The sequence below is a fragment of the Saccopteryx bilineata genome, chromosome 4 (genome assembly GCF_036850765.1).
Source record: "Saccopteryx bilineata isolate mSacBil1 chromosome 4, mSacBil1_pri_phased_curated, whole genome shotgun sequence".
NCBI lineage: Eukaryota > Metazoa > Chordata > Mammalia > Chiroptera > Emballonuridae > Saccopteryx > Saccopteryx bilineata.
This window is the reverse complement of record NC_089493.1, coordinates 158005441-158149619: the sequence shown is the minus strand read 5'-3', so window position 1 is coordinate 158149619 and position 144179 is coordinate 158005441. Positions and strand designations below refer to the sequence as shown.

General features: G+C 41.2%; 2 protein-coding genes across 10 annotated transcripts; one reads left to right on the top strand and one right to left on the bottom strand.

Moving 5' to 3' along the window:
- The first annotated feature begins 25198 nt into the window (after positions 1 to 25198).
- CNOT6 (CCR4-NOT transcription complex subunit 6) lies at positions 25199 to 104096 on the top strand. 9 transcript variants are annotated; one of them, XM_066272431.1, is made up of 13 exons: positions 25199 to 25567; positions 45646 to 45759; positions 66171 to 66249; positions 73689 to 73875; positions 75802 to 75887; positions 90741 to 90845; positions 90928 to 90996; positions 92399 to 92556; positions 93330 to 93484; positions 94076 to 94230; positions 95162 to 95392; positions 98444 to 98646; positions 100615 to 104096. In XM_066272431.1, the coding sequence occupies exons 3-13, from the start codon at positions 66198 to 66200 to the stop codon at positions 100825 to 100827; spliced, it is 1614 nt and encodes a 537-aa protein (XP_066128528.1). In that variant the 5' UTR covers positions 25199 to 25567; positions 45646 to 45759; positions 66171 to 66197; the 3' UTR covers positions 100828 to 104096. The 9 variants fall into 9 exon arrangements, with proteins under 9 accessions (XP_066128528.1, XP_066128531.1, XP_066128529.1 ...); XM_066272426.1 differs by lacking the exon at positions 66171 to 66249 and adding an exon at positions 43398 to 43494 and having other exon boundaries at positions 25200 to 25567; XM_066272433.1 differs by lacking the exons at positions 25199 to 25567; positions 66171 to 66249; positions 100615 to 104096 and adding exons at positions 42588 to 42613; positions 43398 to 43494; positions 98882 to 98973.
- Positions 104097 to 142102: 38006 nt separating this feature from the next.
- On the bottom strand, positions 142103 to 143542 carry SCGB3A1 (secretoglobin family 3A member 1). The gene is made up of 3 exons (XM_066277049.1): positions 143447 to 143542; positions 142591 to 142907; positions 142103 to 142238 (listed from the first exon to the last, which is right to left on the bottom strand). Exons 1-3 carry the CDS (start codon positions 143499 to 143501, stop codon positions 142215 to 142217), a joined length of 396 nt encoding a protein of 131 aa, XP_066133146.1. The 5' UTR covers positions 143502 to 143542; the 3' UTR covers positions 142103 to 142214.
- Positions 143543 to 144179: the final 637 nt, after the last annotated feature.

Here is a 144179-nt window from a genome sequence, read left to right as displayed (position 1 = left end):
GGGGGAAAAAACCTATTATTAATATCCCAGGAAGATCCTGAATCAATGATCCAAGAACAGAATTACAAGGGTAGAAAATAATTCAGAGAACAAAATTACTTTTAGAAAACAAAAATATTTCCAGAAATATAAAATTCCACAAAGGGATTAAAAATATATGAGGAAAAAAATTTTAATTTGTTAATCCAGTCCAAGAAGTCTAATACCTAAATAACAGGAACTTCAGAAAGAGGAGAGAGAGGTAGATAGAAAGACCAAAGAAATAATTCAAGAAATTTCCCAGAAACACAATCCTCCAGAGAAAGAACACGCCACTCAACAGTGTTTTTGCACAATTGACGAAAACACACCAACACCAAAGTACATCACTATGAAATTTTAGCACACTGAATAAAAAGCATGTATTTATAAGCTCCCAGATAGAAAGAGAAAATAACAAAATGAGGTTCCATTAAAAAAACAAGAGAATGGATTAGAATGTTTCAGATATCTCAAAAACAGCTCAGGAAGAAGCAGAAACCTTAAAAAAAAAGTGGGGTGGGGGGAGGAACACGTCTCCAAACTAGCTATCTGTCTTAACAAAACTGCCAGTTGTGCACAAGGTAGATCAAAGACATTTTCAGACATGTAAGGTCTCAGAGTAATTACCTCTCATGCTTCTGATTTCTAGAAGCTGTTAGAGAATGCGCTTACACTACCAGGAAGAAAAACAGGGAAGAGGAAAACACAGGGTCCAAAAGAGAGAGGCTCTGAACTTGGAGTGAGGCAGAGGGGAGTGCCGGGGTGATGGCGAAGAGAGGTCCCTGGGTGTAAGCCACCTGCCAGGCTGGGGGACAGCTCCTCAAAAATTTAGTCTGCAAAGACATCTATTGTAATATATTTTTACACAATGAAAAGGAGATTTACCTAACTGGAGGAAAGTTTGGGATAATATTAATGATGGGTACACAGAGAAATAGATGGCTGTCATTACCTCTAGTACAAACAAAAAGTTGATCTAGAAAGGGAAAAGTAATTATGGTACTACATGGTTTAGCTGTGAACAGCATTTACATAGACATAATGATATGTCCTGAGTAGTAATCTACCAAAATAACAATAAACTTCACAGAGTGGGAAGAAAGATGAGGGGTTAAAGGTAGGTTTGGGGGTTGTGTTCAGAGAAGGAAGAGAGGAGATAAATTTTCATCTTGTATTGTGGAAACACAATAAATGAAGCTTAAAATGAAACAACCAGAAAGAAGCAATATAAGCATGCCATTTAGAGAGATGAAAGTTAACACTCAAAGAATCACCCAGAAGAACTGAACAGGAAATGGAGGGACAGGGACTGCTGTTCCTTGTATAATCTTGCCCATTTCTCATGCCTTTACATTGTATGCATGTGTAACTTGATGACCAATAGTACATATAAAACAGATAACTCTGTGATGAGTGCTTCTAGGTGGAAATTTGTTATTTTTAAGGATTCCTTCCATAAGGTTGATTCCTAGAAGTGGGAGTGTTGGGGCAATGGTGTGCCTTGCTCCAGTTTTGCTACATTCTTAGCTAAAGGGTTGTATCAACTCTGTTCTGTGAGCCATTTGCTCTGACTTGGACTTGCATGTTGCACCAGGCTCTAGGTAACACCAGTGTTGAGCTTCTTTGCCCCAAAGGCCTGAAGTCTGACTACCCAGCTGTGGGTGGCAGGACCCCAGAGGAGGGAGCCCTTTAAGACTCAGCTGCAGCAGGTTTCTTGGAGAAGCTGATATTCAAGCTGGATCTAAAGAATAAGAAAGAGTTTTACATACGAGAAAAGACTTCTGGTATAAAGTGAGAGAAAGCTATTTTGTGTTCATTTGCATGCTGGTCTGTCAGGTATAGCTCCAGAGCAGACACAAGGGAGACTCAGGAAAACAAAGTTTATTATTCTCACAGGTCCTAGAGACAGGAGGGAGGGCCACACGGGAGAGCAGTAGTGTGGTCAGGAAGTCAGACCACAGCCTTTAATGGGGTTTCCTTGGGAAAGGCAAGGCAGGGCTGAGGATTGGCTGGGTCAGCCCGGAAGCTATAGGTGTCAGGCCTCTGGTCCTGGGATAACTAAGGCATAGCAACACTGCCTCTTGGGGTGTGGGGTCAGGTACAGGAGGTCTGGCTTTGGATTTGTCTGTCTGCATAGCAAAGGTCTGCTCTGGGGTGGGTGATCCCCAAGGGAAACCCACTAAGATACAGTGGATGCTGGATAGGCAGAAAGGGCAGATGCTTCACCAAAAGATGCCACATCTGTTGTGTGCTCCTGTGGCATCCTTCCCCCTCCCCATGTTCCACTGCCAACAGGCCACCCAGACCCAGCTGTGGGGTATCCTGGCCCCCGGGCATGCCATTTGGGCTGCAGGGCCTTACTGCCCCATCTTCAGCTCAATAGCCTCAACCCTTTGTAGAAACCAGACTGAGGCAGCCAAGCCCTGCCATGCAGCCTTCCTCACCTTCCCCAGCTGGAAGAGGCAGTGAGGTGCAGCAGGACAGGGAGCCAGGAATGCCATTTAACACCCTGCAGATTTCAGTCGCAAACTCTCTGATCTCAAAATAGAGGGTAATGATTCCTGCTTACTTGTCTGCATATTGCGAGGATAGCTGTAGGAGGAGGTTCTGCAGGCTAATGGCAATGTGAAATGTGAGCTGGCCAACAGGGGTCCTGGGAAATTCCCCTAAACTGGCACTGAACTGGGGGAATGTGCCTTGGACCAGGATGTGGTCCACAGATCAGCAGCTCCAGGTTTCATTGGTCCCTGTGAACCAGATGGCCACCTGTTCGTTTTCAGCAATATACACATCAGTCCACTAACGTCACCGTTGGAAGGCTCGCTGGAGACTTGCCTCCTGTTCCTGGCAGAGCTGGGCTGGGCAGTGTTTGTTTTGGTTCTGGTAGCTGATTAACACTCCATTCAAGCTTCAACATTCTAAATGTCAGCCTAATTCTCTCCCAGGAGAACAGGACTGGAGGGTTGAGAGTTCCCAAACCACTCTGTCCACCATGCATAAACCGACAGGACAGCTCCTGTGTCTCTGATCCCGCCCTGACAGCAGGAGGGCCTGGGGATGCTGAGAGCACAAGGCCTCATCCGTGTGCAGCGGTGGGAGGTGGGCACTCAGCAGCTCCCAAACACTGAGCCTTTGGGCAAGTACCTAAGGGAGACCCTACACCTCACAAAGCACCAAATCAATGAATGAAATGTTTGTAAGGCCTGATCTCAAGTGGTACAGATAACTGGAGCCTGGTCCTCAGAGGGAGACAGCTCTGGGCAAAGACTCATTGAGGAAGCTCCCCCGCCCAGGAGGAAGCTGGGCCTAGGGCTGAGAGGATGGGGAGCAGTAGATGTGCTCATGGGGGAGGCTGTGGTGTGGCAGCTCAGGGCTTCCCAGAAACCAGGGAGCCAGGGCGGAGTAGGCTGTCCCATCTGTCTTGTTCCTCCTGTACTGGCCAAGCTGATAAGCCCTGGGCAGTGCCCACAGGCAGCTGGCACACTACACTCTGGGCAGAGATTGGAGGAAGGCTGGAAGACTAGAGAGAGGGAGGAGAGGTACCCTGGCACCCCAGCCAAGGCTCAGACCTGCACTCCAGATAAGAATAGGGAAAGCTATGGGAGAGATGGCAAAGCCCCCACCGCTCAACCTCTTCCTCCAGCTGCTGTACAGGAAGAAAGGCATTTTTCCAGTCAAATTTTAGGGACAGTGGGGATTGCTTTCTGGTCCTGGGGCAGCCCCAGTAAGTATTCAACCCTCTGCCCTAGAAGATCTGAAGTGGGGACAGTGGAGGAAGCATTTCACACTCATTGACAGAGAGGAGATTTCGGACCCATTTACAGATAAGAAAACTGGGGCCCAGGTAGAAGACAGAGCATTCATGAAGCTGGGCAGGTGGGAGTGGCCCAGGTGCTAACTGAGCTGAGGAGGGACCCATGGGCCTGTGGTGGGAAAGAGCTACCTGGGGGCAGGTGTCAATACTGACCTGGAGAATGGGAGACCTGAGAGTCAAGAAGGCCAACAGGAGTCAGCGCAGAGAAGCAGAGCTGAGATCAGGTGCAGAGGAACACAGGCTGGCAGGGCCGAGCCAGGCTGCAGACTAGCCCAGAGGGCAGGGCCGAGTCAGAAAGCTGGGCACCAGGGCCAGAGCAGGGTGGCCTGAATTCCCTTCAGAGGCCTCTGGGGTTTCCTGGGTCTGGCTGGGTCTGTTGGAGGGTCTGTATGTTTACATTCTCACCCTGTTTCCCACCGTCCCTCCTTTCGACCATCAATCTCTTCCCTCTCCATGAGCACATTTCAATATCATCTCAGTTACCAAGCCCCAATCTCTTGCCCTTCCACTCGGCTGAATCTCAGGAGGCCTTCTAGGAAACATTTCCTGGCCAGTCCAGCCACAGGGACCTAGAATTTCTCTAGATCTGGAACATGTTAGCCAGTCACTCAGCACCAGCAGAAAGAGTGCTGGGCACCCACAAGCCTTGCCTCTCAGAGATGACCGTTGTAGGGGAGACAGTACCACCAGGGACAGAAGCAAAGACAGCGTGGCAACCACCCGTGCACCGTAAGGAAGGGAATGCTCAGCGTGCTGAAGATGGAGGTGAGGACCAGGCCTCTCTGAGGTGGCGCAGCCAGGATGGGCTGCTGTGATCTGCCAGCGCCCCAGAGTAGACCTGGGGTGCAGAAGGAAGGTGGACGTTGGCGTGGGGATGCTCATGCATTGAGGACCCGATGGCAGGTCTGGACTCTATTCTAAGAACAAGGAGAAGTCACCTTCTCCTGGATACCTATGTGGAAGTGTATTGTGACCAGTCTGCATTTGGAGAGCTCCCTCTGGCTGCTGTGGGCAAAGAGGATTGGAGAGGCTGGAACTGAATTCTAGGACACCACGTGGATGCCATGGCAGTAGTCTGGTTTAAGGCGGTGTTCCTGGACCAGGACATGGTCGTGAGAATGAGAAGTGGATGGACCTGGGGAGCAGAATCAGTAAGACTTGGGTAGGGGAAGGGGAATGCTCAGATCAGCCGACATCCACAGAGAGGAACCTCAGACAGCAGCAGATTTGGGGGCAATGGGAACCCTGTGAGCTCTGTCGGGACCACAGTATGAGATACCAGTCAAGGAATGGGTGAAGATGGCAGGTGCATAATTGTCAAAGGGTCTGCAATCTGAGGAGGAGTTCCAGACAGATGATATAAACTTGAGAGGACACTTGTCTGAACCACAAGCACATCCTGGCTCTCACCACAGAATCAGAAGAGCTAACTTCAAGTCTACCCCACATATCAGCTGGGCGACTGGGACACTTTCACTGACCCTGACCCATGCAGAGGGACTTCGTCTGCACTCAGGACTTCGGCCACCACAGGTGTGACCCAGCTCCAACACCTGTCCCTCCTACCAAACCCACCCTCCCTCCACACCAGGACATGCTCGACCCCTCCCAGACACTGCACCTGGGCATCCTCAGGCACCCATACATCCCGCCAACCCACACGGAACTCACATATTCTCCCCCAACTCCCTGCCCGCCCCTGCCCCTACTCCTGCTCCTGCGTCCTCTAGCAGCAGTGTGGCAGCCAGAAATGTAGTTGGCACTGTAGAGCAGAGCTTTTAGACTTGAAGATACACATAAATCAGCTGTGGTCTTGTTAAAACGCAGGTTCTGATCCAGAAGGACTGGGAGGCCAGAGACCCCCCCATTTCAGACAAGCTCAGGTGCTGCAGGTCTTTGGAGTACAGCTGGAAGCTTGCACTTTTCCTATCCTTCCTCATCTCTCCCCACATGCTGACCCCTGAGCCACCCTGCTACCCTCCTCCACCAGGTCCTGTTGTCTTTAACCTGGGTCACTGCAGCCACCTCTCGACTCAGCACCCCTTGGTTCATGTTGCTGAGCAGTGTTCCTGGGAAAGGCCGAAAGTTCCATGGTAAGTTTTATTTAGTCAGCTTCCAACAGAGTGAGGGGGGTTGTCTAAGCCAAGAGCAGGTCACAGAGTCCAAAAGTCTCCTCAGCACAGACCCTGTACATGGGGCTGGGGGACAGGAATACAGTGACACCCTGGAGGGACTGCCAAGACCAAAGCCTGGCAGTGAGCTCTAATGGGGTCAGCCCATCAACCCTCAGGTCTCTTTCCAGTAGGCCTGAAGGCTCTGGAGCAAAGCAATGGAAAGCCAAGGGTGAGGCCCCACTCCCGAGAGGAGGGATGGAGTTCTGGACCCAGCACCAGGTGCTCAAAATCAGTGAGTCTCAGATTGTTATAGTGTGGACTAAAATTACTTGTTAAAATACAGATGCCCTACCCTCAATCCCAGAGACTGTGATTCTGTCTCCCTGGGGAGCCATTATTTTAAAAGAAAAAACAAAAACTACTTTGGAGTTGCAAGTCTGCAGGAGCACCCGTCTGCTGGAGGCTGCTCTTTCTCACCATGTCAATGGCTCCACCTGGTGGCCTTTGGGTGAGTTACATGCATTCCTAAAGGGAGGTTCCTAGTGCAACCCCTTCCTGGACAGGGGATAAGCTTTCTACATACAGTATCTTTTCTAATTTTCCCAGGATCTCCCTGCATGAGAGATCCTCATCTCCATGTCACTAATTGGGAAACTGAGACTCAGAAAGTGAAGGTATATCTCCAAAATCACACATCTGGAAAGTGGAGGAGTCAGGGGGCACCATGTCTATATAAACCCCAACCTTGCCATCCATGCTAATTAATGGCTTGTAAATCTGGCTGGTATCCAGTGACCCAGGGAGCCTCCTCAAACTCAAGATGAAGTTTCAGGATCAGCCTCATGCATGTGGCTCCTTGCCCTCCCAAGGAAGAGTGACACACAGGATAGTCAAAGGCAGGAAGACTGTGGACACCCAGGGCAGAGGCTGGCCTGGAGCTGGAGAAGTCTTGGTCCCCCCCCCCAGCTTAACCAGGCCTCACACCATAAGTTGCTGAACTGGAGGGACCTGGAGGTTTCAGGGAAGCAACTGTGAGGGATACCTGAGGACTCAGAGCAGCATCATTTATCAACCAGAAAGGAAATATTAAAACACTGAGTTTTAATATATATTTATTATATATTTTAAACTGACATATTTTAATTGATACATATATATAATACATATACATATATATTATATGTATAAAAACAAACACAAGCATGGGGGGAACAGAAGAGGGAACAACAGCAATACAATTTTGGAGGCTGGAAAGCAGATACTTGAATGGCAACTGACCTAGCAGTGCGCATTGGCTAGGTGTTTTCCCAAGACCCTGTCAACATAAGAGTAAAGCCCTATGAGACCCTAACACCATGAAAAGAGGGTGTCCATCAATAGATGAATAGACAAAGAAAATGTGGTATATATACAATAGAATATTATTCAGCCATAAAAAGAAGGAAATCTTGCCATTTAAGACAACATGGGTAGACCTTGAAGGCATTATGCTAAGTGTAACAAGTCAGACAGAGAAAGACAAATATTGCACAATCTCATTTATATGTAGAATCTTACAAACAAAACAAACAAAAAACCTGAACTCAAAAATACAAAGAACAGATGGGAGGTTGCCAGAGGAGGGGAGTGCAGTGGGCAAAATGGGTGAAGGTGGTTTAAAGGTACAAACTTCTAGTTATAAAATAAATAAATCCTGGGAATGAAATGTACAGCATAATGACTATAGTTAACATTACTATATTGCATATTTGATAGTTGCTAAGGGAGTAAATCTTAAAAGTTCTCATTGAAAGAAAAAAGATTGTTGTGACCATGTGTGGTGACAGATATTAACTAGACACGTTGCAGTGATCATCTTGCAATATTAACAAATATTGAATCATTATGTTGTACATCTGAAACTAACATGTTATATATCAACTATACCTCAGTTTCAGAAAAGAGGTGTTGACAGTTAAGGGTTCTCATAAAGGAACAGGGAGGGGTAAATCAGGCTGGCGCAGCACCCCCTGGGGTCCTCAAGGGCACCCAGCTCAGGGCATAGCTGGGTGTCTTACCCAGCTGCATGGTGGGTCCCAACAGTGCCAAGCTGACCAAGGCCAGGTACATCTGCCTTCTGCAACCTGGTCTCCAAGAACAAAGTCAGGTCTGTGATGATGATTGCCAGCCAGAAAACCCTGTCCCCAATATCCCAGTCGTTTCTTCCTCACCTGTTTGAATAGAAGATCAAGAGCCGCCCTGGCCAGTTGGCTCAGCGGTAGAGCGTTGGCCTGGCGTGCGGGGGGACCCGGGTTCGATTCCCGGCCAGGGCACATAGGAGAAGCGCCCATTTGCTTCTCCACCCCCCCCCTCCTTCCTCTGTCTCTCTCTTCCCCTCCCGCAGCCAAGGCTCCATTGGAGCAAAGATGGCCCGGGCGCTGGGGATGGCTCCTTGGCCTCTGCCCCAGGCGCTAGAGTGGCTCTGGTCGCGGCAGAGCGACCACCTGGAGGGGCAGAGCATCGCCCCCTGGTGGGCAGAGCGTCGCCCCTGGTGGGCGTGCAGGGTGGATCCCGGTCGGGAGCATGCGGGAGTCTGTCTGACTGTCTCTCCCCATTTCCAGCTTCAGAAAAGAAAAAAAAAAAAAGAAGAAGAAGATCAAGAGCCACCAGACATGATGAAATCCAGCCTTGTGGACTTCAGGGACTCCTACAGACACAGGGACAATTCCAGGAATGGGAAAGGAAACTTAAAGGAAAACTAATTAGAGTCCTCAGAATGGTTACAGACAATATTGCATATTTTATTCTCACCTGAAAGTTGTCTGCAACTTGCTCTTTTCTCTGCGTTGATATTGAGATTTTTTCACCATAAATAAATCAAGTAGTTGACTTTTCCAACATTCCTCTGTATGCATTTCCACAATTTATTGGATTAAATTGAGGTTGGTTCTGTTCTGTTTTGTTTTTACAATTATAAATAATGCCCTGTGACTTTGGAATGTTACTTTACACTTCTCTGGATTCCTGTTTACAAACACTCAGTTTACAGATACTTATCTGTAAAATAAGGTAACAGTAGACTTGAGGACACAGGTTTGAGATGAGGACTAAGTGAAGTCCTGAATATACATTTTGGGTTTTTACAACTTGGGGAAGGAGGCAATAGCTGTTACTGGCATCTGGTGGATAGAAGCCCGGGATGCCGCCAAATGTCCTGCAATACTCAGGACTGCCCCCACACATAAGGAATTACTCAGTTCAAAATGTCAGTGATGCCAAAATAGAGAATAGCGCATGGCAGAAAATAAGCACTCAGTAAGTATTAGTTATTTTTAAAGAGCTGCAATGAAAATTCTTCTTATCATCTATATACAGCCATGAGACTCTAATGGAAATTTAAATACTCATGGGACATTAACCAAAATGGTTTTTCTCAGTCATAAAGAACACCTCAGTAAATTATAGATGCAGAAGTTGTACAAAGAACATTCTTACCATGAAGCAATGATGGAGAAATTAACTACAGGAGAGCTTCTTCTTGCCCCACCCACACCCGCCCACACCTACCAGAATTCCAGAGCCATCCAGAATATTTTAAATTTCATAAGTATCTATTTAAAAAAAAAAAAAAGAAACAAAGTGAAATATTAATTTATAAAGTAACATCAATGAGGGTGGCAGGGGCAGGTGGAGGCAGGCAAAGGAGAAGCAATGGGAACGGAAGAGACTCTGCTCAGGACAACGGGCACACCGTGCAGTGTGCAAATGATGTTGTGTTGAGTTACAACCTGAAAACTATGGTTTTGTGAAGCAATGTCATCCCAATAGATTAGAAATAATAATAAATTATATTCTCTGAAAAAAATTTAAAAGTAGTATCAATGATAATATTACATATTAAAAGCCATTGAATATAGTCAAAGAAAACTTTTAAAGACCATAATTTTATGAAAGTCTAGAAACCAAAGAAAAAATTTAAAACTGAGCTAAGCATTCACTTCTAGAAATAGAATAAAATAAATACTGAAAAAAGTAGGAGGAAATTAATAAAAATAAGTCAACTAAATAAGAAACACAGTAGCTCCAATAATTGACTATTTTTTAAATGCCAATAAAAGGGACAAAACTCAGACAAGGATATGTTTGAGGGGAAAATAGCTAGAAACAGAAACAAGAACTATTAGAAATGAGGAATAAGATATGATCATACAGATATGGTATAAAAGTTGTAAAATTCCTGTTTAAGGTCGAGTTCTGACTTCACTCATCTGATTTCACTCCTATGAAATGCCACAGAAACTCTAATAAATGGATGAGGTGAGCTTACAAAATAAGCTTACAAAACAAAAACAGGGAGAACAGAGAGGAGAAAAGCAATAATATTTGGAAGCTGGAAAGCAGATATTTGAGTAGTAACTGACTTAGACTCCAGACAATAGAAACTAAGTTAGGAGTGGGGATAGCTGATAAATCATATTAAAGCCTCAAAATCTAGCCCCTGCACAACATAGGCCATGTGATCCCGCAGCAGCAGAGCAGAGCAAGGAAGTCCCAGCCACTCCAACACCCACTGCAAAACCAGGACACTGATGATGGCATTATCTGCCTGTAGCAGCAGCAGTGGTAAAGTCTTGGGGTGTCCCAGACCCTAGACCCTGCTCTACAACCAGATAATGGCACCACTAGCAAAGCAGCAATATCTGTCTGCTCTCAGCCCAATGGCATAAGGAGACCCAGGCCCATTGGTTTCTGCTCATCCTCATCCCCTGCAAACAGGTCACCCAGAAAGAGCAAAAAAGAAACCTGAACAGTGCCTCCATGCAGCACTGAGCAGGAGCCTTGGGGTCCAAAAGAGCAAAGCTGACCATAATAGCACAGCAAGGACTCAGGAAACCGAACTGTGGTCAGAACTAAAGTCCACAAAATCAGACAGAACCTATCTGTTGAACTGGGTGACAGCCTGCTGACATAAGTGATCTAAGTGGGAGCAAGAGTCCTTTCACATAATAACCAGAATAGAAAAGTGCTATAGTAAATCACTTGTAGTACCAAGAACCAGGCTAACCACAATCTGATTGAGAGAAGACAATCAACTGAGATTAATCAGATGTTGGAATTGGTGGAATTTTCTGGCAAGGATTTTAAAGCAGTGAATAAAAATGCTTGAATAATCAATTACAAATTCTCTTGAAACAAATAAAAAAATAGAAAAATCTCAGCAAAGTTATAAAAAATAATCAAATGAAAATTATAGGGCCCTGGCCGGTTGGCTTAGCAGTAGAGCATCGGCCTGGCATGCAGGAGTCCTGGGTTTGATTCCTGGTCAGGGCACACAGGAGAAGCACCCATCTGCTTCTCCACCCTCCTCCGTCTCCTTTCTCTCTATCTCTCTCTTCCCCTCCCATAGCCAAGGTTCCACTGGAGCAAAAGTTGGCCCAGGCACTGAGGATGGCTCCATGGCTTCCACCTCAGGTGCTGGAATAGCTCTGGTTGCAAAGGAGCAATGCCCCAGATAGGCAGAGCATCGTCCCCTGGTGGGCATGCCAGGTGAATCTTGGTCAGACACATGCAGGAGTCTGTCTGCCTCCTCACTTCTCACTTCAAAAAAAATACAAAAAAAGAAAATTATAGAATTGAAAAATACAATATCCCAAATTTAACAATTTGTTGGATAGACTCAATAGTAGAGTGGAACTGGTAGATGATAGAATGGGCGAACTTGAGGACAGATTGATAGACCCTACTCAGTCTGAACATTAGAGAAAAAACAGACTGAAAAAAAAAAGACTCAGGGACCTGTGGGTCTATAATAAAGGATTCATATCACTGGAGTCCCAGAAGGAGAGGAGAAAGAGCATGAGACTGAGAAGATATTCAAAGAAATAATGGCTGAAAAATTCTCCAACTTGGTGAGAGACCTACATATTCAAGAATCAGAGAGAACTCCAAATAAATCCATACCAAGACACAACATAATTAAACTTCTGAAAACTAAAAGCAAAGGGGAAAAAAAATCTTAAAAACAGCTACAAAGAAACAGCAATTCAAATGACAGTGGATTTTTCATTTGGAGTCATGGAGGCCAGAAGGAAGTGGAACATTTTTCAAGTGCTGAAAGAAAAACTGTCAACTCTGAAGTCTAAATCTGATGAAATTCTTCAAAAATGAAGGGAAAATAAAGATATTTCTAATGAGGAACAAAGAGAAATTTGTTGCTAGCAGATCTATCCTTAAAAGATGGCTAAGGTAGTCTCTCCAGAAAGGAAGAAAATGATAACAGGAGATGAGGATCTTCAGAAACGAAGAAAAAACAATGGAATGGATAAATAGAAGTAAATACAATAGATTATTCTTCACTTCATATGTTTCCTTAATAATATTTTCAGGTTGAAGCAAAAGTTATAGCACCACCTAATGAGGCGCTCAGTGCATGTAGAGCAAATACTTAAGAAAATTATATTTTAAAGGGGGGAGGGTAAAGGAACATAATGTACATAGTGTTCTATACTTTACTCAAAGTAGTGAAACTTCCACACCAGTAGGCTATGATTAAGTTACTTACATATATGATAATATAGCAAACCACTGAGAAAACTATACAAAGTAATACACTCAAAAACTTAATCAATGAAAATGGAACTCTAGAAAATGATCAAGTAACTGATAGGCAAGAAGAAAGAAACAAAAAAAATGAGAGAGAAAACAAGCAGAAAACAAAAAAGCAACAGACTTAGCCCCCAAAGGTCAATAATTGTTTTAAATATAAATAGTCAAAGCACAGCAACTGAAAGAGATTTCAAGACTGAATTATTGTCTATACTGTCTATGTATTGTATATAAGAAATTCACTTCAAACATAATGACATAGGTAGGTTCAAAGTAAAAGTATGGAAAAAAATGGTATCTCCAAGCCAGACAGTTTCACCAGAATATTTTACCAAACCAATTTTACACAATCTATTGCAGAAAATTGGAGAGGGACACTTCCCAACTGCTTTTATATGACAGTGTTATTCTGATACCAAAACCAGACAAAGATAACACAACAAAGAAAACTACAGACCAATAATCCTCATGAACTTAGATGCAAAATCCTCAAGAAAATGTTAACAAATCAAATCCAAGAATCTATAGAAAGAATAATAAACTAGGACAAAGTGGGATTTATCCCAGGTATGTAAAGTTGGTTTAATATTTGAAAATCAAGAAGGAAGGTTATATGATTATCTCTATTTATTCAGGAAAAGTATTTGACTAAATCTAGCAACCAAACCATTCACGATAAAAGTTTTCAGTCCCCCTGGAATAAAGGGGGGCTTCCTTAACCTCATAAAGAACATATACAAAACCTATAGCTGGCATCATACTCAATGGTAGAGACTGAATGCTTTCTCTCTAAGATTGAGAACAAGGCAAGAATGTCTGCTCTCACCACTCTTATTCAACAAACGACTGGAAGTTCTAACTTCTGTAAAAGGAAAGGGGAAAAAAAGGCATTTAGATTGAAAACAAATAAAAATGCCTCTGCTTGCAGATGACATGATTGTTTACACAGAAAATTCCAAAAAAGATACAAAAAATCTAGAATAAGTGAATTCAGTAAGGTGGTAGGATAGAAAATTTCCATGCAAAAATCAATTGTATTTCTATATACTGACAATAAACAAGTAGAAATCAAAATTTAAAATACCATTTAAAATTGCTCCAAATAAATTAATTACTTAGGTATAAATCTAACAAAACACACAAGATTTATATGATAAACTTTATAAAATGCAGATGAGAGAAATCAGTGAAGACCTCAATAATCGGAGAGACATACCATATTCAAGATTTAAAAGACTCAACCTAGTAAAGATGTTAATTCTCCCCAAACTGACCTACAGGTTTACCCTGATTCCTGTAAAAATCTTAGCAAAGTTATATTTCTTAGATATAGAAAAGGTTATTGAAAAATTTAGATGGAAAAATAAAAGCTCTGCAATAGCCAAAACAATTTTTAAACAGGAAAAATAAAGTAGGAGTAATCACTCTTCCAGATGTTAAGTCTTTTTTTTTTTTTAATTTTTTTTTTAATGGGGTGACATCAATAAATCAGGGTACATACATTCAAAGAAAACATTTCCAGGTTATCTTGTCATTTAGTTATGTTGCATCAGATGTTAAGTCTTTACTATTAGCTACAGGAATTAAAAGAGTGTGCTATTGGCAGAGGGATAGTCACACAGATCAATGTCACAGATGGACAATGAAGAAATAGAGCTACACAAATATGCTCAATTAATTTGTTGTTTTTTTGTGACAGAGACAGAGAGAAAGAGAGGGACAGATAGGGAAAGACAGGCAGGAAAGGAGAGAGATGAGAAGCATCAATTCTTCGTTGCAGCTCCTTAGTTGTTCATTGATTGATCAACTAAATCAATTGATTGATTGATTGATTTCTCATATGTGCTTTGATGAGGGGGGAGATATGGCAGAGTGAGTGACCCCTTGCTCAAGCCAGCGACCTTGGGCTCAAACCAGTAACCTTTAGACTCAAGCCAGGGACAATGGGGTCATGTCTATAATCCCACACTCAAGCCAGCGACCCCTCGTTCAAGCTGGTGAGCCCGCACTCAAGCCAGCAACCTTGGGCTTCGAACCTGGGTCCTCTGCGTCCCAGTCTGACACTCTATCTACTGCACCACCACCTGGTCAGGCTCAATTAATTTTTTTTTTTTTTGTATTTTTCTGAAGTTGGAAACGGGAGGCAGTCAGACAGACTCCCGCATGCGCCCGACGGGGATCCATGTGGCACGCCCGCCATAGGGCGATGCTCTGCTCTGCTCAGCTCATCTGGGGCGTTGCTCTGTTGTAACCAGAGCCATTCTAGCACCTGAGGCAGAGGCCATGGAGCCATCCTCAGTGCCCGGGCCAACTTTGCTCCAATGGAACCTTGGCTGCGGGAGGGAAAGAGAGAGGCAGAGAGGAAGGAGAGGGGGAGGGGTGGAGAAACAGATGGGTGCTTCTCCTGTGTGCCCTGGCCGGGAATCGAACCCGGGACTCCTGCACGCCAGGCCAACACTCTACCACTGAGCCAACCGGCCAGGGCCAGGCTCAATTAATTTTTGATGAAGAAACAAAGCAATTCAATGAGGGAGGGGTAGCCTTTTCATTAAATGCTGCAGGAACAATTAGATACTCATAGCAAAAACAAAAACAAAAACAAAAGAATTGTAAACTAATCCTCCCATTTTATACAAACTTTAACTCAAAATGGACCATGAACTTAAATGTAAAATGTAAAGCTATAAACCTTCTAGAAAAAAATAGGTGAAGCTCTTTGTAACCTAGTACAGTATTGGTGGAGAATTCTTAAAAGAACTAACAGCATGATGCATAAAAGGAAACATGAATTAATTGGACTTCACCAAATTTTAACTTTTACTCAACAATAGACCCTGTTAATAGTATAAAAACACAAATTACAGATGGGCAGAAAATACCTGCAAATCACATATCTAAGAAAGGACTTGCACCTGGAATATATTAAGAATTTTGAAAACCCAACATTAAAAAAATCCAATTAGAAAATGAACAAAAGACATACATAGACGTTTCATCAAAGATATTCAGATAACAAATAAGCACATGAAAAAATGTTCACCATCATTAGCCATTAGAAAAATGCCAATTAAGGCCCTGGCCGGTTGGCTCAGTGGTAGAGCATCAGCCTGGCGTGCAGGAGTCCCAGGTTCGATTCCCGGTCAGGGCACACAGGAGAAGCACCCATCTACTTCTCCACCCCTCCCCCTCTCCTTCCTCTCTGTCTCTCTCTTCCCCTCCCACAGCCAAGGCTCCATTGGAGCAGAGTTGGCCCAGGCACTGAGGATGGCTCTGTGGCCTCTGCCTCAGGCGCTAGAATGGCTCTGGTTGCAACACAACGGCCCAGATGGGCAGAGCATCGCCCCCTGGTGGGTGTGCCAGGTGGATCCTGGTCAGGCGCATACGGGAGTCTGTCTGACTGCCTACCCATTTCCAACTTCAGGAAAAAATAAAAAATTTTTAAAAAATTAAAAAAATAAAAATGCCAATTAAAATCACAATGTAAGCCCTGGCTGGGTAACTCAGTTATTAGAGCATCATCCCAATACACCAACATTGTGGGTTCGATCCCTGGTCAGGGTACATACAAGAATGCATAAATAAATGCATAAATAAGTGGAACAAATTGATATTTCTCTCTCCCTTTCTCTCTCTAAAATCAATGAATCAAAAAAAAAAAAGAAATTAAAAAAAATGAGACATCACTACATAGCTATCAGAATGACCAAGATAAAAACTGGTAATAACACAAATGCTATCAAGGAAGTGGAGAAATAATCACGCATACATTGCTGGAGGGAATGTAAAATAATACAGTATAATGTAATATTCTTACGAGCTGTCTTGACCTAGTTTTAAAGCTCCGGTTAAAGACTGGTCAGTTCTCCTTCAGCAGCCAATTAAGTCCATGCTCAACTACCTTTCTTATTGGGCTCTCACACTGCTGCCCACTATTCATCTGCACTAACCACCCCAAGGCAAAGTACTAGACAATCAAAGACAGCCACTATACCACAGTGCCACTGAAATTATTCAAATTAGCCAGCCCTAACCTGCTTCCTGCCTTGTATGTTCCTTCCTGCAGAAACTACAGTAAAGATGCTCACCCACAGTCTCACCTCCCTCTGCCTCCTGGTGCTTCCCATGGGCCCCTGACTGGAGTACTGTGTTCTTTTCATTGAACTTTGAGCAACAAAACTATAAAACTCTTCAGTTTTTCTCTCTTCACCTGTGTCTGGCCTCGCCATACCTCACCCAAGGTATATATGGTTAAAACATACAGCCACTCTGAAAAATAGTTTGCCAATTCTTTATAAAACTAAAAATAGCCCTGGCCGGTTGGCTCAGTGGTAGAGCATCAGCCTGGCGTGCAGGAGTCACGGGTTCAATTCCCAGCCAGGGCACACAGGAGAAGCGCCAATCTGCTTCTCCACCCCTCCCCCTCTCCTTCCTCTCTGTCTCTCTCTTCCCCTCCCACAGCCAAGGCTCCATTGGAGCAAAGTTGGCCTGGGCGCTGAGGATGGCTCTGTGACCTCTGCCTCAGGTGCTAGAATAGCTCTGGTTGCGACAGAGCATCACCCCCTGGTGGGTGTACCGGGTGGATCCCGGTCGGGTGCATGTGGGAGTCTGTCTGACTGCCTCCCCATTTCCAACTTCAGAAAAATATAAATAAATAAATAAATAAATAAGGAAAAAAATAAAACTAAAAATAAAGTTACCATATAAACCAGCAATTACACTCTTGGGCCTTTAACACAGAGAATTTAAAACTTACTTTCATGTACAACCTTATACACAAATGTTCTAGCAGCTTTATTCATAATAGCCCCAAACTACAAATGACCCTACCCTATTGTCTTTCAACTAATGAACGGTTTCAATTGTGGTAGGTCCAGACCATAGACCTTTTTAATCAGTGATAAAAAAAGATGGAGCTATTGATATATGTAACAGCTCAGATGAACCCAAGAAAATTAGGCTGAGCCAATCTTAAAAGGATACATACTGGCCTGACCTGTGGTGGCGCAGTGGATAAAGTGTTGACCTGGAAAAGCTGAGGTCGCCAGTTCGAAACCCTGGGCTTGCCTGGTCAAGGCACATATGGGAGTTGATGCTTCCAGCTCCTCCCCCCTGTCTCTCTCTCTTCTCTCTCTGTCTCTCTCTCTCTCCCTCTCTCTCTCCTCTCTAAAATGAATAAATAAAATAAAATAAAATAAAGGATACATACTGCATAATTCCACTTATATATACAATATTTGTGAAAGAACATAATTTTAGCGATGAGATTACTGGTTTAGTAGGTGGAGGGGAGGATGTGGCTGTGAAGGGAAGCATAAAGGAGTCTTTCTTTTTTAATATTTTTAATTCATTTTAGAGAAAAGCGGGGGGGGGAAGAGCAGGAAGCATCAACAATATGTGCCTTGACCAGGCATCCTAGGGTTTCTAACTGGCAACCTCAGCATTCCAAGTCAATGCTTTATCCACTGTGCCACTACAGGTCAGGTGCATCAGGGAGTCTTGAGGTGGTGGTACAGTTAACTGTCTTACTTGTGGTGGTGGTTCCATGAAGCTATATATGTGACAAAACTGCAGAGCTACACACACACACACACACACACACACACACACACACACACAGTGCTTGTATAACTGGTGAAATCTAAATAAGTTCAATGGTTTGTACCTAATACCAATTTTGTTTTGATATTGTACTGCAGTTACACAGGATATTAATACTGGGGCTGTGGGGTGAAGGGTGTATAGAACCTCCCTGAACATTTATTTGTAACTTCATGTGAATCTATAATTACTTCAAAATGAAAAGTTGGTTTTTTTTTTAAAGAGGAAGAGGCCCCTGGTTGGGTAGGTCAGTTGGTTGGAGCATCGTCCCCAAATGCCAAGGTTGTGGATTTGATCCCTGGTCAGGTCACATACGAGAGTCAACCAATGAATGCATAAATAAGTGGAACAACAAATCGATGTTTCTCTTTCTCTCTTCTCCTTCCTTTCTCTCTAAATCAATACATTAAAGAGAGAGAAAAAAAGAGGAAAGGTACTCCTGAGAAGGAAAACAAATGAAACAAAACAAATCCTCAAAAATCTCAAATTGTTATCAGCTACATCTGAAACTGAAAGTTACAATTTTTTTAAGTGTGGGGGGAGATAAAAATCAAGATAGAGAAAGCTCTCTGAGAAGAAATAGATCCCAGTTCCCTTCCCCCACTCTGCTCAACTAGGTGTCTGCCCCTCCCCCACCCCAGGAGTTTGTTCTGTTGAGAGTACAGCAGAGAGGTTCCAGATATTTCTTCCTACTCAGTTCCAAGGATGCTGGCAAGTAAAGGGAAGTTGGGAAATTTGTATTTATTCTGGAAGAAGTTATTCTGCAGTCCTGGTACAATTTACCCCTTTGTCCTACTATTATAGCCACACCAGCCTTCTTCCCACACAGAGAGGTACTCCCACTCTCTCCCCACCCTGAGGGCCAGGGCCCCCAGCTCAGACTATGGCTTCTTGTGGTTCAGTAACCTAGGAACTAAAAGACATGTGCCTTCAATACACAGAATATATAAATTAGTGGTAGGAATAGGACAGTTGCAGCAAACCAACAAACACAATCTAATTCAGAATGTGGGAGGAGGTAGATATACCATAGTCACAGGTTCTTTCCTGTTTGGTTTTCCAGGAACACTGGGGTCTCCCTTCTTTGGAGGAAGAGTAAGTTATTGGTAAGATCACCTGAGGCCTTTGTCCACTGGCCTCTATGGCTTTGTCCCTGCCTCTGGAAGGCATATTCCCTTTCATGGTCACATAAGACCTGGAAATGAGAGCACCTGCTTCTTGATGATACAGGTTTAGGAGATTGGATGTTGTTTTGGAGGATAAATAATTATGACAACCACCACAACGGTGGTTTTTCTGACATATCCCCCCAAACCCAGTAGGCTTCCAGTCTGTTCTTATCCTACTGGTTCCAGATAAAAGTACTCTGACAAACTATAGCAACAACACAAGTTATACAAGTGCAACAATTACAAAGGTGCCCTTCACAATGTCTCCCTGAGCATTCTGCCCAAGGTGCTAACCGGACGTCCATCTCTAGCCCCCTACTCCATGGTAGGTGGGAGGGCCTCAGGGCTGTGTCCATGGAAACCTTAAAGTGTCCTTGTTGTATCTCTCCAACTGGATGAGAGTAGTTTTCTGGTGCTGGAGGGCCTCCACTGGAGCTGCCCTTCCCCATCTGGGTCTCTCATACTGTCCAAAGGCAGCATGTCCATCCAATAAGGGAGCTGGTGTCCCCCTCTGGTCTCAGGCCAAGAGTCAGTCCATGGTAGACAGCCCAGCTATCTGTGCAAATCACCAAGGTAAAGGTCCATTACAGGCAACTGAGTTCACATAGGGCCTCAGGCATTCCCACCATCCCTGCCATCATGGCAGCTCTGAAGACGCTGCCCCAAGGAGGAGCGCATGGCAACAGTAGTCAACCTCTCTACCTCTGCTCTGGAGAGCATGATGCCACCCATTCCTATGTCCCACAGTCACAGCAAGGCTACCAGAGACTCAGTAGGTACTCTCTGCTGCTGGGTTTTTACCTTCTGGACAACCACTGGCTAAACTCTGAGTGTGCAGATGGCAGTTTCAGCCCGAGCATCCTCATCCTCAGAAGAGCTGGAAATGCCTGTTCCCACTGCCAGAAGCCACTCCGCTGGCACAGCTCCATCTTTGGCTCCTGCATCTGCTGGCTCTTGGCCTGAAGCTGAACCCACAGTTGTTCCTCCAACAACTGCAGCTGCCAACATTCAACTTCCAGGGCAAACTGCAACTTGCGAACCCATTCAGCCTGCTTCTCCAGAAACCTTTCCAGTTTCAGGCACTGTGGGTACACAGCCTGCATCTGCAGCTCTCGGACCCAGTCAGCCTCCTTCTCCACTTCAAACTGTAACTGCCACTCGGTTTGTAGCTCATTCTGGAGCTCTCTACCTTGGGCAGCCTCTTGCAGCACTGTAAAAAACAGCCAGCCCACGGTTCCCAAAAGGACAGCCATGGGAACCATAACAACAACCATTCTTCTACCCCAACCCCTCAAGTGCGGTAGTGGCTCCATACTGATCTGATCCAAATCCTGTCGGCTGCGCCAGATGTAAGGCCAGGGGCTGTCGCCATGGCCACTGCCGCCATGGCTGTGGTTCCCATTGGATTTGGCAGAGATAAAGATGGTGGGCTATTCCATTTATTAAAGTCTCGTAATAGCGGACAAGCAAACAGGCAGGGAAGACCACTTCCCTTTCTCCCATCTCAAGACCCCACCAGTCTCAGCGCTCCCCAGCCAAACAGCTGGGCAGCTGGGCAGCTGGGCGGAAGTCAGGGTTCCCAAGCCCCTCAGCACACGCTCTCTCTCTGTCTCTCTGTCTCTCTCTCTCTCTCTCTCACTTTCTCTCTCTCTAACTTTCCAGACAAAACAGGCTAGGGAAAAAACTCCTTCTCCAGCAAACAACAGCAAACAATGGCCCCTCCCAAGCAGGAAGGCAATCTGCAATCTGCCGCCCTGAGGGCAAGCACCTGCAGCTTTCCATAGACTACACACACAGGGCATTGCCCCAATACCAGCCAGCAAACTTAAAAAACATTTGTTTACCCAACAGTAGCCATAGCCAAGGATCTTGCCTGGACGTTGTTTTCAAATTTTAATACATGAGTCTTTTGCCTTTGTGGTCTGCTTACTAACAATTTCACAATTTAATGAATCTGAGGCCATTTTTGAAATAATCAACTTAAAGGCAATTCCCTCAATCTACTTTCTGCCAGCAAGCTTTTGGTTTCTGCATGGCAGATCATCAGTCACATGTCTTGCCAAATATATCCCTTGATTCTGGAGGGATTCAGCCTAGAGCTAGCATGTATGTCCGGTCCACAAAATGCTTGGAAAACAGGCTTCATCCAGCCCCCTTTCTTGTTGTCATCTTGTGCCTCATTCTCATGGTCCAAGATGGCAGCTCCATTTCCAGGAAGGAAGGTAGAGGAAGGGGCAGGGCAAAGAGGCAGAGATGAATGGAGGTTTCCTTGGGGACAGGAAGAGTAGGTGCCATTTATTGGAAGAGGTATACATGAGGCTATTGAGTAGCCAGAGGGGTGGACAGGGGTAGAAATGGTTACATGGTTTAAAATGTTATGGAGGTTCCTTTTATTGTGTAGATTTGTTGCTGAGAAGCAGCTGCTTGGGCAGAATTGAGTAAGTTATTTCCAAACTTGTGGAACTCTTTCCCAAGACTTCTTTGCATTTGGAAGGGATAAGTAACTAGCTCTTGGCAATGGAAGGTGAGGTGTGATAAGGGTGACTTACTCGGTTAAGAAGCACTTGTCCTTTCTCTGCATCTCTACCCTCCTCACAGGGTAAACAGAGGGCTCCAGAGTCCAGAGCAGAGTTTCGTGATACTTTTTATGCCATCAGCCCTCTTTGGCAAACTGTTAAAGCTTATAGACCCCTGCTCAGAATAACGCTGCCTAAAAGCATAAAATAAAAACCATAAGATTACAAAGGAAACTAATTATATTGAAATAGTTACCAAAATATTTTAAGTATTATGATAACAAGATTTATGAGCTTAAATAGCATATCAAAAAACAAGATCTACTGGTGGGTTTAATATATATCTACCACATTTTCAAAGTAGTAAATGAATGAACATGATATTTCAAGACATCCTCAACATTTTCCTTTAGGCTGATGAAATGCCCACTGTGGAAGAGGAGTTGCCCAATGGCCATCAGTTCAGGGGCAATGCCCATGTGGGTATCCTCCAGACAAGCACCATTCCACTGTGGTTTCCCAGGGACCTCAAAGGCCCACTGACAATATCAGTTTTTGGAGACTGTACAGGCCTCATGTTACCTATCTCAAACTTAAGAGTCAATTTTCCCTAAACTTTTCTTATGCCAATTTTTAAATTTTTTCAGTTACACTCAATATTATTCTATATTAGTTTCAGATGTACAGACAGTAGTTACTCATCTACTTTACAGAGGGATCCCCCAATATTTCAAGTACCCACCTGGCCCCATATATAGTTATTATTGACTGTATTCCCTATACTGTACTTCACTTCTCTGTGACTATTCTATAACTACCTGTTTCTACTTCTTGATTCCTTTACCTTTTTCACCTAGCTGCCCAACCCTCGTCCACTGTCAATGGTCAGTCTGTTCTCTATATCTATGAGTATACAGGGGGCCTCGGATTATGACACAGTTCTGTTCCTATGATAGTGACCTAAGCCGAATTTTGGTGTAAGTCAAAACACACCCTAGACTAAGTCACTTACCTATCCTGACAGTTGTAAAATCATATTCTAGAACATAAAAACACAACTAAGCCACAGAAAAAGGAAAAGGACATATACAGTACTGTACTTAAGTAACAGAAAAAAATGACAAAAACATGAATGTTAAGAAAAAGTATGACACAGTGTAAGCCGAAATACTCATGTCTCGATTTTTTAAGTTTTTATGGGCATGAGCGTTGTACACTTGAAATGTCATGGGTCGAGACTGTCTAACCTAAGGACCCCCTGTATTTTTTTTATTGTTCTTTAAATTCCACATACAAGTGAAATCATATGGTATTTATCTTGTGAGATTGGTTTTTGACAGCATTTTATGATGTCTAAACTTTTCAGTTACGCAACACCTGAGTACATAAATGATCTCTTCCTGCATCAAGTCTACTTAAGTTGGGGTTTCACAACTTAAAATAGGTGGTCTTGCATAACATGAGGGTTAACCACAGTCTTTAGAAATATATATATGACTTAGACTAACATGAGAGGAATGTTGATTTGGACCTGAGAGGCATTTGCTGGCATTTTCTTCAGATATTTAGAAAGAACAGGATGTGCACAGACAGGGCCACCATTGTACCCTCTCTGTGGGCACCCTCAATCTAACAAGATGGCTCTAAATACACCTACCCCTCTATGTATGTGCATGCAGCTCCTGTGCTGCTTATGTCATCTCCTCTAGAGTTTGGATTTGGCTTTGATGTTATGATTGACAGATTCCAGAAGTGACATTGTCCAGAAGGCCTGGCTGAAAGCTTCTACTTCCTCCCTTGTAGAGTCCTAGGTTGCCATGCAAGACATTCAGGATCACCTCTTGGAGGGAGAAACTGTAAAGAAAAGTGGAGAATGAGATGCACCTAGAGAGAGGCTTCACTGGGTACATCAAAGTGCCAGACGTCCAAGCCCCAACCACCATTCATTAGATGCATGAGAGACCCCATGTGAGACTAGCAGAACTGTCTAGTTGAGCACCAGAATCATGAATAATAAACTTGTTTTATGCCACTAAGTCTTTTGTTATGAAGCTAGACTTCTCCTTTATATACATCATGCCAATCACAAAATGTAGCTCCTTCTGGGCAGATGAATTACAAAAAGATACCCCTCGCCCCAGGCTGGAGCACAGGTTGCCAGGGCACAGCTATCACCTGGGGGCAGAGGCCCAGCTGGATGCACAGCAGCCAGGGCTGCATAACCCCAGTACTCAGTTGCCTGGTTAGAGGATGTGGAGGGATGCCCACAGGCAGCCTCTCAGTCTGGACTTTCTTTTATCAACCCCTCACCCCTGTTGGGCTTTCATGTTGCCCTGCTGTTGTTCAGTGTCCTCTGGCATTAGAGGACAGGGCTGTCATGTTGACTCCTTGGCAAGTGGCAGACAATAACCATCCTAAGGCCATGCTTGGGAGAGGAGCTTTAGTCCCTCAATCTCTTCCTTGCCCTTCCAGCACCCACCCATGTCCCATATACAGTAGCCCAAGACAACCTTCAATGAAGAGTATCTCACTTTATTGCTATTGTTAATTACTGGAATCCGTTTCACTATCATTTCTTCAAGGTTGATATTTCAGGAAGGAGCCCATCCTAATTTACCATGCAGGTGAACCTCTGCCCCTTTTCCTTCAGGCCAAGCCTGTCCTCAAGTATCTCTAATGGATTCTAAATCTGTTGGGTGTTTCTCTCGCCCTCAGACTGTAAGCTTGCTGAGGGCAGGGTGGGGCTTGATGCATCTCTCAGCACCGGGCCTTGACCAGCAGTCAACTAAGGTGCTCACGCCCTCATCAATCAGCCCTTCTTCTGCTTATCTTCAGTCACCACCGGAATAGGACACCCTGAAGTCTGAACGCAGCCGCCGTCGGTTCCTCCAGCTAGGATCCCACCACCAGAATTATACTTCAATTTACTGGACTAAATGTCCATTAATGGACCGACACGGCCATTAAGTAACTTCTGGCTATTCCAGGCAGAAAGAATCATTCAACTGTTGACAACTAATGTTTCGTCTTTAAGTCAAAATAAGATACTGGCTAAGGCAAAAAGTCTGAGGGCTTGTCCGTGTTTCCACGTGATTGACAGGCAAAATGTCGGGGAGGAACGTCAACGAAAAAGAGGGAAGAGAGGAGACGAAGCAAACGGCCCGAGACAAACAAAAGAGAACAGCATGAAAAACAAGAGCTCGAGGAGAGCAAGAAGGAGACGAGGACCAGAGCCACGAGAGGGAAGCGGAGCGGTCGAACCGCGCAGGCGCAGCTAGGCGTGGGGGCGGGGCTTGGCACGGGCGGGGGGGACGGCGAGCCCACCCCTCGTTGCCGAATGGTCGCGGCCGGTGGCGGCGGCCAATGGGCGGCCGGGATGTTGGAAGAGCGGCGGCGCTCGGGGCGCTAGCTGCCTGGGGGACGGCGCCGTCGCCATGATGCTTGTTTGCTTTCAATGAAAGCGAGGGGGTCGCGGAGGAGGAGGCGGCGGCGTCGGTGGCGGCGGCGGCGGCGGCGCGGAGACGAAGGCGGCGGCGGGCGCAGCGAGGAGGGCGCGGCCGGGCGCTGAGCGGCCGGAAGGGCGGGGCGGCCGCGGCGGTGGCGCGCGGAGCGGGAACAAAGAGCGGCGGCTGAGGCGACGGCGGCGCTGCAGCGGCGGGCGGGACTGGTATGGTGGTTCCACAGGTCAGAGCCCGCTGCGCTGACAGAAAGGAGGCGGCAGCGGCGGAGGAGGGCGGCGCACCCGGCCCGGTGAGCGAGACGGCCCGAGGCCCGCCGGGCGCTCCGCACTGGCCGCGCTCGGGCCCCGGGGCTGGGCTCGAGGGGCGAGGGCCCGCGGCCGGGCGAGCTGGCGGCTGTTGGACCCCACGACGCGTCCGCGCGACCAGATGGGGGGCCAGGGTGCGTTGATTGACGGCGGAGGCGGGGCGGGGCGGGCGTCCTGGCCCGCGGACCCCGGCTCCGTTCGGCTCCGTTCACCGGAGTAGGCGGGTCGGTGTCCGGACTCGTGGCCAGGATGGGTGGCAGCTTTGGAGGAGTGGCTGTGGGTCTGCGCGCTGCGCAGCGTGGAACTAAGTAGTTATTGCAAAGCGGGAAACCGACTGTTATTCCCTCCCCCCCAAAGTATTTAAAATTCACTTTAAGGCAAATGTTTAGGGGGGTCAGGTGGGCATGGCATTGGTTAAAGAAGCACAGAATAAAGTGATTTACGATATTTCTAAGGACTCACTGATAGTCCTAATGTAAAAGCAGTTTTCTCCAGTAACCGTAGTCACATCTCTTTTACTAAACGTCGATCGTTTATTTTCTGTAGAGACTTTTTTTCTTTGACCCTTTTCCTCTTTCACCTTCCCCAAAGAATCCTACTAACACTGGTAAACCTTGCTGCAAATGACAGTACTGTTGAGCTGATGTTGTTTCAGTAATCTGCTTGAATTTAACTTCTCATACTTAATCTGTTTTCCAGATATATTGTTCCATTAGTTGTAGTGCGAATCCTTTTGCTTCCTTGTATCTGGAATTTAATTTGGCAGAGGAAGAGAGTGAATACGACCAAGTAAAAAATGAAATGGCATGTAATAGCACTTTGTGTTTCTCACAATACACTATGAGATTTACCGTTCCAAAACTGTTTTGAAGATTGGGGGGTATGGGGGAGGTTAATTGCCATCGGCAGTTAATCACAGTCTTTAGAAATATATGACTTAGACTAAAAGTTGGTTAGTATTTTTTGACCAGTGATCTAGTTCAGTGGACTTGTTTTAAACAAAATATTTGAATAGCTGAGGAAGCAAACCTTGAAAGGTTAGTGACTCACCCAAACATAGTAGTCAAGAGGAAGAGGACCAGGCTGTGTGTGAATGGGAGAGCACACTAGAATGAGATGTAATTGGAGATTATAGTTCTTTTGGGAGGACAGAGGGTGTTTTAAAGGATGGAAGTTATTTGAGGTAGGTGAGTCTGGTCAGGTCTCAGTAGATGAACAATACAGTGAAATGGTCAAAAACAAGAGTGTGGCAAAAGACTGGTTTTCTTATGAGGCTCAGAAGATTTGTTCTGAAAGTTGATTCTTGCACAATTTCAAAAGTGTCTTGATTAGTGGTAATGTAGATGAAGAAGCTCTTTTGAAGGCCTATTCAATTTGTAGGTATTTTCAGGTTTCTTGAATCTTAGTGGCAGAGTACAGTTCTTGGGAAATTTCAGACTGTTCTTTTGAACAGATAGGAAAGTGTTTATAGAATTTGGTCCTGATTACAAGTAAAGGCATTGTAGGAATCTGCCTGCTATACTTTTAACTTATAAATGTGCATTTTGGTTAATACTTAGATATTTTGCTATCAGCCTTCATTAATCCTTAAAGCATAGACCTTTTTCATATAGTGCAACAGAAAGGGATGTCCTGGAAAAAGGGGCCAAGGCTGCTCACAGCTATGATCTTTGGGTTATGAGGGATGAGAGGACCGATACCTTCAGCTTACCTGTAACTTTCCCATATGCATGGAACACTGGCTGGGAAGCTCTGCTTTTAAAGTGTTTTTATCACTTTTGGAAAATCCAAAGAGATTCAGCTAAGAACATATTTTAATGGAGAAATTACCTGGATTTGTGGATATGTAATGCTATTATTTACACATTTGTGGTTGGAACTTAAATTTGAAAAAAATTTCAATTTTAATTTTCAAGTCTTTAGCTTCCACAAAATCTTTTATTGATGTACTTTTTTCTTTAACCTACCATTTCCTTTAAGAAGGTAGCCATTTTACAACAAACTGTGATGAATAAAACACTGTGTTAAATTAAGAAATGCTGAATAAATTTAAACAGTAAAACTTTCTGTATGCACAGCCTGTATGCATTAGAGTAGTGGTACCCAACCCCTGGTCTGCGGACCAATACCGGTCCGTGGGCCATTTGGTACTGGTCCGCAAGAAAGAATAAATAACTTACATTATTTCCGTTTTATTTATATTTAAGTTTGAACGATGTTTTATTTTTTAAAAATGACCAGATTCCCTCTGTTACATCCGTCTAAGACTCACTCTTGACGCTTGTCTCAGTCACGTGATACTTTATCCGTCTCACCTTAAAGGCCGGTCTGTGAAAATATTTTCTGACATTAAACCGGTCCATGGCCCAAAAAAGATTGGGGACCACTGCATTAGAGTACAATGGAATACACTATATTTTAGTATTTTAACTAGTAATTAGAGAGGAGAAGGTTATTTGCATCCAAGATAGGGAATCATTTAGGCTGCCTTAACTTTACCCTTCCTCATCCATTTATGTTTTCTTGGTAAGTTACATGTCAAGGAATAGTTTATGCTGATCTAATACTCAAGTTTTTGCTTTGTAGTTTATATTTATAGGATTAGTAGTAGGAAAATGGAAGAAGAAAGAATGATTAAATTTGCACTAAGGTGCCAAGTGTTGGCGTAAGGCCAATGGTAAGGTTTTACTGGAACAGGGAGAGTGACAGGAGATGAACTTGCAAAGGGGTATCTAACATAGATTTTGAAGGGCCTTGCCTGCTAAGCTAAAAGCTAGGTTTTTATCTTTATGTTACAGCACAGGAGGGAACCAATAATTTTTAGTAGGGGAATAAGATGATTAAGAGGTCACTTTGGCATTAGCGTGGAGGATTGATTGCATGGAGGCCCTAATGTAAAAGTGTCACATTTGAGGTAGTATGGAATTGATAGCTCTGAATCTATTTTTAGTTTGGATATAGTGTCTTGTGTCTGTGGTCCCTTCTATAGTGGGCTTGAGGGCTCTGCTTGATTACTCTATAATTCAGGGTAATTTAAAATAAAAATGTCAGGATGTTTTGGAGGAAGTTGAAAGCAATCCAATCATTGAAACCCATAAAATTTTACATATGAAAGTTCAGGCATTTAGAATTTGTCTTCTGAGTTTGGCTTAGGCAGGATGTTAAACTTCAGGTGGAAAAATCAACCCTGTGTTTACCAGAAATGAGAGCCACCAAGTTTAAAGGCTATGTCTACCTTGATTCTCTGTTGGGACATGGGCTGTAAACATTTTGTGAAATTTGAGGGGAGGGCAGTTTTCTCTCCAGTTAATTGTTGGAATTAGAATATTGAAACTTTCTTTTAAAGCCTAAGAACTTTAATCAATTCTGCTGTAAAACAACATAGGTTGCTAAAAAATCATTATGGTATGCAAAATTGTGCAGTTAAAACTACAGTCCTTATAGGGGAAGAGGTAATGGGGCACAACACTCAAAAAACTGTATCGGCCTGACCAGGTGGTGGCACAATGGATGGAGCGTTGGACTGAGACACAGAGGACCCAGGTTTGAAATCCGAAGTCAGTGGCTTGAGCAAGGGGTCACTTACCTTGCTGAAGGCTCCCCTCCCCCTCCCCCTCCCCCTCCCCCATCAAGGCACATATAAAAGGAAACAATCACTGAAACAACTAAGGAACTGCAACAAAGAATTGGTGTTTCTCATCTCTCTCCCTTCCTGACTGTCTGTCCCTCTCTCTGACTCTCTGTCTCTGTAAAAAAACAAACAAAAAACTTTATCAATGATTTATTTTTTAAAAGAAACTCATAAAAATGGTAGCACAGTTTTTCATGTTAAATGGTTAAGCAGTATACAATTTCTACAGTAAATGTGGCACATTTCCTTGAAAAGGACCTGGTTTGCTTATGGAAATGGTGAGAATGGTTGCTGCTTGTGAGTTATTGTGAAGTGGTGGAAGATTACCTGAACTAAGATGGAATGTTATAATATCAGATATGGGTGGGTATGTCACATCTCACACACACACAGTGAACTGTACTTGTAGGTAGGTGTTTGAGGTCTGTGTGTTTTGCAGCTCAGTTCATTGGGGTATAGTTTTCTACCTTCATCTGATATTTTCCACAAACTGTTGGGAATTTCACTGTGCTCATAAATATCAATCACATTGGAACAAATTCACACATTTAGAACAAGCAATATAGCATGCCTGATTATACCTGAATACAGCATTTTAAAATAGTACTATAAAACTTGGTTCCAAAAATACTCACTCACATGCCAGGCACTGGGTATATAGTGCCTGGGCTATAGGCTGATGGGCTTTGTCCCAAGTAGGTTTATAGTGGTGTAAGGCAGTGTTTTTCAACTGTTGGACTGATCTGCCAGAAATTTTGTGCTAGTCTGCAAAAGCCTTAAACACCTGATTTATGAAGATTACAGGCCCAGTGATCTAAGTTGAATTCACATATTCAGGGTAATTTCTGCCTTAGTGGTCCCCAAAATAATTCTTGTTTTTACTGGTCCCTAGGTTGAAAACCACTGGCGTAGAGAAAAAGACAAATGAACCAACACAGTCTTCATCAGGTTATATAGTAATGAGCAATATACAAAGAGCAACTAACTTCTGTTTGTTAAGCTTGAAGTAGTTGACTCAGAGGCTTTTTAAGCTGAGTTTTGAAGGGTAACTGGATTTGTCAGGTTGAGTAGAGCATTTCATGGAGAAGGAATGACATGCAAAGTTGTGTTAAGTACAGCTTAGGCTGTGAAACAGGATACAAGGATATGAGGGATAGAAGGAGTGGCCAGAAGTAGCTTGTGAATAGTCTTAAGCTTTTTCTAATTAAAGTATGGTGACTCCAGTCTGTGTATAATGGGGATCCATTTAGAGTTAGATGGATAGTGATGAGAAACTTGTGTGTGTGACATACTTTTTTAAGGAAACAGTAAAAAGTGGAGGCTGGATGAAAGATATCAAGATACTGGGGTTGGACAGTTCATTTTAAGTCCATGTGACAGGTTAAGGACATCAGCATTGGAGCTAAGAAATATTAGGATAAACTTGAAAGATACCAGAATTAGGGACAGACAAGCAATGAGCTTCCTAAAAATAGGAAGGAGTTGAGTATGATTCAGAACTTCTTTAGCTTAGGAAATTATTTGTATGATTTCACTTGGAAAATAAAAGACGAAGAGCAGATTTGTGCATGGAAAGTGGGGTAGTTTGATTTTGATTCTAAGTTTGATGTGTCTGTTGGGTATTTACATGGATATGTCTGATAGGTATCTGGACCAGAGGGTGGTTGGGATTTTATAGATTTGGTCATTGAATACCTGGCATTGGGAGTTAGGAAATTATTCAGGAAGAGTATAGGAGCAAATGCTTTTCATCATTTTGAGAAGTAGGTTGCCCATTTGAGAATCAGTTGAGAATTCAAGACTCCGCTGAAGAGAATGACAATATGAACATACAAGTGCGAAACAGTCGTGGGCCACAGGTTAATACTGGAAGACAAGAGAACTGAAGGGACTCCAGCTTTTTGTTTCAGGTGGGATTTCAATAAAGGAATTAAAGAGGTAGGAGAACAGGAGAGAACAGCATTACTAAAAGATGCTAAGAATAGGAGGGAGTTTCCATTGGTGACAAATGGTGCTCAGGTTTAGGATAGGATGCGTTCTGAGAATGGATTGATAGGATTTGGCAGTTAGGTGAGTATCAGCAGAGCATATTTTTCTGGGACCAGAGAAGTAGAAGTTAGATTGTATATAGGTTGGGCTGGGAACAACTGTGTTGCGGTTTTGGAAAGTTTAAAGGGGAAGAGAAGGAAAAATGGGTAACAATTTCAAGAGGAGACAGGCTCTACACAAGGTGGGCACCTGTATTGTCAGTTTCCTTTAAGTTCAAAAGTTAGTGAATAAATTTCTAATATATATTATATGTGTACTTCACATTTTCCCCTGATATATTGGTTGAAATGATTGGCTTTTTATTGGTTCACATAAAATTATTATTTTTTTGGAATTTTATGTGATTTAAAAAATGGTAAAGGGAATTAATTCTTCTTTATTGGAGGTGAGGGTTATCTGATGTAAAATCATATGTTAGAACTTTCAGTCTTCGGTTACTAGAAGACTACAATTTGCCTTTCATATTCCCTATGCTAGGTTTGTACTTCCATTGTGCTCAGTAGCCCAAAATTCAGTTAAATATTTGATGCACTTTTAAAAGTAGCAAAAAGGGAATCATTATGCTTAGTTATTTTCTTTCAAAGTTATTTGCTACAAATATATGCCTCACAAAGTAAACAGCTGTTCTAATAAAACTAAACTTAGACAGTGGTGTTTGTATCCAAACAGAGGGTTTAGGTAATTCTGTAGATACTTCAAGAAGTTGTATGTAGATTTCTTTTACTAGGCATATTTCGAATAGGGATTATTAAGAAGTCCCTGCTAAGTAAAGACCAAACAGAAATGGAGATTTATTAAAATCAAGTCAGAAATATATTTGCACTTGATATTTGGGAGGGCAAATATTTTTCATCCATAAGATTGGATACAATTGTATGTAAACACCACAACATCATAAAACAATAGCTGATGAAGCTAACTGCTCTGTTTTACACCAGTGGTTCTCAAACTTTTTGAAATCGGGGCACAATTAAAATCCTACAAATAATGGTAGGCACACTATATACAAATTTCTGAGAAATATGTTATAATAATTAAGTCAAATATTAAAGAAAAAATATGAAGTCCAAGCATGCTTTTATGGTAATTACACCAAATAAATACAACAAAATTAAATTTATTCTGACATTAAAAAACTTTTTTTTTTTTTTTTTTAATTTTTCTGAAGTTGGAAACAGGGAGGCAGTCAGACAGACTTCCTGCATGCACCCGACCGGGATCCACCCAGCACGCTCACCAGGGGGCGATGCTCTGCCCATCCGGGGCGTCGTTGCTCTGTTGCAACCAGAGCCAGTCTAGTGCCTGAGGCAGAGGCCATGGAGCCATCCTCAGCGCCCAGGCCAACTTTGCTCCAATGGAGTCTTGGCTGCGGGAGGGGAAGAGAGAGACAGAGAGGAAGGAGAGGGGGAGGGGTGGAGAAGCAGATGGGCGCTTCTCCTGTGTGCCCTGGCAGGGAATTGAACCCAGGACTCCTGTACGCCAGGCCAACGCTCCGCAACTGAGCCAAACAGCCAGGGCAAAAAACATTTTTTTTTTTTTTTTTTTAATAAATTTTTATTAATGGTAATGGGATGACATTAATAAATCAGGGTACATATATTCAAAGAAAACATGTCTAGGTTATTTTGTCATCAAATTATGTTGCAAACCCCTCGCCCAAAGTCAGATTGTCCTCTGTCACCCTCTATCTAGTTCTCCGTGCCCCTCCCCCTCCCCCTAACTCTCTCCCTCCCTTCCTCCCATGTCCTCCCTCCCCCCCCCACCCTTGGTAACCACCACACTCTTGTCCATGACTCTTAGTCTCATTTTTATGTTCCACCAATGTATGGAATCATGTAGTTCTTGTTTTTTTCTGATTTGCTTATTTCACTCCTTATAATGTTATCAAGATCCCACCATTTTGCTGTAAATGATCTGATGTCATCATTTCTTATGGCTGAGTAGTATTCCATAGTGTATATGTGCCACATCTTCTTTATCCAGTCTTCTATTGAAGGGCTTTTTGGTTGTTTCCATGTCTTGGCCACTGTGAACAGTGCTGCAATGAACATGGGGCTACATGTGTCTTCACGTATCAATGTTTCTGAGGTTTTGGGGTATATACCCAGTAGAGGGATTGCTGGGTCATAAGGTAGTTCTATTTGCAGTTTGCAAAAAACATTTTTATGTTATATTTTTTCAGTTATGCTTTTTAGAATTCATAAAAAAGAGAGGTTAAAAAATAAAAAAAAACAACAAAAAAGTTATCCTTTTATATATATTTATATATAGATACATTCTTAGTAAGATTTAGTAATTTGGCAGGTCCTGGCACGATTGTGTTAAATTTTTTCATTCTTATGTTTATAAGAAACATGAGCCTAATGTGTCCTAGTGATTTCTTCAATGCTTGGGCATATATTTGAAAGGCAAACTCATTTCCTCATCAATACATTGAAGAATTTTTCTCTCTTTTTACTCTTGTGTTGAGGGTAGAAAATCCTAATTCACATAAATAGGATGTTGAAAATTGTAGTAAAATGTTCCAAGCTTTTTGGATATTGCCACATATTCTTCTTTTATAGAAATCCAAAAGGCTTCAAGAGACAATTCCTTATGTTTAGTCATCAATCCACGATCAGTGGATATAGCTGCCAGTTCTTCTTCTGTTAATGTTAAACCAAAATCACTTGAAGCTTCCATGAATGGGTTTCTTATCCAATCCTATTGTTCAGTGTGAAGTGATGGAAAATAAGAACCTAATTTTTCTTCTAAACTTATTAAATGTTCAACTATTATTGGAAGTGTTTTATTTATGCAAGTGTTATTTATCAATGGAAAGAAACATTTCCAAATTACCTTCAACAGCTTTTCTTTCCCAAATCTGTAGTTTTCTCTGAAACACTTTCATTTTGTCAGTGGATGTGAAAATATTTTCTTCTTTCCTTTGCATGGTAGTATTCAAAATATTGAGCTACTGAAATATATCAGCCAAATACTGTAACGTGGCAATCCAAAATTCGGAGGGAAGGAAGTTAGGAGGTTACAAAAATGTAACTGTTTCATCTCTTCAAAATAGGCAAGAAGTTCTTGTCCTAGCTCAGGGATAAGTACTTTTCCCCTTGACAACCATCTCATAACAGTGTGTAAAAGCAGCCAGACGCCTGTGTTGTGAATCCATATCGATACAAAGCTTTTTGAATAAACACGATTTGACTGATCTTGTTTTAATAAAGATTACTATCTGAACAACTTGATCTAAAACTTCTCTTAATTTTTCTCCCAATGTTTTTGCTATCAAGGCCTCTCTATGAAGAAAACAGTGAATTACGACAACATTCTCATTTTGTTTTTTTTACAAAAGATGTAAGACCTTTTAATACAGCCTACCATGGAAGGAGCGCCATCTGTACAAATGCCTACACATGACTTCTATGCTAACTGCCATTTATCAAGATAGTTATTCAAAATGTTAAATACATCTTCACCTTTTGTAGACACACTTACTCTTTGCAAAAAAGAAACTGATTTACTATTTTATCTTCATTAATAAAACGGACAAATGCTCAGAGTTGCACCATATTGGTAATGTCTGTGGACTTGTCAACTTGCACTGCAAAATTTGAATACTGAAGCTTATTACTGCATACATTTTTCTTGATATCAGAAGACATTTCTATAATAGGCCTGTGAATTGTATTGTTGAACAGAGGAATCTTGCTTATTTTCATTGCTGCTTATTTCCTAGCATTGTCATGACCATTTTTTTTTTTGCATGCAGGCAAAATAAGTGACTCACCTGAAGTATGAGCTTTCATATATGTGTGTGTGTGTGTGTGTATGTATTTTTTTTTAACAGAGACGGAGTCAGAAAGGGATAGATAGGGACAGACAGAAACGGAGAGAGATGAGAAGCATCAATCATCAGTTTTTTGTTTCGACACCTTAGTTGTTCATTGATTTCTCATATGTGCCTTGACCATGGGCCCTTCAGCAGACCGAGTAATTCCTTGTTCAAACCAGCGACCTTGGGTCCAAGCTGGTGAGCTTTGATAAAACCAGATGAGCCCGCACTCAAGCTGGCAACCTTGGAATCTCGAACCTGGGTCCTCCGCATCCCAGTCCAATGCTCTATCCACTGCGCCACTGCCTGGTCAGGCTGAGCTTTCATGTTTTTTGCTAACAGTTCTGAGACATTATAAGAAGCAATTTGAGCTTTATCAGAAACAGTCATTATACTTTTAAAAGAATTTGCCACTTTTGTTTGCTATTCAGACAATCTCTTGAAAAAACTTACAGATTTATCTCGTAAATTAGAGTGTATAATTTTTAAATGTTTACTCAATTTACTAGGAAGCAGTGATTCATTTGCCATTTTACATCCACATACTAAACATAGCAGTAAAGGATGATCTTCACTTCTGGTCCAAGTGAAACCAAACCTTAAATAACTTTCATTGTATTTGCAAGTAGGCTGCAATATTGCTTTCTTACTTGCACTTAACTTTTGCTCACTTCCAGAATTGGATTCTTCAATATCACATTTCTTTTTGAGAAATCTATCCATTTTATTTGGGTGTATTTATCTAAAAATAATATAATGATGTGTTAATATATATAATGATGATGCGTTAAAAAACGATATTTCCATAATGAAATGGTATAATAGAGTATATTTTTATATCTGGGCACATGCCACGGACCAGTGCAGCTAGTCATTCTAGGTCTTGAGTGTGATCGGTGTGGAATTAAGAAAATATGCGGAATTAAGAAAATACGGGGTCAAGAGGTCTCTGTAGTCGCTGCTGGCAAGAACAAAGCGCGCCCAAAAACCGCATCTTGCTTTATTTATAGGGCAAAGTGAGGCCATTAGCAAATCTTAACTTGACACCAAACGAAGGATAGAAGAAACTTGCCTCCAGTCTTTTTGGGGAAAATGGGGGTAGCCTAAGCAATCCAGCACCATGGCTTAATGGCCTCTTACAACCTAATCAGGCAAGTGAGGTGTGGGGTTGGGCAGACTATCAGTTTACAGCCAATTCCCCACACCTCTGTCCCCTAAAAATCTAAACTTTAAAAACCCTGTTGGTTTTTTGGTCCCCAACAGGCACATATTTCTCTGGAATACCATAGGGCGCACCTAGAAATCTTCTAGGGCGCACCTGGTGCACACTTTGAAACCACTGTTTTAGACCAATAACTTTATATATTTTCATATAAAATTGTTGAAGATGAAATTAGTTTATTTGGGACATCTAAAGAATTGTCATATGGTTTCTAATTTTAGGTAAACTCGGATTTAGGGATTTGTAGTCACAGAAAGAAATAATAACTTTATTGAATACTGATGATGAAATAGGCACTATGCATTACATGTGTTACCTCATTTAATCCTCACACCAAAATTGTGAGAGAGCTATATTATAAATGAGGAAATTTAGCCTTAAAGAATATAAACACATGCTTGCAGAGCTAGGAGTTTATATAAGTCTGTTTGATTCTAATAGTTTGTGTTCTTTATTTATTTTTCTGAAGTGAGAAGTGGGGAGGCAGACAGACTCCTGCATGTGCCCGACCAGCATGCCCACTAGGGGGCAATGCCCTGTTACAACCTGAGCTATTCTAGCACCTGAGGCAGAGGCCATGGAGCCGTCCTCAGCACCCAGGCCAACTTTGCTCCAATGGAGCCTTGGCTGCAGGAGGGTGAGAGAGAGAAAAAGGAGAGGGAGAAGGGTGGAGAAGCAGATGGCTGCTTCTCCTGTGTGCCCTGGCTGGGAATCGAACCTGGGACATCTACACGCTGGGTTGACACACTACCACTGAGCTAACCAGCCAGGGACTCTAGTTTGTGTTCTTAATAGCATTTTACTGTACTCCCTCCCTCTTCTCTCCTGACATATTGCCATGATGTTGTGGCTTATATTGGGCCTTTGATATAGATTTGATAATATAGCAGGATCCTATTGCTGCCACACATTTATAAGCACTGAGGTTAGTAGCTGATCATGTTGACATGGTAGAGCTAATGGGTAGAATCTTTAATTTTTTTAAATGAGAGGAGGAGAAATAGACAGATTCCAGCATGCGCCCTGATGACTGGGATCCACCTGGCAACCCCATACAGGGCCGATGCTTGAATTAACCGAGCTACTTTTAGTGCCTGAGATTGACACCCTTGGACCAAACAAGCTATCCTTAGTGCCTGAGGCCAGGCTGGAATCAACCAAGCCACTGGCTGCAAGAGGGGAAAAGGGAGGGGTAGAGAAGCAGATGGTTGCTTCTCGTGTGTGTCCTGACTGGGGATTGAACCTGGGACATCCATACACTGGGCCAACTCTATCCACTGACCCGCTGGCTAGGTTCAGCATCTCTATCAATACTTGTGATTCTTTTTTTGGTTATGGATCAAAAACCTCATGAGAGTCCATGTAAGAATACTATTGGGTTGGGGAATAAGTTCGTAGCGTTTTTACCGAAGACTTTTATTTAAACAAAAAACAATAATTATATCAATAAGTTAATCAATTATATATTCGCCGTTGCTGTTTACAACCTCTTCCTACCTCTCGACCAATTTGTTGATGCCGTTCTGCTAAAAATCACCTGGTCTGGTGTCAAAGAAGTTGTTGAGCCAGTTTTTAAGGACCTCTTTGTTATCGAAGGTAACGCCCTTCATATGGTTTGACAGGGAGCGGAAAAGATGGTAATCAGGTGCAAGGTCCGGAGAATACGGCAGATGCTGAAGGACCTCCCATTCGAGCTCTTGGAGTGCGGCTTTGACGACTTGTGCAACATGGGGCCTGGCGTTGTCGTGAAGGAGTATGGTTTGACGATGTCGATCAGGTCTTTTCAGTCGAATAGCCTCATTCACTCGGTGTAGCTGGGCAATGTAGAGCTCCTTGTTGACTGGCATTCTTTTCGAGCATTTCCTAGTTCTTCATCAAATTCAGAAGGCCTTCCGCTGCGGCACGTGTCATCGACGTCAAAGTTGCCTTTTTTTGTGTGTGTGTGTGTATTTGTATTTTTCTGAAGCTGGAAATGGGGAGAGACAGTGAGACAGACTCCCGCATGCGCCCGACCGGGATTCACCCGGCACGCCCACCAGGGGCGAAGCTCTGCCCACCAGGGGGCGATGCTCTGCCCCTCCGGGGCGTTGCTCTGCCGCGACCAGAGCCACTCTAGCGCCTGGGGCAGAGGCCAAGGAGCCATCCCCAGCGCCTGGGCCATCTTTGCTCCAATGGAGCCTTGGCTGCGGGAGAGGAAGAGAGAGACAGAGAGGAAGGACGGGAGGGGGTGGAGAAGCAAATGGGCGCTTCTCCTATGTGCCCTGGCCGGGAATCGAACCCGGGTCCCCCGCACGCCAGGCCGACGCTCTACCGCTGAGACAACCGGCCAGGGCCAAAGTCGCCATTTTTGAACTTTGCAAACCATTTCCGTGCTGTAGACTCGCCTGTGACACCTTCTCCATACACATCAGAAATGTCCCGGGCTGCCTTGGCAGCTTTTTTACCTCTATGAAAAGCAAAGAAGAGCAGGTATTGAAAATGTTGATTTTTGCCTCCTGGGTATTCCATTTCTAAGCCTCAAAACTAATAAAAAATTAAATAACTCAAAAATACAATTAACATAGTTTTGTAGAGCAGAAAGAGTTTTATCAAATGAATACTTACCCTTTGCCAAACAGCAAACAAATCATTGTAAAATAAAAGAAAATATAAAAACGCTACGAACTTATTCCCCAACCCAATATTTGCTGGCCACAAATCCAGTTTTAAAGCATTTCACTAATTTAGGCAAAGGCAATCACTTAGGTCATCAAAAACAGTGTACAACAGAACTCCCATTTCAACACATTTGCTTTAGTTTTCTTTCTTAAATCTTCTGAAATGTCCTTCAGTGGCTTTAGAACAATATTTTGGTGTTATTAAAGGCTTCTTCATTTTTATTTTTTTAAGGTCAAGATTTCCCGAATAATTTTCCTTCTAATTTTTTTTGAGGAGGAGGACTATTGGGTAAAATTATTACAGTATATACATGAATTAGCAGCTAGAATAAATGTAGCTCCCTCAGAAGGCCAAATTCCCATTAGATAGTGGTAGCTAGAATCCGATTCATTGTAAGAGAGGGAGGAGCAAATAGATGATGGAAAAATCTGGGAAAAGATAAGAGAAATGAAGAGATTTCTGCTGGCAGCCATCATTTGGTGCTGAAGCTGTAAACCCAGTGTGGTTGCTTGTGTTGTGCTAAGGAGCAGATTTAGGATTGATGGCTCCCATTTCCTTACCTTTTTTATCTTGGTGAGATTTTATCACACAAATCATGGTTTTAACACTCTGCATGTTAGTGGGCAATCAGCTCTTGCCGATTAGTTTACAAATCCTGTCTGTCTGAATATTTTTTTGCTCTATACTTTATATTTGACTTTAAAATATAGAAATTAACATTTCTAAGCTAATAAATATTTGTATTTATTTTTAGTTGGAATTTGTGGTGACCTAAACTTGGTGTTCCTCTGGTTGTATTTTGAATTTAATTTATTGGGATGGATTAAATTGCTAGTTTTGAACGTTTTTGACACTTAAAATTGTGGTTGGCCATACATGTTGGGCTTCCTCTATTTTATATTCGTTCACTTGTACAGTTGGGCACATGCATTCGTTTAGAATTGCATGTTAACAGCAGTCTAGTAAACTGTTATGAGCTGGGCATTGTGGTTGCAGATGAGTGTGCCATCTTTTCCTTCTGGACTCAGTATTGACTATTGCATATGCTGTCTAGCTCTTATGTTTGGAGGAATAGTTCATCATAATATATTAATAAAAATCTCTGTTTTCACAGAGATCTTATTGATTGGAAATTTCACTTAAACCAATTTGGACTGAAATTTATTTTTGTACTAGAGAAAAGGATTTAAGGAAATTGGTATGACATTTGGGGGTGGGGAGGATTTGGGGGTGTTATAATTACACCTCTTTTAACCTTAAGTTCTTGGGAATATTAGCAAGATGTTATTTGCCTTTTTCATTCTCATTCTCTTACTCTAGTGCCCTGGTCGGCAAACTGCAGCTTGCGAGCTACATGTGGTTCTTTGGCCCCTTGAGTGTGGCTCTTCCACAAAACACCACATGAGTGTGCTACCTCGATAAGGAGTGTACCTACCTATATAGTTTAAGTTTAAAAAATTTGGCTCTCAAAAGAAATTTCAGTCGTTGTACTGTTGATATTTGGCTCTGTTGACTAATGAGTTTGCCGACTACTGCATATGGATAGAGTTTTCCAGAGGCTAACATAATGTGATATCTGATCAGATTGAATTCAGAGCAGATGTTTGAATTCAGTGTCTTCTCGTCTGTCAGACATTAGAGATGTGCAAAAATGCAAGACAGTGTCATTCTGCTCACAAAATTTTCTTTGTTTTTGCAACCAGTTACTTTAAAAAATGTTTATTAGCCCTGCTGGTTGGCTCAGCGGTAGAGTGTCGGCCTAGCGTGCGGAGGACCCGGGTTCGATTCCCGGCCACGGCACACAGGAGAAGCGCCCATTTGCTTTTCCACCCCTCCGCCGCGCCTTCCTCTCTGTCTCTCTCTTCCCCTCCCGCAGCCAAGGCTCCATTGGAGCAAAGATGGCCCGGGTGCTGGGGATGGCTCTGTGGCCTCTGCCTCTGGCGCTAGAGTGGCTCTGGTCACAACATGGCGACGCCCAGGATGGGCAGAACGTCGCCCCATGGTGGGCGTGCCGGGTGGATCCCGGTTGGGCGCATGCGGGAGTCTGTCTGACTGTCTCTCCCTGTTTCCAGCTTCAGAAAAATGCAAAAAAAAAAAATGTGATAGCTTTAATAATTTAATTATTAACGTGATAGCTTTAATAATAATTATTAACGTGAGTTAATAATTTAAAATTTCTTAGTTTTAATTTCAACTGTGATAAATATTGATAGGTATAACACACATAAATGAAAGCTCTTTGAAGTACTCATTAACTTTTAAAAATGTATAAAGGTCCTGAGAAGATAGAGTTTGCGATTTGCCGTCTTAAAGTATTAGGCAGATTTAGGAGAGTACAGATGAGCAGTAGCTTGGAGAAGTTGATTCATCTGAAAAGGAAATTGGAGGGCTCGTAATCTCAGCAATATAATATTTGGAAAATGAACATGAACTCTTTTATCAGGGACAGAATACTAGAGAGATGTGTGAGGCAGTGACGAATATGTCTTTGCAGCTAGATTGTCCCAGGTTCCAATCCCAGCTCTGCTACTTACCAAGTGTGTGTGACCTTGAACAAGTTATTTAAACCCTAAGTCTAAGCTTCCTCAACTAAAATAAAATTAAGTTTGCATCTATGTCGTGGATTGCAAGAGAATTCAATTGAGAAAATCAAGTAAATTATTGCATAATGGTTGAAAGCACAGACTTTTGGATGAAAAAATCACAATGTGGCACTAGTGTCTCTGATCTCAGGAACAGTGCTCATTCTCTGGACCTCCCTTTTTTTTCTTTTTTTTTAGGTGAGAGGAAGGGAGCTAGTGAGGCAGATTCCTGCATGCGCCCCAACCAGGATCCGCCTGGCAACCCCATCTGGGGCTGATGCTAGAATCAACCTAGCTACTTTTAGCACCCGAGGCTGACACGCTTGGACCAACCAAGCTATCCTCAGTGCCTGGGGCCATGCGTGAGCCAATTGAGCCACTGGCTACAGGAGAAGATAAGTGAGAAAAGGGGGTGGGGAGAAGCAGATGGTCTCTTCTCCTGTGTGCCCTGACTGGGAATCGAACCTGGAACAACCATGTGCTGAGCAAACGCCCTGTGCCCTGATCTTCCAGCTAGAGCCTCTCCCTTTCTTTATGTAAGGAGAATTATACTATTTACTTGCTGGGAGTCCTGAGGATTAAAATGAGATAACGCATGAGAAGGGACTGATAGGCCTGCCAGGTGGCGCGTGCTCACGGGTTAGTGCAAAGTGGGGCAGATAGGCACGCAACATAGTTTTGCCATTACTCTGTTTGAGGTTTGCTCATATTTTGCCATAGCATTCACCCATTACTTTTATACGGTTAAACCTTTAAGTTTGTACCCTTGTATTTTTATCCTAGGCTATCACAGAATCAGTATTCTCAGTCTTTGGTCACTAAGAGACTTCTGTCTGGTTTCTCTAGATTTTGCTTTCAAGATTAGAAGCCTAGATATTTGTTTTATTTCTGGTAAGATGGGCACTGCTTCTGTTAGCACACTTGTCTCTTACAAATTTTTTTTTTTTCTATCACAGCTTCTCCCCTTGGTTTGTTATAAGTATTTACTGAGTCCTTAATATTTGCCAGGCTCTGAAGATATCAAAGTATTTAAAATATAGGTGCAAAGCACCTACATTAGAGTAGGTAAGTGAGACATGTAAAAAATTAAGGAGGGGTTAAAGAATAGAACAGTGGAAATTATTTTCAAGATTCAGAATAACTCAAAGCAGGGAATAATAAACTCCTGTATATGGGAGAAATAGGGAAGAAAGACTTTTTTAAAGTTGGTTACTTGAGTTGGCATTTGAGGGATGACTAGAGGCCCCAAGATTTTTAGAGGGAGGGAGAGATAGGGAAGAACCAATAGCCAATGCTAAAGCATGGAGGCTTGTAAGAGGTAAGTGGGAACTGGGGAGACCCAGATGATGAAGCTGGAGAGGCACTTAAGGACCCAGGTATAGATACACTTTGTTTTGTAAATGAGCCTGCATTTTCTCTTATTTAGTTAGTGCAACACATGTATCAACCACTTTTGTGTCACATGCTTTGTTAGAGTGGCAGGGATACAGAGATAAAGGAGGTGAAATTTTAGAACCATGAGGTAAGTACCTGTGTTTTTAGGAAATCATTTTGGACAGTATCATTTTGGATGCATTAAAGTGGAGAAGTGGAGAAGAAAACATGAGCAAGTGACTGCTGGGGTAACATGGATTAGACTGCAGGGAAGTAAGGCCAAGTGAGTGAAAGTAGTAGGTAAAATGGGCTAGCACTAAAGATTGACTGTGAGGGCTGTGATTAGCTGGGAAAGAGCCAAGAATAATATTCATATTTCTGGCTTGGAAAATGGAGTAGGGATTATAGGAGGGGGGGCAGGTTTGAAAATCAAGAAGATAATTTCACTTCTTAGATACCTTGTTTCTTTCACTAGGTTTTTATTCTCTGTCTCCTGGACAATTCAAATACAGGGCTCCTTGAGTTATGACACAGTTCCGTTCCTATGACAGTGACGTCAGCCCCATTTTGGTGTAAGTCAAAGCACATGCTAGCCTAACGCAAACAGAACACTTGTGCTTTTAACAGTCCAAAATGGCTAGGTAAGCATACTGGGGGACAGTGTGCTAACTCCCTCACTCATTTTTCTCATTACTGCGTATTTTTCTGCTGCGCAAACTAATTTGCCCACGTACGTAGTCCGTAAGTACGATGCTAATGGCATAAGCCAGAACACATCTCAGTTTTTAAAAATTTTTATAGGAGTAAGTGTTGTAAACTCGAAACGTCGTTATGTTGAGACTGTCGGAACCTGAGGACCCCCTGTACCTTGTTTTGAGAGATTAGCTTGACTTATAAGAGACCTGCAATAGTATCATTGGCTATTTATAGTAGTAGCCTTGAAATCCACAAATCCACAGTTAGGATTTGTTTTGCTTTTTAAATAAGAGTAGTGATATTTTAGAGAGGTTTTTAATATGTGCTTGTTTTGCCACAAAGGTACTAGGGATAGACATTTTACGAAGGACAGCTCCTTATGAGGGTTATCATTCATGTAAATGTTTAATTATGGTGGGAAACTAGGTGGAAATGGAAGAAAATAAGTATGACGATATTGAGAGTCAGGTTGATTTGGGTTTAAAGTGAGATGTAGAAGTGCCTTAACTGCATTGAGCCAGTTGGCTGAGCAGATAGTTTAGGCTGGCATTCAGACGTCCCTGGTTCAGTCCCTGGTGAGAGCACACATGAGAAGTGACCTTTGGCTTCTCTTTCCCTCCCTCTCCCCCTTCTCTCTCTCTCTCTTCCCCTCTTGCAGCAAGTGACTCTGTTGGTTCCAGCATTGGCCTTGGGTGCTGAGGATAGCCCAGTTGGTTCGAGCATCAGCCCAGACTGGTTGCTAGGTGGATCCTGGTTAGGGACACATATGGACTCTGTCTCACTATCTCTGCTCCTCTCAATTAAAAGAAACAATTTAGGAATGGTAGTCTAAGAGAGCCAACTGGTTTTATTTACAGTAGAATAGCACCATATTTTTTATTATTAGAGTTCAGTTAATACACTTGGTAAAAACAGGTGAATATTAAAGATGGCTTGCCATCTCAGCCATAATTAATACAAATTTAAATTTTTGAAATATTTTATTTTTTAAAAATACCAAGTGATTGTGTTTATGTGAGATCTTAAATGTCTTGCATGTCTTGGTAGAAACAGGTTTGTTGATACAAAGTGTTTTTTTTTTTTTTAAGATTTTACTTACTGATTTTAGAGAAGAGGGAGAGAGAAATAAGGGCAATGGGAGGAGCGGGAAGCATCAACCCATAGTAGCTGCTGCTTGTATGTACCTTGAATGGGCAAGCCCAGGGTTTCAAACTGGTGACTTGTGCATTCCAGGTTAACACTTTACTGCATCACGACAGGTCAGGCTACACAAAATTACCAATTGTTTTAGTTTAATCGCTGCCACAATTTTGGTGGCTCTTTGTGCCTGTATGTAGCTTTTCCTTCCCTTTCCTTTTTCCTCCCCACTCTTGCTTGCTTTTTGCCTTGATTACTGCAACTTTCTTTGATTACTATTCTTTTACATCACTTCCAGCTCTGTTTTTTGCAGCACAGAAAATAATCAGTGTTATCCATAAATTTTTATTGATTAGGTGTATTTCCTTCCATTATAATTATGATTGTTTTTGCTCAAATTGTCACAACTTTGGCTAGTGAGGGCTTCTTCTAGCTGGCTTCTGTATCATGTTGACATGACATGAAAACCCATTAGACTTAGCATTTTGGCACTAAAGGATCTCCCAGACTCATTTTATAAAATTCCTGCTCCAGGCTTGTATTTGGCCTTTTTTGTTGTTTTTGTTGTTGCAAGCAGGAAAGAGGGAAAGGGGAGCGATGAGAAGCATCAACTTGTAGTTGCGTTACTTTAGTTCTTTATTGATTGCTTCTCATGTGTGCCTTGAGGCGGGGGGTTGGCTCAAGCTGAGCCAGTGACCCCATTCAAGCCAGCGACCTTTGGGCTCAGAAATGTTTTTTTACTGTTAATTTTTTCAGTCCTTCATTTCTCCAAGGAGCTCCTAATGGGAAATGGTATTTGGAGATCTAATATAGGGGTCTACATTTTAAGATGTTATTTTCAGTTATTTGATTCTTTATAATACTGATTTTTTTCCCCCTTAATTCAACAGGCATGCCCAAAGAAAAATACGAGCCCCCTGACCCTCGGAGGATGTACACAATTATGTCCTCTGAGGAAGCAGCAAATGGAAAGAAATCACATTGGGCAGAGCTTGAAATAAGTGGTAAGACATGCAAGCATAAATTTATGGTATAGAAATCAAGATATGGGAGAAAATTAAGTTTTTAATGCCAGCAAACAAAAGAAGCTATGTTGTATTTTACCAGTGCTAATTTATCTTAGAAGTAGGAAAGTCCAGTGGGAAGAACAGGGTTTGAGTTCCAAATCCATTCATTGTTTATTTTTTCAGTATCAGTGATCAGTGTCCTTTTATATCATCAAGATAATATCAAGGATGAGCCCTGGCTGGTTGGCTCAGCGGTAGAGTGTCGGCCCACTGTGTGGAAGTCCTGGGCTAGATTCCTGGCCAGAGCACATAAGAGAAGCGCCCATCTGCTTCTCCACCTTTCCCCTTCTCCTTTCTCTTTATCTTTCTCTTCCCCTCCTGCAGCCAAGGCTGCGTTGGAGCAAAGTTGGCCCAAGCGCTGAGGATAGCTCCATGGCCTCCACTTTAGGCACTAGAATGGCTCTGGTTGCAACAGAGCAACAACACTCCAGATGGGCAGAGCATCGTCCCCTAGTGGGCATGCCGGTTGGATCCCAGTCGGGGGCATGCGGGAGTCTGTCTCTCTGTCCCTGCTTCTCACTTCAGAAAAATACACAAAAAAAGTAATAATAATAATAGTATCAAGGATGAAATGAAAATAACGCATTTGAAATGCTTCATGTGCAAAGGTTTGTTCTGGTACTTAATTCTCTGAGAGTAGGATTGAGCTTTTGTATTACCAGGTTACAGCTTTCCAGTGGCATGGAACTGCTTGTGTTAATATAAGTTCTGGGATAAATTTGTTTTTCTTCACTTGTTTTTTTTTTTAGTCAGAGTCTAAGGACAGCCCTATTCAGAAACAAAATTTTACAAGTTTGAAGCAGATCGCAAAGTTCCCTTTTACCGTTCATGCTTTCTTGACATTTTCCAAGAAACATATGAGCCCCAGGCCCACAGAGGATATCTCCAGCATTTTTTTTCAGTGCACGTGCAGGCTTCTTTTATTTATACATATATATATATTTCAGAAGTAGTGAAGAGTCATTACTTCTGAAGCATACAGTGCTAAAGAAGTTTTGTGTTGATTTTGGCCTAATATTCCTCCCCATACTTTCCTGAAATTATACAGAGCAAGTTTACTTTTTTCTGTCCTTGGTTTATATTTTTAACGTAATGTAGCAAGCATACATGTGCTATGTGTAAATATTTTGCCAGGTGCTGTACTAGGCATATGGAAGATACATAAATAAAAAAACACCGTCCTGTTATTCTGGAGCTTACAGCATTTTAGGGAGTGAGTAGAAGGGAGGAGTGTACCAGTATAAATAACTAATAGACGAAATATAACTGCCAGGTCTAGGTAGAAAGCTATACAGGAAGCAGAAAGGAAGTAGTGATAATAGTATTCTTCCCTTGCCAGCTCAAAATTTCTAGTTATTCTAATGAATGTGTAAATCCAAACTCCCTCCTCTGCAGCCATGAAGGTTGGTTACCTATGTGAGTCTCTCCTGGTTTAACTCTCCTGGCCTTAATTAAGCCAAGCTCAGTTTCATAAAGTACATGTGGTGGAGAGTGACATTTCTCTCTTGTACTTCTCCTGTCATATTTGACTTTCTGGGTTAGGAGAGCCCAAAGAGAAATAAGCTCTCTCACTTACCAGTCACCTTCAAAGCACAGGCAGGCACTGCTCCCACTTTGCCCTTTTACTTTCTGCAGGCCCAGTATCTAGCTGTATTTTTTTCTTTTGTTAAGTTTGTATTAGCAGTTTTTGAATAACAAGTTCTTTGCATGTAGGGAAGTTTCCCCTTATAACATCAAGAAAAGCTAGAAAATGTAAGACTTTGGGTCACTGTTCCCTGTTTACTCTGAACTTTGGAAGTCTTTATACAGGATGGGAAGGAAAGAGAGATTCCTCTTAAGGTAACGATCTTAACAATAGGCTTATCTTTAGCAAGAATAATAGAGGATATACTGCTGTTGGGTGTCTATGGAACAGGACCTTGTAGTTCACAAAGCCACTATAAGGAAGGTTACTTTATAGTCTTTTTATTTAGTTTTTATTTTTTAAGTGAGAGGAAGGAAGATAGAGATGGATTCCCGCATGTGCCCTGATCGGGATGCACTCAGCAGTGTCTCCTCCGCCCCCCCCCCCCCAATACTTGAGTACCAAGCTGTCCTCAGTAGCTGAGGCTGACACTTGAGTCAGTCAAGCCACTGGCTGCAAGAAGGAAGGGGGGGGGGAGAGAAGCAGATGATTACTTTCCTGTGTTCTCCGACCAGGGATTGAACTCAAGACGTCCACATGCCAGGCCGATGCTCTATCTGCTGAGCCAAGTGGCCAGGGCCTCCTTTTTTTTTAATTGAATTTATGGAGTGACATTGGTTATAAAATCTATATAGGTTTTGGGTGTACAGACTGGTTCAGCCAACTGTGGAAAGCAGTATAGAATTACCTCAAAAAATTAAAAATGGAACCCAATATATTGTTTTGTGTGTTTTTTACCCCAAGTTAAGTCTCCTTTCATCATCATTTATCCCCTATCCTCTTCTACCTCCCCCACTCTCCTTTTCCTCTGGAGTCACCACACTGTTATCTGTGTCTGTGAGGTGTTTTTTGTTGTTTTTGCTTAATTTCTTCACCTTTTTTACTCCCCCCTCCCCTTTGATAGTTGTTAGTCTGTTCTCTCTATAAGTCTGTTTCTGTTTTACATGTTCATTTTGTTCACTAGATTCCCTGTATATGTGAAATCACATTATTTATTTTTCTCTGACTGACTGACCTCACTTAGCATAATGCTCTCCAGATCCATTCATGCTGTTTCAACGGGTAAGATTTCCTTCTTTTTTTATTGCCAGGTAGTAATCTGTTGTTGTATAAATGTACCACAGGTCTTTTAGCCACTCATCTACTGATGGGCACTTGGACTGCTTTAAATCTTGGTCATCGTAAATGCTGCAGTGAACAAAGGGATGCGTATCTCCTTTCAAATTAGTGTTTTAGGTTTCTTCGAATACATTCTCAGAAATGGAATTTCTGGGTCATAAGCATTTCCATTTGTAATATTTTGAGGTAACTCTATACTGATTTCCACAGTTGGCTGAACCAGTCTGAGTTCCCACCAATAGTGCACCAGGGTTCCCTTATAGTCTTGGTCCTCAATATATAAGCTATGTGTAGCAATTGTCAAGGCTAAACTCATTTTGTGCTAAGACAGTTATTTCATGTACATGCTGTAGCATCAGTACCTTAAGATCCTGTGATACAAAGTGCATATGTTCTTATGGTTCCAAGAAGATGAATGGTTAGTTCCTTGTGCTATTTGGAGGCAACCAGATAAGCCAAGTGACTGTTAATCATTTACATATAAGGAAGACCTTTTTATTGTAAAATGAAACACAGATAAAGAAAACCACAGAGACAAAATATATTAGCGAATTATTATAAGGCCAAAAGCCTTGTAACTACCCAGGTCAAGAAGTTTTTCGCTTACCTCAGAATCCCCTCCATATTCAACATCAAATCATAACCTCCTCTCTGCTCCCAGAAGTAACCATTATCCTGATTTCTATAGTAATCATTTACTTTGTTTTCTTACAGCTTTTTTTATTTTTTTATTTTTATTTTTTTGCATTTTTTTTTTTTATTTCATTTTTCTGAAGCTAGAAACAGGGAGAGACAGTCAGACAGACTCCCGCATGTGCCCGACCGGGATCCACCCGGCACGCCCACCAGGGGGCGACGCTCTGCCCACCAGGGGGCGATGCTCTGCCCATCCTGGGTGTCGCCATGTTGCGACCCTCCTGGGTGTCGCCATGTTGCGACCAGAGCCACTCTAGCGCCTGGGGCAGAGGCCACAGAGCCATCCCCAGCGCCCGGGCCATCTTTGCTCCAATGGAGCCTTGGCTGCGGGAGGGGAAGAGAGAGACAGAGAGGAAGGCGCGGCGGAGGGGTGGAGAAGCAAATGGGCGCTTCTCCTATGTGCCCTGGCCGGGAATCGAACCCGGGTCCTCCGCACGCTAGGCCGACGCTCTACCGCTGAGCCAACCGGCCAGGGCTCTTTTTTTTTTAAAGCAAGGTGGGGAGACAGGAAGGGAGAGAGATAAGAGGCATTAACTCATAGTTGCAGCACCTTACTTGTTAATTGATTGCTTTCTCATATGTGCCTTGACGGGGGGGGGGGGGGGGGGGGGGGGGGGGGGGGGGGGGGGGGGGGGGGGGGGGGTGGGCTCTCCAGCCAAGCAATGATCCCTTGCTCAAGCCAGTGACTTTGGGCTTCAAGCCAGCAACCATGGGGTCATGTCTAGGATCCCACACTTAAGCCAGCAACCCCACACTCAAGCCAGATGAGCCCACGCTCAAGCTATCGACCTCGGAACCCTGTAATTATTTATTTGCTATATCCCATATTATTCAATACATATATAACTTTTAGAATAACAGTACTAAAAATACTACTAATATGAATACTGAGAACAGGAAAATATTTGCCTGTCATCCCCATAATAGTTACACTCTATGTTGTCAGAGTATGTATCCATATCTACTGTCAGCTTTCCCATATAACTTGCATAAACTCCCATGTAGACCTAGTTTTGTAGACCTATTCCTCGCCTCCCACCAGTTCACTTGTCTCTGATGATTTTGGTGTTTTTGGAACCGTATTCTCTGTTTCCTGAGAATGGGCTCATGGGAACAATATTCTTTGACTCTCTTGCATGTCGGTAACAGTTTGTACCCTTTATATTTGAAAATCAGTTTTGTTGAAAGTAAAACCTTTGGCTTACATTATTACCTTTAAGTATCTTAAGAATGTTACCCCAGCCCTGGTCGGTTGGCTCAGTGGTAGAGCGTCGGCCTGGCGTGCAGAAGTCCCAGGTTCGATTCCCGGCCAGGGCACACAGGAGAAGCGCCCATCTGCTTCTCCACCCCTCCCCCTCTCCTTCCTCTCTGTCTCTTCCCCTCCCCCAGTGAGGCTCCATTGGAGCAAAGATGGCCCGGGCACTGGGGATGGCTCCTTGGCCTCTGCCCCAGGCGCTAGAGTGGCTCTGGTCGCAACAGAGTGACGCCCCGGAGGGGCAGAGCATCACCCCCTGGTGGGCAGAGCGTCGCCCTCTGGTGGGCGTGCCAGGTGGATCCCGGTTGGGCGCATGTGGGGAGTCTGTCTGACTGTCTCTCCCCGTTTCCAGCTTCAGGAAAAAAAAAAAAAAAGGAATGTTACCCCAGTTTTGCTATAGGCTTGATGACAGTCTAATTTTTTTTCCCCTTATTAGTTATTTTTGCCTGGATGCCAAAAGCATTTATTTCCCTTAAAATAAGTAATTTTACTAGAGTATGTATATATTGGTGTTGGTTCTGCCTTGGTATTATCAGGTATAGTATGTTTTTTAATTGTGTAGCTTGAAATTTTTTCTTTTAATTTCAGGAAAGTTCTTTTTGGCTAATAATTTTTAGTTAGTTTTTTTTTTAAGGTGAGAGGAGGGGAGATAGTGAGCCAGACTCCCACATGCATGCTGATCAGGATCCATCTGGCAACTCCTGTCTGGAACAGATGCTCGACTTAACTGAGCTATCCTCAGTGCCTGGGGCCGACGTTCGAATCAGTGCCCTGATGGCATTGATGGGGGATCGAACCCTGGATGTCCATATGCTAGCTGATGCTCTGTCCACTGAGCCAACTGGTTAGGGCCTAATTTTAGTATTTGTTCAGATCCGTTGCTTTTTTTGTGTGTATGTATGTGTGCCCCAGAGATTTGTTTTCTGTATTTGCATATTCATTTCAAATAACTTGAAACATTTTTTGTTAAGATATAATTTATAGTAAAATAAAGATAAAATACAGTAAAACTCACTCTTGTGTAGAATGCTTTTACAAATACACATTTGTGTAATCACCACCACAATTACAGTATGGAGTAGTTTCATCACCCCAAAAAACTTCCCCATACTCCTTTGTAGTGAACCTCCCTCCTACCCGCTGCCCCTCTCCCAGCCTCTGCAACCACTGATCTTTTTTTTTTTTTTAATAGACGAGTTTTTGGAGGGTTTTTACAGCAGATTTAGGCACATGACAAATTTGAAGGAAAGTGCAGTGCATGACCCCTTTACTATCAACATCCCCCTCCAGTGTGGTGCATCTGTTAACAGTTGATGAAGTTGTGTTGATGCGTCATTATCACTCCAAGTCCATAGTTTACATTAAGGTTCACTCTTGTATGGTCTCTGGGTTTATATGAAGATAATGGCATGTATCCACCGTTACAATATCAGACAGTGTTTTCACTTCCCTAAAAACCCTCTGTGCTTCAATTTATTCCTCGTTCTCTTTCCCTGAACTCCTGGCAACCACTGATCATTTTACTGTCTCCATCCATAGTTTTGCCTTTTCCAGGACGTCATATAGACGGAATCATATAGTATGCAGCCATTTCAGATTGGCTTCTTTCATTTAATGATTTCAGTTCCTCCATGTCTTTTCATGACTGGGTAGTTCATTTCTTTGTAGTGCTAAATCATATTCCATTGTCTGGATATACCATAGTTTATATAGCCACCTACTGAAGGACAACTTGGCTGCTTACAGGTTGTAGCAGTTATGAATAAAGCTGCTACAGATGTCCGTGTGCAGGTTTTCTTGTGGACACAGATTTTCAACTCCTTTGGGTAAATGCCAAGGAGCATAATAGCTGGATCATATGGTAAGGCTATGTTTAGTTTTGTAAGAAACTGCTAAACCTCTTCCAAAGTGACTGAACCATTTTGCATTCCCATCAGCAGTAAATTCCCATCACACCCTCTCCAACATTTGGTGTTGTCAGTGTTCTGAATTTTGGCCTTCTAATAGGTGTGTGTGTGTGTGTGTGTGTGTGTGTGTGTGTGTGTGTGTGGTGGGGTCTCAGTGTTTTCTTAATGTTCATTTTTCTGCTTATATATGATTAAGAGCATCTTTTTATATGCTTATTTACTACTGGCATATTTTCCTTTGATGAAGTGTGTGTTCAGGTCTTTTGCCTATTTTTAAATTGGCTCTTTTTTTCTTACTGTTTCTTTGTATATTTTGGATAATAGTTCTTTATCAGATATGTCTTTGCAAATGTTTTCTCCCACTCCGCATCTTATCTTCTCAGTCTCTTAACAGTGTCTTTCACACAGCAGACATTTTTCATTTTAATGAAGTCCAGTTTCTCAGTTGTTTCTTTTATGGATCATGTCTCTGGTGTTGTATATATAAGTCATCGTCATGCCCAAAGTCCTCTAGATTTTCTCTTGTGTTATCTTTAGGACTTTGTATAGTTTTGTGTTTTACATTTAGGTCTGTGATTTATTTTGAGTTAATTGTTGTGAGGGGTGTAAGATTATTTTTTGTGTTTTTTGGTTTTTTCTGTGACTGTCCCGTGTTCTGAAACCATTTGTTTAAAGACTATGTTTTTTCTATTTTATTGCTGTTGCTTCTTTGTCAAAGATCATTTTGACTATAAAGGAGTGAGTAAAAGAAGGTTTACAGTTGTGAGTATGCAAAACACAATTTGTTCTTGTATTATTAATTATTGGATTAGTTATTTGTATTACAGCTGTAAACCTACTTTTGCCAACACCTCTATTTGTGTGGGTTTATTTCAGAGCTCTCTTATTCTGTTCCAGTGATCTATTTGTCTTTTCATTCATCAATACCATACTGTCTTGATTGCTGTAGCTTTATGTAAGTCTTGAAATTGGGCACTGTCCTCTAACTTTGTTCTCCTTCAATTTTGTGTTGGTTATTTTGTGTTTATTGCCTCATATAAACTTCAGATTTAGTTTGTTGGTATGTCCAAAATAACTTTCTGGGCTGGTAGTTGATTTTGGCATTGAATCTGTAGATCAAGTCAAGAACTGACATACTGACAGCATTGAATCTTCCTATCTGTAAACATAGAATATTTCTCCATTTATTTAGTTGTTTTTTTTTTTAATCAATTTCAGTTTTCATCAACAGAGCTATCCTCAGTGCCTGAGGCCAACAATCGAACCAACTGAGTCAGTGGCTGCAAGAGGGGAAGAGAGAGAAAGGGGAGAGGGAGGGGAAGAGAAGCAGATGGTCACTTCTCACATCTGCCCTGACCAGGGCATGCCCTGCCCTAATCCTGTGTATATTTTGTTAATTTATATCTCAGTATTTCATTTAGGGGATGATAATGGTATTGTAGTTCTGGAGTGGGTTTCTTTTGTATTTTTCTGAAGTGAGAAGTGGGGAAGCAGAAAGACAGACTCCCACATGCGCCCAACCCAGATTTACTGGGCATGTCCACTAGGAGGTGATGCTCTGCCCATCTAGGATGTTGCTCTGTTGCAAGTGGAGCCATTCTAGCGCCTGAGGCAGAGGCCTTGGAGCCATCCTCAGTGCCTGGGCCAACTTTGCTCCAGTGGAGCCTTGGCTGTGGGAGGGGAATAGAGAGATAGAGAGAAAGGAGAGGGTGGGTGGGTGAAGAAGCAGATGGGCACTTCTTCTGTGTGCCCTGGATGGGAATCGAACCTGGGACTTCCACACACCAGGCATTTGCTCTACCACTGAGCCATCTGGCCAGGGCTGTGGTATTTGTAGTTTTAATGTCACATTCCAATTGTTCATTGCTGGTATACAGAAAAGCAATTGATCTTCAACCGTTTATTTATTTGTGATCTAAATTTTTTTCTCAAACTTTTCTAAAAATTTTTTTTGCAGTTATTCATTATGAACTTCTTTGTAGTTTAATTTTCGTCCACTAGGTTTTTTCTAAATCTTATGTTCTTTTAGTGCTTTTATCATTTTCTTAATATGTTTTGGCTTATTTTGAAATTGTATATATAATAGCTTTTTGTATGTATTTGCGATAGGTATGCTTTTGTTGTTTGTAAGGAGTTATTCTGGTCTTTCTGTTCTCTTAAAATGACTTTTTAAAAATATAATATTTATGAAATTTGACCTAATAACCTTTGTTATTATTTCTTTAATTTAGATTTTCTGAACTTTAGAATGTGTGATCAGGCCTTGGCTGGTTTTCTCAGTGGATAGAGCATCAGGCTGGCGTGCCGAGGTCCCAGGTTCAGTCCCTGGTCAGGGCAGATGTGAGAAGCGACCATCTACTTCTCTTCCCCTCCCTCTCCCCTTTCTCTCTCTTCCTCTCTTGCAGCCACTGACTCAGTTGGTTCGATTGTTGGCCTCAGGCACTGAGGATAGCTCTGTTGGTTCTAGCATTGGCGCCAGGTGGGGGTTGCCAAGTTGATCCCGGTCGGGATGCATGTGCGAGTCTGTCTCGCTATCTCCCATCCTCTCACTTAAAAAAAAAAAAAAAAAAAAGGTGTGATCAGGAACGTTTTCTAACTACTGAGCTTTCTCTCTGTGTGAGACTTTGACTTTCCTCCTCACTTTATTTTCTATTGATTTGAGAGGGAGACAGAAGGAAGGGATTGGGAGAGAGAAGCATCAACTTATTGTTTTCACTTAGCTATTAACTTTTAGTTGTGTACTCATTGATTGTTTCTTATACACATCCGTACTGAGGGTCGAGCCCACCACCTCTGGTGCACTGGAGAAATGCTTTATCCACTGAGCCATCTGGAAAGGCCTCCTTCCTTCATTTCTTTCTGGACCTTTTTTTCCTTATCACCTTTACTGTAGTCCTACTTAATTTTAATTTCATTTTTAGAGCTTTGACCTCAGAATGGGGCCTTGGCTGATCAATTTGTAGAGTTCTAGGGCCTAGAATAGAATGCCTTCAGACTTACTGTGGACACTTGGTACTTGTTATTGAATTGTACTGAAACCCTCTCAGTTGCAATGATGTTCTCAGATTGGTACTTCCCATTAGATACTAGTTAGTTTCTCTATTTTCAGTTCCTTTAAATCAGGGGTCTCAAACTCGCAGCCCGCTGAACAATTTTGTGCGGCCCGCAGACTAATCCACGAAGTTCAAAATATTTTGGATAAAATGAAGTAAGCCTAGGGGCCTACTTGTATTTTTCATTTCTCTAGCATCCTAGCTAGATATTAGCTTAGTTAACAGCAGTTGTGATGCGAACTACAGTTTCTGGTCGTTTTGTGACACTGAGTAAACTGCATGTATGATTGTGCTTGTTGTACTGATTTTTTTTTGTTTTCAACTGCAGTGAGAAAAGTGTTGTGTAACAGTTGCCTTTTGTAGACCTAGTGTGGCCCGCCAAACGGCTGTGACCTTGCTCTGCGGCCCACATGCTGAGTTGAGTTTGAGACCCCTGCTTTAAATACTTTTACATTTCATGCTGCTATTGATATGGTTGGGTTTAAGTCAGCTGTCACTTGATTAACAGTTAACACTTGAACAAAATGGAGTTGAACTGCATGGGTCCACTTACAGATTTATTTTTTCCTTTACTGTCAATGATTTATTATAAAGCGTACCTCTCAGGAATAGCGAGATGGAAGAGATGCATATGTACTCTCTTTGGGCATGCCATCATCCCAGCATACCAGTCTTTTTTTTAGAGAGAGAGAGAAAAAGAGAGGTACAGGCAAGCAGGAATGGAGAGAGATGAGAAGTATTGACTCTTCGTTGCAGCACCTTAGTTGTCAAGCCAGTGACCCCTTGCTCAGGCCAGCGACCTTTGGGCTCAAGCCAGTGACCATGGGGTCATGTTTATGATCCCATGCTCAAGCTGGTGACCCCACACTCAAGCTGGATGAACCTGTGCTCAAGCCAGTGACCTCAAGGTTTTAAACTGGGGACCTCAGTGTCTCAGGCTGACGTTCCAACCACTGTACCACTTCCTGGTCAAGCTATATACAGATTTTTAACAATAAATATCTGTACTGTTTTGAATCCATAGTTTGGAGTCTGTGGCTGCAGAGGGCTGACTATATGCATTGATCTGTACCATTTTGTAAAGAGTACTTGAGCATCTGTGGATTTTGGTGCCTGGAACCAACTCCAGTCCTCCCCATCCCCACACCCTTATGGATTTCAAAAGGCAACTTAAGTTTTGGGGGAGTCAAAAGTTATATGTTTGCAGTTTTCGTGTGTCAAGGGGTTGGCACCCTAACCCCTGCATTGTTTAAGGGTCAACTATATTTTCTTTTTTGTTGTTGTTGCTTTTTTTCTTTCCTTTTGATTAACTAGGTAAAGTATTTTTTATAAAATTGCATTTTATCTCCTTAGTTATCTAATTAGTTTTATGTAACTCTTTAACAAATAACAATGGTTGCTTTGAGTTTATAATATAAGGTGTATCAGTAGTAATATACCACTTCCACTTCACTTAAAGCAGGGTTTGGGAACCTTTTTGGCTGAGAGCCATGAACGCCACATATTTTAAAATATAATTCTGTGAGAGCCATACAACAACCCGTGTACCTTACGAATTATCCAATAAAAATTTGGTGTTGTCCCGGAGGACAGCTGTGATTGGCTCCAGCCACCCGAAACCATGAACATGAGTGATAGGAAATGAATGGATTGTAATACATGAGAATGTTTTATATTTTTAATGTTATTTTTTTTATTAAAGATTTGTCTGCAAGCCAGATGCAGCCTTCAAAAGAGCCACATCTGGCTCGCGAGCCATAGGTTCCTGACCGCTGACTTAAAGTATGAGCCTAACAGCAATATACTTCTATTTCTCTTCTAGACTTTGTGCTATTGCTGTCATATATTTTACTTCTACATATGTTATAAGTCTCATAAAGTGTAATTTTTATTTTAAACAGTCAAGTATTGGGAATAGTTTTTTACCCATGTCCACGCCCTACTGCTGAGCCAACTGACCAGGGCTGGCTATTTTTCTTTTTAACGATGAAATTCAGAATCAATTTACCTAATCCTGACTTTTTTTGGGGGGGGGGGGAGTGACAGACAGGAAGGGAAAGAGATGAAAAGTGTCAACTTGTAGTTGTGTCACTCGAGTTGTTCATGAATGCTTCTCATACATGCCTTGACCTGTGGGCCCTAGCCAAGCCAGGGAATTTGGGCTCAAGCCAGTGACCTCAGGGCTTCAAACCTGAGATCTCAGCGTCTCAGGTCAACACTCTATTCAGTGCACCACCACTGGTTAGGTCAGGGCAAGCATTGTATTGTATTGTATTTATTGTATTGCATTGTATTTATTTATTTTTGTGATAGAGACAGAGAGAGGGACAGATAGGGACAGACAGGAAGGGAGAGAGATGAGAAACATCAATTCTTTGTTGCGGCTCTTTAGTCTCCTTAGTTGTTCATTGATTGCTTTCTTATATGTACCTTGACTGGGGGGCTGCAGCAGAGCCAGTGACCTTGGGCTCAAGCCAGAGACCATGGGATCATGTCTATGATCCCACACTTAAGCCAGCGACCCTGTGCTCAAGTAAGATGAGCCTGCACTCAAGCTGGTGACCTCGGGGCTTCAAACCCGAGTCCTCTGCATCCAGTCTAACACTGTCCACTGTACCACTGCCTGGTCAAGCAAGCTTTTTAATTTTAGCCTGGGTGGGATGTGTAATGGAATCTCATTGTGGACTTGGATTTCCCTAATAAATGCTGATGTCAAGAATTTTTTTGTTATTATTTGCCATCTGTTTATCTTCTTGGGTGAAGTGTCTGTTAAAAATCTTTGCTCATGCCTGACCAGGCAGTGGCACAGTGGATAGAGCGTTGGACTGGAATGTGGAAGACCCAGGTTCGAGACCCCGAGGTCGCCAGCTTGAGCGCGGGCTCATCTGGTTTGAGCAAAGCTCACCAGCTTGGACCCGAGGTCACTGGCTTGAGCAAGGGGTTACTCAGTCTGCTGGAGGGCCTGTGGTCAAGGCACATATGAGAAAGCAATTAATGAACTACTAAGGTGTCGCAACGAAAAACTGATGATTGATGCTTCTCATCTCTCTTCGTTCCTGTCTGTCCCTATCTATCCTTCTCTCTGTCTCTGTTAAAAAAAAAAAAATCTTTTGCTCATTTTGAAAATTTGTTTTTTTCTTAGGGAATTTTGAGAGTTCTTTATATAGTAAGTCCTGAAATCAGGTATTATAATATCATGTTAGTCCTCCAGCTATGTTTTGTTGTTGTTTTGCCTTCTCTAAGTCGTTTAAATTTTCATCGAAATTTTGAAATCATCTTGCCAGTTTCAAACTTGCCGATATTATGATTGGTATTGTGTTGACTCAGAACTGATTTGGAGAGATCTGACATCTTATGAACACTATAAATCTATTCACTTATTTAGAACTTCTTTCATCTCTTTCAGCAGTTTTGTTTTTAATATACAAGTGCTGCACATTTTATTATTTTTTTGTCAAATTTGCCCCGAAGCAGTTCATAATTTTGATGGTATTGTAAATGTTGCCATTTTGGAATTTGGTTTCTGTTTATGACTAGTTTATAGAAGTATAATAGATATTTTTGTATATTAGGCCATTGCTATGACCTTGCTAATCTCACTTATTAGTAGCATTTTTATAAATTTCATAGGATTTTTACATGGATGATTGTGCCATTTGGAAATAAAGGTTGCTTTATTTCTACCTTTCCAAATTTTAATTTTTCTGGTCACTGCAATGGCTAGAACCTCCAGTATAATGCTGAATGGGAGTGGTTAGAGGACACATTCTTGCTTTGTGTCTAATCTTGGGGGGAAAGCAGTCATTTATCACTAAGGTTTTTGTAGATTCCCTTTTTCAAGATTAAGGAAGGCCCTGACTGGTTGCTCAATGGAGTCGGCCTGGCTTGTGGACGTCCTGGGTTTGATCCCCAGTCAGGGCACACAGAAATAGCAACCATCTGCTTCTCTCTTCCATTTCCCCCTTCTCTCTATGTGTTGAGTTCTCTGTTGGTCTGAGTGCAGGGCCTTAGACGGAGCAGGGCGGGGGGTTGCTGGGTGGATCCCGGTCAGGGCGCATGTGGGAGTCTGTCTTTCTACCCCTCCTCCTCTCACTTAAAAAATTGAGGAAGTTCTATTCTTAGCTTACTAAGTTTTTTGTTTTTGTTTTTTAATCAGTAGTAGGTATTACTGATTTTTGCCAACTGCTCTTTCTGCATTTTACTTAGATTATTTTCTAAGAAAAAAATTTTTGAATGATTTCTTTTTGTAATGTTCAGTGAACCTTGGATTTCCTGGCACAAATCTTATTTGGTAGTTGTCCTCTTAATATATTGATGAATTTGATTTATTAAGATTTTATTAACAAACAATCCAATAAAAAAATGGGAAGAGGACATGAACAGACACTTCTCCCAGGAAGAGATACAAATGGCCAACAGATATATGAAAAGATGCTCAGCTTCATTAGTTATTAGAGAAATGCAAATCAAAACTACAATGAGATACCACCTCACTCCTGTTAGATTAGCTATTATCAACAAGACGGGTAATAGCAAATGTTGGAGAGGCTGTGGAGAAAAAGGAACCCTCATTCACTGTTGGTGGGACTGTAAAGTAGTACAACCATTATGGAGGAAAGTATGGTGGTTCCTCAAAAAACTGCAAATAGAACTACCTTATGACCCAGCAATCCCTCTACTGGGTATATACCCCAAAACCTCAGAAACATTGATACGTGAAGACACATGTAGCCCCATGTTCATTGCAGCACTGTTCACAGTGGCCAAGACATGGAAACAACCAAAAAGCCCTTCAATAGAAGACTGGATAAAGAAGATGTGGCACATATACACTATGGAATACTACTCAGCCATAAGAAATGATGACATCAGATCATTTACAGCAAAATGGTGGGATCTTGATAACATTATAAGGAGTGAAATAAGTAAATCAGAAAAAAACAAGAACTACATGATTCCATACATTGGTGGAACATAAAAATGAGACTAAGACATGGACAAGAGTGTGGTGGTTACCAAGGGTGGGGGGGGAGGGAGGACATGGGAGGGAGAGAGTTAGGGGGAGGGGGAGGGGCACAGAGAACTAGATAGAGGGTGACGGAGGACAATCTGACTTTGGGCGAGGGGTTTGCAACATAATTTGATGACAAAATAACCTAGACATGTTTTCTTTGAATATATGTACCCTGATTTATTAATGTCATCCCATTACCATTAATAAAAATTTATTAAAAAAAATGTGTATTACTAGCTAAAAAAAAAAAGATTTTATTAAATTTTGCATTTGTATTCATGAGGGATATTGGGTTGTAGGATCTTTTTTTTTTTTTGCACTATTTTGGCAATAGTGTAATGTTAGTCTTGTAGAAGGGGTTGGAAAGTATCATCTTCAGTTTTCTGGATGAATTTTTGTAGAATTGATATTATTTCTTAAATTATTTCACCAATGAATCCATCATGTTATAGAATTTTCTTTGTGGGAAGGTGTTTTTTTTTGTTTTTTGTTTTACAGGGACAGAGAGAGAGTCAGAGAGAGGGATAGATAGGGACAGACAGACAGGAACGGAGAGAGATGAGAAGCATCAATCATTAGTTTCTCGTTGTGACATCTTAGTTGTTCATTGATTGCTTTCTCATATGTGCCTTGACCGTGGGCCTTCAGCAGACCGAGTGACCCCTTGCTCAGTGACCTTAGGTCCGAGCTGGTGAGCTTTGCTTTTTTTTTTTTTTTTTTTTTTTTTGCTCAACCCAGATGAGCTTGTGCTCAAGCTGGCAACCTTGGGGTCTCGAACCTGGGTCTTCTGCATCCCAGTCCGACACTCTACCCACTGCACCACCACCTGGTCAGGCTGTGGGAAGGTTTCTATCAAATACATTCATAGTGTTGTGCAGCCGTCACTATACCATCCATTGCTGTGGCTGTTCATCTTGTAACTTGCCTTTGAAAGATATTTTCTCTGGGTTGCTAAGTTGACAGGATTTTTTTTTCAGTATATTAAAGATTTTGCTCTGCAGTCTTATCTCTTATATTGATGACAACTAGAAATCTGCAGACATTTTATTTTTATTTCTCTGTGTGAAATAGAATTATTTTTTCTCTGACTGCTTTTAAGATTTTATCATTTGTTTTAAGGCATTTGTTTAAAATGCTCCTGTATATAGTCTTCTTTTTTGTTCTTTGTGGAATTGTCGTGTGCTTGGGGTTTACTGAGCTTTTTGTGTCTGTGGGTTTGTAGATTTCATCAAGTGGGGAAAATTTTTTACCTGTATCTCTTTTTGATAAAACCCTGAGATATCATTCACACGATTCCCTTAAAATGCACATCAGTGGTTTTTGTGTATTGCCAGAGTTGTATACACATTAGCAGTCATTTCCCAAATAGCCAGCCCTTGTTAAAGTCAATTTTCTTTCCATCTCAATGGATTTTTGACCCTTCTGGATACTTTATATAAATGTAAATGGGGTCATGTAACATATGGTCACCAACTTCTTTCAGTGTTCAGTTATGTTGTAGCGTGTATCAGTACTTCATGTAATCTATTGTATGAGTAGACCACATTTTATTTATTAATCAGTTGGTGGACATTTGGATTTTTTATTTTTAATTGATTTTTGGAGAGGAGGGGAGAAAGAGAGACAGAAACATCAGTCTGTTCCTGCATGTGCCCTGACTGGGGATTGAACCAACAACCTCTGTGCTTTGGAACGATGCTCTAACCAGCTGAGCTATCGGCCCAGGGAACAGGATTGTTTTCTTGACTCTTAAGAGTAATTCTGCTATGAACATTCATGTTTGAGTTTTTGTGTGGATGTTTTTATCTCTTTCGGGTACATACCTGTGAATAGCTGGCTCATGTGGTAACTTGTATCTTAATGTTTTTGAAGAACTGCTAGGTTATTTTCCCAAGTGCCTGGTGTCTTTACCTTTCCACCAGCAGCATGTGAGGGTTCCAGTTTCTCCCTACTTTGCCAGTACTTGTTATTGTCTGTCTGTTTTTTGGTGTGTTTTTTTTTAAGAGAGAGAGTGGGAGTGGTTGGGGGACATGGACAGACAGGAAGGGAGAGAGACTAGAAGCGTCAACACTTTGTTGCAGCACCTTAGTTGTTCATTGATTGCTTTCTCATATGTGCCCTGACTGGGGGCTCCAACAAAGCGAGTAGCCCCTGCGCAGACTAGCTACCCTGGACTCAAATTTGCAACCTTGTGCTTCAAGCCAGCAACCTTTGGGCTCCAGCCAGCGACCATGGGGTCATGTCCATGATCCCATGCTCAAGTCAGTGACCCTGCACTCAAGCCAGATGAGCCCGCGTCAAGCTGGCAACCTTGGGGTTTTGAACCTGGGTTCTCAGCATCCCAGGTCGATGCTCTTATCAATTGCACCACTGTCTGGTCAGGCTTTTTTTTTCCCTCCATCTTTTTGTTTATAGTCATGCTAGTGGATGTGAATAGTGTATCATTGTGGTTTTGATTTGCATTTCTTTACAGGCTGATTATGTGGAGCATCTTTTCACGTGCTTGTTGGCCATTTGTGTATCTTCTTTGAAGAAGTATGTAGATCTTTGCCTGTTTTTAACTTGGTTCATTTGTCTTTTTACTACCAAGTTGTAAGTGTTCTGTATATAATCTGGATGCAATTGTCTTATCAGATTTATGATTATCAAATAATTTCTCCCTTTAGCTTTTTTTTTTTTACCTTATTAATCGTGTTCATTGTGGCACAAAGGTTTTAATTTTGAAGTAGTTTATCTAATATTTCTTTTGTTTATGCTGTTAGTGTTATAGCTAACAATTGCATAATCCTAGGTCACCAAGATTTATGTTTGTTTTATTTTATGTGTGTGTGTTTATGTTCCAAAATTCTTGAGTTTTGGTGTGACTAAAGAATCCATCTTCGTTCTTTAGGCTGAAGATAACAAGTTGACTCTTGCCTTTCTTCTTTTTTTTTTTGAGAGAAGATAGGCAAACTCCCACATGCACCCAGACTGGGATCCACCTGGCAACCCCATCTGGGGCTGATGCTGAGCTATTTTTAGCACCTGAGGCTGATGCGCTCCAATGGAGCTATCTTTAGCACCCAGGGCCGCGCTCAAACCATTTGAGCCACTGGCTGAGGGAAGAGAGAAGGAGGTAGGCAGAGGCAGATGGTAGCTTTTCCTGGGTGCCCTGACTGGGAACTGAACCCAGGACGTCCATATATTGAGTCGATGCTATCCATTTAGCCACTGGCCAGGGCCTGGAGTTTTCTATGTACAGGATACTATCATCTGCAAAAAGTGATAACTTTATTTTTTTCCCAATACGGATGTCTTTTAATTCTTTCTGTTGCCTGATTTTTCTGGCTAGGACTTCCAGTACTATGGTAAATAAAATTGGAGAGTGGTCAGCCTTGTCTTATTCCTGATTTTAGAGAAAAAGCATTCAGTTTTTCACTATTTTGTGTTTGTTATATATAGTGAGTATTTAGACATAAATGGATGTTGTATCTTATCAAATGCCTTTTCTGCATCTATTGATAGGATTGTATGATTTTTGTCCTTTGGTTTATTGATGTGGTGTATTATATTGATAGATTTACATATGTTGAACCATCCTTGTGCTCCTGGAATGAATCTCACTTGATCATTACTTTTTTTTTTTTTTTGGTATTTTTCTGAAGCTGGAAACGGGGAGGCAGTCAGACTCCCGCATGCACCCGACTGGGATCCACCCGGCACACCCACCAGGGGGCGATGCTCTGCCCATCCGGGACGTCGCTCTGTTGCGACCAGAGCCAGTCTAGCACCTGAGGCAGAGGCCGTGGAGCCATCCCCAGCGCCCGGGCCATCTTTGCTCCAATGGAGCCTTGGCTGCAGGAGGGGAAGAGAGAGACGGAGAGGAAGGAGAGGGGGAGGGGTGGAGGAGCAGATGGGCGCTTCTCCTGTGTGCCCTGGCCAGGAATCGAACCCGGGACTTCCGCACGCCAGGCCGACGCTTTACCACTGAGCCAACCGGCCAAGGCCTGATCGTTACTTTTTTAATGTATTGTTGTATTTGACATGCTAGTATTTTGTTTAGGCTTTTTGCAACTATATTTATTAGAGACATTGGTTTGTATTTTCTTGTGTTGTCCTTGCTAGGTTTTGGTATCAGGTTATGTTGGCATCATAAAATGTGTTAGGGAGTATTGCTTCTTCTATTTTGGGGAAGATTTTGAGGAGGATCGGTACCAATCTTCTTTGAATGTTTGGTAGAATTCACTAGTATAGCCATCTGGTCCTTGAGTTTTAATTTTTGGAAGGTTTTTGATTGTTTCTATTTCCTCCGTGCTTACAGATCTATTTAGGTTTTTCAATTTTTTGTGACTCAAGCTAGGAAGATTATATAGTTCTAGGAACTTACGTATTTCTTCCAGATTGTTGAATTAGGTAGCATGTAATCTTTCATAGTATTGTAATATGGTTATTTGTATTATATCTGTGATGTCTGTGGTAATTTCTCTTTCATTTCAGATTTTGTTTATATGAGTCATTTCTCTCTTTTCCTTAATGAGTATAGCCGGGGATTTGTCAATTTTATTGATCTTTTCAAAGAACTAGCTCTCTGTTGTATTAATTTTTCCTATAGTTTTTTCTTTGTTATTTCATTTAGTTCTCTAATTTTTACTATTTCCTTTCTTTTGCTGACTTTGGGTTCTCTTTGTTCTATTTCTAGTTAAGATGTGAAGTTAGGTTGTTTACTAAGGATCTCTTTTGTTTCTCAATAGAAGCCTATAGTAATATAAACTTCCCTTTAGTGCTTCTTTTGCTGCATCCCAGAAGTTTTGATATGTCATATTGTCATTCTCATTTGTCTGTATATATCCTTTGATCTCTATTTTTATTTCTTCATTGAACCAGTCATTTTTAGAAGTATGTTGTTTAATTTGCACATTTTTGTTGATTTCTCTACTTCTTTTCTGCAGCTGGATACTAATTTTAAAGGTTTATCATCAGAGAAGATTCTTGGTATCATTTTAATCTTTTTAAATTTGTTGATTTTAGTTTTGTGGCCTAACATACTTGATAATGTTCCATGCACACTGGAAAAAGAATGTATAATCTGATGTTCTGGGAGGAAATGTGTCATTTTAGACCAATATTTATTTATTTATTTTTATTTTATTGCTTTTAGAGAGAGGAGTAGAGAGATCAGGAGAGAGACAGGAACATCTGTTCCTGTATATGCCCTGATTGGACTGAACTAGCAACCTCCATGCTTTTGGACAGGGCTCTAACCAGCAGCTATCTGGCCAGGGAAGGCCAATCAATATTTCTTTATTGATTTTCTGTTTGGATGATCTGTCTAAAGTTGTCAGTAGTTGTGTTGAGATTTCCAAATGTGATTGTTATTGTGTATCTTGCTTTTTTGTTCTGTTTGTAGATTTCTTATATATTTTGGTGCTTTCTTATGTGATGCATATATTTTAACAACTATTAGGTCTTGATATAGTATCGCTTTATCATTATGAAATGTCCATCTATTTCTGTTTCCTTTGTTGTCTTGAAGTCAGTATTGTCAGATATAAATATGGCTATACCTGCTTTTCTTTAGGTAATATTTGCTTGCAGAATCATATTCCAACCTTACACTTTGATTCTACTTTTGTCCCTGCAGCTTAGATGTGTCTCCTGAAGGCAGCATATGTTTGGGTTTCGCTTTTTGATCCAATCTGCTACTCTGTGCCTCTTTATTGGTGAGTTCAGTCCATTTACATTTAGGGTAATTATTGACACACTAGGATTTCCTATAGCCATTTTATGTTTTGTTTTCTGGTACCTCTCTGTCTCCTTTGGTTCTTTTTCTTTGTGTTTCTGTCAGGTTTTGGTTGGTAGTATTCCATGCTTCTGTCATCTATTCTTTTTTTAAGGTATGTCTTTCAGTTTCAGTTTTTTCATGAGTCATTTCCGTTGGGCTATTGAGAAAAAATTTCATATATACAAGAGTCCTTTGTCTCATGAGTGCTTCTGCACTCCATCCTCCTTTGCTACAGCAAATCTTTATCTTCTTCTCTTACATGCTTTTGTTGTCTCAGATTATCCTTGGTTTTTATTATAACCTTGTTGGAGTTTTTACTCGTAGTTTTGTGTTGTTTTGTTCTTTGTGACCAGTACAATACCTCCCTTTGAGTATTTCCTGCAGTGGGGGTTTTCTGGTGATATGTCTAAAAGTTTTTATATCACACTTATATTTGAAGGATAATTTTAATGGATATAGTATTCCTGTCTTGTAATGCCTCTTTCAGTACTTTGAATGTTTTTGTCTACTCTCTTCTGGCTTGTAGACTTTCTCCTGAGAAATCTGATGATAACTTAATGGACCTACTTTATATGTTATGTTGTTGTTTCCCTAGCTGACTTGAAGATTCTTTCTTCGTCATTGATTTTTTTACATGTTTATTATATTACAATGTACCTTGGAGGTGATGGTCTGTTTGGATTGAGGTAGCTAGGTGTTCTGTTTGCTTCCTGGATTCAAAAATCTAACTCCTTCCGTAGGCTTGGGATGTTCTGATCAATTATTTGTTTGAATAGTTTATTCCTTTCTCCCTTTCTTCTTCTGAAACACTCATTATTCTTAAATTGCTTTTTCTTTTTTTTTTTAATTTTTTTAAATTGCTTTTTCTGATAGTCAAACAATTCTCATAGAGCTCTCTTTTATTTTTATTATTATTATTTTATTATTATTATTATTATTATTATTATTGGGGAGGCAGAGAGACAGACTCCTACATGCGCCCCAACCAAGATCCACCAGGCAAGCCCACTATGGGACGATGCTCTACCCATCTGGGGCATGGCTCTGTTGCTTGGCAACTGAGGCAAGACCATGGAGCCATCCACAGTGCCCAGGGCTAACTTGCTTAGACCATTGAAGCCGTGGCTGCGGGAGCTTCCCCGCAGCCACGGCTTCAATGGTAAAGAAGGAGAGGGTGGGAGGAGAAGCAGATGAGTGCCTCTCGTGTGTGCCCTGACCAGGAATTGAACCCGGGATTTCCTCACATCAAGCTGACCCTCTACCACTGAGACAACCGGCCAGGGCTGAGCTCTCTCATTTTTAAAAATTCTTGAGTGTCTCTCTTCTTCCCTCTGTATCATCTCTAGTTACTTGTCTTCGACGTCACTAATTTTCTCCCCTATCTGGCCTTTTCTATTAGGTAAACTTGCTAGCTCAGTTTTCAATTCATGTATTGAGTTTTTCACCTTTGTTATTAAAGTTTCAATCTCCTTGGTCAGTATTCATTTTGTTTTCTGAGCTCATTAAGTTGCCGAATGGTGTTTTCTCATGTCTTGCTGAGTATTTTTAGAACTTCAATTTTGACTCTCTGTTTTTTAACTCCAAGGTTTCCATGTGATAGAGATTGCTTTCTGTGGAGTATTCATTTTCTTTCTGAATTTTGTCTTTTTATTGGTTAGGTATATTATATTTTCCTGCATTTGAGGGCATTTAGGAGTGGTATTGTTAATAAATCAAGCAAAAAACAACAATGAAAAATAAAAATGATAAAATTGAAAATAAAATAAAAAACAAAGGAAAACCACAAAATAAACAACAAAAACCAGAAGACAATAATTGAAAACAAACAAAACAGCAACAACAAAGAATAACTGAAAAAAAAAGAAAAAATTAGAGGCAAAGAAAAATCCCTCCTGAACTCCCAAGCAAAAAAAGGTTTTCTATTTTGTTCCTGTAGGGGGTTCTGGACTACAAGTTTTAGCTGTGAAATTCCAAGGCTGGCCTCCACTGAGAAGTTGCTGTCGGGATGATGGAGGCAGGGCTGCAGTCGTGATGATGGGTGGGGGTGTGCCATGAAGTTTACGGCTTTAGCAATGGCATTAGAGGCCTCTAGGTGCTCCTTCCTGCATCCCATGGGAGCAGACACAGAGCACCTCTGTTCCTCAGGGTCAAGATTGACTGTAGAACTAGCTCTGGGGTCTTTCTGCCACTCTATATACCCACAAGGGGTGGGAGGCTGGGGGCTGGCTACATTTTGTATTTTTGTGTCTTTCTAAGTATGGGCTACTGGCAGACTGTGGGAACACTGGCGGTAACCCTACACTCGGCTGCTTTGATTCAATCTTACTATTTCTTCCAGCAGAATTATACATAGTCACTGCGGGTTTCTCCCCTCACTGGAGCCCAGGCAGCCAAAATCATAGATAGCCCAGGTTTCGTTTCTCTCTGAAGACGACCAGGAGTGCGTCTTATCTTCTGCTCCCCTTCTCAACCCTTCCCACTGTCAGTCCATTTGGTGCACGAATCTTTCAGGCGCGACTGCAAGCCCAGTAAAGGTTGCTCCACTGCATTATAGCTATTCAATTTGTTGAAATTTCAAGGAAAGAGATCAAGGGTATTTCTCACACCACCTTTGTTTCTTTCTCTCTTGCCTTTATTTCTTCAGGTTTTTTTGTTGTTCCCAGCCCATCCATGTTTGGAGACTTTCAATTTACATATGCAGGAGGCAGCAAATTAGGTTCACAGTTGTTTGTATGGAAAAGATATGCAGGTTATGATTATTACAATGGTTTTATTAACTATTAAAAATATTAAAGAATATCACAATGGCTGTTTAAAGTTGTTCAAGAGTTCACTGATGTAATTTTTTTCAGTGTTTTTTTCCTCTTTGTTTTAACTTGAATAGGTCTATTGCTGTACTGTCATTTTAGACCGAGTGTTAAACTTAGAGTTAGTTTGACTGTATGTATATGCTATCTGTGTGTCCCTGCTTAACATGTTTAGTCTTCTGTGTAGTTTCTGACCATATAGGACACATACAACTTTTTATTTATTTATTTATTTATTTATTTATATTTTTTCAAAGCTGGAAATGGGGAGGCAGTCGGACAGACTCCCGCATGCGCCCGACTGGGATCCACCCGCCACACCCACCAGGGGGCGATGCTCTGCCCATCTTGGGGCGTCGCTCTGCTGCAGTAGAGCCATTCTAGCCCCTGAGGCAGAGGCCACAGAGCCATCTTCAGCGCTCGGGCAAACTTGGCTCCAATGGAGCCTTGGCTGCAGGAGAGGGAGAGACAGAGAGGAAGGAGAAGGGGAGGGGTGGAGAAGCAGATGGGCGCTTCTCCTGTGTGCCTTAGCTGGGAATCGAACCCAGGGCTCCTGCATGCTAGGCCAACGCTCTACCACTGAGCCATCCAGCCAGGGCCTAGGACACATACAACTTTTAATGCCTGTCTATAATTTTATGATCATCCCCTATGGACTAGTTTTTATTGATTTTTCTCTTCATTTTGAGTCTTACTCTCCTGTTTCCTTGCATGCCTGGTAATTTCTTATTGGGCTCCAGATACTGTGAATTTTTACCTTTGTGGGGTGATGCATGTTTTTGTATTCTTGTAATTAGTATTGATCTTTGTTTTGGGATGCTACTTGGAAACAGTTTGTATCTTTTCAGACTTAAACTTTCTTAGGCGAAATGAGAGCAGCCTTTAGGGCTGATTTTATACTACTAAATGCCTTATGAGTTACCAGATTTTCCCTCTGGCAGTTGGGAACACCAGCTAGTTTCAGTTCTGTTGCCTCTACCTTTTTGGGGTTTTTTCCCCCCTTTCTGTCAGGCAGTTTCTCACATGTATGTATATATGCTGGTCAATACTTGAAAACTTGACGGGAGCTTTCTTTAGTTCACCAGATTCCTCTGTCTTTTTATCTCTCTTCTCTGGTACTCTGCCTTTGTCAACTCTAGTCATCTTGGCTTCCCTGGACCTTAAACTTGCTGGTGGGGATGGAGGAATCTCTTGGTTTCCCCTGAAACCTCCTCCTTTTACTGCTGTCAGGAAGCACCATATTTCCCTATGTATAAGATGCTCCCATACATAAGTCGTACCTTAATTTTGGAGCCTGAAATTTGAAAAAAATGCATTACATGAAGTTACTGCACTCAGGTTTTATTCATAAAACTCGTACAACTCCTCATCACTGTCATAACTTCCATCTGTTAGCTTGTCCTCATCTGTGTCTGATGACGAATCACTGTCTTCATACATTGTCTCATCTTCAGTTCCATCTATGACATTTGAAACGCCACACTTCTATAACCAACTATATAAGATGCACCCAGTTTTAGACTCCAAATTTTTCAAAAAAGGTGTGTCTTATACATGGGGAAATACGGTAAGCTGAAACAGTTGTAGGTCTCACAGTGTTTGTTTCCTGTTTTTCAGAGATCACTCTCCTGCACTGGTTGATGTCTGATATCTGAAATTTGTTGATTCATGTGTATTTCTGGTTCTGAAGTTGTTCAGGTGGGATGGTAAATTTGGTCCCTGTTAGTTCATTTTAATTAGAAGTTGAAGTCTCACATTTGCTTTTCAGCCAATAGAAAATCAGTTATCAAAGACTGGCAGTCCTGGCCAGGTAGCTCATTTTGTTAAGAGTGTTGTCCTGATAGACCAAGATTGTGGGTTTGATCACTGGTCAGGGTACATACAGTAATTAACCAATGACTGCATAAACAAGTAGATCCAAGAGTGGTATCCAGTGGTACCTTGAGATACTAACAGACCAACATACAAATTTTTTAAGATACAAGCTGCGACTCAGTCCATATTTTTGTTCAAGATCCAAGTGAAATTCTGAGATATTAGTCGTGATTCGGGAAGCTGCCGCTAGTTGACACGTTGGAGCACAGGTCCAATATCTGCAGTTTGATATCGAGTTGACTGACTTACGAGCTTGTTTACAGAACGAATTAAATTTCTATCTCAAGGTACCACTGTAGTTACATTACATCTGTTTGTTTCATTTTCTCTCATTGTAGATCCTAGACCAGTGGTAGTCAACCTGGTCTGTACCACCCATAAGTGGGCGTTCCAGCTTTCATGGTGGGTGGTAGCGGAGCAACCAAAGTATAAATAAAAAGATAGATTCAACTATAGTAAGTTGTTTTTTAAAGATTTATTCTGCCAAACAGCGAAAATTTGACATAAAGTACTTGGAAAGTAATTATATTATTTATATTACATGCTTTAACTTGCTGTAACTCTGCTTTATAAATTTTTTTCTGTTTTTTTTTATCATTTTTCTGAAGCTGGAAACAGGGAGAGACAGTCTGACAGACTCCCGCATGCGCCCGACCGGGATCCACCCAGCACGCCCACCAGGGGCGACGCTCTGCCCACCAGGGGCGACGCTCTGCCCACCAGGGGGCGATGCTCTGCCCATCCTGGGCGTCGCCATATTGCGACCAGAGCCACTCTAGCGCCTGAGGCAGAGGCCACAGAGCCATCCCCAGCGCCCGGGCCATCTTTGCTCCAATGGAGCCTTGGCTGCGGGAGGGGAAGAGAGAGACAGAGAGGAAAGCGCGGCGGAGGGGTGGAGAAGCAAATGGGCGCTTCTCCTATGTGCCCTGGCCGGGAATCGAACCCGGGTCCTCCGCACGCTAGGCCGATGCTCTACCGCTGAGCCAACCGGCCAGGGCTTGCTTTATAAATTTTATAAAGCAAAGTTACTTCCCTACTTTATAAATCACCATTACTGTGGAACCGGTGGACAGTTAGAAAATTTTACTACTGAGATATAAAAGTGGGTGACAGGTATAAAAACGTTGACTACCCCTGTCCTAGACCATTAAAGAGATTATGAGGAAAATTCCTAGATTGTAAGACTGGTTGACATACTATCATGAAGTGCCAAAGTACAGATTTAATATTGCATTGAAAGAAATTATTCTGTTCTTAGTCATTGAGTCCTGTTTCTGTTACTGTTTGATTATGTAATTATGACTTACCTGAAATGTTTCTGGGCAAGTATTTTTATCTTTAATTATATAGTACAGCTTGGTTACATGATTCTTTTTTTTTTTTCTTAAATGAGAAGCCAGGAAGCAAAGGGACAAACTCCCGCATGCACCTGACTGGGATCCACCTGGCATGCCCACTAGGGGGCATGCTCTGCCTATCTGGGGCATTGCTCTGTTGTAACCGGAGCCATTCTAGCACCTGAGGTGAGGCCATGGAGCCAACCTTGTTCCAGTGGAGCCTTGGCTGTGGGAGGGAAAGAGAGAGACAGAGAGAAAGGAGAGGGGGAAGGGAGGAGAAGCAGATGGGCGCTTCTCTGGTTTGCCCTGACCAGGAATCGAACTTGGGACGTCTATATGCCGGGAAAATGCTCTACCGCTAAACCAACCAGCCAGGGCTGTTACATGATTCTTGATTCTTGATGCAGTTAGCACTTGGGCAATCTGGTCTTAAAACTTTGCCAAACTGAAGACATCTTGTCTACCTCTTGTTTTGAGACATAATTCCTGTTTTCTGGAGCATAGGTATGAACAGCGTCTTGGATACTGGATTTGACTTACTTATTTTGCATAAGTCCAAATCAGCTGTGTTGAAATAAGGTATTTATCACTGCTATAAATTAATTTACTTTTTCTTTTATGTCATAGCTGAAGCCACTTTAAAGGATATGGTCTTAACTATTGTGCTCTTAAAAATAATGATACCGGCCCTGGCCGGTTGGCTCAGCGGTAGAGCGTTGGCCTAGCGTGCGGAGGACCCGGGTTCGATTCCCGGCCAGGGCACATAGGAGAAGCGCCCATTTGCTTCTCCACCCCTCCGCCGCGCTTTCCTCTCTGTCTCTCTCTTCCCCTCCCGCAGCCAAGGCTCCATTGGAGCAAAGATGGCCCGGGCGCTGGGCATGGCTCTGTGGCCTCTGCCTCAGGCGCTAGAGTGGCTCTGGTCGCAATATGGCGACGCCCAGGATGGGCAGAGCATCGCCCCCTGGGGGGCAGAGCACCGCCCCTGGTGGGCGTGCCGGGTGGATCCCGGTCGGGCGCATGCGGGAGTCTGTCTGACTGTCTCTCCCTGTTTCCAGCTTCAGGAAAATGAAAAAAAAAAAAAAAGAAAAAAAAAAAAATAATAATGATACCATCTAAATATTGATACATTGCCTTAAATGTGTTTTTTAGTCTGCTAAGCATAGAGTTTGTAACTTAATCATAGTGGTGAATTGTCCTAGAATAGGTAAGATTCTCCTGTTAACCGTTTTCTCACAATTTTTTTGTATGGTAAATTATTATGCATTGGAACACCTAAATGCTCTTTATTCAGGCACCAAATTATACAGAATACTGTATTAAAATTCTTGCCATGTTGTTTTGTTTTTGTTTTTTTACAGGAAGAGTAAGAAGCTTAAGCTCATCTTTGTGGTCACTAACTCACCTGACAGCTTTGCATCTGAGTGACAATTTCCTGTCCTGCATTCCTTCAGACATTGCCAAGCTTCACAATCTGGTATATCTGGACCTGTCCTCGAACAAAATCCAGAGTTTACCAGCAGAACTCGGAAACATGGTATCACTCAGGTATGCAGATTCAACTTAATACCTTATTGTATACCTCCTAAAACAAAATACTAGAACATTCACTTTGTTAGGAAAACAACACTGTCAAATTGATGGTATTTCATCAAATGTAAACATGACTAATATCCTTTATATAAAATTCTCTTAGAAAATTGAATATCAAGTAATAATGATAAATCAAATAGATCCATTGCCTAAAATTTGTTATATTGCTGTGTTTTGCATAATATACGTTATGATTTAATCAAAATTTTTGGACAAAGTGGTGGTAAACAAATAGAAGATACTGTGTTAATCCCACATAGGCACTCATCTATGGCAAACAGTTGTGCTTTTCCCCCACTAAATTCTGGGCACCCTGCACATCATCCAGAAAGCTGTTGCCAGTGAGTGAAACCTTTTGGCCATTCTGGGGCTTGTGTGCATGGTAATAATAAAAGCCTGGACTTGCAAAAAGCTAGAATTATTTGTTGAAATTGAGCAACTACGGTATGAGTGTAGGAGGTGGATGGGATGGGGAGTCCCAGAGTTCAGATCGGAATCCTGACTTGGGACAAGCTTCTTAACCTCACCAAGTGTTTCATTATCTGTAAAGTTTCTATAATCCCTACCCAGCCAATGCTGAGATAAAAGATATTTGAGATAATGACTAAAAAACAACTGGCAGCCTGCCTGGCACATACTGTATTTAATAAATGGAATCTCTCTCTCTCTCTCCTTCTCTCTCTCTCTCTCTTTCTCTCTCTAAATTCTGTTTTGTAAGATAGACAAAATCTATCCAAGTTAAACATAAAGCCAATTTCTAGCAGTTATGTTAATTCCAATGAAAAATCTTGCCCCAATTCATATTACCTGCCTTTTCTCTGTGATTTCACTGGCTTTTTGCTGCCCTCTACCATTTGTTGTATAGCAAAAAGAGTAAGGATCTTGTGAGAGTGACTTTACTTCTGTTGCTCTCCTCAGTCTAGCCTTTTGACATTTTTTTAGGCTTATTGTGTACTATGACCATTTCTCCTGAACTAAATTTACTTAAAGGCCCTTCCTTCCCATGTGATATATTTGGAAATACATACATAGGAACTAATTAGAATGTTCTTCTTGGTCATTTTATGACCTTCCCAACTTCTGGTTTACTCACTGATAACCAAAGTTTCTTTAAATTCTAAGAATGAAGAATTATAGAAATAGTTCTCCTTCATATATAAAAATTGAGAAATAAAACTTCTTGAAGAAATTACCAGTACCTCATTGTTGGGGCTTTGTTTTTTATTTGTTTACTATTTAGTAATCTGTACAAAACAAGTCATTAAAATTATCATTAGTATAATTAGTATAATTATAATATAGCTGCCATGATTCCTAACGTAAAACTTTAGTAAAATTGGATCATAAGTTAATTGTATAGCTATTAATAGCTATTTTGAGTTGCTATTACATGATAATTTTCATTCTCTAAAGAATTCAGATGTTAAGCTATTTTGTCATTTTCACTTTCTTAAACATGTATAGTAGTAGACCATATGTGTGCTAGACCAGTGCTGCACTGCTCTCTGGGTGGTCTGTGGACTGCCAGTTTGCAAATTAATATACAACCTGCAAGTGAGATTTTGTATCTTTTGAATCTAATACTCTTAAAAAATGGGCTTGTATTTTGTTGGTCTTTTTCCCCCCTGCTCATCTCATTTTTTTTTAGCAACTCATTGTTGCCCTGTATTTTAAAAATGTATTGGTTTGTACCAGTTTGAGTTTTTATTTGTGTTTTACTACATATGATTTGCGGAGCACTGTACTAGATAGACATTTCTATATAACAGAAAATGTTGTCAATCTTGGGGGCTTATGTTCCCAGAAATTACATTGTTGATTTTAGCTGTTTAGTTAAAAGTTAATATGTCTTCTGACTCCCTGAAATTTTTACACCAACAGGGAACTCCGTTTAAATGACAACCTGTTACGAGTTCTACCTTTTGAACTGGGGAAACTGTTTCAGTTGCAGACTTTAGGCCTGAAAGGTATAACTTCCCTTATTTGTGCTTCTTTTGGTTTGTATGTATGTCTTTGAGTCTAAAGAAGCCATAAGAGAGAATCCTTTTGCCTGCGGATTTGATTTGTAGGCTAACTCTTCCTCAGACTTCTTCAATTTCTTAGGTCCATCAAGTGGTTTTCTCTCTTGTCCACCTGTAAACTGCCTGCTAGTTTTTGTATTCTGTTTAACTTCTAGTCTAGCATTGCTTTTCTAGCCTTTGTTTGAATCGCCTCTGTTCTGATGATGCATTCCTGAGGTTATACTTTACTTACATCATCATGCTGTAAAATAGCTTTTTTGTGTTCAACTCTCAAAAAAATGGAGACTCTCACAAAGTGTTGGAAATGTGGACCTATTAATAAAGTTTAGTATTTGAGCATTTTTTAAAAACTTGATTTATGAAGACTTCCTTAATAGTATTAGAATTTGACCTAGTAAGAATTATTAGGAAATATTTTCTTAAAACCAGCATGATTAAAAGTCACATTTTAATTTAAAAAGGTTTTATTTCTATAAATTTATATCAAGAAAATAATATTGTTCACAAAAACAGAAAATGGAATAATACAAATAATACAGTTACAAATGTATGTAAAACCATATTAAACAAACATTAGCTTTGTAAATGGTTCTCTGAAAAGTTTTGTGTGTAGGGGCTGGACTTGCTGAGGTTTCTTAAAGTAGAGGTCAGGGAAACATGAGCTATCCCTGTGGTAAGACTAACTTTTTTGTGTTCTGTTTTTAAATTTGATAAACAAAAATATAAAATGAGTAAATTATATTCATATACTGACCACCAGAATTAACAATATTGTCACTTTTTTTTGTCAGCTATTTAATGCAAAAGAATTAGAACATTATAAAATTACTTAGGAGATTTCAAGATTTTGGGGAGCTCTGTGCCAGGAACATTGTAGGAAGACCAAATATACGGAGTGGGACAAAAGTAGGTTTATACTTATTTATATGGAAAATAATTCAGTAGTTTATAATTGATAATACAAAAATAAACTATGTTTCACAACTAGAAAACTACTTTTGCCCCACCCTGAATATTTTTTCTTATAAATCACAGTTTAACACATGGTCTTTTATCTAGCAAAAAATTTTTAATTTTGATGAAATTTGGTTTATAAATTTTTCCTTTTGTGCATCTTGCTTTGGGTGTCAAAGTATGAGGAAGTCTGAATAGCTCTAGATCCCATATATTTTCTCCTATGGTTTATACTAAGCTTTTTTTTTTTTGTATTTTTCCGAAGCTGGAAACAGGGAGGCAGTCAGACAGACTCCCGCATGCGCCTAACCGGGATCCACCCGGCATGCCCACCAGGGGGCGATGCTCTGCCCATCTTGGGGCATCACTCTGCCGCAATCAGAGCCATTCTAGCCTCTGAGGCAGAGGCCACAGAGCCATCCTCAGCGCCCGGGAAAACTTTGCTCTAGTGGAGCCTTGGCTGCGGGAGGGGAAGAGAGAGACAGAGAGGAAAGAGAGGGGGAGGGGTAGAGAAGCAGATGGGCGCTTCTCCTGTGTGCCCTGGCCGGGAATCGAACCCAGGACTCCTGCATGCCAAACCGACGCTCTACCACTGAGTCAACCGGCCAGGGCCTATACTAAGCTTTATGGTTTTGTGTCTTACATTTAAGCCGGTGGTCCATTTTGAGTTAAAATTGAGTTAAGACACTCACGAGGTTGCTCAGTGGATAAAGCGTTGACCCAGCACACCAGAGGTCATGGGTTCAATCACCTGTCAGGGCACAACAAGAAGCATTCAGTGAGTGCACAACTAAATGGAACTACTTAGGGAAATGACGAGTTAATGCTTCTCCCCTTTTCTCTTCTCCCTCCCTCCATCCCTCCTTCCCTACTTCTCTCAAATCAGTGGGGAAAAAATTTCTTTAATTAAATTGAGTTAAAAGAAATAAGGTTTTTGGGGGGGGGGGGGTTGGATGAATGGATGTCCAATTGCTTTGAAGGGAATTGGATGAATGGATGTCCAATTGCTTTGGCACCATTTTTATATCTATGTGGATCTATTTCTGAATTCTCTATTCTGCTCTGTTGAGCTATGTGTTTGTCTGCCAATGAATGCCACAGTCATTTGAAACTTGAAATACGGTAATAAGCCTTGAAATAACGTCTTGTAACAAGATAGACTGATTTATCCACTAGTTATGGATCACATAAGGATGTTTCAGTTGACAATCACATCATCTTATGCAGTAATGGTTTACCATATAACGTAGGTGTGTAATTGACTCTACCATCTAAATTTGTGTAAGTGTGCTCTAGGACAGTGTTTCCCAACCTTTTTTGTGCCATGCCCCACCTTAACCTTTCTAAAATTTTTATGTCCCCCCCTATGTAACATACATAATTTTTAACATTAAAAAGTTGATTTGTTCACTTAATAAACATAAATGATAGGTTCTAGGAAGAAATCACTATGAAATTGTTAACAAAACACAGTAAGTAAAATTTCAAAACATATAATGAAAAACAAATTTAAATTCCAAATAATTTTAATACAGATTTTTCTATATTAGTTTATTATTTTAATTTAGTGTGATCCTTGCGCTTGATGCTTGCTGCACAGAGATTTTATATTAGGTTCCAATTTGGTTAGCTTTAGTCTCAAGTCTCCACGTTGTATTATATCCAGCCAATTTCTTTTTTTTACCAGTAAATCATTTATAGCACTAAATCCACATTCAGCTAAAAATGAAGATGGAAACAGTAGCAACAGTTTTCTTGCACATTTGGTTGAATTTGGGTATTTGATTTGTTTCCTCACCAAGCCATGCCATCGCTCCTTTGATATTAAATAAAGCTTTAACTGACTCATCATTTTGCAATTCTGCGAGTTCTTCTTGATACTGCATATTTGATATATCAGACAAAGCCACTAACATTGACTGCATCATCCATGTTGGGAAATCAATTTGTTTTAAATCAGAAAATCTTTCTTTTAAATCAGCCAATAGAATATTCAAATGATTGACAATAACAAGTAAAGCGGTATCAGTTACTTCACATTTTTGGAGCCAATGATACTGTTTAAAGTTTTTGTTGTTAATATGTTTCTGACATAACTCAATATTGGTAATGAAACCAAATAGCTTTGCTTTTGCATCGACAAGAGTTTTATTTGTTCCTTGAAGTTGCTTATTTAATATATTTAGTTTTTCAAAGATATCGGCTAAATAACTCACAAATGCTTTACCATCTATTGTTAACAGATACTTCATTTCAGGTTTGTTGCTTAAAAAATCACTAAGAGTATCAAACAGTTCCATAAATCTTTTCAAACAGTTTCCTTTAGATAGCCATCTTACTTCAGTATGAAGTAAAAGTCTCACATGGTCTTCATTTTGTTCTTCACAAAATAGCTTGAAAAGACGCTCACATTTGGCACTAGCTTTAATAGCATTAACACACTTTATTACTGTATGTAATACTTCATTCAGAACAGGCGAGATGTTTTCAGCTACCAAGTTTTCCCTATGAATAACAAAATGCACAAGAATCATTTCTGGATTCGCATCTTTCATCAATTTTAAGCAGCCATTTTTCTTGCCCAACATATTGGGAGCACCATCTGCAGCACAAGATGTTATATTTTTCATTGGTATATCATTGACATCTAAGTAGTTTTTTAGCTTATTATATATATCTTTGGAGGTAGTGGTGCTTTCTAATCTTACAGAACAACATTTCTTCAGCAAAATGTCCTTTATCAATATATCTTACATAAGTTAGCAATACTGCCTCACTGTCTCTCAAAGTTGATTCATCCATTTGCAAGGAGAATTTTCTTGTTTTTCAGCTTTTCAATAAGTTGTTTTTCAACATCCTCACTCATTTCGTCTATTCTTCTAACAGTATTGTCACTGAGTGGCATAGCTTTTACATCTTTGTCATCTTTTTCAAGAACCGTTTTAAGAAATGCTGATATTGACGGTTTTATTAAATTCTCTCCTATAGTGTGATTTTCTCCAGTTTTAGTGATGAATAAAGAAATTTCATAACTAGCCTCAAGAACACGATTATTAGTTGAAGTATGAGCAGTAAATAGAGACTTTAATGTTCTTTTTTCAAAATTTTTCTTTAAAGTTTTAAAGTAACTCAAATCTGAATTAATATGAGCACTATGTTTCGCCTTCAAATGCACCTCAAGACGACCTCGTTTCATTGATTCGTGGGTCAAGCATTGCTGGCATAAAAGACAAAAAGGAATCCGCTCATCGTGAACAGTGGGTATGAACCCAAATTTTAAATATTCCTCCGAATATTGATGAGTTTTTTCTTGCTTGCACCACTCATTTTACTATGGGCTATAAGAAATAAAAATAAGATCAATTAAAAACTAATATTAAAATATGTGTTAAAATATATTCAATGTGACATAAACGTATACTAAAAATTCATAATTATTTAAATGTATATAACACATTTACTACACTACCACCGCAAATCAAAAGGTATCTATATTGTTTCCACTTGACAAAATTTTCTGTAAAGTTATGCTTCTAAAATTAAAATTGTCGTGCATGCACTATTATAGCCCCAATAATATTTATAAAATATTAGTGCTTTCTAGCCCCGATGCAAGAAGTACTTAATAAAGAGTTTAATATTGATAAAAATAAAATCGCCCTGGCCGGTTTGCTCAGTGGTAGAGCGTTGGCCTGGCGTGTAGAAGTCCCGGGTCCGATTCCGGGCCAGGGCACACAGAAGCGCCCATTTGTTTCTCCACCCCTCCCCTCTCCTTCCTCTCTGTCTCTCTCTTTCCCTCCCACAGCCAAGGCTCCATTCGAGCAAAGATGGCCCAGGCGCTGGGGATGGCTCCTTGGCCTCTGCCCCAGGCGCTAGAGTGGCTCTGGTCACGGCAGAGCGGCAGAGCGACGCCCTGGAGGGGCAGAGCATCGCCCCCTGGTGGGCAGAGCGTCGCCCCCTGGTGGGCGTGCCGGGTGGATCCCGGTCGGGTGCATGCGGGAGTCTGTCTGACTGTCTCTCCCGGTTTCTAGCTTCAGAAAAATACAAAAAAAATAAATAAAAAATAAAATAAAATAAAATACTTACCAGTTATATCTATACAATATATATGTGTATATTTATTAAATCAACGAGCTTTTACAACAGTTTTGACTGACACTTATTCAAATTAACACCAACTGAATGATGTGAAACACTACAAAAGTTGCGATGGGCCAATTAGGTGAGAATAACTGCGTTGTTTAGCGAGTTTCTAAAACGTCCGGGGTTCCCTGCGGCAGATGGCACGCTCTGCGGTGAACCCAGGACGAAGTTTACTTGACGGCGCCAATCGCCCAGTTGATATTTTGGTCTCGTCAAACGAAATTATACTTAATAATTATTTACCGCAATTATTTAAGAATTGCATTTTTTGTTAAATTTGGCACCAATATCTAGCATTGCATTTAAATGGCCCGGGGCGAAAGAGTTAAAGTCGTGTCGAGTCCATTTTCTAATTGCCCCCCTTAACTATCAAATTGCCCCCCTGTGGGGCGTGGGCCCCACATTGGGAAACACTGCTCTAGGATGTTCACACAATGACAAAATCGCTTAAGGACACATTTCTTAGAACAGATCCCTGTCATGTGGTGCATGACCATACAGTCTTCTTTATCAGAACGGTTTTAGCTATTCTAGTTCTTTTGACTTTCAACATAGAGTTACAAAAAATATTCCTGGGATTTTTATCAAAATTGTATCGAACGTGTATATATTAAACATGGAGAATTGACATCTTCACTATGCTGAGTCTTTTAATTCATGAACATGCTGTCTCTCCATGTATTTAGCTCTTGCTTTTTTTCGTTGTATAGTTTTGGTGTGTAAGTCCTATAAATGTTTTGTTATATTTATATCTAAGTTCTTCTATGCTTTTATTTTTGAGTGATTGTAAGTAATACTGTATTTTAAACTTTGTTTTCTGTGTGTTCATTTCTATCATATAGAAATGCAATGACTTTTTGTTTTTTTATCTAGCATTCTTCTACCTTTTTTTACCTCACTTGTATTCTAGGAGTTGCTTTTTCATTTTTTCTAGGGTTTTTGGGTAATTTGGGGGGGATTTTCTATGTAGAACATTATATCATCTGTAGGTAGGGACAACTTTGTTTTCCTTTACAATATGTATACTTTTTCTTTCCTTTTCTTGCCTTATTGCCCTTACTAGAACTTCTAGCACTCTGTTGAATGAGCATTGTAAGAGCAGGCACCCTTTTTTTTAACCCAAATTTAGATACTGTTGTCTTCACAACTAACTTACAATGTTAGCAATAGATATTTTGTACATTCTCTATTTTAATTTCAAGACGTTTTTCTCTATTTTTCTTTTTCTTAGAGTTTTTACATGAATGATTGTTTCATTTTGCCAAATGTTTATTATGCATTAGATGATATGATTGTGTAATTTTTCTTTTGAGCCTGGTAATTGATTTTCAAATATTGAACCAGCTTTGCTTTCCTGGAATAAGCTCTACTTGGTTATGGTATATACTTTTTATTCTTTGCTTTTTTATGCTAATGTTAACTTTATAAAATGGACTTGAAAGTGTTCCCTCATTTTATCTTTACTACAAGAGATGCTGTAGAATTGGAGTTAAAATTCTTTAAATGTTTGGTGGACTTTTCCAGTAAAACACTCTGGGCCTGGAGATTTCTTTCCTGATATTTAAAAAATTGGGTATAGGGCTCTTCATATTTTCTGTTGGGTGAGTTGTGACAATTTGTGTTTTTCAGGGAGGTGGCCCATTTTCTCTGTGTTAAATTTATTTAAAGTTATTCACAAGTTTGACTTTTGTAGGGTCTTTAGTGATGATCTGTTTTACTTTTGATATTGGTAAATTTTGTCTTCTCTCTTTGTCAGTCTTAGCAGAAGGTTGTCAATTTTATTGATCTTTTCAAATAAATGGCTTTAATTTTTTTTTTCTATTTTCAATGTTACTAATTTTTGCTCTTTAGTGTTTATGTCTTTTTGTTATATTATTTTGCTGTGTGTTCATTTTGCTTTTTTTCTCTAGGTGCTTAGGATGGGAGTTTTGATTAATTAATTAGGACTTTTTCTCTTCTAATACATGCATTTTAGTTCTATAAATTTCCATCTTGGCACTACTTTAGCTGTAGCTGTGTCCAGCCACAAATTTTATTTTTATTTTTAATACTCAATGCATTTTAAAATTTCCCCTGATATTTCCCTTTGATCCATGGATTATTTAGATTTTCCAAATTGTTTGCAGATCTGTTGCCTTTTGGTTATTGATTTTGGTGTGATTCTGTTGCAGTTGAAGAATACATTCTTTATGGTTGCAGTTCTTTTAAATTTTTTGAGGCTTGGTTTATAGCCCAGGTCTATTCTATGGTGTGTCCCTTGGGCACTGGACAAGAATATGTAATTGTATCTTATTGGGTAGAATGTTCTATAAATCTCAATTTGATTCTATATCTTTTTTTTTTTTTCTTTTTTTTTTTTGTATTTTTCTGTAGCTGGAAACGGGGAGAGACAGTCAGTCAGACTCCCGCATGCGCCCGACCGGGATCCACCCGGCATGCCCACCAGGGGCGATGCTCTGCCCCTCTGGGGCGTCGCTCTGCCACGACCAGAGCCACTCTAGCGTCTGGGGCAGAGGCCAAGGAGCCATACCCAGTGCCTGGGCCATCTTTGCTCCAATGGAGCCTTGGCTGCGGGAGGGGAAGAAAGAGACAGAGAGGAAGGGCGGGGGTGGAGAAGCAAATGGGCGCTTCTCCTATGTGCCCTGGCTGGGAATCGAACCCGGGTCCCCCGCACGCCAGGCCAACGCTCTACTGCTGAGCCAACCAGCCAGGGCCTCAATTTGATTCTATATCTTAATCTAGTGCTTAGTAGGTTGATGGTATAATGGACTTTTTTGTCTAGTTCTGTCAATTGTTGAGAGAAGAGTTGTGAAATTTCCAATTATAATTGTAGATTTCTCTATTGTCTTTTAGGTTCTATCAGTTTTGCATAAAATGTTCTACAGTTCTGTTTGGATAATACACTTTTAGATTGCTATATCTTCTTGGGGACTGACTTTAACATTACACAATAACAGTCTTTCTGGTAATTTTACTTTCTCTGAAATCTACTTTATTTTATATAAATGTAGCCATTTCTGCTTTTTTAGATTAATCTTTGTAGGACTCTTTTTCCATTTTATCCCGTTTCAGCCTGTTTTTATTGTTATATTTGAGGCAAGTTTCTTATGGACAGCATATAATTTGGTCATGTTTTTAAATCCACCCCTCCATCTTTGTCTTTTGTTATATTTAGACTATTTACACTTAATTTAATTACTGTTATATTAAGACTTTTGTCTATATTGTATATATCATTTTCTCTTTGTTCTCTCTGTTTTGGGGGGGTATTTTGTTTGTTTTTTTACCTTCCTGTGGATTACTTGAACACCTTTTTAGGTTTTTGTTTCTGTTTTTTGGTCTGTAGTGTGTTGTTTGAATGATCTGTTTGTATAACTTTTTCTAGTGGTTTTTATGGATATTGCTTTGTATTTATACAACATATTACAGTGTGCTGGTGCTATCATTTTACTAGTTTGAGTGAAGTATAGGAAACTTTACTCTCTTTATAATGACCTTTTGTTTTCCCCCTATTCATGATACAGGTGTCTTAAATATTTTCTCTACATTTAAAAACAAGCCTAACCAGGAGGTGGTGCAGTGGATAGAGCATCAGACTGGGACATGGAGGACCCAGGTTTGAAACCCCAAGGTCACCTGTTTAGCGTGGGCTCATCTGGTTTGAGCAAGGCTCACCAGCCTGAACCCAAGGTTACTGGCTTGAGCAAGGGGTCACTTGGTCTGCTGTAGCTTCCCGGTCAAGGCACATATGAGAAAGCAATCAATTGTTGTAAAATGACCAGTGAGTTCCAAAGAGACACCAGAATTATAGGAAAATTTTGAGGAGTTTATTACCGGCTGGTTGCATGGAGCTCACAGGCTCAAATCATGCAGCCCTGAACAAGCTCAGGGGTTCGCTTTTAAAGGCAAAAACCACATTTTTGGGTGGGGGGAGAAGAGCAGTATACAGGCACCTAGCCAAACGGGATTACAAAAGCAAAACAGGCTCATTAAGCTAAGGTTATCTTTAGAACAATCTTGGCTGTGTAGTCCAAATTTCTTAACAGTCAGCTGTAGGCCCCCTACGTCTGCATTTTTAAAGACTGTTGAGCCTGTATAATAACTTTTCTAAAATGGACAAAAGTAGTAAATTGCTGAGGCTTAAGAGTCTTGTTTCATTATAGATCAAATGCACAAGTCAGTCCTGGGTAGCTTACAATGCAAAGGGGGTTACAAGTTGGGTCCCTTATGAACACAATGAGCAGCTGAGGTACCCCAATGAAGAATTGATGCTTCTCATCTCTCTCCTTTCCTGTCTGTCCGTATCTGTTCCTGTCTCTGTCTCTGTCACAAAAAAGAAATAAATAAAATAAAAACAAATCAGTGTTACAAGAACATTTTAACTACCAAAGATGATTTAGAAAATTTAAGATAAGGAAAACCTATTTTATTTGTGCCTCTCCCCCAACCATATTCTTTTTTATTCCTGTTTCACAATTTTTTCTTTTATAACTTCTTTTCTATTTAGAGAATTTCCATCAGCAACTTTTTTAGGGTGAGATGAGGGGAGATAGTGAGGCAGACACCCACATGCACCCCATCTGGGGCCAATACTTGAATCAGCCAAGCTAGCCTTGGCACTTGAGGCTGATGTTTGGACCAGCTGAGCTATCCTCAGCACCCAGGGCCACACTCAAACTACTTGAACCACTTGCTGTGAGTGGGGGGTGGAGGGAGAGAAGGGGGAACAGGAGGCAAAGGAGAAGCAGATGTTTACTACTCCTGTGTGCCCTGACCAAGGATTAAACTTGGGATGTCCTTATGCTGGCCCAATGCTCTATCCATTGAGCCACCTGCCAGGGCCTCATTAGTGATTCTTTTAGGGTAGGTCTACTGGTAACAGATTATCTTAGTTTTTGGTCATCTGAAAATGTCTTTATTTTTCCCTCATTCCTAAAGGATATTTTCATGGGTATGGATTCTGGATTGACAGTTTTTTTCTTTCAGCACTTGAAAAATATTATGTCACTTTCTTGTGGCCACTGTAGTTTGTGATAAATCAGCAGTTGCTTAGATTGTTTCCCCTATAGATAAGATATCTCTTTCAGTCTTCACAATTTTTTATTTTCAGAAGTTTAATGATGATGTGGTTTGGTATGGATTCCTTTAGGTTTGTCCTATTTTGGTGTATTGGGGAGTTTTTAGCCTTTTTTTTTTTCTTTTTCTTTTTAATACTTGTCTCTGTTTCCATAACTCTGAGAGTTTTATGTCATCTTTTTCTAAGTTTTATGTATTTCTTTGGTTTGTCACAATTTTCTTTGTTGTTGTTTTTATTTTTTCATTTATCTCAAGCAAGTTTGTAATTTCTCATTGAAGCATTTTGTCATGCTTGCTGTGTTTTGATCAGTTTGTTTTAATGTTTCTCATTTCTGTGTTGGAATCTTTTTTTTTTTCCCCTTAGCAAGATAGAGACAAAGGAGACAGGGACTGATAGGCAGGAAGGGAGAGAGATGAGAAGCATTAATTCATAGTTGCGGCACCTTAGTTGTCCATTGATTGCTTTCTCATATGTGCCTTGACCAAGTTGGGGGGGGGAGCTCCAGAAGAGCAAGTGAACCCTTGCTCAAGCCAGCGACTTTGGGCTTCAAGCCAGCAACCTTTGGGCTCAGGCCAATGACCATGAAGTCATATCTATGATCCCATACCCAAGCCTGCAACCTTGGGGTTTTGAACCTGGATCCTCTGCATCCCAGTTCGACACTTGACCCCCTGCACCGCCTGGTCAGGCTCAGTGTTCGAATCTTTTATGTACCTTTCTTCATTCAGTTTGAAATCATCCTGGGTTTTAGTGTAATAAGTGATTTCTACTTGAAACTAGACATATTAATAATATGTTATTTACATTTTATTTTGCTAGCTTTCTCTAATACTGAACTGGCACTGACAGGGAAAGTGGGAGCACTATTTTTACTGCCACCGGAGGTAGGAATTCAGATTCCCTTTAGGCCTCTGTTGAGGGTCAGTGGCGTGGAGATGTGAATTTGGGCTTTCTCTGTGGTCTCCACAGTTATTGCCTTGAGATGACTTCCTTACTTCTGGGAAATGGTAAAAGTCTTGACTCTCCTCTGCCTCCTCTGACTCCTCTGACATGCTCCCAGAAGGGATGTGGAGAGCCACCTCATCTCTGTAGGTTCAGGTGGGAGTCCGTGTCTGCTGACACCACAGGATGGGGAGCAGGTCTTACTGCCCAAAGGGGATAAAAGTTCCAGCTGCCTACTTGGCCTTCTTGGATACTACTCCACTAGGGATGTTGGGCATCTTCTTACTTCCTTACAAGAGTGGAAGTCTAGGCTCCCTGATTATTAGCCTTTGCTGACATGGGTGGAGATAGCACCACATATGTTTCCTTGATGTTTAGCTAGAGCAGAGCTGTTGTTATCTGAAACTTTTGTCAGTCTGTCCTTTCCTGGTCCTTTGGCTTTTGTTGGGATCTTTTTTTTCTTCATCTATTGGTATTGCCATGTTGCTGGCTTCCTTGGCTCCATGTCTAGGATATATGAGGAAAACATCAAACCCAGGGAATTCACTGCTACAGGGTTCCTCAGAGTCTTGTGTTTGTTTTAATACATAAGGTACAGGGATTTTAGTTGTGCTTTAGCAGGAGGAATAGAGAAAACTATGGCTACTCCATCTTTTTAGAAGTGACTTCTCTTCTTCATATTTTAATCTCAGAATTGTGTTGCTGTTCTTGTTAACTTTGTCCTGTCCACATAGGTGGACAGAAGTAGGTTTACAGTTGTGAATATACTGAACAGTTTATTCTTGTATTATTATTTATCATTTGTATTATAGCTGTAAACCTACTTTTGCCCACCCCTGTATATTGTTTTTCCAGGCAATGAAAAGTAGATTGATTTGAAATTTAAAGAAATTTCACAGAGCCAGCCAACATTGGGGAAAGTACACTGTTTGGCTTCAGCTGCATTTATTGGAGTCATCAGTAGATGCTTGTGTTTGGGGTGCTTTTTAATTTATAAAAAAAAAAAAGATCTTAGAAGGGAGGATAACATAGTTATAAGTAGTCAGTGGTTGCCTCTAAATATTTTTGCACTAGAAAGTAGTAAAAAGTTTACATTAGTTTAGGTCTAATTAGAATGGGCTGCTTATCTGGTACTGAGAAATTTCTAGTTGACTTAATTTTCTCAAGCTATCTTTACCAAATGGTTATGTTAACTTACAGGTTATGACTGAACCTGTCTCATAGGATTGTGACTAAAAAATTTCAGGGCTTTGGTAGCTGTCAAGAACTGTACACAGCCCTGGTGGGTTGTCTCAGTGGTAAAGCATTGGCCAGGTGTGCGGAAGTCCTGGGTTCGATTTCTGGTCAGAGCACACAGGAGAAGCAACCATCTGCAGCACCCTCCCCTCCTCCTCCTCCTCCCATAGCCATGGCTTGAATGTTTCAAGCAAATTGGCCCGGGCGCTGTGGCTGGCTCCATGGCCGGCTCCATGGCCTCGCCTCAGGTGCTAAAATAGCTCAGTTGCTGAGCAACAGAGCAGTGGCCCCAGATGGGCAGAGTATCACCTGGTAGGGAGCTTGCCAGGTGGATCCGGGTCAGGGTACATGTGGGAGTCTGTCTCTGCCTCCCTGCCTCTCACTTAATTAAAAAAAAAAAAAAAGATCTGTACATATGCCTGGCCAGGTGGTGGCCAGTGGATACCTAGGACACTGATACCTAGGTTCAAAACCTGAGGTCACCAGCTCCAGTGTGAACACATCAGATTGAGCTGCCAGAGTTACCAGCTTAACCCCAAGGTCGCTTGCTTAAGCAGGGGGTCACACACTGGCTTGGCTGGAGCGCCCCCATCAACTAAAGTGACGCAACTACGAGCTGATATGATACTTCTCATCTCTCTCCCTTCCTGTCTCTTTCCCTCGCTCTCTCTCTGGCCTAAAAAACAAAAATGAAAACTGTACACACATGGGGAAATGATGACTATTGTAACTTGTCTTCCTGCAAAGACACATTCTGCACTTACAGGAGCACATTTTTACCTTTATAATTCTTAGAATCTTAAAATTAAATAGATCTCATGTGTTAACCAGTGTAGCTAATCTTGCCATCCATGTAATTCAGCTGTTATGAAGGATACTTGGCTCTCACAGAATCGGCATTTCATCTTAAGTAGTTCTGCTGTTTACTAACCCACTTTTGTGAACTTGTTTTCCTGTTAGATCCCATCTCTTGGGCTTCGTTATACCATTTAAGTGTAGTCTTTCACAAGAGAAAAAAGACACTTTTTTTCTCTAGGTTGTGATTTTTATATTTCATATCCTTCTCTTGTGGGTTTTTTATTTCCATTCAGCATAGTTAAGATCTTTTATCGATATAAGCTAGCTTACTTCCTGAATAAAGTGGATCTGCATTACTGAACCTGGTCCCTGGAGTCGGGCCTATGGGTCTCCGTCGTCCTCACCCTTGGTGGGCCTTGTCCACATTCTGACGCCTTGAACAAGAACCTAACCGGCATCCAAGGGACATGGTCACCTCTTTGCCTGTTCCTGTATGACAAACATCTAAGAACACTCCTGAGAGAAGGAATTCCTTGGAGAGACTGCCGCATTGCCTCTGGCCCGGATGCGCAGACCATCAACCTCAGAGTTTGGCATTGGAAGCTGAGAAATGGAATGCAACCATATGCAGTACGCAGCCTATGGCAAGCCATCCATTCCAGGCCGTGATTTGAAAGGCAGAAGTGATATATGGTTCAGTTCCCAAACTTCCAGTTCCTGGGAAGATGTGTATGTTTCTGTTCCTTGGAGAAACTCACAAGCCTTGGACTATTAACTTGGCCTTGAAAGAAGAATGAAGTACTGCCTCATACTGTCTTAATCCCTAATAAAATTACCATAGATCTTCTCTCAAAAAAAAAAAAAAAAAAAAGATTTTTTTATCATTTTAGCTGCCTTCTTCAGTCTGTAGAATTATTGGTCTTTAAGTGGAACTGGCATCCAGGACAATACACACCATTTGTATGGCGTGGCTAGGCACTGTTGAAAACAGTACACTGTATTGTTTTTTCTTATATATGCATAAGAAGTCCTTTTGAGGATTGAGATTCTTATACATGTAAATCATTGCTTTTACTCTCAGCTTTGGTACTTAAGAAACAGTCATTGAATTTACAGATGGCTCACAACCCTGGGGTTTCCCCCCTTTTTTAGGTATTTATTTATAAATAAACCAAGTTTGCCCTATCTTGTTTTTTTATTCAATAGAATTTTTAAAAATCTAGGGGTGACTACATTTGTTATTTACGGAGCTTTCCTGTTAGCTTTGTTGTATTCTTAAATTTAGATTCTCTGATTTATTACAATGGCTGTTAACCTTTTCCTTGCCCAGTCCCTCTCCCTACTCTTCCCCAGTCCGTTTTCACTTGGTTTGGATTGTGATGAAAGTGCTGTTGAGCAGGACACTATGAGAGATCTTCTACGTTGGCTTCACCCATTAATAGTCATTTTTGGATACATTTGTACAAAATAGTATAAATCATTTTTGCTCTTCACATCAAAAACAAAAAAAATATTTTTTCTAGTTTGGTATGTTACTAGTAACTATATACCTTGTTTTAGATTATCTGGTACATTTGATATATTTTTCAATTTTGAAATACTTTAGTATTTGTCTTGGTTTCATTTTACTTATTTTAAAATATTTACAGGAAATCCACTTACCCAGGATATATTGAAACTCTATCAGGAACCAGATGGAACAAAAAGGCTATTAAACTATTTGCTCGATAATTTGGCAGGGACTGCAAAAAGAAGTAAGTAGTCATTTATTTAAATCATTTTTAAAGGAAGATATGTAAAATATGTCTTAATTTTGTGTCTTATATATTCAACTAGTTTCAACAGAGCAACCACCTCCAAGATCTTGGATTATGTTACAAGAACCAGACAGAACGAGGCCAACTGGTTGGTAGCTTAATGTTTTAACTCTTATTTTTACTTGGTCTTTATAAATCTAACAGTATTGTTGGTATGGTTTACATTATGGGCAATGTTTCAGTAGAATGCTTGTAGTTGATCTGGTTTGAGAGATAATAGAGACTTAATTCTTGCTCATCTGCCTCTCTACTATGCTATAGAAAGTATGCTATAAAGCAGTGCTTCTCAACCAGAGGTGATTTTATGCCCCAGAGATTGTTTGACAATATTTGGAAACTTTTTTTTTCTTCTTTATCAAGTGAGAGGAGGAGAGCTAGAAAGACCAACTCCCACATGCACCCTGACCGGGATCTATCCCACAACCTCTGTCTGGGGCCAATGCTCTGCCCATCTATGGCCATGCTTGCAACAAAGCTATTTTTAGCACCTGAGGCAGAGTCTCCATGGAGCCATCCTCAGCTCTTAGCTGATGTGCTCAACCAATTGAGCCATGGCCATGGGGGAGGAAGAGAGAGAGAGAGAGAGGTGAAGAAACAGATGGTTGCCTCTCCTGTGTGCCCTGACCTGGAATTGAACCCAGGACATCCACATGCCGGGCAAAAGTCTACCACTGAGCCAGCTGGCCAGGGCCTTGGAAACATTTTTTTTATTTTCCCAACTTAGAAAATGCTACTGGCATCTCAGAGATGCTACTAAGCATTCTGCAATGCACAGTACAGCCCCTACAACACAGAATTTACCCACCCACAGTGTCAGTAGTGCCACTGTTGAGAAACCATCTATGAAGTGTTGATCAAATTCAGCTATAATGAATATATAAAATTCTTTCTTATATTGTGAGTTTCTAAACCCTAGTAGTATGTTCCAAATGTATTTGACACTTCAAAATTGTAAGAGAGCCAAAACACTTACTGGAGAGAAATTGAATGAATACCCTCTAATGTTTTAACTTAAATTGTATGAAAATAGTTTGGGAACTTATAGGTATAAGAAGATTTGGTCTACAATATCCCTTTCTTTTGTATGGGTTAATAATCATTGCTCTATAGAAGAAGATTAGACATCTGTATTTAGAAAAATACCTGTCAGATTTCCATATTCTACATTAACAATGGATGAAGTGGTGGAGGGAGCACAGCAATGATGAGCCCAAGACACAGAGGCTGAGGGCACAAGATCTTAGTCTTAGTTGCCAGACCTTGTATGTATACCTCTGAAAGGTAACACATCATTTTATAATTTGTTCATGTATCTGTCTGTCCTCATTATTTGACTTTACATCCACTTTGTTGGGCATATAGTAGCTTTTTAATGAATATATATTGAATGAATAAAGTCAAACTTAGCATTTAAGTGAAGACTATTGAAAATAATAGTGTGCTTTTTTTTTTCCTGCCATGTGTTGAATAAGTAGTTATCTTTCCTACAGCCTTGTTTTCTGTCATGTGCTATAACGTTCTGTGTGATAAATATGCAACCCGGCAGTTATATGGCTACTGTCCATCATGGGCACTAAGTTGGGATTATAGGAAAAAGGCCATTATTCAAGAAATCTTGAGCTGCAGTGCTGATATCATAAGTCTTCAGGTAAGTCATCAGAAGAATATTTGTTTAAATTGCACAAATGACCCAACATTGATAAAGCAGGGAACAACCTGGGAATACATTACATTGACACATTTGAAGTCTCACCTATAACAATTTTTAAAATAGTGACTTTTTCTGTGTTTAGTGAATCCTGCGTACATTCCCTGCCTGCTTTGTTCTGCAGCAATGTGCTGCTAAATTAAGCATATGGGATAAGCTGGATTTGAGCATTTGCTAGCACAGTTTAATACTCACCTTTTCCTCCCTAATGTTCCTGCACACTATTTTTAATTGGGTGGCATTGTTACTGAAATTATGGCATTGAGAGATGATTTTACTTTACCACTATAGATAATAGAATAATTAGGGCATAGTGGAATAAACATTAAACTAAGATGCACAGTTAACTTCAGGTTCTCAGTCTGTTACTCTTAACTTACATGACCTTGGGCGAGTCACTTTCTCTGTGTGACCTGAAATTAATATCTGTGAAGTTCTTTCTATTCCACATCAGTTCTAAAATATAAGGAAATATACATGCACAGAGATGTATGTCTTTCCAGTCTTTACTCTTGAACAAAAGGAATTGGCCTGGTCAACTGGTATCTGTCAATGACAAGTACATGTTCTGATTGGTTTCAGATAAATTATATTAAAAAGATACTTTATTCTTTTAGATCAGTTTTTTGAAATGATACTAAGTTTCAGACTATATAAAAAGCATGTGACTCATTTTGTCTTGTGAAATTACTTTGCTGTTTACAATTTTTCAGGAGGTTGAAACGGAACAGTATTACAGTTTTTTCCTGGTAGAACTGAAAGAACGTGGCTATAATGGATTCTTTAGTCCTAAATCTAGAGCTAGGACAATGTCAGAACAAGAGAGAAAGCATGTTGATGGCTGTGCAATATTCTTCAAGACAGAAAAGTAAGTCATCTTATTTCTAGAAAAGTAAATTTTCCCCATTTGCAGGGTGAGACAGAGTATGGAAATTTCTGTATGCAAATAAAAGAATGAGGTATTCTATTATTACTTAAGAAAACAGTACTTTTGACTTAGAGGATTTTGCTTTGTTTTAAATCATCAGATCTTATTTTGGAGATGTATTCAAAGTGCTGCTGTTTCTTCAGGTGTTTAGAGGGTTTAACTCCAATTGTTAATCGAAACACCTTGTAATTAACATTCCCTCCAGGATGCTAAGGGATTTTAAACCCATACTTTGGAAAAGAATATTTAAAAATTATAAGATGGAATATTCTAACACAAAATCTAAACAGAAGATTATTTTGTTATCTTAAATTGTAAAAGTTGAAATCAAGAGGCTATTAGTATCAGGAACAAATTGAGAACAACTTTAAATGGGTGTAGGAATCTTGGTGTTAAGTGAGGAGGATTTTTTATAATGGGATTTACATGCCATTGTTTCTGTTAAGGAAGTTTGAGAAAACTGCATTTCCCACAAAGCTAATATTCTGGTGTTCCCAATTTTATGTGTGTGTGTGTTTGTTTTTGTTTTAGATTTACTTTGGTTCAGAAACACACTGTTGAATTTAATCAGCTAGCAATGGCAAATTCAGAAGGGTCTGAAGCTATGCTGAACAGAGTCATGACAAAAGATAACATTGGAGTTGCAGTACTACTAGAACTTCGAAAGGAATTGTTTGAAATGTCATGTGAGTGACCTCACTTCCTGTAGAATTGACCTCCAAAATTTAATAGGAAAAAAGAATTTGTTACATAATAATAGTCTGTCTAACACCTGAAGAAACTCAGTGAGAATTTAAATCCTTACAAAAATATATCCCATTTTCTCTACCAAAAAAGTTTAATATGAGAAAGCATTGCCAAGAAAAAGATTGCAAACCATGAAAGACAGACATAAAGTCAAAAGAAAAAAGTTTTTTGCTCCCCAGAATCTCACATAAAATAAAGGTTGAAGTAATAACTAGTTGAAATAACTACTCAGAGAGAACTCCATGCACTTTTATATTTTCTTGGCAGCAAGGTTATTCTGTGAGCTAACTTCTCTTCCTGACCTACTTGTGATAATGATTTTAAAGGACTTAAGTTCTGGAGAAATCAACTACTATACTTATTTCAAATTAAAAAGCATTATTAGAATGACCATCATGTTGAGAACTGAAATTTTTGGCATTTGAAGAATAGTTGGACGTGGGGCTATTTAACCTGAAGAATAGGAAAATGAAAAATGGAACTTAATGACCATTTTAAATACAGCCGAGGAAAAGGGTGTAGTTTTAGTTTTTCAGTTTAGTACATCTGAACTAAGACCAAAGTTTCAAGGAGACACAACTATTTAAAAACCAAGCTGTTCCAGAGAGAAAGGGCTGTCTTTGTTGGGTAACGAATACCCTATGCTGGAAGCACACAATCTGAGGTTTAAATGTTTATTTCTCAGGCTTGTTGTAGGGTAGATTAAGTCATCAGGGGGGAAATAAATAAGTTATCAGGTGGGAGATTGCTAGGTAAATTTGAGGGTCCTTCTTTTATTCCTGAGGCTAGGGTATTACTTGCTTTTAGAGTCTGTAAGAATATGTGGACTGACAGATTGGGTTTTGTCTGTTTTCTTTTTATCAAATACAGTTGGAAAGCTACATCTTGGAACAGAAAAACAACTTATTCTCGTGGCTAATGCTCATATGCATTGGGACCCTGAATATTCCGATGTGAAGTTAGTTCAAACAATGATGTTTCTCTCAGAAGTGAAGAACATTATTGATAAAGCCTCACGAAGCCTCCAGTCCAGTGTATTGGGAGAATTTGGAAATATTCCACTGGTGTTGTGTGCAGATCTCAATTCTTTGCCTGACTCTGGTAAGAAAAGTGTTCAGTTTATGTAGAAGGCTTTTTGACTTAAAATGATTTTTTTTTTTTTTACAGAGACAGAGTGTCAGAGAGGAATGGAGAGAGATGAGAAGCATCAATCATCAGTTTTTTGTTGCAACACCTTAGTTGTTCATTGATTGCTTTCTCATATGTGCCTTGACTGAGGGGCTACAGCAGACCAAGTAACCCCTTGCTCAAGCCAGCGACCTTGGGTCCAAGCTGGTGAACTTTGCTCAAACCAGATGAGCCCATGCTCAAGCTGGCGACCTCGGGGTCTTGAACCTGGGTCCTCCACATCCCAGTCCGATCGATGCTCTATCCACTGTGCTACCACCTGGTCAGGCTAAAATGATTTTCTGATGTATTGTTTCTGATCATTCCAAATTTAGTGAAAACACATTCAGTTTATAATGGCAGCTATGTACAGGTTTAAATTTTATTGTTTGGAATATAATAGGGACCATTTTGAAACTGAAATGGTATGAAAACCTCAGAAGAAAGGACATTTAATCACCTTTGATAAACATGTAAGTAATAACTTGAAGTAACTTATTAAAGAACATATAGTTGATTGTTTCATTATCCCCAGGTTATACATGGGTTGGCAAAAGTAGTTTACAGTTATATGGAAAACAGTACAATAATTAATAACTAATACAAGAGTAAGTGCAATTTTGCATCCTCACAACTGTAAATCTACTTTTGCTTCCCCTGTCTAATAATCCAGACTAAAAAGGTTTTGTTTTTGTTTTTGTTTTTTTCTTTATTGAGAGGAGGGAAGGCAGAGAGATAGAATCCCACATGCACCTTGACCTGGATCCACCAGGTGAAACCTCTAAGGGCGATGCTCTGCCCATCTGGGCCATTGCTCCATTGCTTGACAACTGAGCTATTTTTAGCGCCTGAAGCAGAGGTAGCGGAGCCAACCTCAGCTCCTAGGGCCAACTCACTCGAACTATTGAGCCATGGCTTCAGGAGGAGAAGATAGGGTGGAGAAACAAATGGACTTTTCTCCTGTGTGCCCTGACCGGAATCGAACCCAGGACACCCACACACCAGGTTGATACTCTACCACTGAGTCAGTCAGCCAGGGCTCTTTGTTTCTTTTCTTTTCCTTCCTTTCTCCCTCCTTCCCTCTTTTCAAGTGAGACAGACTCCCACATTTATCTCAACCGGGATCCACCCAGCAACTTCTGTCTGGGGCCGATGCTCGAATCAACCTACAATATTTTTAGCACTGGAGGCTGACACACTGGGACCAACTGAGCTATCCTCAGCACCTGGACCAATGTTCAACCAATCGAGCCTCTGGCTGCAAGACGGGAAGAAGGGGGAGGGGAAGAGAAGCAGATGTTCACTTCTCGTGTGTATCCTGACCAGGAATCAAACTTAGGATGTCCATACAGTGGGCTAATGCTCTGTCCACTGAGCAAACCAGCCAGGGCCTAAAAGGGTTTTAAGATAGATTCTTTGAATTCCAACAAAGTAATATCTAGTTTAAATTTGACTATATAGTACAGTACAGGTTCTCAAACTTTGCTGAGCTTAATTAGAAAAATCCACCTCAAGTGGAAATTGAAACCCTTCATTTATTTACTCAGATCAGGCAAGTGATAATTGATATTAACAAAAAAGGACAGGGATTTTGATTTTTATCACATAATAGAAGAGTACTAAAAGCCTTATTCTTGAATATTTTTCTATAGATGGTACACTGAATAAACCATAACCCTTGTAAAATATCTAATCTAAGTATTTCCTCTTTTTTGTATTTCAACTCCTCGTTTACTCTCTTTTTCATACTATGCATGGGTGAGCACGTGTGTACACATGTTTGGAACAGCTGCCATTACAATAGATGGGAGCTATTAATCAAATAGGAACTATGTTAAAGTTTGTTCTGGGAAATAAAGGTATCAAGTTTTCAGGGGATTACTGCTATTGAAGCAGTTGAGGATTATTTCCTGGCAATTTCTCTGTTTTCCACCCTCTGTTTAGCTACAGAGTATCTGAGGGGCAAAGAGAGACTTGTGAAATCATACAGATCTTAAAACCCATTTCAGTATTGAAAAACACAGTAGTAGTTTAATAGGAAACACAAAGGAAAATGTACAATCTTGCTAAGTAATTAATGAAAACTAAAATAAGTATCTGCAGAACCCATCCTGTGCTTAGGAAACTGGGAGAATAGGGTCCAGGGATGGTGAGCTTGCACTGGTTCTAACTGGTGGCAGTCTCTTTCCTTGGTTGCCACCATACACATATAATGGGACAGTGAATCCTAATCTTGATATTTTATACCAAGTAAATAATTTAGCATAAGTAGAAAGCTACATAGTAAGATGTTGATTGTAGTGTTAAATCTTTTTAAAAAGTAGAAACAATCTAAATTTTAAAAAAGAAAAAGAGGGAAAGAAAGGAAAAGAAACTAGTTTAACACGTGTTATACACCAGCCCTGCATGTTGTATTATACAACCATTTAAAAAAGATAATTGAGAAGACACATGAGTTCATGTGAAGCAGTCAAGCAATGTGTAAAATATTCAGTATACTATGATTAAAACCATGTAAAATGGATTTAGACAAGTTCTGGCAAATGTAAAAAAAAACAAACAAAAAACACTTCAGGCCTGACCAGGCAGTGGCGCAGTGGATAGAGCATCGGACTGGGATGTGGAGGACCCATGTTCAAGACCCCGAGGTCGCCAGCTTAAGCGTGGGCTCATCTCGATTGAGCAAACCTCACCAGCTTGGACCCAAGGATGCTGGCTCGAGCAAGGGGTCACTTGGTCTGCTATAGCCCCCTGGTCAAGGTACATATGAGGGAGCAATCAATGAACAACTGAGGAGCCGCAACAAAGAATTGATGGTTCTCATCTCTCTCCCTTCCTGTCTGTCTGTCCCTATCTGTCCTTCTCTCTGACTCTCTCTGTCTCTGCCACACACACACACACAAAATTTTAGAAAGTATGGTATAAAACTACTTACTATTGAATTATCTTTTTAGTTATGTTTTGTACTATTTATTTTCATTCTAGGTGTTGTAGAATATTTGAGCACTGGTGGAGTAGAAACAAATCATAAAGACTTTAAGGAACTGAGATATAATGAAAGTCTTACAAACTTCAGCTGTAACGGGAAAAATGGGACAACCAATGGAAGGATCACTCATGGTTTCAAGTTAAAGAGTGCCTATGAAAGTGGCCTGATGCCTTACACAAATTACACATTTGATTTCAAGGTGAGTTTTGAAATTGATAAACTTTTAAAACCTCTATTTTTCAGGAAGAGTCTTATTACTTTATCATATCTTTAAAATGTGACTATGTGTTCAGATTAGGCCATCTTGAGTTAGTTGACAGTAGTATTCCAGATATCTGTTAGAATAATTTGCAGGATAAGAAATCAGGTGAAATAATAATAGTAAATCTGAGTTAACTGTCTCTCACTTTTTGGGTTAATTATGTTTCTTACAGACTCAGTACTAACAGCTGGATTTGTGGTACTACAGTGCAGCAGATCCTCAGAAAAATGTCATTCCTTTCAACATTATTTTATTATAGTGTTGATGAGATGCCATGGGAACTTAACTTGTTTTTATCAATTACCTATGGTAAAATTGGTTTCCTTATATGTTGTTTCTCTTAACCTATTGAGCCGTTAAGTGAGTACTTACTGTATCTAATTTGGTATCAGTTGTGGTGAGGTGTTTTGTCTCCATGTTAATTTAACTGAAACCTACTCCTTGGGTGCCAAAATTTAGTTTGTTGTTGGCCATTTTAAGTTGCTAGAATATATTTATGTGCCGTCTTGTAGTTAGCAGCTTACAGCGTGGAGCCTTTCCTTAGTGATTCTCCTCATTTTAGAGTCAGTGGTGATTCGGGCTTGTGTTATCTGTCCTTTTAGCCACCTCTTGTATTTCTGCTTTCTTCAGTCCTAGATTTCCACATCTAACCTAATGAAATAAGAATCATTCAAATGTCTACTGGAGTGCAAATACTAGTATTAAGTGGTTCTTAATTTGGAGGGGAGGGCTTTTTAGACTCCATAAAGAAACTGTTGAAAACAGCAACAGTTTTTTATTTGACTTTGGGCAATCCCCAGTACTGTAGACAATGATTTAATCCTGGAAACAGATGAGTGTTCTTCAAGTTGAAGAGAGGCTGGAGTAGACTTTGGGGAAAACTGACACATAAGTGACCATAACCAGAGAGGAGGAAAACCAGGACTATAGGCAGCCGAGCCTCTCCAGGAAAGAGCCGTGAGGGGAGCTTCAGGAAGACCTTGGTGAGAGCTGTTTCCCGGGAGGGCAGGGCAGAAAAACTTGCGTATAGGAGTTGAATAACTGAGCGATGAGGTAGTAAAAACCAACTTGGAGGTGATTATTTAGAATTGGGTGCCTGAAGAAGAGGTGAGGGTGATAACCAAAAGATGGGAGAGATTAGGGATGTTTTTCCTCTTGTTCCTGTTGATGATGTAGAGATAGGCAAGACATTTGAATGAGCTGAAATACTTTTGGCCAAAAACATGTAGAGGAGCCTGTGAAGTTACAGGAGGTACTTAGCTGTGTGCTTGGTGCTGCTGCGGACAGGCAGGGAGGCAGGGCAGGGCCAGCCAGTCACAGCCACATCAGGGAGTGCATGTAGCAAGGGAAAAGAACCAGCAGGTGGGAGGTATTAACTGGGTGGCGAGGGTCTTTGGAAATTGATGGAGCTCAACACTTGAAGGTTGAAAATGAATTAAACAGATGACAAGTAGAAGAAGGTGTTCCAGGCAGGGATGTAGCGTGTTTGAAAGTCCTGGGGCAGGAAAGAGACTGGCACATGCAAAGAGTGTACCCCAGTCGTATTCCCCCGCACACCCCCCAAAAAGGCTAGTATGGCAAAGGAGTAGTGAGCTAGGGGAAGTGGCACTGATTAAGTGAGTAAAGAGAAACAGAGGCCGTAGTGTGAAAGATCCTTTAGGTTTCGTTAAAAATTCTGAAAGGATCCTGATAGGAGGAAGAGTGAATGATTATCATGCCTAAACCATCTTCATTCTGCGAGATTTGATGTTTGGGGGACCATTTGGCTTAGGTGGTCCTGTCTCTTCCCATACACTAAGTTTCTTTGTTTACCAAACATGACTCTAAGGGTGTGTCTTCAGCTTTCAGTATTTCAGTGTTATCTTACGTAGGGTCTTGTCTTTTTTATTTCCTTCTGATTTTCAGGGTATAATTGACTACATCTTCTATTCTAAGCCTCAGCTGAACACATTAGGCATCCTGGGACCTCTGGACCACCACTGGCTAGTTGAGAATAATATCAGCGGCTGCCCACACCCACTCATCCCCTCCGACCACTTCTCACTTTTTGCACAACTGGAGCTCTTACTGCCTTTCCTGCCCCAAGTTAATGGCATTCACCTTCCTGGCAGGAGGTAGTCCAGTACCTTCAGAAGACGACCTCAGTTTCACTTGTAAACTTACAAAAAATCTGAATATAGAGGAGTGAGGTATGGCCACTAGGGAATTTATTTTTTAATGGTGATTTGAGTTTTCAATCTGGTTATTTGATAAGGATATAGTATGAAAGCCAGGTGCTAGTAACGGACAAATTCTGAGCCCAATATGCTTTATATACTGTTAGACAGGGACTGGTATGTTTGCACCTCTCTATAATTTGTCACAAGTAATTTTCCTGTTTCTTCTATCCAATATAATATTTTCATGCCTTGAAATAGGGAAATGTTTGGACAGCAGACTCTCTTTGCACAGGAATCTGCAGCACGACTTTTCTGAGGCCAGTAATGACATCCAGAGACCACTCCCATACTTCACTCCCTCCTTTCTCAGACATGTTTGTAAAGTACAGAGTTTGAATTTAGCCTTTATGATTGTATATGATCCACAGAAGACCTGATTTATTAAATTTTGTACTAAAAAAATCAGATTTGGAAATGACTATATTGTAAACTAAGGCTAAGTTTTTTTTACCTGTTTCATGTGTTATAAAGGCCAGCTTGTAAAAGAAGTTGCAACAGACTTTCTCTGCTGATGATTTGCACTGTTAGGGTTTTCTTGGCCCTTTTGTACTACTTTGTTTTGAAATGGAGAACATTGCTCTTTAAACCTGTTTAAAGCTTAGGACATTTTTTTCGGATCAAAGGTAAGCTTATTCATGAGCTCCTGGGTTTTTTACAAAAACTCTCTCTGTCCCGGGGCAGATAAGCTGAGCAGTAATGATCTGTAGGCATTTATGGACTGAATATAATGGTTGATATATATGTACATTCTGATATTTTTAAATCTTTAACTTTTTTAAGTTAAAAAATATTACAGCTGCTTAGGTACAGCTTTTTAACTCCTTTTTGAGACACCTCCTATCTCCACTGTGCCTGCCGAAATTGTCCTCACCAGACACTCACTGCCTGTGCATGCAGAGAGAACCTGTGCATCCTCTTTTACAGATTTTAGATACTGTTTAACATTTGTGAGGACTTTATGAAAATACTTTTGTATGAGCTGTGACTTTCTTTCCATTGTGAAGCATTGAATATCACATTTTGGAACGTGTTCTTAGGGTGAACCCCTGGGTCTCTCCTCACAGGACCCCAGCACTGTTCTTGGTGTCACTGCACAGTGCTGTCACCCAGAATACTGCTATCATGTGAATTCTTTTTGTTTTCCATGTACTCCTTAGTCTGTGGGGTTTTTTTAAATCATTCCCATTTTTTAAAAAAGTACTTTTCCGTTTATGAAGCAGTATAAGCGAGATGTATTTCAAAACAGGTCCTTAAGACAATTCTTCAGATCATTTTTATAGTGACTGCCATTTTAATATGTCAACCAAGGTAAAAGTTATATTGTACCCTGTGTATTTTTCCCATAGTGCCATTAATAGATTAGCGTTAAAGCCAGCTTTAACTTTGCAAAGTTAACTCATATATATTCTGGTTTCATCATTTATTTTTATCTCAAAAATCAAATGAATTCTGAGGGAACTTGGTTCAACTGCAGGCAAGAAAGCAAAAGGACAAACACCATATGAGCATTAGGGAAAATATTGTTGAATGTTAATCAACAAGTTTTACACAGAGAATTAGTCATTTTGGATAATGACTTAAAATTTTATGAAAAATGTTCAGCACTTAAATGTGCTTATTCTGTTTATAAGAGACAATAAAATTTACATAGTGTTTAAATAAATGATTTTTTTTCTTGTTAAAAAATATTCTCCAAAAGCTATTGATCTTGAATCTTTGTCTGGGACCTGGTTTCTCTTTTGAAGTTTTTAAAAGATTTTGTTGTGATAGATTTTTTGTTTGTTTGTTTACATTGTGCTGACACCAAACACATCCAGTTTATAATCTGTACATTGAAAAGTTAGTGTTATTGATGTAGAACCAATGCATAACTTTTTTCGGGGGTGGGGTGGGGGTGTGTTTTTATTTTTTTGTAAAGTGTGAATAAAAGTGTGTTTACTCATTTTTCCTAAACACTGTCGGTAATGTGCATCATGACAATTTCCAGTGAAGGCAAGCTGGAGCTGGTTGGACTGATGAAACAAGGAGACTGCTTTCCCTGTGATCTGCATTATGTAATAACAGGTCCAGAGAGCTTAATAGAAGAGGATGGGGAGCAGCACTTACTGATTTTGTATTTGTTAATGGAGGGTATATTTTTTTCATAGATGCTGAAACTAGAGTGCACTTGTTAGATGCTAAAGGTTTGAGCTTTACAGAAAATGTTTTCATCTGTATTTGTTACTGTCTACAATATGTTTGAATTGGGAAGAATAGTAACATAAAATGAATGGCCTGGTATGTCTTGAAAATATTTGTTCCTGCCTCTTCTAGGCATGTTGCATTCTGTGGATCAATTTGTTGAACAGCTTCTCCACCTTATTGAGGTAGTGATGAATTGAACCAAGAGTGTAGATTTACGACAGTAAACTTCAAAAGAAAGAAATATTTTGAATCTGTAGGGAATAAACAGTCACACCAAGTAGACTGATACTTTTGTTTAGCAAGGTTTTGTGTTTTAAATATTTGTGTCCTGAATAATTTCCAAAAATGTAATAAAAACTAGTATCTTTTCACAATATAGATTTCTTTTCAGAAATTCTATGACAAATATATTTAATGTGGTGTTGCCATATATAATTTCATTGTTTTTGCTGGATAAATCCATCTTAAGAATGTTTTACAGGAAACTTGGATTTTCTTTTCTGTTTTAATCAGAAATTGGAGGCACTCAGTTCCTTATTGTAAACCTTCTGAAGTACAGTTTGTACTGTATTACTGGTAATTATTTATGCTTTGAGAATTTAAATTATGTTCATTAAAATTAATTTATGACATAATTTAAACTAAAGTTGTCAATATAAAATGTAGATGCAACTTTAAGCATCCTAGAAGATAGGCAAGAAACATCTCCAAGAAATGTGTTTCTATTTTTAGCTGATTTGCTGACAACCAGGAATACTTATTTTGAGTTAGCACTTTGAAAACTAAGACATTATTAATAGGGTGGAATGAACTTCTAAATGTTGGAATTAAAATTTCAAAACTCTTCTACTATACAGGTTTTCAGTAATAAATTCCAGTTTTAGTATTCCATTTTTTACTATTTTATTTTTACTATTTAAACTCATGGGATTTGTTTCCATAATGATTTTTAAGGTTTTGGGGTCATGCCATATAAGAACAAAGCCAACCTAGGCAAAATCACCAGAGCAGTGTGTTCTTTAATGAACAGTCAGAATGCACAGAACAAATGCTGCAGATAATTCAAAAAACACCTTTAGCAGGTGTTTCTCCCCCCTTATAAACAGTGTCTCCAGATGTTCTCTTTGCTTTTCTCTTTGGTTACATAAATTTATAACCAGTATGTTGAAGTAGTATCTAAAATAGAGCATCTAGTTTTTCTTCACAGTACATTATTTTGTGTAATGCACTGGACTACTGTTTACCATTCATGTAACAAAACCCAGCACATTATCTGCACTATGCTCAAAGAATGTCGCATTTGCCTAGGCAGCTCTTTGATAAGGGTAATGGGAAACTGAATATGTATCTATGGACTGGAGGTAATAAGGACTTTTTCTGTTCTTTTCAGTGGAACCTTCTTGGTCAAATTGTAACTAGCTAGTATTATATTTATATACAGGGTCTCTTTTCTTTACCAATGTATTTTCCTACTCATAGCCAACCAATAAATTCAATATCTGTTTCAAATATTTTAAAAGTGTAATTTGTATAGCTGTAGTAATGAGGTTTGAGAAAAATAAATGTTAATCAGCAGACCACATATTTAAAATTCTTAGTCATCTGGGACAGGGTTATAACTCACCCTTTGGAAGGGAAGAGTGAATGATTGGGGAACAGGCCATGATATTGTAGAAATGGCATAAACTTAAGGATTACTTGATGGCTGTGTTGTTCTGTATTAGCACTCCTATCTTTGCCAAAGTTCAGTTTCATATTTAGATAACTGGTGGTCCTTTTGCTTTTAGGATTGTTGGTGTTACCGTATACCTCATGATGAGCTCGTGTTTCTTCCATCTTTTGGAAGGAAGTTGACATTTTAAATAAATGTTTTTAAATATAGTAGCAAACGTGTTGATGGGGTTATACTAATTCACTAAATGTTTTACTTGTTACATGTATGTTTTATTGTATATAAACTTTTAAAATATGTGACTTCCGAACTCTTCAGGACATTAACTGCATTTGCCTTTTAGCAACTACTTCTATAACAAATAAATGTAAATTTTTATGTAGATGTTGGAAAATCATTTAAAATCAGAAGACAATTTAGATAAAATTAAAGTTTGCTGGGATGTCCAGTTTTTAAAGTAGACATTTTCTATGAATACCTTAATATATAATTTTACCTCTATGTATAATAAATCCTGTTCCTCCTTATAACTGTCAAAAATATGTGTACAAAAGTCAATGAAGTGTGCTCATAATACTTGATAAATGCCAGTTAATGTTCTTTCCTCCGAGGAAACAACTGAAATAGATTTAGAATAAAGTTCTCAGATTTTAAGTAATGATGTATATACTCAGAATTCCCTTTTTGGAGTATTTAGGTATTTAAAATAAGCTTTCACAAATACTATAAAGACAATTATAGTATACAAGTTACATATTAAAAGATGATTTTTACAAGAATTTGAGGAATATTTCTGTAAGTTAATTTCCTGCAAATAATAAAATCCTAAATGTCCTAAATAGATTGTTCCCCTCGATGAGTCTAACCAGCTAGTCTGAGGGTAGGACTTGGGAAAGCTGCTGAACCATAAAAGGTGATTTGAAGACCTGATTCTATAGTTTTCTTAGTAACATTAACATTTTTAATCAAGTGAGGAAGGAGATGTCAGTTTTCTCATTTTCTTTGACTTACAAACTTCAAAACACACTAATCTATTGGGAAGCATATTACATTCACGAGAAATGGCTCACTTCACCAGGGTGATGAGGTGGTCTCAGGCTCTCAGCACCAGGACTTCCCAGCCTTTCTAGTACAGTGAGTCTGAGTGGATGTGGCACTACAGCCTCACCAGTTAGTGGCTTCTCACTGCCAGCCCCTCAGCCCTGCTGAATTCATTGTTTCTCCTTCATGGCCATCCTGCTAGTGCCATTTCCAAAGTGTAGGTAGAGCATAGAGCATTTACCTGGCAGCTGTGGCTGATGCTATGCTGTAAGAACACTCCAGCAAGGATAAACCCTCCCTGGCACACCCCGGAGGGAGCTAACCCGCTATATGGAAATGACTCAGCGCCAGGCAGCCTCCTGACCTTTTTTGACCATTTGTCCTAGTATAACATCCTATTGGCTGAATCCATGTATATAAGCTAGTTTACTTCCTGAATAAAGTGGATCTGTGTCACTGAACCTGGTCCCTGGAGTCAAGTCTTTGTGTCTCCGTCATCCTCACCCCAGGCAGGACTTGTCCACAACTGGCACCCAAACAGGGACCTAACCGGCATCCAAGGGGCGGGTGACTGACCTTCTGCAATGGGAAACCTCCCCCACTCTCGAGCCCCACAGGCCCTATTGCAGAGTAGGCAAGTTGAAGTTTGTGAAGAGGATCTCTGTACTTACTGGGAGATTCTCTCTGGTCTCAATCCCTGGATCTGGGACCCAGATACTTGGGCCTGAGCTCTCCAATGCGTTTGTTCGGCTGAGATGCATGGGGGGCAAACCTTCCCTCTTGGACTCACTCCTGCCTTAATGGCAATACACGCCTGCTTGACCGGTGCTCCTGCTGGGGACCCTCTGCCGGACCCTAAGGTCCTACAGGCTACTCCTCTTTCAGAGGAACCCCTACCTCCGTATTTGCCTCCCCCTGTAGAGGAAGAAAAGGGTTGGGCCACCGAGTTTGATGGACTTGCAGCTGAGCGTGCAGAAATCGTGCCACCCGAAGAAGCAGAAGTTGCTACTTCCACATTTCCTGCCCGGGCTCAGTGCCCCACCCCAGCCTCAGATGCCATTTTCTACCTCAGCTTTAACGCCTACACGTGTTCCTGCTGCAGACCCATGGGCCAGCCTATACGCCCCCATGTGTCAGCAAAGAGAGATTTCCCGTGCAGCATCAGGACTTTTTCTGGTCAATATTAACCCTACCACTGCACAACCGCAAGCTTGGTATCCACGTGACCAAAAACAGTTGTTACTTTCAGAAAACCTATCCACGAAGATGGCCTTCATTCTCCCTATGTTCAGCAATTACTTGAAAATATCCATATTGATTTAAATTGTCCCCATGATTGGAAAACATTAGCCCAAGCAGTCCTTACCATGGGAGACTTAATTCAATGGAAAGCTTTATACAGCAAGCAATGTGAAATAATAGGTGAAGGAAATCAAAGGGCTAGTATTAACCTCCCCCTGGAAGCCCTCAAAGGAGAAGGGCAATTTGCCTCCCCCGCTGTACAGGCTACAGGACCCCCTCAGTATTTTGATCAAGTGCGCTTATGTGCCACTTAGAGCCTTTACCCAAACTAAAGCTCATGGAAGGTCCTTAAAGCTTTTCAAATTTCTTCAGGGTCCCAATGAGCCTTTTTCAGATTTCCTAGGAAGGGTCCAAGAAGCTTTATTAAGCATAAAGTTAGGCATGCTGGGCCAGCTGATGCTCTAACTAAAGAATTGATGTGGGAAGGTGCCAATGGAGACTAGACAGGCAATAGGGCCAATTAGAGCTGTGTCCCTAGATGGTTGGGTCCTCGCCTGCCTAGATGCAGGCAGCAACTCAGCGCGGCTCTCGCTACAGCTCTTGCAGCCCAGTTAAGTGTCTCCCATCAGGGAAGCCAACTGACACAGGAGCCTGCTTTGACTGCAAGGGCACAGGACATTTTGCGCAGCAGTGCCCTAACAGGAAAGGAAAGAACGATAAAAAGCCACCTTCTGTGTGCCCCCATTGTAGAAAGGGATTTCACTGGAAGCAAGATTGTCGCTCAACCACCACCGCGGATCGAAAGCCCCTAGAGCAGTGTTTTCCAACCATTTTTGTGCCATGCCCCACCTTAACCTTTCTAAAATTTTTATGTCCCCCCCTATGTAACAAATAATTTTTAACATTAAAAAATTGATTTGTTCACTTAATAAACATAAATGATAGGTTCTAGGAAGAAATCACTATGAAATTGTTAACAAAACACAGTAAAATTTCAAAACATAATGAAAAACAAATTTAAATTCCAAATAATTTTAATACAGATTTTTCTATATTAATTATTTTAATTTAGTGTGATCCTTGTGCTTGATGCTTGCACAAGAGATTTTATATTAGGTTCCAATTTGGTTAGCTTTAGTCTCAAGTCTCCACGTTGTGTTATATCCAGCCGATTTCTTTTTTTTACCAGTAAATCATTTACAGCACTAAATCCACATTCAGCTAAAGATGAAGATGGAAACGGTAGCGATAGTTTTCTTGCACATTTGGTTGAATTTGGGTATTTGATTTCTGTTTCCTCACCAAGCCATGCCATCGCTCCTTTGATATTAAATAAAGCTTTAATTGACTCATCATTTTGCAATTCTGCGAGTTCTTCTTGATACTGCATATTTGATATATCAGACAAAGCCACTAACATTGACTGCATCATCCATGTTGGGAAATCAATTTGTTTTAAATCAGAAAACCTTTCTTTTAAATCAGCCGATAGAATATTCAAATGATTGACAATAACAAGTAAAGCGGTATCAGTTACTTCACATTTTTGGAGCCAATGAAACTGTTTAAAGTTTTTGTTGTTAATATGTTTCTGACATAACTCAATATTGGTAATGAAGCCAAATATCTTTGCTTTTGCATCGACAAGAGTTTTATTTGTTCCTTGAAGTTGCTTATTTAATATATTTAGTTTTTTAAAGATATCGGCTAAATAACTCACAAATGCTTTACCATCTATTGTTAACAGATACTTCATTTCAGGTTTGTCGCTTAAAAAATCACTAAGAGTATCAAACAGTTCATAAATCTTTTCAAACAGTTTCCTTTAGATAGCCATCTTACTTCAGTATGAAGTAAAAGTCTCACATGGTCTTCATTTTGTTCTTCACAAAATAGCTTGAAAAGACGCTCACATTTGGCACTAGCTTTAATAGCATTAACACACTTTATTACTGTATGTAATACTTCATTCAGAACAGGCGAGATGTTTTCAGCTACCAAGTTTTCCCTATGAATAACAAAATGCACAAGAATCATTTCTGGATTCGCATCTTTCATCAATTTTAAGCAGCCATTTTTCTTGCCCAACATATTGGGAGCACCATCTGCAGCACAAGATGTTATATTTTTCATTGGTATATCATTGACATCTAAGTAGTTTTTTAGCTTATTATATATATCTTTGGAGGTAGTGGTGCTTTCTAATCTTACAGAACAACATTTCTTCAGCAAAATGTCCTTTATCAATATATCTTACATAAGTTATCAATACTGCCTCACTGTCTCTCAAAGTTGATTCATCCATTTGCAAGGAGAATTTTCTTGTTTTCAGCTTTTCAATAAGTTGTTTTTCAATATCCTCACTCATTTCATCTATTCTGCTAACAGAATTGTTACTAAGTGGCATAGCTTTTACATCTTTGTCATCTTTTTCAAGAATCGTTTTAAATGCTGATATTGACGGTTTTATTAAAGTCTCTCCTATAGTGTGATTTTCTCCAGTTTTAGTGATGAATTAAGAAATTTGATAACTAGCCTCAAGAACACGATTATTAGTTGAAGTATGAGTAGTAAATAGAGACTTTAATGTTCTTTTTTCAAAATTTTTCTTTAAAGTTTTAAAGTAACTCAAATCTGAATTAATATGAGCACTATGTTTCGCCTTCAAATGCGCCTCAAGACGACCTCGTTTCATTGATTCATTGGTCAAGCATTGCTGGCATAAAAGACAAAAAGGAATCCGCTCATCGTGAACAGCGGGTATGAACCCAAATTTTAAATATTCCTCCGAATATTGACGAGTTTTTTTCTTGCACCACTCATTTTACTATGGGCTATAATAAAAATAAGATGAATTAAAAACTAATATTAAAATATGTGTTAAAATATATTCAATGTGACAGAGTAAACGTATACTAAAAATTCATATTTCTTTAAATGTATATAACACATTTACTACACTACCACCGCAAATCAAAAGGTATCTATTTTTTCCACTTAACAAAATTTTCTGGAAAGTTATGCCTCTAAAATTAAAATTGTCGTGCATGCACTATTATAGCCCCAATATTTATAAAATATTATTGCTTTCTAGTCCCGATGCAAGAAGTACTTAATAAAGAGTTTAATATTGATAAAAATAAAATCAAATGCTTACCAATTATATCTATACAATATATATATGTATATTTATTAAATCAACGAGCTTTTACAACAGTTTTGACTGACACTTATTTCAAATTAACACCAACTGAATGATGTGAAACACTACAGAAGTTGCGATGGGCCAATTAGGTGAGAATAACTGCGTTGTTTAGTGAGTTTTTAAAACGTCCGGGGTTCCCCGCGGCAGACGGCATGCTCCACGGTGAACCCAGGACGAAGTTTACTTGACAGCGCCAATCACCCAGTTGATATTTTGGTCTCGTCAAACGAAATTATACTTAATAATTATTTACTGTAATTATTTAAGAATTGCATTTTTTGTTAAATTTGGCACCAATATCTAGCATTGCATTTAAATGGCCCGGGGCGAAAGAGTTAAAGTCATGTCGAGTCCATTTTCAAATTGCCCCCCTGTGGGGTGTGGGCCCCACGTTGGGAAACACCGCCCTAGAGCCTTTAAACAGGAAGTGGGTCAGCTCTCAGCCTCGCCTATAAGAGAGCAACTCCACACAGGAGTCTATCAGACCTTACCCTTAACCCAGAATAAGGCCTTTCTAACCCTGCGAGTAGAGGGTCATTCCATCCTTGGGCTCATAGATTCTGGTATTGATGTTTCTGTAATCAGAGGAAGATAAAAAGGAAGGCTGGGACATGGGGCCCAGACCTTTAGTACAAGGAGTTAATGGAGTACGACCGGCCCAACAAGCCATCCAGCCACTCCATTGGACAGATCCTGACGGGTGACTGGAGTTTTCAGTCCTTTACTTATGACTGAATTGCCACATACACTTTGGGGACTGGATGGGCTGTCTTTACCTCGTGTCTCTATTACCAAGCAGCCCCCCCCCCCCCGCCTCAATTCTAAAGGCCACTGATCAATTAAAAACTCCAGAACCCATCAAACTTACATGGGATACTGACCAACCAATTTGGGCCAATGAGCAGTGGCCATTAACAGCCTCTAAATTAAAAGAATTACACACATTAGTTCAGCAACAATTAGAAGCCAAACATATTGAGCCTTCCACTAGTCCTCATAATTCGCCTGTTTTTGTAATTCAGAAAAAGGCATCTGGAAAATGGAGATTCCTTCATGATTTAAGGGCTATTAACAAGCACATGGCAAAGATGGGCACTTTACAACCAGGCTTGCCACATCCCTCTGCGGTGCCACGGGCTGCCCATATTAAAATTCTAGACATCAAAGATTGTTTTTTCTCAATCCCCCTTCATCCAGAGGATAAGCCTTATTTTGCTTTTACTGTGCCTTCTATTAATCATGCCCTTCCAGCTCAAAGGTATCAATGGGCAGTCCTACCGCAAGGCATGAAGAATAGCCCCACCATTTGCCAGTACTATGTAAGCACGGCAACGCAACCATTACAGGAACAGTGCCTCATCTACCATTATATGGATGACATATTAATAACTTGTGTCGATCCTACAATCTTAGAAGAATGTTACCAGCAGCTCTTAACTAATCTGAATGCCATTGGGCTTTCTGTAGCACCAGAGAAAGTTCAGACCTTGCCGCCCTTTACTTTCTTAGGGTACCACATAGGAGAAGAAATTACACCTATTTCTCCTATGCTCGCAGCCCCTCAACAATGCTCTTTACATGAATTACAAGAGCTATGTGGCCAAATAAACTGGATACGTGGATACCTATCTATTTCCACTGCCGAATTAGACCCCCTATTCTCCCTCCTTGAGGGCGACACAGAACCTACTAGCGTCCGCTGTCTAACTACAGCAGCAAAACAGGCTATACTGAATATCAACACTGATATTGACTGTGTCAACAGCTAGGTTAGAACCTAATCAGCCAATCTCAGCTATTGTCTTAGCCACAAAAGGCAATCCTACCAGTGTCCTGTTTCAAAACAAACCCCTTTAGTGGGTACATTTAGCATATAGTCATCTATCTAAAGTCACCCCCAGCAAGACTGCAATCTGCATTCTTGGCCAGAAGCTGCGGGGAGCTTGTGTTACCTTGTATGGCCAAGAGCCTGATGTACTTATTCTGCCAATTCCCCTCAACCATATACAATTTCTCTTAGCCAATGATTTAGAGATGCAGACATTCTTAGCTAACTGTACTGGACAAGTAGACAATCACCTCCCCAACGATGACTCTTACAGACCCTACAGAGAATCCCCCTACAAACCACCCCTCATTCATATCCAGCATCTACCCCTCTTCCACATAGCATGCTTGCGTTTACAGATGCTAGCCGGTCCTATTGTGGAATAGTGTTCAAAGCACAAACGGAAGGCATTAAATTCCAGAGATTTAGTTATAAGGGATTCGTACAAGTAGGGGAACTACTAGCCATTTACTATGCGCTATGCCTTTGGCAACATGGCCCCCTTAACATTTTTTCAGATAGTGCTTATGCAGTACAAACAGTCAAAGGCCTTGCCCATTCCACCTTCCGGCCCAAGCAGACATTACTAGATAGGGCTCTCAGCCAGCTTAAAGAACTGTTAGAAGAGCGTCAACACCCTTGGTATATTCAGCATCTTCACTCCCATTCTGACTTGCCTGGCCCCCTAGCGGCAGGCAACACACAAGCTGATCATCTAATTTTAACAGTCTCCCTATTGGGCAAGCCAGACAACTTCATGCCTGGTTTCATATGTCTGCCTGTTCTCTCAAATCTCTCTTTCTCCATCTCACTCACGCAACCTGCAAACACCTTGTTCACGTATATAAACAGTGTGGGCCCTTACTACCCTTAGGCCCCCTACAACTACAAGGTGTCAATCCTCGAGGCTTACAGCCTAATGCTGTGTGGCAAATAGATGTTACTCATGTCCCCCAATTTGGCAAACTCCGCTACATACACGTAGCAGTAGACACCTCTGGAGCCGTCTCGGCCACGGCCCTAGCAGGAGAAAAAACTATACATGCAATTCGTGCCCTTCGACAGGCCATGCTTTGCCTTGGTGTACCTTGGGAAATTAAAACTGACAATGGGCCCTGTTATACGAGCAGCCAATCACATATCACCTTGGCATTCCTTATAATCCACAAGGACAAGCCATTGTAGCACAGTGACACAGAGACATTAAGCTTCAAATTCAAAAAGAAAGGGGGGATATGCCCCGGGCCTCACCCAGAGAAATGCTCCTCAGTGTTGTATTCACTCTTAATTATTTAACTTTTGATTCTGATGGTATAACCCCAGCCTACAAACATTGGGAGGCTTTCATAGCCACCCAACCCCTTTACCCTTGGTACGCTGGAAGGACCCAGCCACAGCTCAGTGGCAGGGACTGCACCCCCTTCTAATGCAAGGAAGAGGTTATGCTTACGTTTTTTCCAGAAAATAGCCTGCATCCAATTTGGATCCCAGGAAGGAATGTACGGCCACTCCCGGTGTCCACAAGATGCAAGATGACCCCACTGATGATGCCTCCAACACCTGTGAACCCTCCAGTTCAGGTGATGGCCAGCCTCAGCCTTGAACAGCAGCCTGGAGGAGGTCCTCACTCTGTTCTTCCTCATGTGTGCCATTATCACAGCAAACTCCCAGGTGCGAGGAGATCCTCACGTCTGGGCAGCTGTTCCCCCCCTCCTGGCATAATTATGCCTGTTGAAGTTAATAACCCACAGTTTCCAGCAGTATATTCCAGTAACTGCTCCCTTAGTCTCCCTTGTGACAATAGTGGCCGGGAATCCCAACAGTAGAACAGCACTATATGGGGTAACCTCAGTGACCCATACTTAAGTTTACTCTGAATAATAACACCATCCCCTCGGAGGGATGGGTCCTCCTTCGAAATCATACTACAGGGGACTTTGCTGAAAACAGTACTACCAACCAAGGCTCAGTACTTGGCCTACAAGCCCTCCTCCCCCTAGCTACCAACAGCTGGGCCTGCCCCGCTAACCTTGCCTTCCCAGGGTCGCCTCTTTGCCCATTCCTGTATAATGAACATCTAAGAACACTCCCAAGAGAAGGAATTCCCTAGAGAGACTACCGCATTGCCTCTGGCCTGGATGCGCAGAACATCAACCTCAGAGTTTGGCATCGGAAGCTGAGAGACGGAATGCAACCATATGCAGTATGCAGCCCATGGCAAGCCATCCGTTCCATGTTTGGACGCAAGGAACTTTGTGGGAAGGGGGCATGCATGGACCTACGTCCATTTTTTACAATCAAAATGGAACTGTGTTTAACGGCACCTAGAAGGTCTCTGTAACACAATGGGAGGGAAATTACATCCCGACCCCTAGGAGGAATCCCCTGTTTTAAGACCCCTGTTCTATTTCCTAACTAGTCAAACATTACAGAAGCTTGCCTCATTGTTTAATCCAGCTAATCTATTAGCATATATCAATAGTATAATAGGTATTATAGTTGTTTTAGTTCTACTAGGGTTCTGTTGCATAATGCATAGCATTCAGAAGCTACAACAGCAACAAGCAGTCATCAAGCAGGTTCAACTGGCCTTAATTAAAAGAGAAGGGGAAGATGTAGGTAGAGTGCGGAGTATTTACCTGGCAGCTGTGGCTGATGCTATGCTGTGAGAACACTCCAGCAAGGATAAACCCTCCCCGGCATACCCCGGAGGGAGCTCACCCGCTATACGGAAATGACTCAGTGCTAGCCAGGCAGCCTCCTGACCTTTTTTGGCCATTTGTCCTAGTATAACATCCTCTTGGCTGAACCCATGTATATAAGCTAGTTTACTTCCTGAATAAAGTAGATCTGCATCACTGAACCTGATCCCCAGAGTTGGGTCTTTGCGTCTCTGTCATCCTCACCCCTGGCAGGACTTGTCTACACCAAAGTTGATAGGATTTTTGGAAACATGGTCCATGAAATACATCGAAAATAGGAATGAGTCTGTGACCAAAGCCAGATAGAAGAAATCTGCAAGATGCAGGACTTCCTTTCTGTTTACCATTCACACAGACAAAGGTGCCTGACTCTCAGCAGTGGTGCCGGGGAGGGTATGGGAAAGTGCCCTTGCAAAGGGAGTGAGTTTCTAGCGGGGAGTGCACTCGAGTGGCTGCAACACGGTGGATGCTGAAGCCGGAACTGAGTCTTGTAGGTGGTGGTAAAAAGCCATACAGGGTTTAAAACGTGTTTTAGAAAGGTCGCTCTAGCAGCACTGGGGAGGATGGATTAAAAGAATAAGCTAGTAAATTGTGTTCTGTCATGTTTCAGTTAACAGAAGATAAACTGAGGACAGCTTGCAGGGCAGTAAGGGAATTGAAACGTTTAGGAAATAGACTCAGTAAGAATCTTGATTTCTGCCTCACTCACTATCGTGTGAAAAGACAAGTATGTGAGTTTTGTTCGCTCATTTTCTCCATTAGGGAGACCCTGACTCAACACCCCTCATGTGTTTACCAGCAACGCTTTAATTTTATTTTACTCAGCTAACAGAAACATTTGATCAAAGAATTTTTATTTTTTATTTTTTGTATTTTTCTGAAGCTAGAAATGGGGAGAGACAGTCAGAAAGACTCCCGTGTGCGCCCTACCGGGATCCACCCAGCACGCCCACCAGGGGGCGATGCTCTGCCCACCAGGGGGCCATGCTCTGCCCCTCCGGGGCGTCGCTCTGTTGCGACCAGAGCCACTCCAGCGCCTGGGGCAGAGGCCAAGGAGCCATCCCCAGGCCCAGGCCATCTTTGCTCCAGTGGAGCCTCGCTGTGGGAGGGGAAGAGAGAGACAGAGAGGAAGGAGAGGGGGAGGGGTGGAGAAGCAGATGGGCGCTTCTCCTGTGTGCCCTGGCCGGGAATCGAACCTGGGACTTCTGCACGCCAGGCCGACGCTCTACCACTGAGCCAACCGGCCAGGGCCAAGAATTTTGTTTCTTTAGGTGCGTTTTATCTCCCCATTATTTTTCATTCAGATTTTAGTCTGCAAGAGAGATCCAGTATGCCCCTACTACACAGTTGGGTAAATCCAGAAAATAATAAAAGATAACATTTGATGCTAATTTAATACTTTAGCCTATTTCTTCTGCACTCTTATATTCTTGAAAATGATTTAAGTGTAGAAAGACTGCCCATTAGAGGTTACCAGGTAAGACTAGACATTAGAAGGTACTTAGATAAAGCAACACAAATGGAAAAGACCCAAGAATTCTAAAACCAGTTAAGTTTCTCTTATACAGTGGACTAGACTGGTGTTCAATGTGGTAGACTTTAGCCACAAGTAGGTTTTGAGTACTCAAAATGTGGCTAACGTAACAGAAACTAAAATGTTTCTCTGTTAAATGAAACATTATTTTGATAGAAACGTACTTCCCTGTATCTGTTGTGTTATGTAAGATATGGAACCAGTGTATTGCTTGTTTGCATTGCACATAAACATCACCAGTTGATATCAAATCATTGATTTCATTCTAACAGTGTTTACTTACCAAAGTAGTATTATAATGTGTTGGTTGAATATTTTATGCAAACAGGATGAATTCCCTGTACCTATGTAAGAGAAGTACGGACAAATTACTAAACTGAAAGCTCTGATATAGAACTGCACTGGCCCACAACAGGGAAAGACTAGAGGGCATATTATGAATTTCATAATGAACAACAATTGCCATTTACTGCACCAAAGCAAAAACAAAAACAAAAAAAAATATTTCTTCAAAAAATAAGAGTTGAAATTAATCATCTGAAATATCCAACAAAGTTTTTTGACAACTTATAACAGGTTATAGGCTTGTATATTTGTCTTGTATTCTTGCACAGAAAAAAATTCTAATATGCTTTTTTTAGGTATTATGAAAATTTTGTTGGAAAATTAGGAAAAGACAGAACTTTTAACAAAAATGAATTCTTTAATTAAGCCAAGAGTTATTTTCAAATACAAAAGCTAGTTCTCCTAAGGATAATTGATTCAAAATTTGAAAAATTGAAAGTGCTTGTTAGCTTTTGGTGAGTTCTGTGATATCAAGGACACTGCACACTTAGTACTTAGTGTGCACGTTGTATTAAAGGACTTACAGTTTTACAAAGAAATGTGAATTCTTACCCTAAAATAATTAAACTTATGACAGGTATTTTGCATCTTTCACATCTTTTGCTAGATATAGTTTAAAACAGTTTCACTGCAGATAGTGCTCCAGCTATGCTAGGTACAAAATCTGCATTTACTGGAATTTTTAAAGGAGTCATGCTCCCCCCCATTTTTTAACTTTGCTTATTGTAAATAGTTGCACTCAGTGTTCTGATAGAGACTTTGAAAAGTGTCATGGTTATTAAAATTGTTCAGTATATGCAGGTTTAAATCAAGGACCATCACTGTTCATGGAAACTGCTCAGAGGAATAGAAATGGAAGACAACTCAATGATTTTGTTTTTTACTAATGCTCATTGTTTGAATTGTGAAGAAATTTTAAGAATGGCTTACTGTATTATTCTGTCAAAGTAAGAAATATCCAAACCTATAGAGAATTTTTATGAGTTTATTTGAGCCAAACTGACGAGTTACAAGAAAGCAAAATTTCAATAGATTGAGTAAATCTTCCTGAGAATGGCAGTCTTGCTGCTTATTTTATATATTCGAATAAAAGGGAGAAGCCTAAAATGGGTTTACATGAAATCCATTCGTGGTAGATTAAAGAGGCGGGAGAAAGCAAAGTGGGGAGATCTCTGGGATTGGATAAAAAGTAAAATGGAGAAACGTTCTTTTGTATTGGTAGGTACAGGAGATGGTATTCAGGGAGAACAGATCATAAGGGTTCTGTGGTCTCCGCTCTGGTGCCCTGAGGGGTCTGGAAAGGACGTTACTCTGACATTCCAAACGTATGTCGTCTTAGGTGCAAAGAGACAACAGACAGGCTCACCTAAGATAAAGACTGACCTTTGTTGAAGTTACTGGCTGAGGACATGACTACCACTTCTTTTAGTTACGGAATTTTCTATTCAGACCATCCTATGTAGTTGCTTTCAGTCTGAGTTTGTAAGGCCTGCCCTCTAGGCCTCCAGTGAGCTTCATAGATTTAGTATTTAGCTGCTTTTATGTCCACAATTCCAATTTAAGATTCTCTTGCAACAAAAGGAATGCTTGCCAACTGTTCAGCAAATCAAAAGCATGATTTGTCAGTGTGATAACACATTTTCTCACTGATAGCACACTGCTAAAGTTGAACTAAACAAGCTCCAGAGAAAAGAAAGTCTTATTTGTCACCTGCACAGATACAAGAATTTATGTTGAAACTTCATCATACAAACCATAAATGCTGATTTTCACATTTTCTAACATTTACAAATTTTAACTTACTAGCATTTTGTAAATTGGCAGCAAAGTCTACAAGAAAAATTTGAAGAACACTGTTGATATAAATTTAGAGTTGCTTTTCAAATTATGCCAAGTACTTCCTTTGAGTCTGATGTTAGTCTAGAGTTAACAAAATTAGCACTTAGAAAAGTTAACTGGGAAAGAAATTTATAAGTTTTTGCTATGAAATTAAGTAGATTCATCTAATGAAAATTTACTGGATGTAGATTTTAAAAGTTTTTTTTTTTTAATCCAGTGAGAGGAGGGGAGGCAGAGAGACGGACTCCAACATGTACCCCGACCGGGATGTTCCCAGCAAGCCCACCAAGGGGTAATGCTCTGCCCTTCTGGGGTGTTGCTCCATTGCTGAGCAACCAAGCTCTTCTTAGCACCTGAGGTGGAGGCCATGAAGCCATCCTCAGCACTTGGGGCCAACTCACTCCAGTCGAGCCATGGCTGCAGGAGGAGGAGGCAGAGGGCAGTGGAGAAGCAAGCACCTCTCCTGTGTGCCCTGGCCGGGAATTGAACCTGAGACATCCACACGCTAGGCTGATGCTCTACCACTGAGCCAATTGGCCAGGTCCTTAACTTGTTTTTTTTTCTACTGGATTGGAGGAGCCTCAGTGCCACTCAAACACTATATTCCATCACTTTATCTTTGAGTAATTGGAGAAGAGCACAGGAAGTCTGGGGGTCAGTCAGTGTTCTGCACCAGGGGCATTTGTTGTCATTCTGATCTTGTTTGCAAAACGAAGAAAAAGCTAATTCTTTAAGTCTTTTTTTTATTCACTTTTTTTTTAATTAATTGTGTTTACAAAGATTCTAGGGTCACCCCGAATGGCTCCCCCCTATTCTCCTCAACATCTCCCTTGTCCTCCTTCCTACAGCGCCCTCCCCACTTCCCTTCAGGTTTATCCTGTCCTATCATCCCCTTTCCCTCTGTCCTCTTTTCCTCTGGTCCCTTTGATCTCTCCTCTGTCTCAATTCCACTCCTCAGTTCTCATTATTCTTTGGATTCCTCAAATGAGTGAGGTCATATGTTATTTTTCTTTCTCTGCCTGGCTTATTTCACTTAACATAATAGTTTCCAGGTCCATCCAGGTTGTCGCAAAAGTTAATATTTTCTTCTTTTTCATGGCCCCATAATATTCCACTGTGTATATGTACCACTGCTTTTTATTTTTATTTATTTATTTATTTTTTGTATTTTTCTGAAGCTGGAAACGGGGAGAGACAGTCAGACAGACTCCCGCATGTGCCCGACCGGGATCCACCCAGCACGCCCACCAAGGGCGATGCTCTGCCCACCAGGGGGCGATGCTCTGCCCCGACCAGAGCCACTCTAGCGCCTGGGGCAGAGGCCAAGGAGCAATCCCCAGCGCCCGGGCCATCTTTGCTCCAATGGAGCCTTGGCTGCGGGAGGGGAAGAGAGAGACAAAGAAGAAGGGGGGGGTGGAGAAGCAAATGGGCGCTTCTCCTATGTGCCCTGGCCGGGAAACGAACCTGGGTCCCCCACACACCAGGCCAACGCTCTACCGCTGAGCCAACCTGCCAGGGCCTGTACCACTGCTTTTTAATTCATTCGTCCACTGATGGGCACTTGGGCTGTTTCCAGATCTTCACTATTGTGAACAATGCTGCCATAAACGGGGGTGCATTTCTTTTTTTCAGTCGGTGATATGGTGTCCTTAGAATATATTCCTGTAAGGGAGATGGTTGTGTCAAAGGGCAGTTCCATTTCTTGTAGGTGGAGTGCAGAGCGCATTCCTAGCAGCTGTGGCTGATGCAATGCTGTGAGAATACTCCAGCTCCAAGAACCCTCCTGGGCATACCCAGGAAGGGAGCTCGCCCACTGTAGGGAAGTAACTTAGCGCCAACCATGCAGCTCCCTGATCTTTTCAGCCATTGGCTATGAAGGACACACTGCAACATCCTATTGTCTGAACCCATGTATATAAGCTAGCTTACTTCCTGAATAAAGTGGATCTGTGTCACTGAACCTGACCCCTGGAGTCAGGTCTTTACGTCTCTGTTGTCCTCACCCCTGGCAGGACTTGTACACAATTTCTAATTTTTTGAGGAATCTCTATACCGGTTTCCACAGTGGCAGCACCAGTCTGCATTCCCACCAGCAGTGCAGAAGGGTTCCCCTTTCTCCACATCCTCACCAGCACCTATCGTGTGTTGTTTTGTCAATGAGTGCCATTCTGACTGGTGTGACATGGTATCTCATTGTGGATTTAATTTGCATTTCTGTAATGATTAGTGATGTTGAACATTTTTTCATTTGTCTGTTGGCCATCTGTATGTCCTCTTTGGAGAAGTGTCTATTCAGTTCTTTTGCCCATTTTTGGATTGTTTTCCTTCCTGATTTGAGTTTTACAAGTTCTTTATAAATTTTGGTTATTAATCCCTTATCAGATGTATTGTCGAATATGTTCTCCCATTGTGTGGTTTGTCTTTTTATTCTGTTCATATTGTTTTTAGCTGTTCAAAAGCTTTTTAGTTTGATACAGTCCCATTTGTTTATACTGTCTTTTATTTCATTTGCCTGTGGAGATAATTCAGCAAAGATATTGCTGTGATAGATGTCGGTGAGCTTACTGCCGAAGTTTTCTTCTAGGATACTTATGGTTTCACAATTTACTTTTAAGTCCTTTATCCATTTTGAGTTTATTTTTGTGCATGGTGTAAGTTGGTGGTCTACTTTCATTTTTTTGCAGGTAGTTTTCCCAACACCATTTGTTAAAAAGACTGTCTTAACTCCACTGTATGCTCTTACCTCCTTTGTCAAATATCAGTTGTCCATAAAGATGTGGATTTATTTCTGGGTTCTCTGTTCTGTTCCATTGATCTATTGAATATATGTCTATTCTTATGCCAGTACCAAGCTGTTTTGAGTACAATGGCCTTGTAGTATAATTTGATATCAGGAAGTGTGATACCTCCCACTTTATTCTTCTTTTTCAAGATTACTGAGGCTATTTGTGTTCTTTTTTGGTTCCATATAAATTTTTGGAATATGTGTTCTATATCTTTGAAGTATGTCATTGGTATTTTAATTGGTATTGCATTGAATTTATAAATTGCTTTGGGTAATATAGACATTTTAATAATGTTTATTCTTCCGAACCATGAGCACAGTATATGCTTCCACTTGTTTGTGTCTTCCTTGATTTCTTTTATCAATGTTTTATAATTTTATGAGTATAAGTCTTTAACCTCCTTGGTTAAATTTACTCCTAGGTACCTTATTTCTTTTGTTGCAATAGTGAAGGGGATTGTTTCCTTAATTTCTCTTTCTGATAGTTCATTTGTTCATGTATAAAAATGCCTCTGATTTCTGAGTATTAATTTTATATCCTGCCACCTTGCTGAATTTGTTTATTAGGTACAGTAGTTTTTTGACTGAAACTTTAGGGTTTTCTATATACAATATCATATCATCTGCAAATAATGATAGTTTTACTTCTTCTTTTCCAATTTGGATGCCTGTTATTTGTTCTTCTTGTCTGATTATTGTAGCTAGGACTTCCAGAACTATGTTGAATAAGAGTGGTGAAAGGGGGCACCCCTGCCTTGTTCCTGATTTTAGAGAAATTGCTTTTAATTTTTGTCCATTAATTATAATGTTGGCTCTGGGTTTGTCATAGATGGCCTTTATCATGTTGAGGTATGTTCCCTGTATTGCCACTTTGCTAAGAGTTTTGATCATAAATGGGTGCTGGATTTTATCAAATGCTTTTTCTGCATCTATTGAAATTATCATGTGGTTTTTCTCCTTCCTTTTGTTTATGTGGTGAATCACATTAATTGATTTACGAATGTTGTACCATCTTTGCCTCCCCAGAATAAATCCCACTTGATCATAATGTATGATTTTTTTCATGTATTGCTGGATCTGGTTTGCTAATATTTTGTTGAGGATTTTAGCATCTAAATTCATTAGGGATATTGGCATATAATTTTCTTTCTTTGTGTTGTCTTTGCCTGATTTTGGAATCAGAATTATGCTCGCCTCATAAAAGGAGCTTGGAAGTGTTCTTTCCTCCTGAATTTTTTGAAATAGCTTGAGAAGGAGAAGGATAGGATTTAGTTGTTCTTTGAATGTTTGGTAGAATTTACCAGTGAAGCCATCGGGCCCAGGAGTTTTGTTTTTTGGGAACTTTTTGATAACTGTTTCTATCTTTTTTGTTGTAATCGGTCTGTTTAGGTTTTCTGATTCTTCCAGATTGATTTTTGGAAGATTATGTGTTTCAAGGAATTTGTCCATTTCACCTAGGTTGTTTAATTTTTTGGCATACAGTTCTTCATAGTATTTTCTTACAGTATTTTGTATTTCTGTTGTGTCGGTTGTTATTTCTCCACTCTCATTACTAATTTTATTTATTTGAATCCTCTCTCTTCTTTTCTTGGTGAGTCTTGTTAAAGGTCATCGATCTTGTTTACCCTTTCAAAGAACCAGCTCTTGGTTTCATTGATCCTCCATATTGTTTCTTTAGCTTCTATGTAATTTATTTTTGCTCTGATCTTTATTATTTCCTTCCTTCTACTACCTCTGGGCCTTACTTGCTGTTCTTTTTCTAGTTCTTTTAGATGAAAGATTAGGTTGTTTATTTGAGCTTTTTCAAGATTCTTAAGGAATGCCTGTAGTGCTATGAACTTCCCTCTCAGGACTGCTTTTGCTGTGTACCATAAATTTTGAGTTGTTGTTTGTTCATTATCATTTGTTTCTAGGAATTTTTTATTTCTTCTTTGATTTCATTGTTAAACTATTCATTATTTAATAACATGCTATTTAGTTTCATGTGTTTGAATATTTTTCAGTTTTTCTGTTGTGGTTGATTTCTAGTTTCATGCCATTTGTGATCAGAGAAAATGCTTGATATGATTTCAATCTTTTTAAATTTGTTGAGACTGCTTTTGTGTCCTAACATGTGGTCTATCTTAGAGAATGTACCATGAGCACTTGAAAAGAATGTATATTCTGCTGCCTTATGATGAAAGGTTCTAAAGATATCTATTTAATCAAGTTCATCTAGTGTGTCCTTTAAATCTGCTGTTTCTTTGTTAATTTTCTTTCTTGAGGATCTATCTAGTGATGTTAGTGTGATATCGAAATCTCCTACTACTATAGTATTGCTGTTAAACTCACCCTTTATATCCATCAAAGTCTGCTTTATATATTTAGTTGCTCCTCTATTAGGTGCATAGATATTTATGATGGTTATATCTTCCTGTTGGATTCCTCCCTTTATCATTATGTAGTGACCTTCTTTATCACTTACTATAGTCTTTGTTTTAAAGTCCATTTTGTCTGATATAAGTATTGCTACCCCAGCTTTTTTCATTTCAATTTGCATGAAAAAATTTTTTTTTTCCATCCTTTTACCTTTAGTCTATGTGCATCTTTTGTTTTAAGGTGTGTTTCTTGTAGACAGCATATGTACGGGTCCTGTTTTCTTATTCAAGCAGCTGCCCTATGTCTTTTGATTGGATCGTTTAATCCATTTACATTTAAGGTTATTATTGATATGTAGTTGTTTATTGCCATTTTATTCTTTAAAGCTGTATTCTTCTTTTGCTATATTCTTTTCCCACTTTGATCTATTTACAACAGGCCCCTTAACATTTCCTGCAGCATTGGTTTGGTTGTAATGAATTCCTTGAGGAGTTTTGTTTTGTTTTTTTTTGTCTAAAAAGATTTTTATTTCTCCTTCAGTTTTAAATGATAGCCTTGCTGGATAAAGTAGTTTTGGTTGTAGGCTCTTGTTCTGCATTACTTTGAATATTTCTTGCCATTCCCTTCTGGCCTCAAGTATTTCTGTTGAGAAGTCAGATGTCATCCTTATGGGGGCTCCTTTGTAGGTGATAGCCTTCGTTTCTCTAGCAGCTTTTAATATTTTCTCTTTATCACTTAGCTTTGGTATTTTAATTATAATGTGTTGGCCAGTTGGCTCAGTGGTAGAGCGTCGGCCTGGCGTGCGGGGGACCCGGGTTCGATTCCTGGCCAGGGTACATAGGAGAAGCGCCCATTTGCTTCTCCACCTCCCCCTCCTTCCCCTCTGTCTCTCTCTTCCCCTCCTGCAGCCAAGGCTCCATTGGAGCAAAGATGGCCTGGGCACTGGGGATGGCTCCTTGGCCTCTGCCCCAGGCGCTAGAGTGGCTCTGGTTGCAGCAGAGTGATGCCCCAAAGGGGCAGAGCATCACCCCCTGGTGGGCAGAGCATCGCCCCTGGTGGGCGTGCCAGGTAGACCCTGGTCGGGAGCATGCGGGAGTCTGTCTGACTGTCTCTCCCCATTTCCAGCTTCAGAAAAATACAAAAAAAAAATTATGATGTGTCTTTGTGTAGGTCTTTTTGGGTTTCTCTTTAATGGAGTTCTCTGTGCTTCTTGAACTTGTGAGACCCTTCCTTGTATCAATTTAGGGAAGTTTTCAGCTATGATTTGATTGAATAAATTTTCTATCCCTTGTTCTTTCTCTTCTTCAGGAACCGCTATGATGCAGATGTTATTTCTCTTCATGTTGTCACAGAGCTCTCTAAGAGTTTCCTCAGACTTTTTGAGTTTCTTTTCTTTTTTCTGCTCTGCTTTCGTGCCTTTGTTCATCTTGTCCTCCAACTCGCTGATTCGATCCTCAGCTTCATCCATCCTGCTTTTAATTCCTTCCATTGTAGTCTTCATGTCTGATATTTTATTTGTCACCTCCAACTGATTCTTTTTTAATATTTCAATGTCCTTTTTTATACTTACTATCTCTTTATTTAGGTATTCCTAATGATGCATTGTTGTTCTAAGATCCCTAAGCATCCTAACAATCATTATTCTAAACTCTGCATCCAGCTGTTTGGTTATTTTCATATCACTCAGTTCCTTTTCTGGAGATTTCTCTTGTGGTTTCATTTGGATTGTACTTCTCTGTCTTCTCATTTTGTCTGCATTTTGAGTATGTTGTTTGTAGGGCTGGTTGAGTCTAGGTTTGGTGTTGTCTGCCTCCAATTTTCAGTTGTGTTATTTCTATGTACTTAACTTGTTTTTAAGGATTTTTTTTCTTTTTTTTTTTTTTGTATTTTTTCTGAAGCTGGAAACGGGGAGAGACAGTCAGACTCCCGCATGCGCCCAACCGGGATCCACCCGGCACGCCCACCAGGGGCGACGCTCTGCCCACCAGGGGGCGATGCTCTGCCCCTCTGGGGTGTCGCTCTGCTGCGACCAGAGCCACTTTAGCGCCTGGGGCAGAGGCCAAGGAGCCATCCCCAGCACTCGGGCCATCTTTGCTCCAATGGAGCCTTGGCTGCGGGAGGGGAAGAGAGAGACAGAGAGGAAGGAGGGGGGGTGGAGAAGCAAATGGGCGCTTCTCCTATGTGCCCTGGCCAGGAATCAAACCCAGGTCCCCTGCACGCCAGGCCGACGCTCTACCGCTGAGCCAACTGACCAGGGCTGTTTTGAAGGATTTAATTCTGTTATGGAGAAACTTACATATATTTGGAACATTTTGGGTCTATGAATCTACTTTTTCTATTATGCATTATAAAATTGAGTATGCAAATCATTAAAGAAATTGAGATGTTATACTAGAAAAGATTAGTGCAAAAAATAGTGGTAAAGGCGTAATAGAGAAAAAGACATGACATTGAAAAAAGTAAGATGTAAGACATAAATCCAATAACATTAAATGTGAGTAGATTAACAAATAAAAGACATTAAACTGGATGAAAAGCAGTCCAATTATATGCTCTCAACAGGTGATGCACTTTAGCTTTACAGGTCGAAAGTAAAAGGCTGGAAGGTTTCAAGCACACACAGTTTGAGGTACTGTGCTAATAGACAAAAGAGACTTGAAATCAAAGAATGTTACTAGAGATAAAGGGACATTTTATAGTGATGACGAACACTAAACAATGGTAAGGAACTCCGAACTACATGAAGTAGAAACTGATAGAATGGAAGGATTTGATGCACAATTCATCATAATTGGACACTTCAATACTCCGCTGTCAATGAATAGGACAACTAGGCAAAACATCAAGGGAATAGATTTGAACAACACTATAACCCAGTGGTAGTCAACCTGGTCCCTCCCACCCTCTAGTGGGCGTTCCAACTTTCATGGTGGGTGGTAGCAGAGCAATCAAAGTATAAATAAAAAGATAGATTTAACTATAGTAAGTTGTTTTATAAAGATTTATTCTGCCAAACTTAGCGGAAATCCGACATAAAGTACTTGGTAAGTAATTATTATTATAAGCTTTAACTTGCTGTAACTCTGCTTAATAAATTTAATAAAGTAAAGTTACTTCCCTACTTTATAAATCACCATTACTGTGGAACCGTTGGGCGGTTAGAAAATTTTACTACTAACAGAGATACAAAAGTCAGCAGTAGGTATAAAAAGGTTGACTACCCTGCTATAAACCAACTAGACCTAATAGACGTGTAGAAAATACTACCTTGCCCTGGCCGATTGGCTCAATTGTAGAGTGTTGGCCCAGAGGGTTGATGTCCTGAGTTCGATTACCAGCCAGGGCACACAGGAGAAGTGACCATCTGCTTCTCCACCCTTCCCCTGCTCTTTTCTCTCTCTTCCCCTCCCACAGCCAAAGCTCCACTGGAGCCGAGTTGGCCCAGGCACTTGGGATGGCTCCATGGCCTCTTCCTCAGGCATTAGAATGGCTCCAGTTGCAACCAAGCAGTGCCCCAGATGGGCAAAGCATCACCCCTGGTGGGCATGCCGAGTGGATCCTGGTCAAGTGCATGTGAGAATCTCTCTGCCTCCCTGCTTCTCACTTCAGAAAAATACAAAAAGAAGCCTGACCATGCAGTGGCACAGTGGATAAAGCATCAGACTGAGACATGGAGGACCCAGGTTCGAAACCCAGAGGTTGCCAGCATGAGCATCTGGTTTGAGCAAGGCTCACCAGCTTGAGCCCAAGGTCACTGGCTTGAGCAAGGGGTCACTTGATCTGCTGTAGCCTCCCCCCATCAATGCACATATGAGAAAGCAATCAATGAGCAATTAAGGTGCCACAAAGAATTGATGCTTCTCATCTCTCTCCCTTTCAGTCTTTCTGTCCCTATATGTCCCTCTGTCTGTCACACACACACACACACACACACACACGAAAATACTACCTTAACAGTACAATACACATTCTTCTCAAGTGCATATGGAACGTGCTCCAATAGATTATGGGCTGTGCCATAAAAAAAAGCCTCAGTAGGTTTAAAAGAATTGAAATTGTGTGAAGTATATTCCCCAATTATAAGGAAGTAAAAATGGAAGTTGGAAATTTGCAAATATGTGGAATTATATTACACACCTAAATAACCAATGAGTCAAAGAGAAAAATATATTAGAAAATACTTTGAGCCCTGGCTGATTGGCTCAGTTGTAGAGCATCAGCCTGGCATATGAATGTCTCAGGTTCAATTTTGGTCAGGGCACATAGGTGAAGTGTCCATTTGCTTCTCCACCCCTCCCCCTTTTGCTTCTCTCTCTCTTCTCTCCTGCAGTCATGGCTTGATTGAAGTGAGTTGACCTCTGGTGGTAAGGATGGCTCCATGGCCTCTTCCTCAGGCGCTAAAAAAAATGGCTCCAGTTGCAACAGAGCAAGGGCCCCAGGTAGGCAGAACATTGTGCCCTAATGGACTTGCCAGTGGTTCCTGGTTGGGGCACATATGGGAGCCTGTCTCTGCCTTCCCTCTCACTAAATAAAAAAAGAAAATACTTTGAAGTAAATGAAGATACAACATACCAAAATTTATGAGATGTAGTGAAAGCAGTGCTTAAAAAACAGCTTATAGCTATAAATACCTGCATTAAAAAATCTCAAACCAATGGCCCTGGCCGGTTGGCTCAGCGGTAGAGCGTCGGCCTAGCGTGCAGAGGATCCGGGTTCGATTCCCGGCCAGGGCACACAGGAGAAGCGCCCATTTGCTTCTCCACCCCTCCGCCGCGCTTTCCTCTCTGTCTCTCTCGTCCCCTCCCGCAGCCAAGGCTCCATTGGAGCAAAGATGGCCCGGGCGCTGGGGATGGCTCTGTGGCCTCTGCCCCAGGCGCTAGAGTGGCTCTGGTCGCAATATGGCGACACCCAGGATGGGCAGAGCATCGCCCCCTGGTGGGCAGAGCATCGCCCCTGGTGGGCGTGCCGGGTGGATCCCGGTCGGACACATGCGGGAGTCTGTCTGACTGTCTCTCCCTGTTTCCAGCTTCAGAAAAATGAAAAAAACAAAAACAAAACTCAAACCAATAACCTAGCTTTAAGACACTGGAAAACAGCACAAGGTAAACACAAGTAGAAGAAGAAACCAATAAAGATTTAAAGCATAAAATAATGAAAGAATAGAAAACTCATCAAAACCAGTTTTTGGAAAGACCAGACTAAAATCAGAAATGAAAAGGACATTACCAACCTTACAAAATAAAAAGGATTATCATTGCAATACAATGCACAACTGTACGCTAATGAATTAGATTACATTGATGAAATAGACAAATTCCCGGACGTAAACTACCAAAATTGACTCAAGAAGAAATAGAGTTCTGAATAAATTTATAATGAGAGATTGCATTAGGAATGAAAAAACTACATGGAAAGAAAATCCCTGGCCCAGTTGGTTTCATGATGAGTTCTACCAAATACTTAGGAATAAATATTAACTTCACAAACTCTTCCAAACATCAGAAGAGGAAATACTTCTTAACCTTTCTATGACGCCAATAATACCCTGATATCTTAGCCAAAGATATCACAAGGAAAGAAAAGTACATACTAACAATCATCTATGAATATAGATGCAAAAATCCTCAACAAATACTAGCAAAACATTCCAGAGATACATAGAAAAAGATATACACCATAGCCAAGTGGGATTTATCCCAGGATGCAAGGTTGGCTTAGTATCCCCACTTAATGTCATAATACTATATAGCTGTAGGATAACCAAAGCGATGGAATCAACTCTTTAGAAAAAGAAAAGATATTTGACAAAATTCTACAATCCATTTAAAAATAACAAAACACCGGCTAACCAGGTGGTGGAACAGTAGATAGAGCATCAAGCTGGTATACTGAGGACCAGTTTTGAAACCTTGATGTTACCATCTTGAGCAAGTGCTCATCCAGTTTGAGTGCTGGCTCACCAGCATGGCTGTGGGATCAGACATGACCCCATGGTTACTGGCTTGAGCAAGGGGTCACTGGCTCAGTTGGAGCCCCCATGTCAAGGCATGTATGAAAAAGCAATCAATGAACAACTAAGGTGTCGCAACTATGAGTTGATGCTTCTCATTTCTCTCACTTTGTGTTCCCGTCTCTCTCACTCACTAAATAAATAGAATATAAATAACAAAAGCACCAAATTAAGAATGATAAAGGGCATTTACAAACCCACAGCTAACATCCTACTTAATGGTGAAAGACTGAAGCCTTTAAGATAAAAAAAACAGACGAGATGTCCAGTCTTGCCACGTCTATTTAGCGTTGTCTAGCCAGAGAAATTAGACAAAAGTTATCCATCTTGGAAAGGAAAAAGTAAAATTATTTACAGATTGCATAACCTTGTACATAGGAAATCTTAAATATATGCATACATTAAAAAAAATTAAAACTAGTAAGTGAGTTCAGCAAGGTTAGAAGATACAAGATCAATATACAAAAATCAGTTGTTCACTAGTAATGAGCAAACCAAAAATAAAATTAAGAAAACAATTTTATTTACAATAGCAAACAGTAAATACTTGGAAATAAATTTAATAAAATGAAACTACATGTACTCTGAAAAGTTTAAAACATTGAAAGAAGACATAAATGGAAGACATTCTATGTTCATGAATTGAAACACTTCATACTGTTGAGATGGTGATACTCCCCAAATTAATGCACAGATTCAATGCAGTACCTATCAGAAGCCCAGCTGGCCTTTTGTTTATTGCAGAAATTGACAAGCTGATCATGTGGAAATTTATAAGACCCAAAATAGTCAAGTAATCTTGAAAAAACATAGTTTGAGGACTCAAATTTTGTGGTTTCAAAACATTAAAAAGCTACAGTGAGGCCCTGGCCAGTTGGTTCAGTGGATAGTGTCTGCCCAACGTACAGACATCCTGAGTTCAATTTCCAGTCAAGGGTCACATGAGAAGCAACCATCCACTTTTCTTTCCTTCCCTCACTCCCTTCTCTCTTCTCTCTCACATCCAGTGGCTCACTTGGCCCAAGCATTGGCCCTGGGCACTGAAGATAGCTCGGTTGGTCCAAGAATCAGACTCAGGCACTAAGGATAGCTTGGTTGATTAGAGCATCAACCCCAGGTGGGAGTTGCCAGGTGGATCCTGATTAGGGTGCATGCTGGAGTCTATCTCCCCTCCTCTCACTTAAAAAAAAAAAAGTTACAGTGTGATAGTCACATAAGGATGACATACTGCTCAATGGCATTGAATTGGGAACAAAGAAATAAACCCTTATGTTTATGGTCACTTGATTTGTGACAAAGTTACCAAGATACCTCAATAAGGGAAAGAATAGCATCAACAAATGATGCTGGACAACTGAAAATCCACAAGCAAAAGAATGAAGTTAGACCGCTATCTCACATTACATACAGAAGTTAACTCAAAATGAATAAAAAAATCTAAACATCCCTGGCCGGTTGGCTCAGTGGTAGAGCATTGGCCTGGCGTGCAGGAGTCCCAGGTTTGATTCCCTGCCAGGGCACACAGGAGAAGCGCCCATCTGCTTCTCCACCTCTCCCCCTCTCCTTTCTCTCTGTCTCTCTCTTCCCTTCTTGCAGCCAAGGCTCCATTGGAGTAAAGTTGGCTCGGGCGCTGAGGATGGCTCTGTGGCCTCTGCCTCAGGCGCTAGAATGGGTCTGGTCACAACAGAGCGACGCTCCAGATGGGCAGAGCATCGCCCCCTGGTGGGCATGCTGGGTGGATCCCGGTCGGGCGCATGCAGGAGTCTGTCTGACTGCCTCCCTATTTCTGGCTTCGGAAAAATACAAAAAAAAAAAAAATCTAAACATGAGCTAAAACTTTTTAAAATCCTTATAGAAATACATAGATATAAATGATCATGACCTTGGTTTAGGCACTAGTTTCTTAGGTATCTCATCTTAAAGGATAATCAACCAAAGAAAAGGTAGATTAATTAGCATTTATCAAAATTAAAAACCTGTGTTTCGAAGAGAAAAAGAAAGTCAACCCATAGAGTGGGAAAAAATATATTTGCAAACCATACATCTGATAAGTCTTTTCATCCAATGAAAAGACAACCCAATTAGACAATGGATAAAGGATTTGAATTCTCCAAAGTAGAATGACTTCTAATGGGTATGGAGTTTCTTTTTGGGGTGATAATGTTCTGAAATTAGAGGGTGATGATGGTTGTACAACATTGAATAGTCTGAAAACTTCAATTTGTGAAGGAGTGAATTTTAATGGTATATAAAGTATCAAAACTTTTTGGTATCATTTTTGTGGAGTTTGAATTATTTGGTCAATATGTTGTTGAGATTCATTCATGTAAATGCATATAGTTATGATAACTCTAGTTAATTTATTTTCACTACAGTGTGATATTGCATTGTGTGGACATTCCAAAATATATTTATCCATTCTTCTCTGCAAATATATTGAGTTGTTTCTAGCTTTCTTCCTGCTCTCCTGCACCCTTGCAAACCATTCTTCCCTGAACATTCTGGTTGGTGCTAGAGTATGAGGGCTTCTCTGGAGTATAAACCTTAGGGTTGGGCTTGCTATGTGTAGGTACATATGCAGTTACTATGTTGGTTCACTGTGTCCAAAGTGTGTGTTCCTGCTTACTCTCTCCCTCCAGCAGTTTATGAGATGATTTTTTCATTGTTCCACAACTTTGCCAATGCTTGTTTTTGTTCAACTTTTAATTTTTGGTAATCTGATGGGTATAATACATTTCATTATGGTTTCAATTTATATTCCCCTTATTAATAAAAAGTGCTGTTTTTTTTTTCTTTTTTGGGTTCTTATGATTTTATACCTCTGGAGGATTTTGCCCTTTTCCAATTGACTCATTCTTTACATTCTCAGAATACTTATCCTTTATCAGTTATGTGTGTTACATGTATTCTCTCAGTTTTCTTTTAATTTTTCCTTTTTAAACTTTGTGTTCTAAGTGTGTCTGACATGCTGAAGTGCAGAGAACAACCGAATGGAGTGATTCACCCATCACCACGCTTCAGTTTCCATTGGTCGTGACTCAACAAGTCCCATTATGCACACCCTGGGTTATTTTGAAGCAGAGTCCAAACATCATATAATTTCATCTATAAATAATTTAGTGTGTGTGTGTGTGTGTGTGTGTGTGTGTGTGTGTGTGTGTGTATATTTTTTTTTTTTTTCTGAAGCTGGAAACAGGGAGAGACAGCCGGACAGACTCCCGCATGCGCCCGAACGGGATCCACCCGGCACGCCCACCATGGGGCGACGCTCTGCCCACCAGGGGGCGATGCTCTGCCCATCCTGGGCGTCGCCATGTTGCGACCAGAGCCACTCTAGCGCCTGGGGCAGAGGCCACAGAGCCATCCCCAGCGCCCGGGCCATCTTTGCTCCAATGGAGCCTTGACTGCGGGAGGGGAAGAGAGAGACAGAGAGGAAGGTGCGGTGGAGGGGTGGAGAAGCAAATGGGCACTTCTCCTATGTGCCCTGGCCGGGAATCGAACCCGGGTCCTCCGCACACTAGGCCGACGCTCTACCGCTGAGCCAACCAGACAGGGCCTATTTTTTTTTTTTTTGTATTTTTCTGAAGTTAGAAGCGGGGAGGCAGTCAGACAGACTTCCGCATGTGCCCAACCAGGATCCACCCGCATGCCCACTAGGGGGTTGCTCTGTCCATCTGAAGCATTGCTCCATTGCAACTGCAGCCATTCTAGCACCTGAAATGGAGGCCATCCTCAGCGCCCGGGCCAACTTTGCCCCAATGGAGCCTTGGCTGCAGGAGGGGAAGAGAGAGACAGAGAGAAAGGAAAGGAGGAAGGGTGGGGAAGCAGCAGGGTGCTTCTCCTGTGTGCCCTGACTGGGAATCAGACCTGGGACTTCCACACTCCAGGCCAATGCTCTACTGCTGACCCAACTGGCCAGGGTCCTCATTGTATATTTTAAAATGATAAACATTCTTTTTTTAAAAAAAATAACGAGTTTAAAGTAATGGGTTGGATTTCCTTGTGTCCTCTGAAGATTACCATACAGACTAGTTTTTTCCCTATATTAAACACATGATTTAATCATATTTGAGGAGCTTCATCACTTGCCCTTATTGCCATCAATGATATTTGAATTATCCACATCACTGGCCGGTGGGAGATTTATTCACACTGTGGTTTTTTGGACACAATCCTGATAGTCTTTGGCAGCCTCCATCTACTCTGGTGTGAAAAGACGTCCCAGGTGCATCTTTTACATTTACTGCTCCAGATCTGGAACTGGCCATTCCTGCAAGGATTCCTGGTTCCTATCATGGGAAATTTTATCTAGAGGTCATTACCTGGATGCAAGGATTCTCATTGCTGCTGGGTTGGTCAGTTTCTAGGTCCTTGCAGAAGACAAATATGAGATTTTCTCCCTAAAGATAAAATACATCAGACAATTATACTTCCAGTTCAGACCAAGCTATAATTTTTTCATCTTAATGATCTTAAAAAAAAAAGAAAAAGATTTATTGATATTTAGAGAGAGGAAAAGGGGTTGAGGGGAGGAGCAGGAAGCATCAACTCTATAGTTGCTTCTCATGTTTCTTGGCCGAGTAAGCCTGGGGTTTTGCACCAGCGACTTCAGAATTGCAAGTTGATGTCATCAAAGTTCAGGCAACCTTAATGATCTTATATCCTTTCAACTGTGCCAGACATCTCAGGTTTCAATTACTGTCACGTGTTGACTATTCGATTTATCACAGAATATGCAGAGAATGGCTTCAGTGTAGCAATGCCCCCAGAAGAAAAGTTCCTGTTTACAGTTCTTGCCCCAACCCCAGGATATACTGGAGTCAAATTACTATAGTTTTGTGTTGCTTAGAATAATCACTCAGTTATACTTTGGAAATAAAGTTAAGTTTATTTGCTTCTTTTTTATAATTTAAAAATTTTTAATTTGCTTAAAAATTTTTGTTTCTTTTAATAGCATGAAAAACCTTTACAGGGTTACAAAGTGAATTTGGCAAAATAAATAACATTTGTAAGAATGAGACGGCACTTGAACACCAGGTGTGCAGGCTTTATTAGAGGAGAAAGACCGCTGGGGCACCCCTCCAGGGGAAGTGCACCCAAACAGATTCTGAGGCAAATTTTTTATAGGGTTAAGGGAGAACTTTGAGTAAGTGTGTGTTGCGTCAGCAATTCTGGTATGCTCCCTTCTGTAGTTTTACAATATTGGCTTCTTGGAACGCTTCTCCTCTGGGTAGCTGACCAGCTTCCTAGAACTTTTCTGTTTCAGGGGCGATAGTTCAGTAAGGGTGGGGTCAGATAGCCAAGCAGAACAGCAAAAGAGCAGTTTGGAAGTTTTGGTAAATTCATGTATCCATCATTTCTCAACTCTGTGGTATGATAAAAGAAAAAGAGGTGAGGGGAAGAAAAGAAAAATAAGGGGTATGAGGTCCAGGAAGGAGGTTTGTCTCAGCCGGCTATCTTCTGGAGCTACTTCCTGCTATTATCCCTTTTGGGGGCCTCCTTCGTGGACCTCTCCCTGGGGCAGTTGGAGTAGGGGTTGCAAAAGCATTTGATTGTAGGCAATCCTGGAGATTACTCTCATCCAGGCCTGTAGGAATTTGATAAAGAATGGGGCAAGTATTTGGAGATCAGGAATGCAGAGATAAGGAGGGTTGTATAGCGGGTGGTGGTGGTGGTGGTGGTGGTGAAAGTTCTTCCATGGTAAAGGTAGAGATATTTTTTCCTGGCAGCCCTGGAGAGAGCAGTTAGTTTGAGCTAAAAGAAATGTTGCATGTCTATTTGTAGGTTCTTCTTTAGCCAAGAAGACCCAGCAGTCTTGTCCCCTTAATATGTGAAGGATAAAAAGATTGAGAAGCATTAAGAGGTGCTATTCATTCTCCTAGTTCTTCAGGGATACGGGAGAGCTTTAGGGTTAGGGTACCTGTAGGGGTTGAAAGATAGGATTTAGGAAGTTTGTTGATATAGGGTTTTAGATTTTTCTGTTTCGCAGGTTTCAGGGTTGGTGAATAGGTTAGGTAGATTTTTCCAATTTTCTGATTGGTGAACGTCTGCATGCAGTTCTGTAAGAAACTAGTGAACAAATGTCAAAGACAGGGTTTTAAAGTTAGAAAAATAAATAGGAGAGTGAGTGGACTAATGAAAGGCAATAGTGAAGACACCCAGTTTGTGTGAAACCACTGATTCCATGTTTACAAATTCGCTGGGCTTCAGAGAGAGAGAGAGAGAGAGAGAGAGAGTAGGAATAAGACAGGGAAGTGGCCAGTCCCGCTGCCCCTAGACCTACTTTTGTAGAGATTCCTAAAGCAACAAGAATAGAGATTACCTGTACAGCTCGTTTGATCCTTAGATTGACAGGTAGTATACTAGGAACTGAAAGAGGCTCATGGAGTGGGATTAGGTTGATATTTGAGGTGAGATAGACTAGGGTACAGGTTTCTGTCTAATTAGTAGGGAGATACATATACTTGTGGTCCCACATGAGTAGAAAGCACCTGATTGGTTAAGGCAGGTTGAGAGGTGAATAGAGAATGGAAGGACAAGGAGTCGGTTTTGTTTCCCTGTTTCTAAGCTCCAGATGGTCAGGGTAGAGGAAAGAGTCGTCCCAATAAGTAGGGAGAGTAGAGGATTGTTAGCTAGGGTGACTGATTAAATATTCTTTGAAAACCAGTTTTCTGACTGTACTAATTCTTTTATCTTGGTACAAATCTCCTACAACCTCCACAAACCTTCTACAACTTACATAAATCTTCAGCTTTCATGCACTTTCTTATCCAGAAATAACTGGCCTTCATAACAACTTGCTTTTCCTTTTTCTTTCAAAAGTATTTCCATACCTTATACCTTCTATTATCAAAACCATACAATTCCTTTCTAGTCAGAACTCTTGATTTAAAAATCTTTACCCTTTAGTGATAATTAAGTTGACTTTCTTTTTACCCTATTTTCCCTTTTTTCCAAAGCCTGATTAAAAGAGTCCTTAATTTTATCATATATTCATCATACGTAGACCGACCAGCTTCCAGTTTGTGGTTGGAATAAGGCATGTCATTTTTCTATTTTAGCAGCAATGAGAGTTGTCAGGATCATGTGAAAGTCAGTCCTTGGGTGATGTAATGCTGGAAGTGCTTCTTGGACAGTCTTTGAACAGTTTGCTGAGTAACCTATAAATCCTGCAAGTACTTAGGGAAAAGGTGGTTACATTTCTACACTTTGCAGTTAAAGTCCTACTGACCACTGCTTCTAGCTGGAATTAGCAGCAGGTCCCAGCCTATAATAGGCATGGGGCATTGAGATAAGAGGAACAAAGGAGATACTATACATTAAATAAAGCAACAAAATCAGAATGTCAATACCCACAGTAGAGATTTCTGAGGGATAAATAAAACTTAAATATTCAAGCGAGGCATAGTAGATGGCCCTTGTGTTTACAAGAAATGAGATTAGCTTATCTTCTATTTGGAAGAAATACCTTAGGCTCATGAACTATGTCCTTGGGCCTTCAGTGGCAATTCCCAGGACGCTGGGCAAGGTCAGGTCACAGGTAGCTGGAACAGGGATAGAAGAGACTGAACCATCCCTCCATGGAGCAGGGGGGCAGCTTACCTTCTCATGTCCCTCTTTCCACAGCAGAGGTGTGTCCCTTGATGGGGCCAGGAAGCCTGGCAGGCTTCAGTTCAATGACCTTTTTTCCACTCTTGACGTAGGGCCCTGATGGAATTCTATGAAGTCCTTTAGGGTGTTGGAGCCAAAAGCTGGTATTTCCTGACTTCTTTTGGGTCTTATTTGCCTCTTCTGTTACTTCCTTGGTCATTATAGACCTTAAAAGCCATGCTCAGAAGATCTCACTAAGGGGCTTGACTAAGAGAGCAAAATTGGGAATTCAGTGTTTAAAGAAGCCTATTAGACTGAAGAAAGAAAAGATTTGATTTGCAGTGGTAGGTGGTTGGAGACTGTGGAGGGTCTGAATTAGATTTAGGGTGAGACTTCAGGTGGTGGGGATTAAGAAGATGGCCAGATAGACTACAGACTGAGAATGAAGTTCAGCCTTAGCAGAGAAGACATGATATCCCTTCATGGTGAGGAAGTTAAGAAGGGTGGAGGTGTGTCTCCTTGAGGCAGGCAGGGAGGGGCTGCAGAGTGTTGCATCCACTGGGTATGAGAACAAACATCGGAGACTTTCAGGAGTTTAGATGTTACTTTATTGGCCAGTTTAACCTGTGCAGGGGCGAACTCCCAAGATGTCCAGAGACACCGTACTCACAAGGAGCTGCAAATGAGAGTAGCGCCTGGCACTTACAGCTAGGTCCTTAATTATCCTAAGTGAGCAAGCATTATACAGAAGCAGATGTGGCAGTTAGCTATTCACTAGGGAGGTCGCACGTAGCATAGCAACAGGGGCCGGGTTTAGCTTAGCGGCGAATTTCAAACATAAACTTCTGATAAGGGTCTCTGACCTTCTTTGTTCTCAGCCTCACAGGGGCCCTATCAGCACTCTCTGTTCCTGCTCCTTCAATAGTTACATTCTGGCAGCCACAGCACTTCAGCACTCTCTGTTCCTGCTCCTTCAATAGTTACACTCTGGCAGCCACAGCACATTTCCCTGAATCTAACACAGAGGAGTAGGTCATCTACATATTATAAGAGAATACTAGTTTTAAGACTGCATGCTGTTAAATCCTGAGCTAGTGCCTGCCCAAATAGGTGTGGGCTGTTTTTGATCCCCTGGGGTAAGACAGTCCATGTAAGTTGCTGGGCTGCATTAGTGTCTGAATCAGTTCAGGTGAATGCAAACAGAAAGTAGGAGTCAGGGTGTAGAGGAATGGTAAAAAAGGCATTTTTGAGGTTTAGGATTGTGAAGTGAGTGGTGTTTGAGGGAATGTGTGACAATAACTTTTAGAGATTAGGGCTACTGGATGGAGGGGAACTACTGCCTCATTGATTAGGTGTAAGTCTGGTATGAGGTGTTAAGCCCCTGAAGGTTTTTGAACAGGAAGGGTGGGGGTATTGCAGGGAGAGTCTGTGGGGATGTGTAAGCCTGGTTTAAGAGGTGAGTAATTATTGATTTAAGGCAGCGGTTCTCAACCTGTGGGTTGCCACCCTGGCGGGGGTCGAACGACCAAAACACAGGGTCACCTAAAGCCATTGGAAAATACATATTTTATTTAAAAATGTATTGTATAATAAATATGCATTTTCCGATGGCTTTAGGCGACCCCTGTGTTTTGGTTGTTTGACCCCCACTGGGGTCGCGACCCACAGGTTGAGAACCGCTGGTTTAAGCCTTAGAAACAGACACAGTTACACATTAAACAAAGACTTTACATAAAAGTTATGAATTAAGGAATTTAAATGAGCATGCTTTACTTGTTCCAATTCAAATTATACTAGAGATATTTTCTAACAGAGACAAGATGGATTACTTACAAAGCTTAATAGACAATTCTGTTTTTCAAAGTTTTTTGAGATGGCAGGGAGTTGCCAGCAAAGAGGGGAGGAAGAGAGAAAGCAGATGGATGGACATTGTGAGCAGATGGATGGAAAAGAAGGAGGGTCAGAATCTGCAGGAGAAGGGGGAGGAGGGGCAAAGTGTTGGTGTGGCGCCACATGGTCAGAGGAGTCAAAAAGATTTGGAGCTCTGAGGATAGGGGAGAGGACAAGGAGGAAAGAGGCACAGTCACAGTTTGTAAGGAGGGAGGAGGGGTTGGAGAGGAGACAGGCACAGCAGCCAGAGCCACAGCTTCTAAGGAGGAGGGAGGGGATGAAGAACACAGTGAAGGGAGAGGCCCCCGGCCAGCAGGGGAGGAGAAAGAGAGACTGGTGAATGAGAAAACAGAATTTAGTGAAGGGAGGGGGCTTTCTGGAGGAAAGAGACTCCAGCAAAAAAGATTTGGTGAGGAACTAGAGAGGGGTCCCGAGAGAGGGATGCCCCGGGGGTCAGGCAGGAGAAGGAGAGAGTTGGGAGTTCGTGGAGAAGGAGAGATTAGGAGCAGAGGTTTTAGGTGAGGTTTCTTTGGCCAAAAATGGCCTGTGTGTAGAACAGAAGGCACAGAAATTAAGGACAGGAGAGAAAGGAGAAGAAAACCTGCACGTAAGGAATTTCTGATGCCCTTTCCGTCCAGTGGCAGAAATTGTCAAGATCTCTTAGGATATTGTAATCGAATGTCCTGTTTTCAGGCCAATGGGAGTCATTGTCTAATTTGTACTGAGGCCATGCCGTATTACAGAAGAAAATGAGTTTTTTTTGGCTTAAGGACAGAAAGGCCTAACTTAGGTTTTTTATGAGACATTCTAGAGAGGTCTGGTCGGAAGGCTTAGACTCTGAAGAGCCCATAGTGGAGACAGGTGAGCAAAAGGGGGCGTCCCCGCCTTTTGTCACTGTCCCAAGAGGAGAGAATCTCTGTGTGGGGGAGTCGTCCCTGATAGAGGTTGTCACCACCTGTCAGGGAGCTCCGAGGACAAGAAGTCCGAGAGAGTGGAGAGGTTTGGCTAGGCGCCTAGTCTTCCGTGCAGTCCACTGGACTGAAAGTCAAACCCCTCAAAATGTGAGGCGTGTCAGAGAAAACCATCCGACCAGAAAGGGGTGTTTTTAGAGAGAAATTTAGAGGCCAACTGGGGAAGAGGAATGGAGAAACTCCTTACCTTTCTGGTCCAGCAGGGGTTCAGGACAGGGTTAGACTGCCGGCCAATCAACCTACAATTACACGTCCAAACAGAATCAAGGAGTAAGCCCAGGACGAGCTGCCACTGCCCATTGCTTCCCTGGTTGTAAGCTTGGACGGCAAAGAGGGATCGTCCAGGCAGTTAGTACCCTGTCCCGGGTTTTGGCACCAGATGTAAGAATGAGATGGCATTCGAACACCAGGAGTGTAGGCTTTATTAGAGGAGAAAGACCTGCTGGGGCACTCCTTTAGGAGAAGTGCACCCAAACAGATTCTGAGGCAAAATTTTTATAGGGTTAAGGGAGAGCTTTGAGCAAGTGTGTGTTGTGTCAGCAGTTCTGGTATGCTCCCTTCTGTAGTTTTATAATATTGGCTTCTTGGAATGCTTCTCCTCTGGGTAGCTGACCAGCTTCCTAGAACTTTTCTGTTTCAGGGGTGATAGTCCAGTAAGGGTGGGGTCAGATAGACAAGCAGAACAGCAAAAGGGCAGTTTGGAAGTTTTGGTAAATTCATGTATCCATCAGCATTCTTCCCCCATATCTCCACTTCCCAGGATTATGGTTGGTCTCTTCCCAGGAAACTGCAGAAGGTGGGAAGGTAGCCATGGCAGGTAGCCTTGGGCTTCAGACCATATTCATGGTCTTTCTCCTCTTGTAAAGATTGTGATTTCCCTCTAGGGTTTTCCTGGGAAGAGTCCTCAGGCAGATGCCGGGCCATCCCAGGATGGGACTTGATGTCAAGCCCCGAGCCCACCAGCAGTTTCGACAATTCCTGTAGCATACGGTGTTCTTCCAGTGATTCCGCTGAGTATTTTAATCCACTGCATTAACCGAGGAACTGTTACCAGACAGCCTGCCAGAGCCTGGATGTGTGATGTTGGGAGCAATCAGCCAGCCAGGTCATGTCCCTACTGCTTCTCCATGGGGAGGCATAGTGATTTGTCTCACACTGCTTCAGTTTTGTCCAGACCAGAGCTTTATACAAAGATTCAGAACCCTTGAGACTCTCAAGGCAACACATTTAGTCTGGATCCAGTGGCCTCCTCCCTGTTTTAGTATGACTTGTGAATATGTCAAAATGGCCAAAAATTAAATCCCTGAATATCCTTGTCAAAATAGTACCCGAAAAAGGTCCAGACCTGTGTTTTAATATAAAATAGATGAACATGAATTTAGTTTGTCCACAGTGTGTTGATAGACAAGACAGGGAGAGCTCTTCCCAGGAAACAAGAGGGCTGTAATTTATCAGCAACAAAGGCATTTACTGGGATGTTCCCCTTAAGATGGACATCAGTGCTCCCGTTCTGGGCACCTCCCACCAGCTCTGGGGATCAGTCCTCTGGCAGAACAGAAGGAATCACAGCCATGAGGTTATTTCACTGAAACCAGGGGAAAGCAAACATCTGTAGACTTCCTGTGGCCCTCAATCCTGACCCTTCTAAAGTGGAAATTGAGATTAAGGGAGGAAAACAAATACTTTCAAATATTAGCAAAAAAAATGGCTTTGTTTGGAGAGTTCTTACCAATCTTTAAAGGTTAGAAAATTCCCATGTTTCATAAATAACTACAGACCATAATGAGGGAAATTCCCAAATTAGTTTTCAAATCCAATTTAATTTGATAGCCCCCCTTCTCTCTCTCTCTTTCCTTTTCTTTCTTTTTCTCTGTGTGGCGCGCGCGCGCGCGCGCACACACACACACACACACACACACACACAGAGCGGGGGAGGAGTTAGGCTGGCATTGAAGCAAGAAGACATCGGCCCAAAGCTGCTCTTAACTGTTTATTGAGAGGAGGAAAGGGTGCACCGCTGGGGCTGGTGCAGGTCCCCAGCCTGGAGGTGGCAGCATCTTGTCCCCAGGCAAGGATACTCCAGCTGCTGCTCAGCCAAAGAAAGTCAGGACTCCCTGGAAAGGAAGCCCAGTTTGAGTGTGTTGTCCTGAGAGCAGGTGAGGCTCTGCACAGCGAGGGACTACAGGGACCAGCACACTTCATGCTGACCAGGTTTCTGGGCAGGTCATGACGCCTACTCTGCTGGGACAGGCATGGTTGGTGTCCCCTTGACAGGTGCACCCAGATCTTACTCCCTCAGATCCTCCGCAACCCTGTGTCATTCAGATACGGTTCCCACTCAGGGCTACCAAGCTTCTCCCAGGGGTGGAACACGAGGTGGCCCTGGCATGGGGTTTAAAGGAGTGGATGGGGTGCTTCCAACAGGGGAGGGCGGCGCACACTGTGAGGTTGCAAGTGCTCCCTTACCAGCAGCGCCTTCACAGCCCCCATGGCCTCGGGGCCTAGCTCAGTCACACACTTCCTGGAGCCCTCCACCAGGTGCTCCACAGGGATGCCCAGGCTGGCCAGTAGGAGGTTCAGGGGGTTGAGTCTCTTGAGGAGAGGAGGGGAGGGCATAGCCCCAGCTGTGGCTTTCATAGCAGAGGTGAGGGCAGCTGGATTTGGAGCCGCAAGCTTGAGGCCGATGGGATTCGGGGCCACAGGCTTGTGGGTGACTGCAGTTGGGGCCGCAGGCTTGAGGGTGGCTACGGTCATGGCCCTCCAGGGCAAAAAGAAGGCTTCAGCTACAAACACAGTAGAGGAGAGTTGTCCCCAGGAGAGCTGCCAAGGACCCCTCTCCTCCAGGAGGTGGGCCCCTTGGAACCTGCTAGAACCCTTGACCACCCACCCCCTCACTGAATAGCTGCAGAGAACTGTGGTCCAGCAAGGAGCTGGTTGTACAGAGGTCCTAGGAGGCAGCATGAGGGTGGAGGGAGGAGAGGTGAGCTCTGTGTGGAGGCCCAGGCAGGCTTCCCAGAGGAAAGGACACCTTAGACTCCACAGCTTAGAGGATGACACACAGAGGAGACAATGTTTCCAGACCAGGCCAGTGCTCACACCAGCCCAGGGCTGGGAGAGCCTGCAGTTGGTGGGTGAAGAAGAGAAACTGGGAAGGCAGGGGCATGGAGAGCCCTGAGGGCTCAGGCAGGGGACCCCACAGGACTGGCCCAAAGAGCCTGGTGACACAGATGCAGAGGACCAGCTGGAATGGCATTGGGTACAGGCAGAGCCACTGCCAGAGCCTCATGGCGAGGAGTGGGAAGCCAAGGCCAAGGGCACTCACTGCACTGGCTGAGCAAGGCCACACAGAGCACCAGGAAGGCGGTGGTAAGCTTCATGGCAGGCTGGCGCTCAGTGGATGCTCCTGGAACCAAAGACACACTTCCCAGAATCTGGCCCTGTGGGTTCATATACTCTATCTTCACCCCTCCCCAGGGCTGGGCTTCACCCACCCTGTTCTGAGAAAGGTGATGTTTGCTTAGCTAACAGGCAGAGCCCTGGCCAACTTCCTGCTTAGGCTGGTGGGCCCTGGGAAGCCCATATCCCCAACCCTGCCCGGTCTCGGGACTTCCTCTTGGCTGGGCCCTCTGCAAGTGTGGAAACGAGGCTGTGCTTTGTCTGCACTTGGCCCATCCAGGCCTCTGCCCTTCCAGGGATCTTTCTGGCCTGACCCCATCTGGCAGTGCTGAAGGCTGGTGGGTGAGAAAGGGCAGCACTGTGACTCCTGGCCTTCCCTGTTTCCAGAGCCTGGAAAGGTCATGCAGTAGGGTCTTCCTGGTTCCTTCTGGCCCCAGGGAGGCCACAGAAGTTGAGTGGTCAGCCCTCACTCCTGGCCACTTCCCTGGTAGGGCCACGGACAGCTATCAATGACAACAGAAGGACCTGGAATATTTTTCCATCTTTGAAATCAGTCTTGATGTGATTTTCACGCATCTGTCACAGAACATGACAGTGGAGAACAAGAAAAACAAAGTTAGCCAGTGGCAGGTTCACCAGAGACATGACTTTCCAGGGAG

What these genes read in the sequence shown, in the direction of transcription:
- SCGB3A1 (XM_066277049.1), bottom strand. Translation starts at nt 143,501, where the DNA reads ATGAAGCTTACCACCGCCTTCCTGGTGCTCTGTGTGGCCTTGCTCAGC. An exon ending in GGCCTTGCTCAGCCAGTGCA is followed by an intron (nt 142,908 to 143,446) that starts GTGAGTGCCCTT and finishes CTGTGTTTGTAG; the next exon opens with CTGAAGCCTTCTTTTTGCCC. An exon ending in GGGCTGTGAAGGCGCTGCTG is followed by an intron (nt 142,239 to 142,590) that starts GTAAGGGAGCAC and finishes CTTCCTTTCCAG; the next exon opens with GGAGTCCTGACTTTCTTTGG.
- CNOT6 (XM_066272426.1), top strand. Translation starts at nt 43,467, where the DNA reads ATGACAGTGACGTCAGCCCCATTTTGGT. An exon ending in GGCAGAGCTTGAAATAAGTG is followed by an intron (nt 45,760 to 73,688) that starts GTAAGACATGCA and finishes GTTTTTTTACAG; the next exon opens with GAAGAGTAAGAAGCTTAAGC. An exon ending in ATTACACATTTGATTTCAAG is followed by an intron (nt 98,647 to 100,614) that starts GTGAGTTTTGAA and finishes TCTGATTTTCAG; the next exon opens with GGTATAATTGACTACATCTT.